The sequence below is a fragment of the Micropterus salmoides genome, unplaced genomic scaffold (assembly GCF_014851395.1).
Source record: "Micropterus salmoides isolate LMB-PRFRI ecotype aquatic unplaced genomic scaffold, ASM1485139v1 Ms_hic_scaffold_15, whole genome shotgun sequence".
Classification (NCBI taxonomy): Eukaryota; Metazoa; Chordata; class Actinopteri; order Centrarchiformes; family Centrarchidae; genus Micropterus; species Micropterus salmoides.
In genome coordinates, this window is record NW_024040596.1 from 16,446,297 (window position 1) to 16,590,475 (window position 144,179).

The window sequence follows — 144,179 nt, forward strand, 5'->3', positions numbered from 1 at the left end:
AGACTTCACCACATTATCCAAATAATTTCCTAAAGCCAGTTGATCCTGATGCGCAGTGATGAGTACGCTCGTGAAACAAAAGCTGTGCCATTTAAAACTGACACCTCCGATTATGTAACAGACACTAAGGACAATGTTTGAACGTGTTTGTGATGATTACCTCCCTCGTTTATGGACTTATTGAAAACCAACTCACGTTTGCCACTTTAAAGTCTTGCGCTTGCGCGTAACGGGACCGAGAGCTGTCCAAGCGCTGAAATGAGAAAAGGCGTTCCACTCCCATTCCTCAACAGAGGACAGTCCTCCACCTGCGAAACATTTCACTTCACACATAACAACACTGGCCAGCGGGTTTGTTTTTACAGAGCGAGCTTTTAGATCTGACTCAACTCCAAATCAGAGAGCTTCCAGCGCTACACGTTTTTGGAGTTTCACCCTCTCGGCGTCTGTACACAGGACTGATGTTTGTTCACGCCGCCGCTTCGAGAGATCTGTTTCAGGGAGTCAGAGTTTCATGAAACTAAACTATGATCTGTGGCTGCGCTGAGGAATGTCTTCTGTATTTTTGTGTGACAAAAGAACACCCAAACGCCCACGACTTGGTCAGGAAGAAAGCGGTGGCCCCATTTGGATTATGTGTTTGACCAATGTAAACATATGGAAGAAATAAAAAAGTGAGCACATGGGAAAGCCACCAGGAATGAATCGCTCCTTTATTAAGGTTTTGGCAGCTTTATTTACATATTTCATGGAGACAAACAACTTCAGGTAGGCCAATTTGTTTAGCGAACATAGTTGATTTTATAGATTTAAAACAAATAATTATTTCCTTCTAAGTTTAAAATTAGATAATTAATGTAGGTCATTTTAAACTTAATTCAAGAAACAATATCAAATGAGCAGTGACTTTTTTCTGCATAAACTAAGTTGGTAATTGCTTGAGTGTTTCTTTCCAACTGTTTGAATTGTATATATGGTCCCTAAAATATTCTATGGGATTGTGGTTTTTTGTAGCATTTGACATTCATGCACGTGATGGTATTATTTTATATTTTCTTGTGGCATCATTAACATGTCTACAATGTTTCACATGAAATTACTGCACGATGTGATATTTGTGCGGTAATCTTGCAATATGTGACAGAAAATATAGCTCCTTCTCGTTAAAAGGAGATGCCCACAACGTCGAAATCGCATGTCTGATACGTGTGCGCTTTAACGCATTTTCTAGTTTCCCTGTGCTTGCCCCCATCACTCCCATGCAGCTGCTAGGCGACAGATAAGGTTTTCAGCCGTGACTTCTGTCAGATAAAGTGATTTTCTGACTCTGTGTGTGTGTGTGTGTGTGTGTGTGTGTGTGTGTGTGTTTTCCAGAGTTGTGGATGCAAAGGAGCATGATTCCAGATCATCCTCCAACATGTCTCCATCTGACTTTCTGGACTCACTCATGGGTCGCACGTCTGGGTATGATGCACGAATAAGACCGAATTTTAAAGGTTTGTGAATCACTTTCTTTGTCTTTGGAAATCTTCACACACCTCACTTTACACACACACACACACACACACACACACACACAGAAACTCCACCTTTTGTCCACATGTGATACATAGAGTACATAGAGTATTTTTGCATGCAGAATACCCCGCACTTACATTGCAACTGTAAACACACCAGATTTTAACATTATTACTTATCTGGAGATCCATTGATCTGATGCCAAGAGAATGTGCAGCCTACCCTTTGATAAGAACAATCAATCACTTCAGTTGACAGTAACGGTGGTTGATGGTTGATGGTTGATGGTTGATGGTTGTCCTGGCTTGAATTCAATCATAAAGTCACCCCCCTCATTGTAACATTGTTTCATTTAGTAGAATCATGTCAGAGAAAATCCACATCTCAATTAAGTCATAATTTGAAAACTACAACAAAAAGGCATGCAAATATCCCAGCCACAATTGCACACAGGGATGCCACCATGACAGGCCAAATGATGGATGGTGCCCCCGTGGCAAGGCTGCAGGCTACTGACATCCTCTGTTGTTGTTGCTGTGATGCTGAGGACAGACACAGCATCTGTCACTGGAACGGAGCTGAGTGAGGAGAGGCCAGCCTGCTGGGGCTCAAGCCCACTCCAGGCTGGGTCAGGTGGGCTGGGATTTGTCGGGGTTTGGGGATTCCAGTTGTTGAAGCAGTCAGACAGTGTGGCACGGAGATTGATCAGCAGGATTCGGAAACACATGGCCCAGATCTTTCCACTCCATCTGGGAGAAAAGGGAAAATGTTGAAAAGACGGCTGAAATAGACTTAAGATGTGAGGAGGACAGCCTGTTTAATACAGGCTGGCAATTTCAGGGGTGGGATTAAGAGAGAGAAACTGTTTCTAGCTATTTAAGAGAGAATGAGCACACGTGGATTAAAAGGAATGAAGCAATGTTGCTGGTTTAATTTGCATTAATTCTGTATTTTAAGGCAGATAAAGCTCCCTGTGTTGTACACTAGCTAGTATCTTATAGCTAGAAAACAAACACTTTTGCATGAACCCACTGTGATGTAAACAGATGATTTCGGTTGCGAACCTGCTAGTCATACTTTGAAGAGAGTGTTGAACTGTATTTCTGAAGGCTGACCTAGATTTCCTTGCTGAGTTTGTTGTGAGGAGGTGCTGCTTTATTTTTTCTGCTTCTGCCGTTAAATGTAGCTACCTGACGACAAACCGAGGCAAATATTAGTACCAAGTGTCATGCAGTATTAATGAGGAAAGTACATGGGAAGGGCACTAGGAAGGGCTTACAACTTCAATTATCAGATAGAGAAAAAAAAAAGATTTGCTGTGACTTTAAATGGCATAAGCTACCAAGCCCTCGCAAAGAAATTTCAGTTCAGGACACTCTGTGGAGTAAACATGACACTACTCATTAGAGCATGCTGGTTACTTTGTACTCAAAGTGTTGCAGAGAAAATGCTCTGACTTGACATTGGAACTAACAAATTACTGTAGGGCTGCAACTGATGAGGATTTTCATTATGGAATAATCTGTAGATTTCTGGATTGATTGATTAATTGTAAATCACAACAAATGTCACAAATTAGTTATAAATCCATCACAATTTCCAAAAGGCCAATTTTGACATATTCAAATAGTTTTTTTTACATCCAAAACCCAAAGATATGTAGTTTGAATAAGAAAAAATTCACAATTTAGAAGCTAGATTTCCTTGGTATTTAAACAACTGATCGATTATCATGTTGATGAATTTTCCTGTAAATTTACTGATCGATTATTCGGCTAATCATTGCAGCCCTAAATGACTGTGTGTGTGCATGCATTTGTCTGTGTGTGTGTATGTGTCCTCTGCTAAATTTGTAAAGAATGGATGTTGGAAAAAAATGTATTAAGAACAAAAGATCCCCACACAAGAGATCATAACATAATTATAAAGACTGTAACAAAGCTGACACAGTTTGCTATTGTCACGAATGATTTCATTTAGTTTGAACATAATTGCACTTTAATAACATCCAGCTAAATTTAGAATACACCCTTTCAGTCTCACACCAAAGCCAAACATGGGTCCTCTCCTGTTGTATGTGATCTTTTGCGTCTGGTTTTTACAAAGCATGCAATGTGTCACCATCCACTCCTGGAGCTTCTGTAAAATAGCGCTTGTTGGTATTAATGCATGCTGACATACGCAGTGAAACCGCAGCTCGTGAACCAACAGACCCAAATTTCCTGATGGTTTAAGGCTTTCTCCTATCATGTCATTGTCATCCCATTTCACAGGTCCCCCTGTAAACGTTACATGCAATATTTTTATCAACAGTTTCGGCTCTGTCACAGAGACAACTATGGTGAGTTCATCTGGCATTTTGGCTGATTTCAACAATGTGTCAATGTGTTATCTATCCCTCAACCTGCAGGTCCACCAGTTAATGTTACCTGCAACATATTTATCAACAGCTTTGGTTCTATAGCAGAAACTACAATGGTGAGTTCAGCGTTGCGCTTGGACATGTTCTAAAGCCCTGACCCCTGCTCAGGAGTTAAAAATGAATCATCCTGTTTGTTGTCTTTTTTTACTCACCTAATCTACCTTTACAAAAAAAACATTTATCATTGCAGTGTCTACGTATTCACGAAAAGACTTTGTTTTTGCCATCAAAGAGTCTATTGGCGGCTCCATGAGGCACACAGACATCATATCAAAAAAAAATTCAGTTCTCTGGCTATCAAAATAAGAGTTGGTTTATTCTCCCCCGATGCCCCTTATATACATGTTAGTCCAGGTTTGATGATTAATGCAAGAAATTCCAACCAATTCACTTTAAGTGCTGCCAGTTTGGGGGCTGGGGCTTTCAAACAAGCTGATGTATAAAATGTGATGTGTGAAGGCATCCAGCTGCCTAAGGGGGGAAAACATAAAACCTGCGAGGCTGCATTGAAACTCATCATGATCAAAGGATTCATAATGACTGATAATAACTACTTAGATTATGAATGAAGGATGATAATTTGCGCAGGAGCTGGCACTCATAAGATTGCCAGGGAATTACACAGCTTTAGACACGCATGCAAATATTTGGAACCGCCAATATGCTGATGAAATGTCAAACAACATAAGGGTCTCTCATCATCATGACATATCAATTACTCTGTGCAACTGAGCTTTGTGGCACTCAGTTTACTGATAACTGCATGGTCAGAGTTTTCCTCATCAGCCACTACATCTTATAAATCCATCTTTAGCTTCTCTTATATAATTATAATTTATAAGCAAAGTTATTGTAAGGTCAGTGTTTTGGAAATGCAACTTGCAACATAAACATCAAACTGGTCATTTGAACAAATGTATGAAATTTAAGAACACATAGGCACCTAGAAGTATAGATTTTGCCAAAAGTGCACTGAAATTCCTTTTTTTTAATTTTGCCATGTTCTTATTTGTATTAATGTTTTTGAGAATGTTTTGTATTATCACAACAGTTGTAATTGAGTGAGAATATGAATGTAGCAAAAACAACAAAATCAGTGGTGAAAGAAGTAGTAAAATCAAAAAAGTAAGAAAGGATCAGTAGCAAAATGTACTTATTTTATATTATTGTATTTCTGTTATATTTGCATTAATGTGTAAACAGAATTTTAATGTTGAAGTCAAAGGAGAGATCTTTTGAACTACTTTATATACTGATCATATATTTTGTATGTAAATCTATAAAGTAACTAAAGCTGTAAAATAAATGTAGTGGAGCAAAAACTTACCCACTAAAATATTTTGAAGTACAAGTATCAAGTAGCATAGAGTGGAAACACAAAGTAAAAATACCTTAGAACTGTACTTAAGTTTGATACTTGAGTAAATGTACTTAGTTACATTCTATCATTCAAGAAAATACATGTGAACATGTAAGTGTTTGACTTCTTGATATTTGCTTGCTTGGTATTTATTACATTTTTTTCTATGATAGATTAATTTTCTGTTCATTAGAATATTCACAAGGGTCACCAATGCAATTTTTCTACCTCATCAAAAGAAGGATATATAATATTAAAAACCTATACCAATGAAGACTAGCATGCTGCCTCATAACCCCAACCACTGCACTTCAAAATATGCAAAGCTGCTTGTCATCTCTGCAGGACTACAGAGTGAACATCTTCCTGCGGCAGAAGTGGAATGACCCTCGGCTGGCGTATAGTAAATATCCAGATTCCTCCCTCGACCTCGACCCATCCATGTTGGACTCCATATGGAAGCCTGACCTCTTCTTTGCCAATGAGAAAGGAGCCAACTTCCATGATGTCACCACAGACAACAAGCTTCTGCGGATCTTCAAGGATGGGACTGTCCTTTACAGTATCAGGTGACGTGCTGGATATGTTGTAATAAACAAGAGAAATAAAATGCCTCAAGAATTAAAAGTAGAGGTTTACACCAGAGCTGAACCGTTCAGTCGATTATTTGATCACCCGATCAACAGAAAATGCATGTGCAACTGTTTTGGTGGTTGGTTAAGAAAAAGATATGGGTGCAAAAATAGCTGAGAATATGTTCCAGTTTTCTTTGTCTTCCATGATAGCAAACTGAAAGTCTGTAAGCTGGGCAAAACAGATGTTTTATAAGACATTGCCTTTAGCTCTGGAAGTTGTGGTGGCCATTTTTACTGCTTGCCAGGTGAATAAAAGAGAAAATCATAAAAATAATCAGAAATAAATGTTACACCATTTGGCATTATGGGGTCTGTAGAATCTAATCTAATCTAATCTAATCTATCTGAAGAAGGATACTGCAGAGAACCAAAAGCTCTGATACATATACCACCCCAGGACATGTTCACTTATTGCTTTTCTTACTTTTCCTCTCAAACATCAAAGACTGTCAATCTAAGACACACAGTTTTGAATGGGTTTTATCTCTTTTTGATCACTCCTTTGAAATTGCATAATTCACTGAACTACAGTGCATCTCTGTGTGCAATGTAGATTTTTAATAAAGGAACACTGATTGCAAGAGGGCAAGCTAATCTCAGGGGCATTGTTGAGAATCCAAAACGAAGATTAAAAAAAGGGGAATTTTTCATTTTAGTTTCTCCGCATGCAGAATTTTTTATACTCCATAAAAGCATTGTGGAAGATTCTGAAACATGCAACCCAGTCAGGATGGATTACATTTTAAAGGCCAATTAGCCCAGAACTTGAGCAAAACCCAGTACAAGATATGAAAATTCATTTCATTTCACTACAACTTCAATCACACACAGCATTCAATTTTCTCTGCGATGATGCGGTATAAAGCAGATCAATTTTGAGTCCATTTGGCGAGCAGCTCAAGGGTGAGCAGTGCTCAGGTGTTGAGGCAGAGTGGGTCAACGGGAGAGATGAAAGGTGGTCAGCCACTCTCTCCATTCATGAGAGAAATGACAGAGTGAGAAGACTGCAGACCACAATGCATCACAGAGACAATAAGTTGCAGTAATGAAAGTGTGATAGGAACCTGCTGGAGGGAATCCTACATGATATGTCAGACAGGAGAAAGAAGCACACCATACAGAGATTACAAAAAAGTACCGACTATAATTTAATTTTTCTAGCAAATTATTTTTACTTCATGTGTCGACCCACTAGTTCACTAGTTTGGTGTGGTCCGTCCTCTTTGTCTTGCATCATAGGTTGACTCTCATTCTGTCCTGCCCGATGGACCTGAAGAACTTTCCGATGGATGTCCAAACTTGTACAATGCAACTGGAAAGCTGTAAGCAATGACTTTGTCTCAGTTGTGTCGCTGCACTTTCTAGTGAATATCTACTGTGTATATAAATTTGGATTCATCTATTCTATTACTGCTCTAGTCGGCTACACCATGAATGACTTGATCTTCGAGTGGCTGGAGAACGGTGCAGTGCAGGTGTCAGACGGGCTCACGCTGCCTCAATTCATTATGAGGGAAGAGAAGGAGCTGGGCTACTGCACAAAACACTACAACACCGGTCAGAGGACACACACACACACACAACCATATGCTGTTTATGGTTCACGCAGCCAACACATCTCCTGGTTTTGTAGCTGAATTGCATTTGTGTTTCTTGCAGGTAAATTCACCTGTATAGAAGTCAAATTTCATCTGGAGCGACAGATGGGATACTACCTGATCCAGATGTACATTCCTTCCCTGCTCATTGTCATCCTGTCTTGGGTGTCTTTTTGGATCAATATGGATGCTGCTCCTGCCAGAGTGGCGCTGGGCATCACCACTGTGCTTACCATGACTACCCAAAGCTCTGGCTCCAGAGCTTCTCTTCCAAAGGTAAACCTTGTTCGGTTTTCTCAGCAGACTATGTTTTAAACTTGTAGGTCTAATATGTCGCGCTACTATATCAAATATGTACGTCTCAATCATGTATACTCACTCTACTGGTGGAACATAGACACTGGTATAAAGGCACGCACCAGTTATTGTATGCATTTGGAAGAAATTAACTGCAATTACATACATCTTACGGTTTTTGAACAGGCACATTAATATGAATAATGGTACTTTGTAAATGTTTAAATCATGTTTGACAGAAAGTTGATGTTCTGTGTGTGAAGTTTTGCTGAAACAGAGGCAAATATGTAAAAGAAATTTAAGAACAAACGTTATTTCAAGGTGCTCTGAGGGTGGCATTTTAAAACATGACACTCTGCGGTTCTGAATGGACGGTACAAATTATTATTAACTTTGAGAGCTGACCTTGGGTAAAAAGCAAACCTATCCACCTCTAAATATATATGTAGATATATTTGCATTTTAAGATATGTACATTTCAGAACCTTTTATGAGACTAAACTGAAAGACTCTCCCATAGCCATGTGTGTATATTTGTTGTTGATGAAAAGGTCTAAGGTAAGATATAGCTACAGGGAGCTAAAGACACAAATTTATTTACTGGTATTTATTATAATTTAAAGTGTAGAGTAATCAATAGATCGATTAGATTGTACTATTTCTTGTCAATCCATGGGAGCTTAGGTGAAACAGAACATATGAACTAGGCAAATATGAAGACAAATGAACAATCGACACAAGAAGACACTACAGGAACTAACAATCAATCAAGTGAATGAAAGGATAGTAAAAACTAATATGTGAAAGCTGCTGTATTACTCCGGGGTACAAGAAACACATAATTTAGGATTTTGGATTTCATATGATTAAACCTTAACTGGGCATCTCTTGGCACCCAATTGGTACAATTCACAGCATTCAACATTTTTGTTAATGACAACAAAGTTATCATAGAACATGTGTACATTACAGACAGCAGTGGTAGTCTGTGGTAGCATATTGTCAATCATGTTAATTACCACGCACATATTGTGAAGGGTACTAAAGGCAGGAAGAGTCAGGTCTTGATGATCAATCACTCTCCATGCATCTACACATGAACACCGAAGGCCTTGGCCACGTCAGAGATTCTCACATAAAAGACACGTATACTGATAAATATTTAAAGGGAAGCCTTTGAGAACCTCGATTCAAGAAAACAAAAACTAAATATGCCTAAAGTGCCCTCAAAAAGCTGAGTTGTTTTCTCCACATGCTAATCAGCTGTCATGAAGTTAGGGGTTGCACCGAGGAGCAGCAAAGACTCTCAGTTTCATCCTCACTTTCTCAGAAGAACCAGATCAAAACCAATGCTAAAGGTACAAATTCAAATTACAGTTCTCTACAGTTTTTTTTGCTAATTAAGGTGGCAATTATTTCCCACTGTTTAATGCAATCACTGACATTACTGGCAGCTCTGATACACTTGTTAGCAAACATTACCTATAATTACAGTCATTTAGAAGTCCCAGTTAACTGACATAATGAGTAAGATGAGTGGAGAAAAACACAAAAATGCAACCGCAGATTACAATGGAGATCTAAGACTCAAAATCAATAAAGAAATGTTAGAAAGAATCTACCAATATTTCAAGTCAAAGCAAAAATTCATTCTGCATTTGAACTGTTAGCTAATGCTGTCACCTTGGAGGATCTAACAAAGGGAATCTGTTTTCTCTCCCAGGTCTCTTACGTGAAAGCCATTGATATCTGGATGGCTGTGTGTCTGCTCTTTGTATTTGCTGCATTGCTAGAATATGCTGGGGTTAATTTTGTCTCCAGGCAACAGAAAGAGTTCCTTCGCCTTAGGCGAAGACAAAGGAGGAATCACAAGGTAAGCTCTCAAAGTCTTTACAAGGTTGCTGTTCATCAAACTTTTTAGCCATTAGGGATGGCTAAAAATGGAATATTGCCATTCAATTCTGAAAAGATATTCACGGTCCCCAGGGAGTGAATCCTAATATCTTTGACGATACCTTTAGCAACACATTGAAATGTTTCAATGGGCTATCTTTTGGATAGACTGCCATGTACCCTTTTAGAATTGACTTTAAAATTCTATTGATCACTTTTAAAGCTCTTCATGGCCTCTCGCCTTGTTATATTTCTTACCTTTTAGTCCCATACGCACCAGCACGTACCTTGAGATCCTCGGGCAGAGGTCTGTTGTCTGTTCCAGAGTCTCGACTGAAAACTAAAGGGGACAGAGCGTTTGCTGTCAGGGCCCCGAGGCTCTGGAACAGCCTGCCCGAGGAAATCAGGTCGGCTGAGTCGGTGAACTCTTTTAAGTCCCTTCTTAAAACATACTTTTATAGGAGAGCCTTTCCCGATCTTATTTGACTTTATTTTATCCCTTTTATTTTATTGTATTTTACTAATTTTATATTAAATTTTCATGCTCTTATCTTTTTTGTATTATTCTTTACACTTGTTAAAGCACTTTGTAACTTGTTTTTGAAAAGTGCTCTACAAATAAGGATTATTATTATTATATTATTATTACCCTCAGGATGATTTGTCAGGCCAGTTTAATTGTATTTATATTGCTCAAAATCACAAATTTGCTTTACAGTATGTAGGCTACAGTAGGCTATATACGATAATTACTGTTCTTAGACCATTGATTCCGACAAGGAAAAACTCTTCCAAAAATTTTAATGGGGCCAAAAGTTTTAATAGGGCCAAAAAACTCTTCCAAAAATTTTAATGGGGCCAAAAATGGAAGAAAGCTGTGCAACGTTTAAGGAGATCTCAGGATTGACAGACGTGAAATAGATGTTGTGTGTACAGAATAAACATTATAAATGCTAAACATTTTCACGTTAGCATGTTGATGTTAGCTTTAGGTCAAAGCACCGCTATGACTAACTTCAGCCTCACAGAGCTGCTAGCATGGTTGTAGACTCTTGTTTGGGATATTGACGTAGTGTAACATTATCATTATTCGCCTGAATTAAGATTCAGCAGTTTATCATTAAAGTGCACCAGGTTATCTTGGGATTTTGTTTTTAATTAAATGCGTTTGTAAAATCTTTTGTAAGTTCCCTGTGCTACAGCAACGCCAAGCCAGTGGCCAGAAGTAAAGCATACATTTTGAGCTGCAGTCTTTTGAGAAAGACCAATTAAGTTCATTCTGTCCACATGTGCATGTGTTTTTTCAGGATGATGAAATGCGTGAAGGCCGCTTTAATTTTGCTGGCTACAATATGAGTCAGTGTCTGCCAACGAAGGATGGCTCAGCTGTTAAGAACGCTGTTCCTGCTCCCACCCCTCAACCATCAGTCCCTAAGGATATAGACACCATGAAGAAGAAGTTTGTGGACAGAGCCAAGAGGATAGACACTATTTCCAGGGCTGCCTTTCCTTTGGCGTTCCTTATCTTCAATGTCTTCTACTGGGTTACCTACAAGATCATCAGGCATGAGGACATCCACAAAAAGTAAAGACTTTATTCATTGACAAAAAAAAAAATTATTTTTCATTTCTCAGATTGAGAAATGCTTAGAAAGCACAGTGAGATGAGATGGGAGACACCACCATGGTGATGTTGGTGGTGTTCTTTCAGGGATAATGTATAATGTTCATGCATCATACAGTAATTATCATGTTCTGATAAGGTGAAGAGCTCTTGACACAGATGCTTTTTTTTGGTGTCGTTGTTGTTGTTGTACTGCTGCATAATATTTCCTGACAAATCTGGAAACATGATTTTAACTCAAGGCTTGACGTCTGCACAACCAAGGAACAAAGAAACATTCCATGGATTTGTAACTGTAAGGTAGCTTAGCCAGACCCTCAAAGACTTTTTGTGATTGCAAAAAGGGTATTTCTTATCAAGGATATTTAGGACTGTTTTATATAGCACTATTGTCAGGGCACTTCCTCTGTGTTTATACAAAATAAAGCAGCAAACTATACATACAGGCAGAAAGCACGTACAGATGCCTCCTTCAGACATTAGGAAGCAGCACACGTTTCAGGCATGAGTGCGAACAAAGCAGATGGAAATCTGGAATCGGAGACTGCATTTTTATGAAATACCTGAGGCCTTAGATATCAAAGATCTGGTAAGATGAAGTGCTGTGCTTCTCTATTTTTTCAAGCATCTCCTCTTGTTTAGTGGTCTATCTGAGCCGAATGCACCGTTTGAGCTTCACTACCTGTGGCCAGATATCCTTCTTGTTGTTTCCTTTTTCTCTTAAGTGTATTATAAATCATATTCACAGACAACTGGTGTCACTTAATATTCCCATGTTATGAGTCACAAATTTTCCTTTACATTCTAAAATAATTTATTAAACAAACTGTCATATATTCACAGGCTAGGTTCATGAAAGTATAATGGTCAATTCTGAGCAAGTGTATAGGTAAGCCTACAAACTGTGAACATGCACTGCATTACTCAATGTTGTCATATTCACATAAATTAATTTATATTCCAGGTAAATACTCCAGGTATCTTATCTATGGTTTTAAAGTTTGAAACTATGTTTTTGTAGATTTAGTCTGATGAAATATTTATTGTAATGGAGGAAAGGTTATGTTTATTTAAAAAATAATAGCTTTCTGTATACTTCTTCAACCTATGCTGTGAACCGTTTCCCTTCACTTGGAGTGTTTTTTGCTGGATGGTGATCTATGTTTGTAGATGAATCCAAAGGGTGAAGGACAGATCTGCATAACATTCATGGTACAGAGCAGCTAATGGTCTTTGCACTCTTGATATACTGTTGTGAAGAACTCCTTTCTTGAATGCTATTCCTGAAAAAGGTTATTTACTGGTCTGTACATCAATAAAATTGACAGTGCACCACCATATTTACTTTATTTCCACTTCGCATGTCATATATAAGGTAGAAGACTTGGCTTTGTTTTATATTTTCACACATTTGTTGATGGGATTACACATGAAGACATGGACACTTTTCAAGGAAAAAAAATATCTGACAAATAAGTCACAAACGCATAAAAATGCTTTTGGTGCCCAGTTGCAGATCACATCAAAGAAAATGACAAAGACGGTCTCTTCTCCTCACCGAGACCATAAGTCAGGGTGATGACGCACACCATGGATTGCTGGGTGGCCTGCAGGGTGACACAGATATGATCTGACAGTGGGTTTCCATTAATGCATGATAATGGACTTCACACTGTAGTGTTGTGATTCCATCAGCTGGTGCGTACCTACCAGTTTAATGGCATTCACAGAAAAGAGAGGACAACTGTATTGGATATACATACAGGCTAATAAAGCATCTTAAACTGCTACTGCATGTGAGCTCAGACACAAGCCATGGGTAACCCAAATATATCATGTTGATAAACAGATGGATACCCTGTAATTACATTATCCTACTAATAATGAAATTCATTATCATACTGTGGGCAATGCCATCAACCTTGTCTTAAAGAGGAATACATGGCATGCGGTATGTTTATTGAAAAGGCCGCATGAATCATCCAACTACTTTTTTTAATGCTCAACACATAGGGATTATAAACAAATCAATACTAATCCCCTCATGGAAACACCATTCATTTCACAGACGCAGCCTTACATCACCATCCATTATTACTTCTGTTTGAATATGCAAGGAACGCAATGCAGGTTATGCAATCAACTTCAGTATGACGTCTTATGAAAGGGAAATATTTTTATATTTGTGTTTAAGTAGGAGACAACTTTGCACCATTCATTAAGGTTTAGGGAGGCTGCTTTGTGAGGTCTGAGGGAGAGGCAAGAAATGAGGGTTGCCATAGCAACTGCACAGCAATTGAGAGGGCCAGTGTGAGAGAAAAGCGGGACCTTAATGGAGTTATGAACACTGGTGCATGATTTTGCCAAACATGAATACTCCAAACACACTAAATTAAAAATAAATTCCCACTGTATTAAAGTAATAATAGCAGCCACAAATCTGCTATTTTCTGTGGAGTTTATTCAGACGGTTATGCTTCAATGGCACACTTGCAGAACAGACCCTGTGTGCATGAAAGAGAGCCCATGTTATGTACAGACTATGTGCGTCATGAATGCTGCACCAGTGTGACACGTGGCAACTAACTATTGTTAGTTGGTGTAAGGATATCTGCAGTAATGATCTCTACTCCATCCTTACAGCTCAAGGTAGCCTTTTCTATAATCACAGAGAAACTAGTGTCTATGAATTCACGCCCAGAACCATTTAAAAATGAAGCAGCATCTGAAAACCACAACTTCAGTACAACTGAAGTAGATCAAGTAGCTCAGTTGTCACGGAGATGACTCCTTGACAACTGAGTCTCTTGATCTGCTGAGGAAGGCCATAGGACGTGGCTAAAAGCTTCAGAAATAAAGTTAAGTGGACCTTGTGTTGAGAATTTCTTGTTAAATCGAGTTCATGCCATTTTAATTAGTAGGCTATTAAAAAATTGCCTTCATCAAACAGCACCATCCATGATCATGTCTAAACATGTTGTTATAGACACAGCATTAACACAACCCTATATGTACATTAAGTAAGATAGGTATACAGTGAGGAAAATAAGTATTTGAACACCCTGCTATTTTGCAAGTTCTCCCACTTAGAAATCATGGAGGGGTCTGAAATTGTCATCGTAGGTGCATGTCCACTGTGAGAGACATAATCTAAAAAAAATAAAAATAAATAAAAATCCATAAATCACAATGTATGATTTTTTAACTATTTATTTGTATGATACAGCTGCAAATAAGTATTTGAACACCTGAGAAAATCAATGTTAATATTTGGTACAGTAGCCTTTGTTTGCAATTACAGACGTCAAACGTTTCCTGTAGTTTTTCACCAGGTTTGCACACACTGCAGGAGGGATTTTGGCCCACTCCTCCACACAGATCTTCTCTAGATCAGTCAGGTTTCTGGGCTGTCGCTGAGAAACACGGAGTTTGAGCTCCCTCCAAAGATTCTCTATTGGGTTTAGGTCTGGAGACTGGCTAGGCCACGCCAGAACCTTGATATGCTTCTTACAGAGCCACTCCTTGGTTATCCTGGCTGTGTGCTTCGGGTCATTGTCATGTTGGAAGACCCAGCCTCGACCCATCTTCAATGCTCTAACTGAGGGAAGGAGGTTGTTCCCCAAAATCTCGCAATACATGGCCCCGGTCATCCTCTCCTTAATACAGTGCAGTCGCCCTGTCCCATGTGCAGAAAAACACCCCCAAAGCATGATGCTACCACCCCCATGCTTCACAGTAGGGATGGTGTTCTTGGGATGGTACTCATCATTCTTCTTCCTCCAAACACGGTTAGTAGAATTATGACCAAAAAGTTCTATTTTGGTCTCATCTGACCACATGACTTTCTCCCATGACTCCTCTGGATCATCCAAATGGTCATTGGCAAACTGAAGACGGGCCTTGACATGTGCTGGTTTAAGCAGGGGAGCCTTCCGTGCCATGCATGATTTTAAACCATGACGTCTTAGTGCATTACCAACAGTAACCTTGGAAACGGTGGTCCCAGCTCTTTTCAGGTCATTGACCAGCTCCTCCCGTGTAGTTCTGGGCTGATTTCTCACCTTTCTCAGGATCATTGAGACCCCACGAGGTGAGCTCTTGCATGGAGCCCCAGTCCGAGGGAGATTGACAGTCATGTTTAGCTTCTTCCATTTTCTAATGATTGCTCCAACAGTGGACCTTTTTTCACCAAACTGCTTGGAAATTTCCCCGTAGCCCTTTCCAGCCTTGTGGAGGTGTACAATTTTGTCTCTAGTGTCTTTGGACAGCTCTTTGGTCTTGGCCATGTTAGTAGTTGGATTCTTACTGATTGTATGGGGTGGACAGGTGTCTTTATGCAGCTAACGACCTCAAACAGGTGCATCTAATTTAGGATAATAAATGGAGTGGAGGTGGACATTTTGAAGGCAGACTAACAGGTCTTTGAGAGTCAGAATTCTAGCTGATAGACAGGTGTTCAAATACTTATTTGCAGCTGTATCATACAAATAAATAGTTAAAAAATCATACATTGTGATTTCTGGATTTTTTGTTTTAGATTATGTCTCTCACAGTGGACATGCACCTACGATGACAATTTCTGACCCCTCCATGATTTCTAAGTGGGAGAACTTGCAAAATAGCAGGGTGTTCAAATACTTATTTCCCTCACTGTAGCAAAAAATGCTTAAACTATATGCGGTCAATATATTAAGGACTGTGTCTTTAAATTTTTATTATTCTAATCAAAGTATGGCAGTCTACTTTCACCAGGAAAAAAATAGATGAAAAGTTAGTCAGGATGATGAATGAAGGGCTTCCATACTAAAATCCACAAAGTGTCAAATGATGCAGGAATCTGTCAGTTTGCCTGTAAGTAAATATAATGAAATATTAATAACTTACATGGGGTGTAGATTTTGGTTTCCCCATGTCTGAGTTGTCTCATAACAGCAGTCACATTATTCCTCTACCACCTTTTCATTCCCCATTAAAGTGAGGGGACTTCATCAGAGGCTAGAAACCCCGCAGCCTTCTTCCACCGCTCAGAGTTAATAGAAGTTAACAGGCAAAAATAGGATGACAAACCATATATTTTACTTTGGGAGGCAGTTGGGGCTTTAAGGAAACAGCAATACAATTGAATTTTCGTTTTCACATGTGATCTATTTCTGCCTGGCCATTTACTGGTCTTATTACTGGGTGTTTGTCTCTCAGCTTAAAATAAATAAATAAATAAATAAATGGTGGGGGTAGTTTGCCTGTTTTCGGTTTGTGAGGGATTAAAGGAGCAAAAAAAAGTGTTGACGTGTGTTATCAACTTGCATGGTGGCTGATGCTGAGTTGTGTGAATATAACAGCAAGCGCTACCTCAGACGTGGGCTTTATTTCAATTCTAACATTTTTACTTCTGTACATTTCTTTTATCCACAGCTGCATTGCCATCATAATGTTACATGTTACGAATCACTCATGAAAAACAGGAAACAGAGGAGTCCTGTGGCAGTGAGTCCAGTGAAAGCGGTTACTTGCAATGAAGCAGAGACATTAAAGGTGTAAAAGAGGGGGAGTTTCTTGCTCCTCAGGCTGAGTACTACAAACAGGTGGAATAGCTCCCGCAACAAAAAAGAAATGCACATCCTCGTTTTACAGCCCACACTGGGACAAAGAAAAAACACAAAGAACAAACCCCCCTCACCAACCATTTCAGCACACACTACTGGTCAAGCTGCCACAGACCTTATGTATCCAGCAAAGCCGCTGCCCTTTTAAGTAGGGTTTGATGTTTACTTGGACGAATGGCATTTTAACTAACAGTGTTGACAGCCTGTGCAGCATCACAGGAGAAAACAGCATCCAAGGACTTTTTATTTACATCGTTTCACAGGGAAATAACTGAACCATGAGGGGAAAGTACCACTAAAAGCTTTCAGTCAACTCCGGCCACTGAGCAGATGTAGAAGTCCTCGCTCTACCATCTTATGTTGTCTTTATTCATAACACAAACAGTTTCTTGCTCCAGAATGAAAGCGGTCTGCCGCCTAGTGAACAGCACACGGCAGCAACAGACATTACAGAGGGTTTTTGAACAGAGGGTCTAAAGGGACATGAACAGAAGAATGAACTGAGCAGGGAGCAGTATCACATCAGTATGAGATTAAGGCAGTGAAACCGAGGAGGTGATCCAATGGAAATAAGCTGAGGCTCTACACAGCAGCAGACACTATATAGATGCAAATGCCAAGAGGCTGTCTGAGAGAGCAGACACACACGGTTCAGCACAGACATAACCAAGCCAGCAGCGAGGGTTGCTCTCAGTAAAAGTGAAGTGTGCAGAATATACATGATGAACACTTCACATTATACCCCCCCCCCCCCCACTAATACTAACCGTTTGTCCAGGAAACAAAGATTTATCAATGGGGTTTTCACGGCAGCGTATTAGCCGAGCAAAGAGTGTTTAAGAGAGCTGCCAGATCCCCATCGAGCTGGACTTTGGACATGCTTTGGGTTAGCCTACGATACTTCCCCACATCCACCAGGGGGCTCAACCTCATCCTACTCCTCTCCATGTCCCGCTGCCACACCTCTCTGCACCTCTGGAGACCCTTCACAGAAACTGGTTCAGGGCTGTCCTCGTGTTCGAGGCTCTTCTTCTTCTTCCCCTCTTCCTCTTCTTCACAAAGTAGCAATGACGCACACTCTCTGAGTGACACCACCTCTTTCTCCAGTGCCAAAGAAAATGTTTGAGCTGCACCCTGTCCTCTTGTACTTCTGACAGGCTGGATGGAGCAGGACACAGGGAGGTAAGCCAAGAGAGAGTCCAGGAACTGCAGCATCTGTAACTGGCTGCTAAGGAACAACAGTACCACAGTTTGCATCATATAATATATGTTTCAATAAATGATAATATGGTTGTTAATGTTTCTTGAGGTCTTTTTTATCATTTCTGTCATTTGTCAGCTGCTTAACATCCAATCTGACTTTATTTGCAGGAGTGCTCTGCTTGACAGAGAATCGTAATCACTTTGATATTCAGGGGAATCTCACACGGACATGCATCCTAGTCAACTTTGAATGCATAAATATAAATTGAGCAGTGCCCACATCTACTTGTGGAACTACCTTCCTTAGTTCTTTCAAACTAAATTGAATAATTCAAGAGAGTCCCTTGTAGTAGTGTTTGAACTAATACACAGAGCAGTAATACCTTAACTTGCAAATTAATAGAAAGAATTTATATTACTACTGTTTTTCTGACTTTACATGACTATCAAATTAGTAGCACAAAAAATTGAAATTATGAAAACCAAAAGGAAGTTTGAAAATATGGAAATGGTGTTCAGACAATAGAATATGAAGGTCAACTTAGAACTTACTAAAAAGGTAATCTTTGTAGTTCTGGACCTCCAGTAGCGCTACAGAGCAATTTTCTGCCGTTTGTTTGTTCTTATGCATGCATACAAAGACACACATACACAGGCAAATACATGCGCAAATGCAAGTGGGTAACGCTATACACACTCCTGCCAATGGTAAACAATTCCACTGATCTACTAGTGGCTGTAAGGCACCAACAACTGCATCAAAGCAACTGGCAAAGGCAGGGAAGAAAAAGACTGGTAGTAAACAATGCAGGTGTCAAAATATTCCAAAAATCCGCCTTGCAAATGTTTCATAAGGAAGGTAATAGATTCAGTATCTTTGTTAGACCTCAAGGAAACACAATGTGTTTTTGGTAAGTAACACAACACACAATCATTTCTTTTAAAAAGCATCTTTAACTTACACATAAAAATGCATCCTTTTATAAAGACCCACTAATATGATTATGGGCTAAACTCAATACTATCCAAACCATCAAAAACTATAGCTCTGAGGTCAGTAATACAGCCATCTTACTGGTATCTGTAAATAAAAGTGGTTTACCTGGAGTGGACAGACAGTTCCCCCTGGAAAGGGGTTATCTGATGCCAATGCAGCAGCATGAGAGCAGATGGTCCGGAAGAATTTAACAGTAGATACTGAGGGCTTACTTCTATCCTCTTACAACCCACTCTTTTCTGAATCCAGCCATCTACATCACCCAAGCTGTGATCAGGAGAGTCTATGTAGAAGACCCAACGTTCCAGCACTGCCATCAGACTAAGCAAATCTTCTTTAACCTCATCTGGGCACAAAAAGAAGACAATCACGAACATCCATGTGACCAATATTAAAATCAAGCCTTCAAGAATTTGTGATTTTACCTGTTTTGAGTTTGGGGTTTTTCAACAGTTGGGTTTGGAAATCAGTACGGATGTCTAAAGTAACTTGACCACAATGCAGGACAACCGGTGTTGGGTTGCTCACGACGGAAAAAGCATCTCGTCTATGGACGTAATGGAGCATGACACGGCACTTGACACAGCCAGAGTTCAACAGAGGTGTCAGCCTGGTCACAGCAGTCACAGCCAGTCTGCGTGTGTTGAGATCATTGGGTCTGCTGGCACTGTGCGGCTTGCTTCTTTTGGCTGCGGGCTCTGGGAACAAGGAGGCAGAGGAGGAGGATGATGATGATGAGGAGCAGGGCGCTGGGAGCCAGCACACTTGGCTCTGGGTCTGGATGACTGCAGGCATTGAGCTCTGGCCCGTCTCTGTCAGAATGGATAAGCTCACACTGGCCACTGGTCTGGAACAAAAATAACACATCACTAACAATCAGATATCACACGGACAGTAGGTAATCAGACTGGAGATTGTGAACTGATTAACACCGATATCTCCAGGTGGTGATATTACATCAGCTGTACAAGTGCACCAATCACAACAACAATATCTGGGCTCTTGAGGCAATCATGCCAGAAGTAGTTTTCCTCCACATGTTCTCAAATAAAAAACATGAACAGGTGGATGAAAGAATTTGATAGCTTCTTGTTCCCACAGAAGGAGCTTAGAGACTGTTGCCATGGTGACCACCTAGCCAACCTGCATCTGCCTATAAAGGTGGGGGCAATTAGAGAGGCAAAAGCTGTACTTAGTGCGCTTTGCTTACAGATATTCGGTGTTATAGTTCTCTAAGACTCATTGATCTAATCATGCAAAAAATATATTTTACCTCACAGATGTAATTTACTCAACATGATCTGACCACCTCAACACATGTCACCATAACATTTTACTTCGGACAAATCTAATCAGGCAGCCATGATATGGTCTGACAGCTAGACAGTAGTTCACTTGACTAAAGTTTTGACTTGACTAAAGAGTAAAGTAAAAGACACTCACTTGACTAAAACATGGAGTGCCACATTAATATGGCCTGTATCCTTACCATACACACACGAGTCCTCTCAACCAGATGAACTCATTATGCTTGACGAGTTAGCAAGTGGATGAGCATTTTAGAAAAATCACTACTACGTATTTAGATAATGTCATGTTCAATGGGTCATATATCTGATGCCTCAGTCCACACAAAGAAAAATATATGCAATTAAAAATTATTTTTACACAGGGCTGTCAGTAGTTAGTATCACTCCCACAACCATTCGGTCCCCAGCGATGCGATGCCATAGTTTGTCAACTTGAGGTTTTGAAGACACTGCTGGCATGTCTTGTGTCTTGTCATCCAAGGCCTCATCCTTTGATTCATCATCACAATCCCACAGAGCAATAAGGCCTTCCTGGACAGAAAGTGCAAAGACTATAATCAGCAATGACAAGTGTGTGACAGCAATAGCAGTTTATCAGACATTTCAATTTGAACAAAAGCCCATTAGGCACACAGGTAGCAGATTTCTTAAATGCCATTTAAAACAAACAGTGTTGTGGTGGTTCTTTCAGAATGTAGTATAGTTATTTGCTTTTCAAAAAAAGCTAGCTTTGAGCCATATACCCCATTCACTATGGGTGTATCGGTAAGGCATGTGTTTCCATTGCCCGCATTAGATCTTTTGGTCCTCCTCAGTGCCAGTGGCAGCATTAAAAACTCCGACTGCCTCAGCCTCAGTCTCATGAGAGTTGCCATTTTAAACATGACAACTTATCAACATGACTGACAAGTGCTGGAGCAAAATTTAACCAACTGAGGGGGAGGAGGGCAGGACTAGCAATAATAGCCTGGTGTTTTATGGAGACAAAAAAAAGTTTAATATTTTTATAGTCCATTAAAGATGTTAATGGACTATATATTTTTTAAAGTTTTAAATATAACTTAAATGCATATCTGTGTTACAGACTTTCATTATGAAAATGTAAATGCTCCTGAACATTACAAAAGCTAATGTTACATTGACAATGTTGTTGTCATCAACATGTGGTAAGATGTCCTGATGTCCTGTCCCAGCTCAATAGCAAAGGCACAATGTCTATTCATTTTTGTTGTGATCGGGTTGAAAGAGTTGCTGGTTAAATAACCATTACTAATATCATCCAGCCCTCTGAAAACTTTGCTTAATACTGCAACAGATTGAATATATTAAATATTTTCTTAGATGAACAGTACCTGCTCAGGCTGTGTGAAAATAGGTTCTCTTTCAGAGACCACATCAGTGAGGGCTTGGACCGACTGCTGTAGGACTCTTTCCTTCACTCTCACTTCTCTTTGAAGCTCCTGCAGCACGGTCAATCCACTCTAAAAGACAGATCATATTTGATTGACAGGTCATTGAGTATGCAGATTATTATTGCTGGTGAATATGGATGAAATCAAATAGTCATCCCAGTATTAATACAAATACACTGAACAAAATTATAAACACAACACTTTTGTTTTTGCCCCCATTCATTATGAGCTGAACTCAAGGATCTAAGACTTTCTCTATGTACAAAAGGCCTATTTCTCTCAAATATTGTTCACAAATCTGTCAAAATCTGTGTTAGTGAGCACTTCTCCTTTGCCGAGATAATCCATCCACCTCACAGGTGTGGCATATCAAGATGCTGATCAAACAGCATGGGTACTGCACAGGTGTGCCTTACGCTGGCCAGTCATACTAATACTCACAAATTCCTCGAGGCACAGGCCGAGGAGGTGGAGTTGCAGCTATCTTCGACTCTAGCCTACTAATCAGCTCTAAACCTAAACTAAATTATAACTCATTTGAAAGCCTTGTTCTTAGTCTTTCACACCCAAGTTGGAAATCACTGCAACCAATTCTTTTTGTTATAGTGTACCGAGCACCTGGTCCGTACTCTGAATTCTTATCTGAATTTGCAGAGTTTTTGTTAACTGTAGTCCTTAAAACGGACAAAGTTATTATTGTAGGGGATTTTAATATTCATGTGGACGTTGAGAATGACAGCTTCAGTACTGCGTTTATCTCTCTGTTAGATTCCATCGGCTTCTCTCAGAGTGTTCATGAACCGACTCACTGTTTTAACCACACCCTCTACCTTGTTTTGGTATACAGTATTGAAATTGAACATTTAATAGTGTTCCCACAGAATCCCTCTTTATCTGACCACTGTTTGATAACTTTTGAGTTTGTATTGCTGAACTACACGCCATTGGGCAAAAATGTCTATACAAGACGTCTGTCTGATAGTGCTGTAGCTAAATTTAAGGATGTGATTCCATCAGCTCTAAATTCATTATCAAGTCACAAAGTAACAGAGGACTCCTATGCTAATTTCAGTCCCTCCCAAATCGATCATCTTGTTGATAGTGCTGCAGGCTCGCTGCGAATGACACTCGACTCTGTTGTCCCTCTAAAAAAGAAAATAATAAAACAAAGATGGTTAGCTCCATGGTATAATACTGAAACTCGCAAATTAAAGCAAATATCACGGAAACTTGAGAGGAATTGGCGTTCCACCAAACTGGAAAATTTTCATTTAATTTGGCAAGTTAGTCTTAAAACTTATAGGAAGGTCCTCCGTAATGCCAGACCAGCGTACTACTCGTCATTAATAGAGGAAAATAGGAACAACCCCAGGTTTCTTTTCAGCACTGTAGCCAGGCTGACAGAGTCACAGCTCTATTGAGCCAAGTATTCCCATAGCTCTCAGTAGTTACAATTTCATGAGGTTCTTTAATGATAAAATTCTAACTATTAGAAACAAAATTCACCAAGACCTACCCTCAACTGGCACCGACTTATCTCTAAACTCAGGAATCTTAGAAACCAGTAAAACCAGACATATCTTTAGACTGCTTTGCTTCCCTCAATCTTTACCAACTAACTTCAAAAATTTCTTCATCTAAACCATCAACCTGCCTCTTAGACCCCATCCTGACTAGGCTGCTTAAAGAAGTTTTACCCTTAGTCAGCACTTCTATACTAGATATGATCAATCTATCTCTAACAACAGGCTATGTACCACAGTACTTTAAAGTAGCTGTAATTAAACCTCTTCTGAAAAAGCCCAAACTTGATCCGGATGTTTTAGCCAACTATAGACCTATATCTAACCTTCCATTTCTCTCTAAGGTTCTGGAGAAAGCAGTTGCTAAACAGCTGTGTGACTTTCTACAGAGCAATAGTTTGAGGATTTTCAGTCAGGATTTAGAGTTCATCATAGCACAGAGACAGCACTGGTGAAAATTACTAATGACCTCCTTATTGCATCAGACAAAGGACTTTGTAATAATAATAATATTAAATAATAATAATCTCTGTAATGGTTTTATTAGATCTTAGTGCTGCATTTGATACCATTGACCATCAGATCCTATTGCAGAGACTGGAACATTTCATTGGCATTAAAGGAACCGCTCTAAGCTGGTTTAAGTCCTATTTATCAGATCGATTTCAGTTTGTACATGTTAAAGATGAGTCCTCCATGCATGCCAAAGTTAGTCATGGAGTTCCTCAAGGATCTGTCCTCGGACCAATCCTCTTCACTTTATATATGCTTCCCTTAGGCAATATTATCAGGAAATATTCCATAAACTTTCATTGTTATGCAGATGATACTCAGTTATATCTATCGATCAAGCCAGATGAAACTCATCAGTTAGCTAAACTTCAAATGTGCCTTCAGGATGTTAAAACCTGGATGACCTGTAATTTTCTAATGTTAAACTCAGATAAAACTGAAGTTATTGTTCTGGGGCCTAGGCACCTCCGTGACACATTATCTAAAGATATAGTTTCCCTTGATGGCATCGCCCTGGCCTCCAGCACCACTGTGAGGATCTTTGATCAGGACATGTTGTTTAAGTCTCACATTAAGCAAATTTCAAGGACCACCTTTTTTCACCATCCAGAATAGAATTTAAAATCATTCTTCTTACCTACAAAGCTCTTAATGGTCAGGCACCATCTTATCTTAAAGAGCTCATAGTACCTTACAACCCCACCAGAGAACTGCGCTCCCAGAATGCAGGGTTACTTGTGGTTCCTAGAGTCTCCAAAAGTAGACTAGGAGCCAGAGCGTTCAGCTATCAAGCTCCTCTCCTGTGGAACCAGGTTCCAGTTTGGGTTCAGGAGGCAGACACCATTTCCATATTTAAGAGTAGGCTTAAGACTTTCCTCTTTGATAAAGCTTATAGTTAGGACTGGCTCAGGTGAGTCCTGAAACATCCCTTAGTGCAGCTGCTATAGGCCTAGACTGCCAGGGGATTTCCTATGATACACTGAGCTCCTCTCTCCTCTACTTCCTCTCCCTCTGTATGCAACCTCATCCCATTATTGCATGTTACTAACACAACTTCTCCCCTTTCCGGTAGTCTTGTGCTTTCTCGTCCCTCTGCTCTCTCCTATCACTTCCTGCAGGTGTTTCTGGCTCTGGAGCTGTGGAGTCTGGATCTGTGGCTGCGGGTCGCCTGCTGCCCCTGTGTTCCTGCTCGACACCCTCTGCTACAACAACTATTGTTACTAGTCCTATTGTTATTATAATCATTAACATTACGATTATTATCATTAACACATTATAAATATCTATACCATTTTATATCTATAACATCACCTTTACTGTCTGTACCGCTGTGTGTATATTATGCAGGCTGCCTCCCTCCCCTCTCTCTCCTTCCCTCTTTTATGGAATTATGAAAAGCGCTGTGAGATAACTGTTGTTGTGATTTGGCGCTATATAAATAAAATTGAATTGAATAAAAGACCACTCAAAAATGTGCAGTTCCATCACACAGCACAATGCCACAGATGTCACAAGTTTTGAGGGAGCGTGCAATTGGCATGCTGACTGCAGGAACGTCCAGCAAAGCTGTTGGCCGTGAAGTGAATATTCATTTCTCTACCATAAGCTGTCTCCAAAGGTGTTTCAGAGAATTTGGCAGAACATCCAACCGGCCTCACAACCGCAGACCACTTGTAACCACACCAGCCCAGGACCTTCATCTCCAAGATCATCTGAGACCAACCACTCAGACAGCTGCTGCAACAATCAGTTTGCATAACCAAAGAATTTCTGCACAAACTGTCAGGAACTGTCTCCAGGAAGCTCATCTGCATGCTTGTCGTCCTCATCGGGGTCTAGACCTGACTGCAACATCGCACAGCCATTGAAGAGGAGCGGACCACAGGAACATTCCACAGGCCAAAATCAACAATCTGATCAACTCTATGCAAAGAAGATGTGTTGCATTGAGTGAGGCAAATGGTGGTCACATCAGAGACTGACTGGTTTCCGGACCCCCCCCCCCAACACAGTGAAACTGCACATTTTCGAGTGGCCTTTTATTGTGGCCAGCCTAAGGCACACCTGTGCAATACCCATGCTGTCTGATCAGCATCTTGATATGCCACACCTGTGAGGTGGATAGATTATCTTGGCAAAGGAGAAGTGCTCACTAACACAGATTTTGACAGATTTGAACAATATTTGAGAGAAATAGGCATTTTGTGTACATACAGAAAGTCTTAGATCTTTAAGTTTGGGCAGTGGTGGCCCAAAGGTTGGAGAAGCGAGCTTGTGACCGGGTCGCCGGTTAAATCCCTGGACCGGCAGGATAAATCTGGGTGTGGAAAGTAAACCAAGCAGTGCTTGCCCTCCCTAATTTACCACCACTGAGGTGCACTTGAGCAAGGCCCATAACCCCAACTGCTCCAACGGAGCTACTTAGTGGCCAGCAAAAACAAAAGTGTTGCGTTTATAATTTTTTTCAGTGTACATACATAAAATAGTCAAATTGATGTTGCAAACAACAGACAGACAATAAGATTATATTATTGCCCAGCCCTCCAGCATTAAGGCAGATAAAATACAGTTTATATATGCTCACCTGTAGTCTGGACTCTAAAGCTTGAAGAGTGAGGAGATAGTTCTCTGGTAGAAGAGATGTCTCTGGTGCAATATTGTCCTGGCAACTCTAAAAAAATGTATTATCTATTAGTCACTCTGTCCTCTGTCACAAAGTATTGTAACTGTGAAGTAGCATAGCTCATGTGAGGGAAAATGATGCCTTACAGAATATGAAATGCCACAGAGGTCAGTGATGAGGAATTTGTCCAATGAGTGTCGTGTTACGCCTTGATCCTTAAAACACAACAGCATTTGGTCTGTTCCACATCCCACAAAGTCATCCACGTGGACAGAGCTGACACCTGACCAGTGAGACGCTATCTGGAAAAGAGAGTTTAACAAAGTAGGCTTCTGAAATCTTGTAAACTGAATGAAAGTCTAGCTACAGAAAATGAAACCCCATTTTTGCATACTTGAAATGTTTCCTTCCATACAGCACACACATGCTCCTGGTGAAAGGATATGACGAACAGGCAGCCATTTCTTCCGGTGTTGACAAGCTGAATATTTTCAGTCTGTCCAAAGGGGAGCTGACATGTGTCTTTCACAATGCCATTCTCAAAGTAAACAAGTTGCTGATTAAAAGTTGCTGCAACTACAGCAGATTTCAGCCCACCATCCACTTTTTCAGCTGACAGCACAAAAACGCACCTTGTGATGCAAATGTAGGGATGAGGCAAAATTATAGTGCCATCAAACACGTGTCCATTGTCAACAAAATAGCCAAGGGCTTTGCTTGTGGACTGGTTATTCAAGGACTGCTCTGAAACGTTTTGCAGTCCAAGAACAAATATTTGTTCTTTGTGGAGGGGGAGTTCTCCAACAACAATGTGGGACAACGGAATGGGTACCTGTCTCACCTCTCCTGCCTGCAGAGATGTATAGAAGACATTACCAGCATGGCTCCACAACACCGTGGGGCCCCGGAGGATAGATACATTCTCCCTCATTTCATAAGGGAGTTTAAACTCCATGCAGGGCTCCAGTCGGTTTGAACTGCTCAGTGTGAGAAGAGTATACTGGAAGCTCCCTCCTTTCTCGCTCTTCTTTGTCACTAAAACACATGGTGTGGCGACTCTCTTCTGAACATGTATGGCACATTTACATGTCACAATCTCCACACGATGCGCTGATCTTTTCCTGCTGATGACAGCCGCTCCCTCAGCTGCGATCAGGAACGCGTTGTCTTTCCGTTCAAATGAAAGGCTGCAGAATATTAACTCACTTCGTTCGCTGTCATTTGTGGCTGTAGCTCGTTTACAGTTAAATAAGATTATCTTTCCACAAAGGGAAAGGCGATGCAGGCTTCGATATCTCTCCATTATGAGCAGCTTCACGTTGCTATAAGGTTCGATCCCTCCTTTTTGACAGCTTGAGTTAACGTTATCTCTAAAGTGGAGCCTGTCACTCTCATGACAGAAGTGTCACCGAGGTGTACAAATGGACGACTAGTTACTAATAAAGTTTGGGGTTTCTGCAGAAATCTAGCCTTATTTAACGTTTCATAGCGACTGTTACAGTCAAAGTAGCGACGCGCCAACTGAAATTGAACGCTTCCTGTCAGTCCAAGTGCATTGTGGGTGACGTTGGTAACGTAAGTGAATTGAAGACATTAAGCTAAAGTCTGTAGCCCGTATGTCCTATTTAAATATTTTAGCTGTATGAATGATTAAATAAACGCTTTTCTGGTTATCTCGTATTCAAGTGAACACTTCCTCTACTCTTTCAGTTGAAACAAACAACTCATCGTAGAGGTGTGGCCACGACTGGAGCCAAAATGGCAACGACAGGACGTCAGTTTCACATTTCGCACTGATTCATCTAACTCTGGACGTTAGCTAACTAGCTAGCTCAGCAAGGAGGAACTGGGTTAGCAACCATAGAGAAGGAAACTCGGGCACAGTTAAATATGGCTGAACTTGACCAGCACGAAGGAGAGCAGGTATCGTAAACTAACGTTACCGTTAGAGCACATTTTCCCTATTTAACATATTAACTTCATCTGTTGAAAACATGTGTCTAACCCGAGCGAACTCTTTGACACTAACGTAGGACATTGAGAAGAAAATTGAGGAGACGAGACAGAGATTCAAGAACGAGTTCCTCCAAGGTAAACAGAACGTTAACACTGTTATTATGGATAAGATGACATTAAATTTCTCCTTGACCTGTCACTTGTTTTTGCATGAATGTTGGGTTATTGTCAGCGACATACGCCGCATATATTCAGATATTTTAGGTAACTGTCAAATAGTGTAACGTTACTGCTAACTTACTTTACTCATGTTGTAAACATCATGACCTAAATGCTCGGAACCCAGATAAGCCCCAGCAGATAACTAGCTAACTGTGTTGACACGTCTTTAGAAAAATACAGCCCGGGGGGGTAATGTTATGGCCTCCAGATGAACTTTATTTGAGTTTACAACACAACACAAAGGTCATGAAGTCAATGTGGTTGAGAGTGAAACCTTGTGCTTGATGTCTTTAAAGTTAAACGTCATGTGATTCAGCCTTTATATTAACTTATGTTTATGATACAGATTCAACAGATAAATATGACTCCAGAGACTTGGAAAGGCTTCAGACAGATGATGCGCTGGTGGAAGGCTACCTGACATGGAGACTTTATGTTGTTGATGATGCCTTGAAAATGATTGATGAGAGTCTTCAGTGGAGAAAAGAATATGGTTTGAATGGTAAGAAATAATGCTGTTTGTAATATGCAATTTCACATCACCTAAAGATAGGGCTGAGCCTCCTTTTTAATACTAGCCCCAAACTCGTAACTGAATTATGAAGCTGATACCAAAACTAAATATTTTATTTTTTATGTTTTTCTAAAAAACTCTCTTTTCTTTTAACAAAATACACTACTGTTCTCAAAGATGAAATGTTTTCTAAGAACGATATTAAATCAGAGCAAAATTTTGTTTTTTAATCAGGAATTACATGACCAGAGAATAAATAAACAACATTATGAATCTGACCAGTCCTTAAATGCTAACCTCTGGTACCTTTTGATGCTGGTGCTACAGGCACACAATTTGGTTGGTAAATATCCAGTCCTACCTAAAAGTAGAAATGTTGTCATTGATATTTAGTTTGCGAGCTCGCAACACAGATCAGTGGTTGTTATTGTGCTGCTCTTGGATGAATCCAGACAGAGTGTCATTGTGTGTTAAACACCCATGTCTCCATGCAGAGGCTACCCCCAAGAACAATTCCCACTGTTGCTGTTTTCTGAGGAGTTTCTCAGTGTTGCTGTTTTGGTAGTCTTTAATCCAGCAAATTCAATTTGTCAAAGAGTTAGTTTTAGGAAATTTTATTTGTTCAAGTCATTAGTATCCAGGGGCATCGCGGGCCATGTCACCAAGGCCATATGTTGTTAGTTCTTTTATTAATCTGTTGAAAAGGGTTGATGACACATGTGTTATTTTCTGTTATTTGAAGCAGTTTCACATTTTAGGAAAACTAGGATCCTCAACCGATAGGTTCAATAAAACTGTTAAATAATGGTAAGTGAGAGACTTCCTCTGGAAACTCAGGAAAGTACAGCTGTCTAATTCTGGCTCACCTACATGTATGTTTCATACATTTTCAGTTTCTGTCGACCGATTTTAGTTATATTTTGTTGTTGTGATGACTCATCTCCAGGAATAGAACAAGATGGCTATGCTAAAATGATGAACCTTACAAGCAACCTGCCTACAATGCCATGTTCTGTATAGCTATAAAATTTAAATGATAACTAACACCAGTTAGCAACGTGTGTGTGTGTGTGTGGTGTGTGTGTGTGTGTGTGTGTGTGTGTGTTGCTTGTTTCAGATCTCACTGAGAGCACCATTCCCAAATGGATGTTCGAGACTGGTGCTGTCTACCTCCACGGCTATGACAAAGAGGGCAACAAGCTCTGTATGTACATGTTGTATTACAGTAAATTACTACTTACAGTAAACATACACTTACAGCTTAGCCTGTTTTTAATTGTCAGACAAGATATATGTTCCATTAAAAGTGTGTTGCCGCGACTGATATTCTACACAAATACAAAAGTACTGATACTTTAATCATTCATTTTGATCCTCTTTTTACTGTGTTTAGTCTGGTTCAAAGTAAAGCTACACGTCAAGGATGCAAAAACAATCATGGACAAGAAGAAGTATGTTGCCTTCTGGCTGGAGCGGTATGCGAAGAAAGAACCTGGGATGCCACTCACCGTTGTGTTTGACATGACTGAGTCTGGCCTCAGCAATATAGTGAGTACATGATGACAAGGTTTGTTTTTTTTATCAATAACATCTGTTTTTATTATGATCATGCTTTAATCCAAGTTTAAATGTATCTTTGTTTCTTACAGTTATATCCAGTCCTCCAAAACAAACTGTATTTAGCATTTTCATTCCCTCCCTCTTAATAAGCTTCACTCTTATTTCAGAGAAAGACCCATTTCCTTGCTGTGACTGTCACTGAAATGCACTTGCGTATCTCCTATATTTCTTGCTGTTTGAGCTGTGGTCTTGCAGCGACTGATGCTCTTCAGTGGTTTTACACTTTGGAGATTAAAGTAACCTTTAAATCCCATTGGTCAATTGAAGTGGACTGTCTAATCCAAGACTCACTGTGTCGCAGGCGTGAGCTCCTTGACGGAGCTCTCTGTCAACGAGTACTATGTATGTGTATTTCACTGGCTAGGCTCTCTCCTGGAGAAATGGCTCATTTAAATACAAATAAACCAACAAAAGCAAGGCAAAAAGGATAAATAGCTATGCAAGCCAAATACGAAATGCTTAGATTAGAAGATCAGTTTGGAAAGCAGCCTTACTGAGGCTTGTTGAACCACAGTACGAGCTAGAGCAAGGGTAGCCAGTATGATCTCATTAAGGTTCTGGAGTGAGTCTCCTGAATAGCAATGAGGCTTCAAGCTAATTATGGAGCTTAACCACAGTGTATGTATTGACATATCAGCTGGTTGTCAGTAAGATGAATTTTTATTGTATTCACCAAAAACAAATGTGTGGCAGAACCTTTCACCTGGATATGCAGTTTCAGTATGATATTTATAGTGAATATTTTATAGGCATGATTGGCTTTTTTAGCCTAGATAAACATTATCTGTTTGAATCACACACTTCTTGTTATGTATGTGGAGAGAATGCATTTAAGTCATTTACTGTGAACTGTCGCTCTGTTTTTGCTTGTTTTCAGGAAAATTGTCTCCTTGTAATTTATTGCAATGATTAGCATATAACAAATAAGCATAAACCAACAAGTTGTATCTATTTTTCACATGGTTCATAACAAAATAAAAGAGCAGTATAGTTGAAAAAACGTAGCAAAATAACATCCTCAAGTCTCGGACGTAGTATTTGAGACAGATTAAGCATTTATATGAGCTCTTAAGGAATTTCATTTTCTGTTAATTGTCAGTACAAATTCAGAGGTGGTTAAGAGTGAATAAGCACTCCCTATTGGGAATCCAGAAAGCATCTTTTATTGTTAAAGCCCTCTATGTGGTTCAGAGTTTTAAATCATTGTTTTTTTTTTCTCCACTTTGTGTTTCAGGACATGGAGTTTGTGAAGTACATTATCAATTGCTTCAAAGTATATTATCCAAAGTTTTTATGTAAGTCACGGTAAAGTAAAGTCTACAACAAATATTTATCCACATTCACATGTTAATTTCAGTACTTTTTAGTGATTTACATCTACTTTCAACTCAAACCTGTGAATTTTCAAACATAATTGTAGTGAAGAGATTTTTGTATGATTTCAGCCAAAATGATCATCGTGGAAATGCCTTGGATCATGAATGGTGAGAATTAACCTGTCTTCTCTTTGCAGTCCGTACAAACTTGCATAGTTTTGTGACCAACAGTAACTTAATTATTAATCAGATTCTGACATCTTGAGCATAAACATGTCTCTGTTTCAGCTGCGTGGAAGATTGTGAAGTCATGGTTGGGTCCGGAGGCAATCAGCAAGCTCAAGTTTGCATCCAGATCTGAGATCCAGACATTCATAGGGCCGGAGTACCTGCCACCTCACATGGGTGGAATGGTATGTTATTATGTCTTTCTGTATGTTATATTCAACATTTCTGAAATATCCTCACAGTTGACATGCAAGAATATTTAAGAATTCTTCTCATACGAGTTTGCTACGTCAGATTCAGCAAACGTTCCTAACTTCAGATAACTGTGTAAATGACATGCGTAAACATGATGAATAGCTTCTGTGTGTAATTTAACGCATGTTCATGAGAATTGTAACTCAGAAAGTGTTTGTTCATGATAATGACATTGAAGAGTAAAAAGATGAGCTTTACAAGTTTGGAGATTTAAGTCCTGTGTTTCAGAGATCCATAAAGTAAAGTCTATGATTTTTAAAAGCGTTGGCAGTGGAATTAAGGGAAAAGTGTTGGATCAGTGTGCCTGTCTGCGGAGTTGCGGCTCTAACAAGTTTCACATTTGCAGAAGCACAGCCCGTGGTAATCTAAACTGTGACAACAATTCATCTGTCTCTGCCAATGTATCAGCACGCTGTCACTCTCCTCCAAGGGCCTGACACGCTGAGGCAACTCAAAGATTACACTTCCAGCTGACCTTATAATATTCAGAGACATATATTTAAGTCGCTTTCCAGTTTGACATGTTCATATTGCTATTGTAGCATTATACAACATCAATAGCCAATTTTAAACGAATGATGAAATGGTTAGGCTATATAAAAACTTTAAAATTCGAATTGCAGAGTCAACAGGATAATAACATGATTATGAAGTGTAATTATATAGTGTTTTCAAACTCAAAATTGTTTCAGAGTAATGAAAAATACAATGCATAAGTGAAAAATAGGTTGGCATAATTGCACATGACTTCTACGACAGGCAAGTCACTCGTACAATGATGCAATAGTTACAACAACTGGTCACATAATTCAGTAATATTTATTACCTTTGTGGGATTATGTTGTAATGATTGTGTGATGCGCACTTATGTTGTGTAACCTTTAATCATATTAAACAAATTCTGAATATAAAATATTTAAAGAAATATTTGTGTTACCTTGAGCAGTGTTTATGCCACACTGTCATCTTGAATATTGTTTTATTAGTATACACTCTATACTGAAATGTTGATCAGATTTGCCAGTTGACAATAACCGGGAAATTTAACTTCATCATTTTAGTTAATAAGCAATGAGAATCAGTTTGGTTATTTCCCTTGCATAAGCCATATCATTATGTTCATGGTACTTTCTGTACTTATCAAAGACATTTAGTATGACTCCATTAATTAAAATTGACATTGTACATGCTTTAAAAACCATTCATGTAGTAATATAACTGATCTGGATACATTCCAGGACCCCTTCAAGTATAGCTACCCGCCTCTTCCTGATGACGACTTCCAAACGCCCGTCTGTGAAAACGGACCTATTGTTAGTGAAGATGAGATGGAGAGCAAAGAGGGTGACGCGGAGGGCAAAGATGCCCTCGAGTCCAGCTTCAACTCTGAGGTTGCGGTGAAGCCCAAAAAGGTACATTTTCTCTCAACTTTACATCTAGTTATTTTCTGCTCAGAATGTAGAAGTGCTTAAAAAACTTAACATGAATGAAACATTTTCTCCACTTTTGTGCACATTTTTTTTTATTTTTTATTTTTTTTATTTCTCCACAACACAAGGCAGGACTGCTTCTGGTGTGTTGTCTCTGCTTTTGCAGGACACAATAAAAGTATGTGGTGGTATATTTTAGAAGAAATTGGTAAATTATGTTAACACTAATATAGTTAGGGACCAGTGTTTCTGTTGTTGTCACTGTAGCCGCTCTCATGTGTAATGTGAGCTGAGAGTGATTGAGTCTCGATAACTTCTAATTCTGGCATTTCACTCAGTGGTGTCCAACTCTTAAAGACGTGACATTCTGCAACTAGTCTAATTAGCCAGCAGCCCTATGGTCAGATTCCTCTTGTTTCTTCTTTCACTCACTTTCTTTAAGTTGAGCTGAGATTACAGCATGTAATCAGACCGGTCTGTGGAGACAGCTGTGAATTAACTGGCAAGTAATGCCCTGATTTGGAAGACGTTAAGCTCTTGCTCATTGTGTGTGTGTGTGTGTGTGTGTGTGTGTGTGTGTGAAGGTGACTCCAAATGTCTTTGGCTGCAATTAAATCCTGCCAACAAAGCCCGTGCATCACAGCCAGCGCTCTGCTTCTCTCATCCTCTCAGCTCCTCACATGGTCCACAGAGGTTGCCGAGTCACTTACTTAAGCTCTTCCCTGCTGTAGCTAAATTTCTCTTATTCCCAAACAGCTGTAGCACCATCACGCAGACGCCCCACAGGCTTTAGCTTGAATATGTCTGGAGCCGTTGTCAAACATCCCTCTCACTCTGGTGTCACCAAATTTTACGTACATATGTCACATATTCTACTCCCCTCCTACAAGACAATCCAGCCCTCGCCTCATTATCTATTTGGCTTCTTTTCTGGCTAGATAGATGGAGGGCATTAAGGGGGTCATCTCAGAATATGCACGGTATCAGGGAATGCTTATTGAAGACTTGTACATTCATACAAGTGTTGGTGCACATTGTTTTCAACTATGATTTATGTTTTATTTTTGCTTCGTTATCATTGAGTGTTGCAGTTGTTATTTAAAGATTTTTTTTTTTTTGCTGTCACAATCAGGGAGCAATGGATTTGGAGTTAACCTACATTTGATGTGAGGACTAACTATGCTGTACTTTATAGCAGCTATTGAGGTTTTTTGTAGCCTGCTGCCTATACAGACTATATCTGCTGGAGAGACCTAGCGGTGCTGCATCACACAAAGCCACTTCCACAAGCCTCCTAAGCCCTGACAAACAAACAGTGCTCATTGTTAAAAAATACCGCATTGGTCATGCACAACAGATTTAGATGTACAAAGCAGAGATGTGAAAATGAGTGCAATTGTTATCCTCAACAATAATCTAAAGGCACACGTTTGGAGTTTGTTAATGTTCCTTACTGTAGGCTTTCTGCATAACCCCAGAGAAAAAGTGCAGAGCTCCCCATTAGAGCATTATTGACTTAATTTCATCTCCAGATACTAAACTGTATTTTAACAAGCACTGCTGAGTCCTGTGAGGTGTCAGCAGACTAGATATAGAAACATTTGAGTCAGCTCTGTGGGAACGAGGAAGCTATTTTTCAGGTTAGCTTGAGAAACTAGTTACACAACCACAGCGTCAGCGTAGACAGCGAGTGTGTGCGCATATGCCTGATGACAATCAAATGGTCTCACAAGATTGTTGAGGAAGATTCAGGGTGAGAGAACAGCAGTTCAACTGTGAAAGGTGAATTGTATAGCAATTAAGGTTAATTCATGTGACTTCTGGCTGTCTAAAGGTTACATACTAATTGATGTCCAGAAACTTTATGAACATCACCCTAATAAGCTCATTCATTCAAGGCTTTGATGTTCTGTAGCAGATAAGACCCCCCTGCATTGTAATTTACAAACCCATAGTTTTGTATGTAAGTTATAATGCTGTTGTTTACCAAAAAGGAATCAAGAGTATCTAAAACAAACACAGTGTAAAGAAAGGCTAAGTACTTGAAACAAGATAAAAAGGAGAGCGGTGGTAAGAGAGCTTGAGGACAATTTGTAATCAGCAGTGTCAATGATCTCTATATGTTTTCAAATCTCCGGCACTTCTGCTTGCGCAGAGTGAAGTAGTTAATCAGGCATTATCAATTAGACTTTCTGGTAGCCTGTGCTGTGACTAAACCCGTGGCACTGTGTTCATAAACCAGCCTGTTGTGTTCATAAATACAGCTCAACTATAGACTGTATATGAAAAGGGCTCAATGCATTCCACAGGACTCGTGCTCAGCTCCCTGCTTCTGATCCCTCTTGTCTAAATAAACAGAAGACGCCCCCTCCCTCTCCACAACCACCACCCATCCCGACCTGAATTCTTCTGGGCTCCAGGCAGCACTGTGCTGATAACTTGATAGCTTCAGGAAGCTAATTGCCTTTCTCTCTGTTTTGAAACAAGGGCTGGAGGTGGTAAGGCAGTGTAGGATCACACCCACACAAGGAGCTCAGAGTCCCGAAGATTTCTTCAGGCTGGAAAGGCAGGTGTACTCACGTGACTGAATTATTGTGAGTGCACCTCCCTGACAGTCACAGTCGAGTGACGTCAGCACCCCCATGTTCAAACCTTGACCTGTTCTGGACCTCACATTTCAATTGGACCCACTAAATTGTATTGCACTGCTTCAAAAACCGCACCATTTCTGACTTTGTTATCAGGGAATGTAGGCTAAATGAAGGCTAGCCTACTTTTTGCACAATATAATGTACAACACTGAACCAAGCAAGACACTCATATTTCCCAGTATTATCAGCTCAACGCGAAAAAGTAGCACAGTCACTAATGCCCAATAACAATTTCACATGATTTTTATTTTCTAACCTTCAATTAAACACTACTAACTCGATTACTGTTATATTACAGTAGACCAAGTTATTAACTCTCAGCACTAAATGCCTTTTGAAGTAACTTTTTAACAAAAGCCCTCTGTGCCTTGTACTCTAATATTATCCTTTACCAGGTCTATGATTCTGAAGAGTGCTAATCATCATTTTTGTTTTGTACCTTTTTTAATATGTACTGTATTATCAATAGACACTCCCCATTATGAGCATTGCACCAACTTTTCAGTTTAAGATGATTTCTTTGTCTTTGCATTTCAAATGTTACACACAATGTGTAGAAATCATGAAGTTCTCTTAATTTTAAATGTATTTTATTGTGGTCTATTTGATTTCTTTTTACATGATGATTATTATTATATAGTTAAAGTATAGTTGTTTATTTTTTATTAATTTGTTTCTCAAAATTGCCATTTATTTTGTTTGCTAATCTACAACGAAATTTGTATTAAGTGTTACGGATATGGCAAATGCATATTCTATAATAATAATAAGAAGAAGAAGAAAGTGGCAAGTTAAGTGCTTTGAGTTTCTTTGATAAAGCGCTATATAAATGTAATGCATTATTTGCTAATCTATAATGGAATTATGTATTTGTAAGTGTTATGGCAAAAGCATATCAACAAAACACTGTACAACACAACCTGCTAATTTCAAAGTTTCATTTTGAATTAAAATTTTAGCATTTTTACTTTTTTCTAGTCACAGTATTACCTAATTGTGTTAAGCTTGATCTTTAAAATGACGAATAAATGGAGACATTTCATCAGCAGCTGATTATCTCTTGATGTCTTCATTGTGGCAGATTCATGACAGTCAGCCATTAAATTAAGATGACATGTTTTGTTTCTTATCGCAGCAAATGACACACCTCCCCTCTGAGTCACAAATGTTCCCAACACATGCAGAGTCCGCTCACCTTTGCCCCTTCCCTCCTCCCATCACATGCCCACTCTTCCATCTGTTTAACACAATATGTGGTGCCAGCAACACTGTGAAAGCATCCATATCCACAACTCTCCTACGTTCTTCCATCTATATTGTCGACCGCTTATGCAAACGTTTCACAATCTCTATCCGGTCAGCTGTTGTATGGTCTTGTGTCAGATGAATTGGGTTGTAGTTTGTGGCTGTTGTGCTGAAGTGAAAGAGATAATATGACTTCTGGTCTGGTTGAACTATTTTCGTTCAAGGTTTTTTGTTTTGTCATAAGAGTTTGTGGGTTGTTTTAGTTCTGCATTGTCATACGGACATGTGGTTTGTTGCTTGTTGCTCCCTCTGGAGACTACTGGGAACAAGGGTCAGTACTCATCATGGGGGTTTCTCAGTAAAAGAGAAAATCTGTTTTTCCGGAAGATTCTATTTTGATAACATAACACTTCACCGTTATTTCACAAGAACCATTTATTAATAATTACAGATGACTGTGAAGTGCTTCATTAACTGATAGCTTTCTCTGCATGAAGTGCAAGGGTCAAACTATTCATTTCCAGGGAAGGGACCGGATAAAGGTCACATTATCAGTATTCTGAGTCTCTTTTCTAATTAGGTGCTCTTTGTTGTTTCAGGTGAATTTCCTGGAAGACAGTTTGAGGGCAGAGGACAATGATAAAGGAGACGCAAGCGGCAAGACCAAAGGAGCAAGAAAGCCACTGACCACCTTCAAAGGCCCTCTGCTTGATGTTAGGTAGGTCATCCTGCTCTCACGCTTAACCATCTTGCTGTCTATATCCCTATATGCCTGTACTTCCAGAGGATATTGCCGAATGACTTTGGTGAACCCCTCACTTTTCCTCTGTTGCCACCATGAGGTTCACATTTTTAGGTTTTGAGAAAAATTGTCAGATGAAATTACCATGAAATCTGGTACAGACACCCTTCTCTTCAGGATGAATTGCACCATCATCAGGTCTAAATTCCAAATATCCAATATATCAGTTTATGAATAAATACCAGCAGAACTACTCCCGTCAGCCTCAGCTGTATTTTTTTTTTTTTTTGTTTAGCACTAATTATCAAATGTCAGCATGCTTGATTGTTTTTTTTTTTTTTTGGAGTGGCCTGGTTATCTGTTGGGCATGTTGGTTTCAGAAACCTGAATAAGCCCTTATCCCGGTGTTGAGAAACCTGGATATGCTCCCTGAAGTACTCCGATAGAAACCAGGAGAGTATGGCATGTAAACACCTTATCCTGGTTTCTGAACATTCTTTGTTGGTACAGAACATAGTGGCTGAGTTGGTGAGAAATCGAGACACATTAGCAGGCAGACTATTGTAAACCTGGATTCTGTTATGATCACATATACAGGGATATGAATAATTAGGTTTTTCACCTTCCATGTAAACACCATGTTCCTAATTTGATTGAAAACAAGACTCTGTGTGAGTAATGACAAACTGGTAGAGACGGGATGAAAAAGATTTGTATAGCATTATTATGCGGGGGTATTGCTGTGGGATCACTCTGCCACACACTTTAGTGGACTTTATCAACTGCCAAGGTACACGGAGTAGGTCTGAGATCCTTCTTTTCAAGAGGTCTCACTCCGGTTGTTTTGTTCCGCACTAGAGTTCAATTCAAAATGTCATGTAATGTAGTAGTGTTCATTCTAACCAAAACAAACAGTTTAGGTGTACAAGCATCCAGTCTTGTTGTCGTGCACCTCTACCCAACTGGGGTTATATGTGTGCACAATCCAGCTTCTTTGCACTTCAGTTAGAAGTGTGATTGGCAGACATGAGGGAGCCAGAGAGGTTGACTGGTCCTAAAACGATTGCTGTTTTTCAACTAGTCAATTCCCCCTTCCTAAAAATATGAATTCTCTTTTGAGCAAAACCTCCCAAAGCATGTTCAGGGGTTGCACCTGTACCGTGGCTGACTCTCCCTAGATTATCATGTACACCTAAGTAAAACAACAAAAACTGAACATTACAGCCTTCATGAAGGTAAGATTAATTGCAGGACTGTTGTAATAAGACTGCATTATTTTTGGCTAGGTGTACCTAATAATAACCTGGCAACTGAGTGAATGTCTATGTCGGCCATATGCAAAAAGACACATTTTAATTGCCTTGTACATATTGACAAAAATGTTCTCTTCACATATTGGCTCAAAGCCTAAAGTCATTATTGATGTGTTCGTAGCTTTACAGCCCTATTGATCTGGTCACACATGGGCAGGAATTAAGGAAGCTACCAATCAATTGTTCAGTGAGAGACACTGGCCAAAGATCAATGGATCTTTTGAGAACGGAGCACTTGTCACCAAACACATCATGTTTTTATTGAGCATTCATTGAATCGCAAGGAGGTTGTCGACTTCAAAACCGGTGTATTGCAAAGGAGTACAGCAATCACACAGTGATCTGGTGGGTTCTTGGGTAAATACTTAGTGGTGCATTCACACACAGTGCGATACTGCTCCTCATTTTCATGAATAATGCCCGTTGACTTCTGTTTTTACAGAGTAACAGCTTTGATGTGAGGATTTTGACAGCTCTGGGCTGTGAATTATAGTGATAAACAGATTTAAATGAGCCTTAAATGCAATTATGTTTCTGAGCTGTGTTAGCCTTAATTCGAGGCTGTGGGCTTTAGAGGGGAGTAGGGGGCTTTGATCTTATGTTTGCCAAAGGTTTCCAGAGCCCGAAGACTCACTCTGAGCTCAAGCGAGCGCCAGACTCTACAGATGTTTTACTGGTGGGGGGGAATAAAGCTTTGTTCTTAGCAGTTTTAGTCCATGAAACATAGCCAAGCTGCATCAATGAGAAGCTTTATACATATGAGGCCTATATTATAATCCATTTGCTAGTATCTTTTCTGCAAAGTTGAAGTCCCTAATGCAAGACACTGCTGTTCACTGAGGCTGAATTAATCAAATCACATACTATTTATAGCCAAGATAGACTTTTGCAAACTTGGTTAGAAGAAGCATCCAAGTGCACACCACCAACGAGGAACTGAGAACAACGCAAAGTGCCTTATCCCTAGATTTTAGGCCACTGATTTGCTTTGGGTTTAGATTTCACAGCTCTGATGGAGGATCAGACCTCTACCCTGCTTGAAGTCCAACTGAAATTAAATTTGAAATTTTAAACAATTGTGTTTCTGCTACCGCATACATATCAGCTCTGTATATTACATGTCCCATGTTCTCTTTTCACTCAATCAGAAACCAGAAGGCAGAACTGCCATTCATGATGGTTTCCCCCATTTCCATTTTTTTGGTTTTGTTTTTGCATTCATTTGTTCATTCGTCTACATAGATGGACAACTTGTTTCCATGCGTTGCTTTTTTTGAAACCACATTTGCATAAAGCAGTAACAATTGCATTCTATCGTGGGCAGATGGTCGCACTTACTAAAAGCCAGACAACATCCTGCTTCTCAACACAAAAGAGACAGACTTTGAACAACAAGTCTCCTTATCTAGCTTACAAACATGAACAAGTCTTGTCCTACACCAACTTGAACGAGCCACCAAACAATCATTCACCTGGGAAAAGAGCACCGCTAATGTCAGTTTGCAGGCCAGATAGCTAATTAGCTGATCAGCTGCAGCACATTAAGCAGCATGTAAATGTACCTGCAAATGTCACTTTGGTCAATTTAGATGCTGGTGTGGTCCTTACTCTTAAATACCACTGCTAACAACACACTGTCTGCCCATTGCTTGTAAGTTACAGCACAATTTTGTTTACACTTTCCCTCGTTCCCATGCTGGGGCTCAGCCTGCCAATTGCTGTCAATCAAACACAGCCCCTACAGTCTATTAGAAAAGGAGTGTTTCTGAGATTTCCCCAAAGGCCTTTTGACTACATGACTACATTTCAGTTGGACTTTAAACCTGATTATGATAATACCGTTTAATTCCTCCTATTGACTGCAAGAGCACCCAGATGCGTCTTTTTAAGCCAACTAAAAACCAGAGAGAGAGCAATAAGGTTCAATAATAAGACGAGGATTTGAGAAAGGTTTAAAGAAATATAGTCAAGAGTTGTGGAAGAATCTTGGAAGAATCGTTCTTGAAATCTGCAGACCACAGAATGGAGAATGGAAAGGAGTGGTAAGCGATTCTGGAGAAATCCAATACTATGACAAATACCATGATATAGAGTGAACAACAACACAGCAAGTAATGTAACTATTGAGCTCCGCCGAGGAGACACAGAGCCTGCATCCATTGTGTGAACACATGCAATGACAACACAAAATCTGAAAGACAAATCCTGTCTGGGGATATTTATCCTTACTACACCTAAAGCAATTCACGAAGTGTCCGAATTATTATCCAACCCTTTATGCATGTGTGAACATTCTATTGGAAAGTGGTTCAAATCAAGACATGTTGTTTGTCATTGAAGCCACATGCAACACTTTCTCGATTCAAGTTCAAAGTAGTTAATTTATCATTATACAACACAAGGTTGTATCATGAAAAGAAAGTTTGTAGTCCTGTAATGCTACGCACACAGAACTTAATAGATAATAAAATGCAGTGACATCTATTTTGACTGTGTTTGAGCACCAAGACTCATCGTAACACAGTCTGTCCGGCAAGTGCTTCATCCAGGATGTTTATAAGCAGGTCTCTGTAATGATGTGGACACAACAGTCTCTGATTTCTGTTGCTTGGCCATGCTGAGTTCCCTTTTTTCCCCTTTGGAGAGCAGTCTTGCGTCCAAGTTGGGCCAGCATGGCTCCTACCCAGGCTCTCTTTCCTGCGTCACTACGTCATTATCAAGGCAGCTGCATCAGTCAGTTGAGAAGTCTGTCTGACCTACTGTTTTGGACACACTAATCATGGCTGGAACAGCTGGACTCGTGTTATGTGGCTCGGTCCGAGCCACTTTGTTTTCCCATTTACAGAGCCAGATTTTTTTCAGCGCACACACAGAATGCACAGCTCGCGGAGAGCGAGGCGATATTTGCTGAATTTGATAAAAATACTTATATGGGATTAAAATGGCAGGGCTGGATTATCAACTTGGCAATTAGGTTGATCATCTGTTTGAATTGTTTCTAATTGGTTTGTGTTAAAATGAGACATTGCAAATGTGTTTTGGGAATATGCAGCACATTATCAACTGCAAGTATGGGGCTGTTAAGGCAAAACTTGCAGTATTAACAGCATTGTGTGCATGTGTTGTACACGGGGATTTTGTCAAAACATTTATGGTGAATTCTTCTAAATGAAATTAAAAATAAATTGACCACAAACAGAGGTCAACAGGAGTCTGCAATTTAATTTTGTCCCAGAGAACTGCTTAGAGTAATTCATCCATTTGAGGTGTTTTATTGATTTTGACCACATGTAGATGTAAACATGCTTGACAGAAATCCTATATTTTAAAGTGTGCTTCTGATTTATTTTAAATTTTCTAGCTGCAAAATATTGTTAGTATATCATCCTTCAGAACAGGGTCACTGAAGCAGATAGTTAAGGTGATGTGTAGCAGGAAAAAGTCTCAGGATAATCATACCACACAGACAGCAGGGTACAAGAATTGTATTAATAAGAGACATAAGAAACAAAACAACAAAACACACTCAAATGGTAACTCCTGTCTGCATCCAGTGGTTGAATCTGTACTGAAGTGCACAAATAGACACTATATAGTGCAAAACGTCTGTAATTTTAAAGTCCACAGCCTGTGGATTGAACCCAGACAGCTTTCAATTGTAGCTTCTGTCTCACAGTGTGTGTTTTTTTCTCTCACTCCAGCCCTTCAGAGGAGCTCAGCTTTGGTTCTGGAGAGACAGAGAAAAAAAGCCTCATTATCCTGAGCAATGTGACCAAAAATCAAGTGGCCTATAAGGTGAGTGTGAAGACATGCTTGTGCTTAGGTTTGTGAACACAGCATGAGCTGACAGAGTAACTGCTGAGATGATTAGATAAGCTTGATTAATACAATCTTACAAGTGATAGTAGTTGAAGTCATTTGTTAAGTAAAATTTCTAAACATTCACTGGTTCCAGCTTTTCAAATGTGAGGATATGCTGCTTTTCTATTATATATTACTTTAAATTGAATTTCTTTTTTTAGTTTTAGTCAGAAAAAACATTTTCAAGATGCGAACAAGAGCAGTGGGACATTGTGACATTTTCCCCTATTTTCTAATCACATGACGTTCTGACATAGAATGACAATTTAATTCATTGTTAAAAAGAAATGTTGTTCAGTATAGGTGCCTCTGGTGTCTCCGCAGGTACGGACCACAGCGCCTGAGAAGTACAGAGTGAAGCCCAGTAGCAGCTGCTGTGAGCCAGGAGCTTCAGTAGATATAGTGGTGTCCTTACATGGAGGTACTGCACTTTAGCTCTGCTCTCCACTCCACTCACAGCTGATGTTTCTAAATACTGAACCTCAGAATAATCTAACGGTCCAGTCTATTACCTTCCCAAAGTGCCGGCAGCCACTTTTCTTTGCCTGACATACATATTTCAAGAGTGATAAAAAAGAATCTTCTCCCTAAAACAAACTATCAGACAACTGACAGTGCTGTGCCAGTGAAAACATTTTGTGGCCTTCATGCATTGACATCTCAGCCGTAGGTTATGATGTGCTGCATATAACTCAGCGCTACCTATTTCAGTTTTTATGCTTCAGTTTGAATCAAGCCATTTCTCTTATGTAATGGGATTCAAAGCAGTATATTCTTACAGAAATATGAATATCCATCATGGATTTTAGACGCACAAACGGCAACAACATTTTTGTCCTAATTGCACTGGCTTGCATGAATTGATTTAATGTTGCCCTGAATGTTTTTGTGCAGGTTCTCAAGCCTCTCCACAGGACAGATTTTTAGTCATGGCTGCCGAGATGGACAACGTTGGATCGCAAGAACTTGCACAGTTCTGGAAAGAAGTCCCGAAAACCAAGATCATGGAACACAGGTACGCACCTGTGCTCCTTATTTAGACATGTCCATAAATATGTGAAATCATTTGTACTTTCTTGGTTATGGCCTCTTGCCACACAGTTCTCTTTGTGACAGTAGCTCCATGTCACCCTGATGGCCTCCTTTTTCCCCTCAGGTTGCGTTGTCATGTTTTGGAGAGCGTTAAACCAACAGTGAGTCCTCCCAAGGATAGTCCTGTGGAGACGGGGACCAGCGGGCAGCAGGAATTAGGCACAGCGGTGAGTTTTAGTGGGTGCCTTGCTCCTCTACAAAACTTTTTTTTTTTTTTTTTTACTTATTGTATGTTTGTTCATTGAGGTACTTTACTTTTGACCCCCATTCTAGATTTTGCAGACTTGTCATTACTGTTTTAAAACACATTCAATATTCCTGTATGAATTGACCACTTAACAATCTCTTAAGAGGTCAAGGACCCTGGAAGGTGAAACGCACCGACGATTATGCAGTTAACATGTTTTTTTTATTTTTTTTTATTGCATACTACAAAACATACACCAAGGCACTAACTTAAATTTCACACTTAAATTTCATTAAGTATAATATGTAGGTTGAGTGTATAACTCTTAAGTACAACTACAAGGTTTATTACATTCTCAATGGAATAGTAATAATAATTTGGGGAAATATGCTTATTTGCTTTCTTTCAGAGAGTTACATGAGAAGATCGATACCACACTCAAGTCTGTGTGTTAACCATATAGCGGGAACAGGGAGGCAGTCAGCCTAGCTAGCATACTTTTTTTTCCCGAGGTACTGGTAGACATATTTTTAAAGTTTGGAGAAAGCCAGGCTAGTTTCCACATTGCTTCCAGTCTTTATGTAAAGCTAAGCTAATTATCTCCCTGCTTCAGCTCCATACTTACTGTACAGACAGGCAAGTGGTATCAACCTTCTCATGTAACTCTTGGTAAGAAACTGAATAAGCCTATTTCCCAACATTTCAAACTACACTACTAGCCTAATTTGTTTCCATGACTTTCATTATAACTGTGTTAGATTGATAAACCAGGTTAGTGAACTAGCTTTTATCTCACCAGCTTATGCGAATGATGGCCTGCAACTCTCGGTTGGAGCAGAAGCTGAACACGTGTCTGTGGGTGCAGAAGGTTCTCATTGTGTTGGTGCTGCTCCTCGTGGTGCTGAATTTGCTGTCTCTCTTCTGGCTGGATACTTCCCAGCAGCCATCCTTGCCAGCCACAGCCCCCTCCGCCTGCATCTGTCAACCACAGACGGTTCAACAGGGACCACAGCTGACTACCTGAGAGATGGTCGTGCCCACCCCTCCCCTACCCTCCTCACAGGCTGCTGCCACGTAGGGGGAGGAGGGCTGACTTTAGGGACATGTGAGTTAAGAGACTGTACTCGTCTCTTTTCAGGCACTTGAGAGTTAACGCAACAGAGACATTTTTAAATAATGTGACATCAAATCATTAATGTATTTTTTAAGACTGATAATGGAAAAAATGAATGTGTATTTATTGCAAAAGTCACAATATGTAGGGAAACTTTGTTATTTTTGTGATCATAATAAAACATTTTTATATTGTAAAAGAATATAAAATAAACACTTTTTCTCAACTTATCCCATCTTGTTGAACATTATAATGCTTTCCTCCTCGTATAGTCGGGCAAAGAAAAATAAAAGAGTAAACTTGTGCATCTACACGGCCACCGTTCCAGAGATGTAGCCATTTCAGTCACTCAGTATCTCCTGTTTTGCATAAGTATTCACACTCTTTAATAAACCCTCATTAGAACAGAGGTGTCTAATTGAAAACATTGCAGTCTATGACCTTACTAAACCTCTCCAAACTCAGACCAAGAAGCCACAAGAGATCTGTCTCCACTATCTCCTCTATTTGTTTTAATTACCCGGACACTGGCAAACTAAAAATACCAAAGCAATTACTGGCGACATGGCGCAACCCACTTGTAGTTTAGTATGAAGCACTGATATCTATAACAAGATCCAGCTCTGAGCAATCAGGACGGGAGCCGTCGCGCAAGGAATGATCACAACTGGGTTATTAGATGTGTGTATGTAAGGGTTGTCTGCCATCAACATTTGCAGCTTGTTCGCAGTAGGTGGTGGCTGCTTGCATGCGAAGAATGATTACAGTGACTCATGCAATAACGAGTAAACTAATCCTACGTTGATTATAAACACTGGGCTGTTTTGGGCGCCGCAAAATGTTTATTCCCTAAAGATTGCATTGTGTTGCTTGCTCTGTAACTCATTCTATTTTAGTGGTAACCCTTTCATATGGTTCCCTCTTCCTCTTATAAAGCCTCTCCATTAATAGCAGTTTGTAGAAGGAATTGGATAGTTTTAGGAGAGTGTGTGTGCTGGACGTAAAACTTGCATTACACGTTTCACTCAAACCCTCAGTAAGAAATGCATTTTGCACTATTTAGGTAGTAAGTGCCTATGCACTAAAAAAAAGGATGGGGGTTAATGGTGTGCTTGCCTCTGGAGAATAAAAGTAAAAGCCTTGGTATCACATATAGGTGGGTTGAATTTAAGTGCATCTGAGTGCCACACAGTACCTGACTCAACCTCGGAAATCGTTCAGACACACTGCACTGCACTGCACTGCACAGAGCAAAACAGAACACCACCATCAGTGATGCCCCCATGGTTGTAGTTAGTTATTTGAGCAGCCATTTGACGCCGATTACCGGACAGAGCCATCTCACCTGACTATCTATATGTCACTAATTACAGACAGTGGATACTGTATGTCAGAAGCTCCTCCACAGTATTGATTTAACATTAAACACCAGTTAAATAGAAACCAGGTTCAATGTGTGGCTAGCCCTGGGCACTCATGCGGCGGCTGAGGGGAGGGTGATTTAGGTCATGTGGCAAAATTGGGATGGGGCAGAATTGATGGAGAGTTAATGAGTGCTGCGTGTAACAAGAAGGGAATGAGTGAGTTGAGCAGCTGTAGCTTTTGTCACCAATGTAGCGGATGTTGCTGTTCACAGTGAACAGTGGTAGCTACCACATAAATGACCTATTGAAATAAATGCTTATAATACAGTGGTGATACACAGTAGTCGGCTCCCATAACTGTGTAGGAACACAAATATAACCGGTCAGAGAATACTATATTGGAAAAGATTTATTTTCTCTCTTCACTATTTTCTATCCTAAACCTGTTTTCTGCCTTATTTCCTTGTGAGGTCTGTCAGCCCCACTGATTGGCTGTATGCACAGACAAACGCACAGGTTAGAGTTCAGTGATCCCTTGAGTTTTGGGTGCCAATGACCTTGCTCACACACTCAAAATTTATGCGACTTGTGTGGACAAAACTATTGAGGGAATCAAGAGGAAAATATGGATCTATTTTGCAATGCGTGTTCCTTCAGGCAGTGGATAAACAAATGATTAACATGAAATAAGCCAGCTACATCGTAAATACTAGATTTGGACAATGGAGAGAAGTGGTGACCTAAATAAAACATTGTATTCTCTGGTTTCTATCTTCTGAATTAATGGTATTAGAACATTTGTATAAAGATATACAATATATATGTATAGGCTTCATCTTTCTGCAGTGCCCTCTCTCCTCCTCAGGTTATTATAATAAGTAATCAGGCACCACAAGAAAATTAGAAACTAATAAAAGCCTGAGAAGCTCCATTTCTCAGATGGGCACAGGGAAGAGCATTTCCCATGTTGATGCAGGACTGCATCCCTGTGGCTTTTCTCAACTGAACTTAGCGTTTATGGAAAACAGGCAGAGTGCAACTGGGTTGTAACATATTCATTCATACAATGAATACTTCACTGTCACTTTTTTGTTGATGTGTTTTGTCTTCTTTTTTCTGTATGCATTCGGGGGTTCACTTAATGTTTTTTGTTTGTTTGTTTTGCATGATCCTTCTGCTGTGTACAAAATAATCTGCATGATATTTCAACACATCGTGTGTGTGACCACAAACCCGTAACATTGGATTCTTACTTTTTACAGTCACTATGCAGAGATGTTTATATATATTTGTTGTCTCTTTTTGAACATAAACTGTAGACAAATTATACAGTGTGTCTTAAATAGCTAAACATTACACACTGTTTGTATGAACTGAATGTTAATAATTTGATTTAACCAAAGCTTCATTACGATCAAAAGCAACACATTGGAAAATAAAAGAAAGTACAGGAAAGAAAGAAAAGGGTTTTAGCAGCTCAAACCTCTGGTGGTTTGGTGCATTGGATGCTGACTCAAAACTATACTGGTTATGAGTATGGCTATGCATGAAATAAATGGAAAACATAGCAGCCATCCAGCTACATATGACAGATGAAACACAAAAACGTCCGCTGATATCTTTCCCATCCAGCCTGAGGGAGCCCCATTTGTATTATTTAGTCATGATAGTTACGGTATAAAGAAATACATTTGTGCAGTGGGCCACACCATGGTAATAGTGATGTGTTCAGCTTCGATAATGTTTTCCCAATCAGAGACACTTTGGAAATGACTGAACTGGAGAAGACTTAGCTTTGTTGTCAGTTAATCTATTAACATGTTTTTTTCTGTTTGTTTTTTTTTTTTTTTTGCTCTTGGAAAACTTATAGTACGTGCCCTGCAAGATGCTAAACCATTTCCAGGAATTCTGCCGGAACGACATGTACCGAACATGAAGATTTCATATGAGAGTAAATTTAATCTACTGTAGATTAAGGAAACAATCTGAATGCAGCAGCATCAAAAACAGAAACATTCATTATTTTTATTTATTATTTAGTTTTTACATATAAAAAAAGTACAATATAAGCTGAATGTAGAGCGTAATATAAGAAAGATTGTTTCAGTGTGTTCAACTTTATTTAACATACATTTTGCAACAATTATTAGATCAAATGAGCCCTTCTTCCCATTTTAAATATGTATATCTTATTGTTAACATTTAATGTGAAAAACTCTTCTCTGTAAAAGTCAAGATTGATTGTTTACAGAGGTCTGTAACAAAGGAGAATTATAGTTCTCCATGGTGGAGTCTTCTCACTGCAATATTATGCAAGTGCACCCCCTACTGATCTGTACGTGAAATGCTCAGAAATCTGACATTGAAAGGCCAAGTAATCTGCTGGGTCTGACTGGTAGAGAAGGTACTGTTTCACTTCTGTGGGGAGGTGAAGGCCGTGTATCCTGCCCAGTCTCTGCTTGCCCACAGTTTTCCTGATGTGCAGCCGGCATAGTTGCATTAGAGGAGACACTCCTGGGCAGGCATCAGGGTGGAAGCCATGACAGAGAGATGTTTTGATTATTATCTTGTGGCACCAACCTAATGTAAAGGCCATGAGAATCCACACAGTTGAGGCTACTTGGTCAGTTTGGATTGAATACCTCCTGCTTGTCTCAACAGCCTCTCCACCAGGCTGTTGGGAGTCGTGAGGTCCAGTGGCCGTTTGCCCTCTGAGTTCCTGAGGGTGTGATCAGCCCCATGGTCAAGCAGGACAGACACCAACTCGGGGTTGGACAGACGGGCAGCGATGTGCAGCAGCGAGTCACCACACACGCTGTCACCACCAGACACACTGCTGTTCACACTAGCACCTGAAGGTGAGCAGAGACTAATGAGGTATGATGTCTTTATGTTATGTAACTGGTGAGGAGAATCTCTGACAGGTAAAGCCTGCCTTCTTCTACAGCAGAGCTCAGAGCACCATGTTTCCTCATATTGCTTACATAAAGTATACTGGGCCATTTCCTAGTTACATTGCATTTACTCAGGTCATGCATATTCGAATCAGTGAGCCCAAAACATTTATTTCACTTTAAGTAAGACACAGCATGAGTTTTACACAGACCATATGAAACAGCCAGGGATGGATAGTAACTAAGTACATTTACACAAGTACTGTTTAAGCATTATTGTGAAGTGCTGCTTTACTTTCAAATTTTCTGTAATGTAATGTAATATAGAGGTACATTTTTACTTTTTACACCACTATCAGATATCTCAAAATAAAATTTCTGCTCAACATTGGCTTTACTTTATTATTGTTTGGGTTTTTCACAGACACCACTGTTGTATGTGCAAATATAAAGATAATAATATTACAAAATTATCCAATTTCTTTACTTTAAATACTTTTAAACTTTTTTCTGATCCTATTAAAACCCAATATGTAGAAACATATTAGCCACAAACAGGGCTTTGATGAAGGTGTCAAAATACAGAAATTAATATTTGGTGTTATTACACCAAATAAGAAAATATGTTGTGTTTTATATGTTTTGTGGGCTCTGCATGAAGAAATGTGAATTCCATTTTTTGGCCAATAAGACACAGACATTTCTAACGTCACTAAGGTCAGTTAGACCCAAGAGATGTCTATCCACCTCTGAGACCTCTTAAGAACATACTGTTACAGTTGATAGTCCTCTCCTCAGCTTAAATGAGACCTTTACTGGAAAGGTTACATGAAAGGCATTCTTACCAAGTTGAAGCAGTTTCCTCACAGTACTCAGATGCTGATTGGAGCAGGCAACGTGGAGAGGGGTGCCCAACTGGTCGACATACTGATCCACATCTGCACCATACTGAACAAGAGGCTCAATGCACTCTGAGTGACCTAGACAGAGATACCAGAATCATCACAATGAGAAGTGATGGACTTGAAAGGCTTTGCTTTGAAATCTGCACTTGTCAAGAATATGCAGTCGGTTTACTTTCTAAGCTACAACAACGCAGACAATTTTTAAAATACATTTGCCTTATCTATTCTGATGTTTTGACACTCTGTGCATTTTGACCAAACTGATTCAGCATAGATTATCTGTGCGTATGCTGTGGGAATGTAACCTCTAACCTTTAGCGGCAGCCCTGTGAATTGGAAAGCTGGTGTAGCTGGTCCCCAGGGGAGTCGCTCCATGTTGAAGCAGCAGCGATACGCAGGTCACATGGCCCAAAGCACAAGCTTCTGACAGGGGAGTTTGTCCATCCACTGTTGAACTGTTTACCTGGCATGGGTACGTAGATTTTTGAGACAACCCACCAGAAATTAATTTAATAATTTAATTAAAAGCCAGAATAATGGACAAAAAAACCTGTTTTTTTACAGTGAGCTTATGAGTATGAGTAAGTGTCAGTAAAGCGATGATAATTTAAAGTAACAAATGAGGAGCAATAATGTGATGTTATGAACCTTTAATGTATATAAATAATACCACACTGTGCAGCTTTGCTGTCTAACATGCAGGACATTGTGGTGGTTTGACAAGTCAGACTTTGTATCTGCGGATTTGTATGTTGTAATGTGTTATTGTGCATGCATGGATGTGTCTGCATGCGTGTTTGTATGTGTGTTTGGTTAATCTCTTACCAATATGCACCTGCACAAAGTTAAACCCAGCAATAATTGATAGGCTATGGTTGTCTCCTAACTAGACTAGAGCAGTATTTAGCTTTTTTAAGCAAAGGCACTAAACATACTGTCTTGATTTGGGATTGTCTTGAATATATTAATATTCACAAAAGCAAAAGCATAACTAGACCATGATGCCTTACTGACATTTGCCCCATTTTTTATCAGAAGCTCGGCGCAAGCCACATTGCCTTGCATACATGCTGCGTGGAGGGGGGAAACCTGGTCCAGAGTGCTCAGGTTTACACATGTACCCTGTGAACAATACACAGTAAATATACATTCACAATTCACTGAGTCTCTTTTGAGACCTAATCACTTTAAAATGTAATAACATATGATTTTCAGCAAAACTGTTCCAAATTGCATGTTATAATGATCTCTTCATGCACTGTAACAAATCCCAGAAAATCCCATTAAACTTTACCTGAGCAATGAGTCTCTGCAGAGCGAGGACACGTCCATTAAAGGCAGCATCATGAATTGGAGACCAGTCCGATTCAACATCTAGGTGCAGACATGAAAAGCAACAGTCACTCACATCTCCCCAAGTATTAGTTATAATGACATGGTGAAACTTTCTGTGTAAAGTAGTAAATATACTCCAGCTGCAGTGCGAGCACACACTGGCAGCAACTACTCACCACTCATCAAAGGGTTTGAGAAAAAAACAACAGCTCCACTTTGACATGTAGTGTCTCTCGGAGTCTCTTTGTGTCCAGCAGACATCCTTCACAGTGGCGTTCCAAAATGTTGTTTTATGGGCCGATTGTTTTTGCCTCAAAGGTTTTTGCAATAGAGGCTGAATTGTGTCCAACTTGAGTCAAGAGACATCTGAAATGCGTTTGGCCCTCATCTGTTTTCAACGCATTTGTGGCAGGTCTCGCTGCTGTGATGTCATTTCCTAGTATTTGCCATGCAGGAAATAGGCTGGTTGAGTGTGGCCGTTGAGGCTCAGCCAATGAAGGTGCAGTGGGCCCGTGAAAGGGGCCTGTTGAGCAGGTTTGTGATGTGTGTGTAATTTGACACTGTACATTCACACCCATCCTCTCCAGCAGGAGACAGGCAGTGTTCACTGAGAATGGGTGCGGATGAGTAAAGTTTAGGTGAATGACTCATTCTATGTATAAAGTTCTGGTCCACTATAAAGGCATTTTGTAATTATTGGTTTAAGAACTTAGAAGTCCATTTGCATTAATACACTGTATGTCCTTTGCTTGATTTTCATGAGAAAAAAAAAGTATAAAAAGCATTTGTTATACATTAAATTGTTTAAAAAATAAAGGCAGCTCCAAACTTATATCATGTGCCTCAGCAAGGACATTGGCCTGGCTGCTGTTGTAGAGATGCCGCATTTTTATTTCCAGAAATGTAACACCCACCATTCAAAAATGTGTTTTGCTTATTGTTACTTTACTTGGATGTTTGAGCTTCATTGTGCAGCATATTTGTTCAGAGTTTGACACTAGAAGGCTAGAAGGGAGGGAAAACAATTACATTTGCTTTGAAGAATTTGTTATGACTTTATTTACCTTTTTCAAAAACAAAATATATCTTAGAACATGTCTGGAGAGGATCTTTAAGTGATTTTATGTCTTGTCACTACCATCACAGATCATCAAATGTTATTCAATTAATCCTTGTAGTAACACTCCTTAATGACAAATTTAAATCCTGTGTTTCTTTTTTTGTGATTTAAGTATAAACCAATGTTGATTGTACCAACATTTTGCTGAGATAACTATGAAAAAAGCATTAGAATATCTGCATTCCCAATTCCACATAGTCAAAGGTGATCTTTATCTCGTGACTTGCTTTTTTAAAAAACAGGAAATCCCCTTATTTTTCAGACTTCACGTGGATGGGTGGCCTAATTATCAGACAGACCCTCCTTAAAGGCAAAAGTCAGTGTTTAGCACCATTCTTGTGAACAAGAATGTGCTCTGCTTCAGTGTTCTTGAGTAAAACATTCAATCCCTAGCAGTTCTGGCGCTAAGCTAGCCCTGACTTCTGACTTTTTCTGAAAGAAATAAACTGAAGGATAATTCTCAGAGTTCTATGGCATTCCCACACAACATCTGTATCTTGATAAAGAAATAAATCCAGTTTGAGATGAGGGAACAGCTGTCTTATGAGATACACCTCTTTGACTACTGATTTAGGCTAATGGTGGTGTACTATAGATACTATACAATAATGTGTAATGGTCGTAAATACATCTTTTCACACCTAACTATTCCCAAAAGTACAGTAGCAGTGATATAAAGGATATGGTGTTTTGAGAGCTACAATCACATTGAATGCAGACCAGCAGAGGGCAGCAACAGAGAGCAGACATTTAAATAGCAAGTCAATACTGACTGTATTCCTCAGGGAGTTGTTAATCCCTGGCAGCAGCCTACAAGCTTGCCATACAATTGACTTTTTGCCTTGTCAGAGAAGGTGCATATGGATTAGAATGCCATTGTACAGACTCAATGAATGCCCTCTCTGTTGTACTGAATAATGAAAGCCCTTGATGCTTTGTTTCCCAAATAAATCTGTTTCAAATGTCCACCAGTTTTCTCAGATCTCTGTCCAAGCAGCAGCTGCCATGACCTCTCCTGTATCTGGATGTGGCGAATGTCTGTTGCATACATATTGGGGAGGTGTATTTCAAGTAAATGCTCTGTTGGCGCAAGACTCAGTTAACCATGCAGGCTAAGCGCACCAAATGTCATGAATCTAATGGGACTGAGCCATAGGCTTTCCATTATGCACCAAGCATTAACTTTAACTCTTTGTCACGCAGATTTGACCATATTTTTACTGCCTTAACATGGAGAAAACAGGACATTGTTACTTCTACTGTTTCGACAGCCATGAGTGATCTTTCTTAATCAAAATTAGATTTTGTGTTCATGTGCAAATCAATTATTCTTTACTTATACAAAAAAATTCGTATGCTTCATATATATATTTATCAATACATAACAGGACTTATGCTGTAATCCATATAAAAAAACTATACAGTCTAATTCTGTTATCACAAACACATGACCCACAAATAGCACAAGTGGTAGATATAGAGGTCACACGCCAGCACCAATCACCACATCTAAATCAACATGGTTAAGTGTTTGAGTCCACCATGGTTATCTGCTGGGTCTCCCACTGCTGATGTTTGGCCCCCATCAGCTCCAGAGGGCTCAACATTCAGATTACAACCACACACAGTGAGGCTAATGGGGTGGATGGGTGGCCTTTAACTAGCCCCATTCATCAGCTAAAAAACTGAACTGTGTCAATAATTATAGGCTTAAGTAATGGAAGACTCTTCTGGTCCAGCTTTAAGAGATCAAATGTGCATCATGGTGTGTCTGAGCTAATTTACTGTTCCTCCTACGGTGTGACTAGGGTTAGACTCCCAGCAGCCAAAACCAACAGGTATAAAAACTCCTTCATTCCCCTCTGTGTGGAAAAAACATTCAGATTCTAATTTCCAAATATTTTAATGATTTTAACTGATAACTTGGCTTATCCTTTAATTGTTATTTAGGGCCCCAGAATTGTTTTTCTTTCTTTCTTTCTTCTGCAAATTAAGCACATTTGGCAGCCTAAACATGCTCAAAAACTCACAAAACTTTGCACAAAGTTCAAGTCCTGTGGAAATGTACGTGTATGTTTACGTTCGCGTGGCAAAATGGCTCCTGGAGCGATGCCCTAAACCCAACAAGAGTCGGCCATTTTTGATTAAATGGTCATTTTCGCCGATTTACAGGTTCTGTTACAAAGTCCTCCAAGAGAATTAATCAGATCGACTTCAAATTTTAGCTGTGCAATTTTGAAGGCATTGACGATAAAAGGTTATGCTATCTGTGAGGATCCCGCCCTGAGGACATACATCCATATGCCAATAATCACTCAAAGTCATAGCGCCACCTACTGGCAACATGATAACGAAGCAGTCCTCACATTTGATCTCTAGCCTATATGTTTTTTGGCACATGTATCGTCCCAGGACACCAAAAAAAAAAGCCTCTTGGAGCCATACCCTAAACCCAACAGGACAGTAGGCCATTATAAATTTAATGGGCACGTTTCGTACTTTAACAAACTCCTCCTACAGATGTGATCGAAATAAATTTTTTGCTGTGAACTCTAAAGGAACTGACCATGAAAAGTTGCGGTACCTGTGGGAAGGGTGTGTCCATGGCGTGGCTCAGAAATCGATGATTTACCGTGAAACAGGAAGTAGTTATAACTTCATTGTACATACTCACATCTGTACGAAACTTTACATGTTTGATAAGAGTCCCTGCCCTGAACACATCTACAAGCCAATATTTAGTCAATGTTCTAGAGTCTGTTTGATAATCCTCACTTGATTTAAGTGAAATTTTCAAAGTGTGGTCCAAAGTAGATGTACTGGTACACAACATAGAATTAGAGGATGTTGTCTAGTGTCACATAGGAGACACAGGAAAACTGCTTCCTGAGGCATCAAAAACACATGATAATTCAGGGCCATGCTGATGACCTCCAGCAACTGCACTGTGGCCAGACCTGTCGGATGCGAGGGCCACCCAACGCTGTTTGCAGCTTTAGTTAGTTTTATTTCGCATCGTTTTGCATTTATATAATGTTTATGTTTTCTGATGCACAACCGATTTACTTTTAGCAACATATTAAGTGTTTAATTTATTGATTGGATGATGGTGTTGCTATAATAAAATAGAGTGTAAGCCTGCCATGTCTACACTCAGAGTTGTATGTTCTGTAGCCTATAGGCTATTAAAGATGTTGATTTCATGTATAATTTTTGAATGGTAGGTTATTGTCTTCCATCTGACATTCTTCTGTTGACTTACTGTATGCAGTTCATTGCAAAACAATTCCCCCTCAGGCCCTTAATAAATTACCTAAACCTATAGAAAATCAAAATGTACTGTTACAGTTTCATTTTACTGTATTTTCATAAGCTATGGGCTACTGCACAGGCACATGCTGTAGGCCTACACTAATAAACGAATCAGAGTGACGGCTACAGTAGCTTGCTGAACTTAAGACCTAAACCACACAACAGTCCTTTGTCGGTTCCTTGTATTGTGGCACAGTTAAACTACAACTGCAGGGATTAAATGGAAGCACATGATGATTCAACCCCGTGATTTCTCAGCGAGTTGGGTCGTGTACCCAATCGTTTCCTCTCTCTTTCTTGCCTTTTTCTTCTTTCTCCTGACACCGTAGCCCACTTCTTTCTCTCTTTCCCTCTCTCTTTCTCTCTCTCTATATCTCTGCCCGGTCCATGGCATGGCATCCCCGCGGCTGGAGACGTTCTGCTGCCCAAACCGAGACGCAACGACAGAGTTCGTGGTCACCTTCCAGCCCGTCCTGTTCGGGGCGTTGAGTCTGGGGAGCGCGGTTGTGAGCCTCATTTTCGCTATTTTACAGATTCTGCCAAAACGCAAGGGATACAGGAGACTCGGACAGTATCCGCTGCCAAGGCCCGCGTCCTCCTCCCGGATATTGTTCATCGTCAGTATATGTGACATACTGGGATGCACAGGTAAAGAAACAGACTTCTGGTACAGGCCTCCCTTTAATCATAGGTGAGAAAAAGGGCGAGTAGTTTTTCCACAACGTGACATTGCTGGCTGGATCTAATTACGCACGCAAATATTTTGTTTTAACTCTTTTGTTGCACCATGTGGCCTGGCTTATTCAAACAAAGAGAACGCATTAGACAACTCTTGTACAGCTATGAAAAATTTCTTTTTTTTCCCAGTAGGCTATAAGCATTTACAAAATTTGGAGTCTATGAACCAGATAGTAAAAATGCCCTCACTCTTTTTCAATTGGAAACTTGATGATCTCGGCTCAGACTTTGTAAATAAAGTCTGCAAACTAGATTTAAGATCTTAAGTTCTGAAGCATCTTATTACAAAACAAAAGAATCAATTATGACCCTCTCATGTGAGTAATGGCATGACTCATAACCACTGCAAAAGTTTTTTTTGCCCTGTTGGCCTGTTGATTTGAATGCTGCATTGCTCTTAAAGCAACCAACAGTTACACATTTAAAAGCACACAAAAGGCTGTAGCTTCTTGTTGCACTGCCTCAGTCACTTGAGCTGTCCATTCATCACTTTGCTTCTGCACTTGGTGAAAGGGAAGACATGATGAAGCCATGTATTTCTGTGTACTTAACGCCCAGTGAGATTCATTCACCACTCCAAACTAACAGCTTGGAGCACACCCATGACACAATTTGAAATGAAATACACAACAGCATGTAGTCTGCAGCACATTAAGATCCTGGGAGAGCTCCCATGTTTCCATTCCAGTGTGAAGTTGAAGAGTTTCATGTAGGAAATGGAAACACCCTTATAAAACACACCTGGAGGCAGCTCATATTTCCATGATATAAAGCTGCTATTAAAAGGACTCCATGACTAAATCTAATTAAGTAGCTAGGGTACTTAATAATACGGAATCAAAAAAATAAAACTTTAATGTGTTTTAAATGTTAATTAAAACCAGACCAATTTCACATCCCCTGTTTATTTCTTTGTGTTTGTATTTGTTCCTCTCCTCTTCCTGGCAAAAGCAGGAATTGTTTAATTTGCTCAACAGTTACAATTAGAGACTATGTCCTGTTTTCCTCTTCCAGGTATCATTGTAAGGTCATCTGTGTGGTTGGGCCTGCCAAATGTCATTGACCGCATCTCATTGACCAACAGCACTGATGTCTGGCCAGAGGTCTTCTGCGTTGGCAGTGCGGTAAGTATGATGCTCTCAAAAAAACCCAGTTCAGTTAAGCCTCTATGTCCACAATATACTACTTTGTTAAGGTACGGCATTGCGTTGGGCAGATGACAGGAAGGTGACTATACTGGGGGGGAAATCATCATTTTTATGATTGTAAATCATCCTGGAAAATCCTGATTCCATGGATAAAAGTGGTCAGTTGTTTTAGTGCATGGTCAACAAGCATGTGTACAGCCAATCATAACAGATCTACAGTTTAAGAGTGTGCCTTTTGAAACTGTTCGGGCACAGATTGCAGATTAAAGCTGGGGTAGTCAGTGTTTGGATAGCAAGAGACAGCTTGAGTTTTAAAGTATCCAGTTGAGAAAACCCCAGCTGCTCTCCAGACCTCCCTCCAAAATGTTTCTTTTTTGTTAGAGCATTTGATTTATTGATTGCTCTTGGGATGTGAAAAGAATTCCAACAAATATAACAAAAATGCTTCTGAAATAAATGGCCTGCCCCAGCTTTAACCTAAAAAAAGGCACTCTTGTTATTATCAGAAACATTATAATTATAACCTGTATAGTAAGGATATTGTATCCAATTTATGTCTTACAGATGTGGATCCAGTTGTTTTTCAGCGCCTCTTTTTGGTGGACTTTTTGTTACGCTGTTGACGTCTTCTTGGTGGTGAAAACATCTGCGGGGATCAGGTGCTTTTACACTAACCCTCCATCTACCACACTTCATTATCACCTCAACATCTCCTACTATAAATACAGGATGAAGCGCAAAGCTTAAAACTGAGCTGTCAATGTGTCATTTACATTAAGCAGAGTGCGTAAAACATCTTCTTCTTACTTTGCTTCACTGTCATCTAAAGATTCAATGCTTCTTCTTATACTACTCCATTTGCAAACACCCTGAATCTGATTTGAATTTTGTTGGAAAGAAAGCGCAAAGTGGTTGCTTTATGTTTTTTTTAATACTCTTCTTGTGTTTTAGTGAGTTAACAACATGTTTCCCTCCCAGTCTGTATAGTACATTTCTTTTCTGCAGAGAAAAAAAAAACGCTCTAGGTTCAGAACAGCAGTGCTGTGCATGTGCTGTGAACTCAGTCTCATGACTTGTTTCTTTTCCCATCAGCACCATTATCCTCTACCACATGATTACATGGGGTCTGGCTGTGCTGCTATGTGTTGAAGGAGTGGCCATGCTCTATTACCCATCCATTTCTGAGTAAGACTCTTTGTTATTCAGCCCTTTGTAGGTCTTGTGAGGAGACAAACAAAGACCATACACTTGTTTGTGTCACTGTCTTTTCTCCTGCAAGAGCCTGACTAAGATGTAACCATGCCAAAACAATTTAGTCAGTGTGTAAATCTCAAGGAAAATGTTTGTGAATCTGGTGTGATGACAGTGAATGTTCCTGTTGTTTGACCATACAGTACTGTACCACTTTGTCAGTTGATGATAGCAATTCTGTTTAGCACTGTATACATACATGTGATTTCCAAATGCTGATGTCCTTGTTTGTTGCCCTTTTGTGCAGTTGTGAGCAAGGCCTCCAGCACGCTATCCCTCACTATGTCACCACATACGCACCGATGCTGCTCGTCCTCATAGCCAATCCAGTCTTCTTTAATCGCACCATATCTGCAGGTCAGTTCCATGCTCTCAAATCTCTTTAATGTACAGTATGTCAAATGTTTTTTTGTTTTTTTTAACACATGCACGTGGGCTACAGTAACCACCTCTCTTGTCCTTCCAATCTAGTGACATCTTTACTAAAAGCACGACAAGGAATCTACACAGAAAATGAGAGACGGCTGGCCAATGACATAAAAATACGCTTCTTTAAAATAGTGCTGGTGTTCTTTGTTTGGTATGTTTCCATTCATTATCAAAGGGATAAACTTAAAGGCATTGTTTGACATTTTGGGAAGCACACTTTATTGAGTTAGAAGACAAGATTGATATTGATGTCAGTAACTGTGCCAAGAAGATAATGTGGCACAAAACCCCACATAAAGCCACTTTTTTAATAAGCTTATTTCCCAAAATGTAGCGTTTCTTCATTAAAGGATCAATGTGTTCTCAACTACAAATAATGTATTCTTTACATTTTTGCTGACCATTTTCAAGAGTTTCCATTCAATTCCAGATGGTATGAATTCAATAGGCAGACACTTGCTTGAATTGTGTAATTCATTGCTCTAAGCATCAGGTCTGAATTAATTTTTGTCATTGTTACAAAATAGTTGATGGTAATGCAGATTAGGGCCAGTTTACTTGCCTCATAAAGATAATGTAACTTTAACCATAATTATGGTTCAGATTTGGTGTTCACCATGATGGATTAAACTAAATAGTCATATACAGTAGAAATGAATGAAAACCAATATATGCTTAGAATGGCAGAAGTACATTACAAGTAATTTGTAAAACACAGCAATATGGTTTTAAAATGATTAGCAGTGCTGGAACGTATGTGTAATTTGGGCCAAAACATGCAAAACCATTGGTTTAAAAATGTTATTTTCCGTAGTGTAACGTGAAACCAAATGTGTATGTTACAGATTGTTTTATAACAGAGCCACCTTGCTGTGGTGTGACTCCCACAGTAATGTAACTCATAAAACTCATATTTGCTAGTCCTCAATAGAGGTCAAATTAATTAACCATTGTTTTCTGCGGCTATATGAACAGAATTAGAGCTGGATTTCAGCTTCATATACATTTGATTGAATTTGCAGTTGAAGGTTTTTTTGTGTGTGGATAAAGTAAGTCTAAATTTAAAGTCTTATTCGGAGAAACTTAGTTAAAAACTAATGAGATTGTTTTTCCTCTGATTAGTTGGGTTCCCAACATCATCAATGAGGTCCTCCTCTTCTACCTGGAGATGCAGACAGACATAAACGATGACAGCTTCAGGAATATCAGAAACGCAGCCCTGATCACATGGTTTATCATGGTGAGTTAAAAGAGCATCAACATGCAGGATGAAGAACACATGTTTTGTCAACGCCTAACACTTTAAATTATTCTGTATTTTTACTCTTTCAGGGTATCCTGAACCCCATGCAAGCTTTCCTCAACACCCTGGCCTTTCACGGCTGGACAGGCTTCGATGTAGACCTCCGGCGGCAGCCGAGGAGGGAGCTGGCCTGGGACTCAGTTTCTACTTCAGTGCCTAACGCACCAACTCATAATCCCATGGTGGGAAGTACTCTGCTCTACCAGAGTCATGTCCAGGAAGCCAAGAAGAACATGATGAGCAACGGACAGCACCACTCCGATGCCATCAGTGTCCTCTCTGAAGGTAATTGGGTTTTCAGTGACAGTAAAAACTCACCCATATATCAGGGCTGGTGAAGCTCTAAAGCTTGGTGTCTCCTGATGCTATCTATGGCTGGACCGCCTCCTCGTAATGTGAAGTTTGTATTTTCTTTTGGATGATATTTCATCCACTGAGGAATCTGTTCCAGCTGTCTGAAGAAAAGTGTTTTTTGTTCCAGTAGAGAATGCTTTTATCATTGTGATTAAATTAGCTTCAGTGACAAAGCCCTGGAGACACTGACCAGGGCAAAGTTAAAGCTCTCTGTGATGACTTATCAATGAAATATTTTTTTTAACCGGTGTTGTAGCTGAATCCTGCTGGATTGTCTGTTTTGACCTATGGTGTACTGGATAGTACAGCAGCGTCAAAGAGCACTGCACAGAAAATTACACATTTTTTGTTAATCATGAACTGATGGAAACAATGCTGCTACCATCCTGCATGCGTTTGACTGTGGCAGGACCTGCTGCTTTGGGTTTTTTGCATTTACTGGGCACCTTCATAATGAGTGCAAATTCTGACCTTCTGTTAAGGAATCCTGCATGGTGCCACCTTATCACATAGAGCTTTAAGTGTTATTGATATGCATAAGATCATATGCAGAGATCAATGGCAAAGATGGTAAATATATAAATAAACCAGATCAAATACACTCAGTTAATTGATTACACCTAGCTAAAGCTAAAACAATTAGTATAAACAGTATAAACTATATAAAAGGACTGATGTATTAGACAGCTTTAGGTTTAGCTAGGTGTACCTAATAAACTGGCAATGGAGTGTAGATTGAACACCGATGTGCATTTACTGGATAAAAATGTCAATACTTTCTAGCAACACTGAGTGATACCAGAGGCTCTTTTCCACACAGGACCTGTTGACATGTTACAGTAGGAAAAGTACAAGTGTGAATAATAAAATGAGTGGCTGAATTCCATTTGGCTGCTTCAGTTTCAAAGTCCTGGTGGTGTCCATGCTGGCTCAGGGTAACGATTTACTGGGACACTTGAATAGAACAGAGCCATTGCTAATGTTCATAGTAAGGCCTGGGCTTTTCATTCTATCACAAGTCAATATGTCTGCGGTGAAAAAAGGCCTGTTAAGAGAAAATGTATTTTGGGATGCTTTTGAAAAGCATTTTTATGCAATTTTGTTGTAGTTTGTGCACCGTGTAGAAAATGTACAAAGGCTATTCAATGTTTTGTCACCAGTCTTTAGAAATAAAGTTAATCTTTTAAAGGATTTATGTTTTCCATTCATTTACATATAGCCTTCAAAATGTTTTTCAGTCAATATAATATAAAAAGTCTCAATTCTGAAATGCAATACATTAAAAATGTATTTGCAGGACATATATTCAAATTCCCCAAATACATTTGTGAATCAATGCACATTTATGATATGATTTATTTATTTAAGAATATCTCAATGGATAAGCAGTTTGATAAACTGTGAAGGTGTAATGTGCAGTAACGCTCAGTAATCTACCCCCATTTTGTCTTGCTAGGTTCAGAGTCTAGTACAATTGAAATCCACATTTCCAGCGAGCTTCGAGACTATGAGGATGTAGATGCTGATGGCGAATCCTTGGAGAACTCTGTGAGGCACTAGCTGGGGTGATCAACAACCCTCCTCCCTCTACTTTTCCTGTGTGACATTGTTTTTTGTAGTTAATATTGTTTTAGATAGTCTTCTCTTAGCCTCTATTGTCCAGTTGAGACTTTCCCAGATATTAACTGGTCATGAGATTTCATTAGTTGGTACGACGGAATAAGTCTAATTCCTGAATCCAAGCCTTTTTATTTCCTAAGCTTTTTAAATCTGTCTGCAGTGCAGAGAAGTGTTGAAATACAGAACCATCAACTGTACAGCGGCTGTACAGTCCCAGAGCTACAGCACTGTCTCTTGTAGCACTCAGTCCAAGGAACAAACAAGACATGTTCATATTAAAAACTCACAAGCTGCCCTTCAAAAGTGCCTGGTGGAAAAATCTCTCCTGGCAAACTCACTGAATTAGATGCACATTGGTTTTGTGATAAGCACTCTTGTCAATAAGCCCCCAAAGCACAACAGAATGTAATAAGCTAATTAGTGGTTGTTTTTTTTTTTTTTTAAACAAAGTTACTGTATTTCCAGCTGTCCATCTTGTATTTTTGCACACATCTATTTTGTACTATATTAAATATCCAAAATATTTGTTACAGTTTTGTTGGTGACACTTTTTTAATGTGTTTTGAGTGGTTGCAGAGGACTGCATAGCAAGCCCGTTAATTCAAACAAAATACTCCTGAGTTAAGAAAAACACCAATTCACGACACAGACTTCATGGTTTCTGATATCAAAATAGAGTGATTTATTTGAGACACTGAATGACTTCAACGTTTTGTCTTGGAAACAGGTGACCACACCCTGAACCAGGGTGCAAGAGAGATAGTATCTGTCACAGCACTTATCCCATACTGGGCTCCTTAGTACGCCACCAACCCCACAGCCCAATTCTCAGTCTGACACAGACAATAATGGCTCTCAGAAAATGAAAAGGTCAGAAAACCATGAACCACCCATTAACGTCCAATCGTGACATTAAAAAAAAAAAAAAAGGAGAAAAATAAAACATTGGCCCTTCACTTTCAGCAAAATCTGAATATTTGTTGAACCCACCCTTACAAAAAGGTGCACTTCACATTGCTCAACCAGAAGTTGACTGAAAGGGAAGGGGACCAGAAAAAAAAGGCTAATCAAAGTGGTGGTAAGTTAGTTTGAAGATACTGTCTTTTACACGAGATCCCAGTAAGCAGACGGAGGCAGACTTACTGCACACAGTTGCAGCTCAGCCCACAACACAGACTGATCAGAATTGGTCAGATTTCAGAGATCTGACCAAATCTGATCAGCTGGCAGCATTCTGCGGGACTTAACAAGACCAATCATAGCTTTTTTCTTTTAGCAACAGCAGGACTTTTGCTTGACCTCCACCTCCTGGTCAGAATGTGCTCTGAATTTTCAGTAGACTATTCAGAGGAAAGTGCCAAAGAGATAATGTTAACTAAGCTGTAGCTGTTTTCCCGCCCACGTCTGCATGACACTCTTAACATTGATTCTGTGATGTCCCGTTCCAAATACAATACAAAGTTAAAGCAGAAACCAAACAGGAGACTGTGATGACCGTTCCCTTCACTATTGTTGACCAGATAACTCCCTGAATGCAGATAATGAGGCAAATGTTTCTTCCATGGCTTTCAGGGATCAATAGTGGAAAGCAAAGTCGCTGAACACATCTGTGTCAATGCCATTTGTGACTCACTGAAAAAAGGATTCTGATGCATTGGATATGATTGGCAGAGTTGAAAAAGTGTGTTAAAAGAAGCTGATGAGACATGCACTTCATTTAAAAAGGAGGCCTCGCCACGTATTATCAGCAAAGATGTGACTGCTCTAGCCATTAATGAGCCCCTACAGAATGGCAATAAAGTGTACTGTATATAAACATATATACACAGTATATAAGTCTGTGTATTAATCTAATTTACATATCTTTACATTCTTAAATTTACATCCAAAAAAAAGGGAGAAAATTCTCTTTGTAAACCAAACTTTTCACCTCTTGTCCACAAAATGACATTTCTAATCTCGAGTGAATTGAGCTGGTCATGTTGGGAGGTTAGTACTGTTTCTTGGCAGGTTTTCCTTTTGTTGACCTGTTGTTAAACGTAAGCTTAAAACTACCTCGTAGCGGCACATTCAGTTTTGACTTTCAAAAGTCCATCTGTGGAAAACAGACAAAAAAAGCAAGAAGTACTCTTGAAACAAACTATTCTCCACTTAGAAGAAGTTAAGCACCATGTCAACAGACAAAACCAGTGCTTCAGTATTCATGTTACTCTTATCACGGCCCCAGTTAGTTCATTTGGACATGAAGTAACATTTGCTGAGAGGAATTCTAAAACCACCACCATTCTTTCAAAATTTGTTGCCTTTCACAGCCAAACATGTGTGTCTCATTAACACTTTACTCTTTATATGAAACTCATCTTTGTGTTTCCACCCATACAATCCCGATAACAGCTGGACCAGTGGCCCGGAGGCATCGCAGCACTTCCTCATTAGAAACCTTTAAAACATGGATGCACCCAGGGAGTTGGATTCAGTCCAGTCTTGGGGATCTCTTAACCACCTTCCATTACGTTTCAAATAGGCTTGTCATAAAACACACATCAACAAACTGTAAGGTGCACTGAAGTCAGTTGCTGTTGGCTCCTCAGAAGCTGTTGCAGTAATCTGGTTTTACGCCTGTGATGGGTTTTGTTTCACTCCACCTTACAGCTCTTCTTGAGCAATGAGAGCGAGTTTGCTGACGGCAGAAGAAGGCAATTTGCTCCACATTCCAGGATTCATCATGAAAGTCTTAAGTCAGCTATTTTCGGAGATCAAGCACACATACCTAAGAAGGTAAAGAATTAGGTAGCATTAATAACAGATTTAAAGCAACATATCTTTTTATACCTATTGTTCTCAAAATAATAGTATTGTGTTTTCTAATCCAATGTGTATACCAAACCCAAAACATTTAAATAGGAACTGCACACTGTTGTAAATTACTACTTCATAATCACAACCGCCATGGCTTACCGAACCATCTGATGCGCTGGCACCAACTTTGTCACCAATGCTGTTCCAGCACACCTCGAAAATACCACCAGTACCCCTGTAGCTGTGCACCAAGGCTCCAGTCTGAAACAACAGTGCAAACAAGTGAATGACCAACTCCATCAAGATTTAGCAATATCACAACAAATGTTCTCCTCTGCTGTTTGGAACAGTATAACCAAACGCTTACCGTAGTGTTCCAAATGTGGACACACTTATCAAAGGAGCCACTAGCCAGGTGCTTGCCGTCGGGGCTGAAAGCCACACTGTAGACAGGTTCCTGGTGCTTGGTCAGTGTGTGAATACAAACCCCTCGCTCAACATCCCACAGTCGTACTGTTGAGTCGAAAGAGGCGCTATGGTGGGGAAAAGCCAAAGTCCACATGTGAGATATAAGAGCAGTACCTAGGATAGAAAGATTATCTATTTTCTAAATGGATCATAAAAGACCACCCATTTAGAAATATTTGCTAGTCATAAAAACTTCTAATTTGTGCAGTGCCTACAAGATGCCTTTCAGTGGCGTATTTCAATATTTCCAAAGATTTTTAGCATCAGAATGTCTTTCAGAATTTATCTGAAAGAATTTAAAGGGGCTGATTTCAATTAACACATCATCTTCACAAAGGTATAAATAGGCAGAACTAATCTCTTATGGGTGCCCTTGGCAACAAATCACAGCAAACTCGGATTTATGCAGAGAGCAAAATTGAAGTCAATTAAAAATGTATTGCAGGCGTACTTTTCAATGGCAGAATTTACTTAAAATTATGTAGTACCTTTTAAGCAGTGGCTATAATGGCAGGTGTATTTCCAAATTTAAATTACGGTCAGGTATGCTGTTTTGTCATTCCTGTGGTGTTTGGACTATAACATTTACACAATGTATGCACATCTGGGTCTGGGTGTAGGGCTGTGGGCCACTGACAATTACTAGCACTGGGATTTTGCCTAGAACATGGTTTCTTCTGAATGCCAGACATTGGCAAATGTCCCCTTCCACACATACACATACCGAGACATATACACCCACATATACACAGTTTGTTCCCAGCACACACACTTTTCTTTCAAAATTGAGCAACGGAGATGGCTGCCCTGTGTGGTACCAAATCTGAGCTCTGTGTGAGAGATTTCCCACCTGGCGAGCATGATGTTGGAGTTGGGGTTGCTTGTGCCGGGGCCTGTGGGGCTCCACTTGATAGTGTAGATCTCTTTGCTATGAGCCTGGAGGTCGTGGACACATGACTCCTGCTTCATACTCCAAATCTGTGTGAAGGAAACAGCAAAAGCAAAACAAGACTGAATACAAATCACCACTGAGATTTGTTGTCCTTAAGCTGTAAGAGTGGGGGACTAGTCTCACCTTTAAGGTCATGTCATCTGAGCAGGAGGCAAGCAGCATACCTGATGGATCCCACTTGATGGCATTAACTTCATTCTGCAAAACACAAAAACTCGTTAGCGTGACTCTCAAGGGAGTAAGCATGGTATAAAGGTCAGGAGAGCAACACAGAAAAAGCTGTTTACCGTGTGGCCCTGGAAGGTCTTGAGGGGCCGGTCGCTGCCAAGGCGACATACGTGGATGCACATGTCTGTGCTGCAGGAGGCAAAGGTGGTGTTGTTCTGCCAGTCGACATCCAGTGCTGGGGCTGTGGAATATTTCAATGCACAGGTCCGCATTCATTAAGGGTTGGGAGGTTTATGAGCTCACAATACAACCACAACTGAGCAGGAAACATTTTGCATCCTATTTATGACCTACAATGAATCGCTTTTATTGTTCTGAAGCACAGTAAACTCACTTTACCTGAGTGAAAAGGGAACTGCTGCTTGGCTTCTCCTGTGTGTGCATCCCAAATGATTGTTGTCTGGAAAATTAAATTGAAACTTTCAAACCATGAATGCAACATTTCTGAATGCATAATTATAAATAATGCGACATATTAAATGTTCTTTAAGTTGTTCTCTAAAGGACTGCCAGGGTTTGAAATAAAAACCTGCCATCTCACCAAATAGGTAAGCAGGGTAAAAAAAAGACAACTAAACAAAATAAATAGCTAGTGTCATAGTCATTGTCCTTGGTGTGCGCCATTTTTTTCTGCCTGTTCAACTTCTCCATGGCAGATTTATTTTCAAAGAATCATTCACAATATCTGCAGTTCATGTCAGAGTAGCACAAAATAACTTGAATGTAAATAACTTTCGCAGATGACATTTTTCTATGTTTCACTTAACTTACTTATAAAGTTATATTTAATTGGAATTGGTTACATGCTACAATGATGCTGTACAAAGGATTTACTGATGAAAGTGCAGTTTGCGTTGTAGCTTGTGGATTCCTGAAAAATTATATCTTACAGATTTACACTTTAGCTGGTGATCAAAAAGGTGAATGTCAAGCCCTGGAGGTTATTAGAGGCATGAGGATATTATTATTGACAGACACAAATCCATGCTTTATTAAATACCTTATCTACACCAGCACTGAGAATAGAGTTCCCCTTCTTGTTCCACTTGAGTGCAAATATGGGCCCTTTGTGCTGCCCCAAGGTGCTTGCCAGATTTCCTAATGGATTAGAGCCATATCCATTTCTTTTAGAAAAGATCCTTCAAAAAATTGTCATAGATGTTGCATTATTCACAATAACAATGGCTTAAATCTAATGACCAAGGAAACAACACCGTTCTGGAATGATGGAGGACATACCATCCTTTGTCCATATCCTGGCAAATCCATCATACGAGCCCGTTGCCAGGAGAGTGCCTTCGCTCTGTTGGATGGAAAGATAACAGAACTGTTACTTAACCGTCCTCATCTGCACATTCTGCTTACCCCTTGGTAAAAGCAGAAGAGTAAAGATATGGATGGGTGTTCTGGAACCTACATTCCAGTCTAGTGAGGTGACGTCTTTGTTGCTGGGGACGTCCTGGCCACCTTCTCGGATACAGTGGCGCAGCACCAGCTGGGTGGAGTTGGAGTTATTATTCTCGTTCAGGTTCCAGATCCTAGCGGTGGAGTCCCCCGAGCTGAACAGAATACCAACGCAGCAGGAGGGGGTCAAAAGATTGTTGGAACATAAGCTGTCAGCGCTGACTCTTATGAAGCCATATATCATACAAAATAAAAGCCAAAGTGTGCATACAATATAGTATGACTCATCCAACATAAATTAAGCTCTATTTCAGCACAGACAGAGACTCACCCTGAGGCCAGCAGATCGCTGACAGGGTTCCAGGCACAGATGAACACTTCAGACTCGTGGCCTCGGAGCACTGTGGCTTTGCTGGCAGGTATCTCCACATCTACGTCCATCTCCATGGGCTCACTGTGGTTATCTGAGGAGAGTGGGCGCACAAGCATGCATATTTATGTATGCCTCAACACATACATGCAAACACACTTCACCCACGCATTGTTACCAGATGTGTAAGATGGTGAAGGGCTACCTTTAAATAACAGGAAGACATAAAAGAAAATCAATACTGTGTTTCTCCTGGTTTTTGCCAGTGCGGTTTTATTTATCGTAGTCTGATACTGACCCACTTGGAGTGCACACATTTATCACAGTATAATGAGAATCCAGTCACAGTGAAGCTTCCAGCCTTAAGAATATGTAAAAGCCTCCCTGTATCTTCTGACAGTGAAACCTTTCTCACACCCGACTCTTCCCGTTGCCATCCACACTTTTGAATTAAATTCTTCAGGGATGTGCTGATACAAACATCAACTCCTCTTCCCCTTGTCTAAAGCTCCACCTGATCTACACCTCTCTGGTTTTACTCACAGCTGCTATAATGATATCACATTCTGTGAAAACCACATGGCTGATTTGTTTCTCTGTAGGGCTGAACAGTTTTGAAAAATATCCAATTGCGATTATTTTGACTGATATTGCATTTATTGGAGGGAATGGTCATTTTTACATAATTATTCTCATGTTTTCTTAAATCTGTAGAATATGATGTGTTGGCCAGGACATCTCTGCAGCACAACAATATTTTTTTTAAAAATGATATTGACACAAATTTTGTCTTATTTCCATATTGCACCTCCTGCAATTTGAAAGTTGCTGTAGCCCATATTGCAGTTTCGATATGATTTCGATTAATTGTTCAGCCGTAGAAAAACTGATGATTTGGTAGTGTAATAAATCTACCAGGCTGCTTCTTTATGAAAGCACAGAGCTAAAACACAGTGCAAGAAGAGTTAACTCCGGCCATGTCTTTGAATTCTCTTTCCTGTCCCACATGCAGATTCATATAATGGTACAGATTAGAGCCTGACCAATAAATCGGTGCGCTGATATTATCTGCCAACACAAGCTAATTGCAGATATATTGGTATCTGTGTTTATATCAGCCAATAAATGTCAATTTAAAAAAAAAAAAAAAAAGGAGAGGCATCTTCAATCATGTTATGAGTGTTGTCGTTGCACAGTTTGTCCACCAGAGGGCACTCTGCAACTCCCCCTATTGGTAATCCAGCACAAAACACAGCTGCACAGCTACTCTTTATAACAATAAAAAAAAGTTTATTTTTAAACTGCATTATGTTATCTAGATGAGGTTGGGGATAATCTTTGTTTATGTTATGCGTTTCTGAAGAGAAGGGAAAAAAGGAATACTGGCCATTGTATCGGAATAGCAAATCAGTATCGGTATTGAAAATCCCATATCGGTCCAGGCTCTAGTCCAGATGAGCCTGTGTACGCTCAAATACTAGTCAAACTAAGCATTACAGTAAGTCAACATAATTCTGCCATAGCCATGATAATTTGGGTTCAAAGGTACTTTATGGTGACCACTAATGCTACAATGAAACCAGCATTTTCTTTTTAACTTAATGGCTCTTTCATTTCAAGGATTATTCTTGACCCTTTTTGCCAAAAGGCTTTTTTCTTTTATTTTTTATTTCAACATTATAACCATTTGTTGAGCTGCAAGTTTATAAAATTACATAGAAGGCAGACTCTTTTGTACTTGTCTGCTTGTCTCTTTCTTTTAACCACTCTTGATTACCATTTGATCACATTACTAATTAACAGAGACTATGCCATTGTCAATTATGTGAGACAATTAGGAGATCCAACTTACTAATGTTGTGAGTGCCATTCTCCTCCCCATTGACAGTGGCTTCTCCATTCTTTGGTGCGTTGGATTGGTTTCCAGAGGTTGACGCTGCCATGGCACAGGCCGCCTGCTGCTGAGCTAACTTGTCACGGAAGGCCTGCTGCCGCGTCTGCACCACGTCTGGCATCACCGCGTCAATGAGTGACAGCGACTCAATTGGCCGACCGTCGAAAACTGTACCATCCTGTCAGGGCAACAGCAGTTAATATCGCATCATGAGGCGATGTGACCTTTTAATTAGCGATTTGTCTAGAAATCCATTTCCTGGTAATGATCAATTATAGAGGTGAAGAGTGTTTCCTAATTGGGATTCCTCTACAAAACTTCTTCACTGGTTCTTCCAGCGCAAGGATGGCTGAAAATATTAAAAGCATTTGCAGTTGACCTGGTGTGATGACAGAGATCAAAGTCTGTCTTTTTATCATTAAGCAACAGTAAACATCTGTGGGAGTTAGTAGCAGCAGGTCCCAGCACTCACCTCATTGATGCTGATTTCTGCCTCCACGTACTGAAGCCCCTTCTGCAGGATGGAGATGAGGGCTGCAGGGGGCACTAGTGTTCCATTGATGTTAGACTGGCTGATGTGGCTCTCGATGCCAAAGGTGAATGCTGAGTGGGAGAAACCTGAAAACAAAACACCATTCACATTCATTAACGGGAGAGTGCCAAGCACAAGATGTGCACAAACACATCACAAATAGTCACAGAAACATCTTGTCTGATGCAAACAAAGCTAACAGTAATCGAATACAAAACCAAACTGCATAACAAGTATGATATTTGAGAGTTTAATAAAGGCACGCCAGTATCAATGTTGACCTCACGGGGCTAACTAGGAGCTTGTATTGTGCCATATGGCTTCAGAAGCAGACTAAATAAACAGCAGCTAGGATTTAAATCTACATCCAAATCCTTTCAAAGAATGAATGGCAATATTCTGTGCACATACAAGGAGGGGGAATGGCCCGTTTATGTCCATCCACTATAAATGGAGGGTGCAAGTTTTGATCCGTAACATTAAAACATTATTAGTAGTATGTGCTTTGTCCTTAGAAATTGTTGCATGACAGCAATACTAATAATAATAATTTCTGCATAAACAGTATCAGTGGGTTTAGCAGATTTTAGTGAGACAAACCTGATTCTTGGAGGTATCTGTAGACCAGAAAGTTCACTTCGTCACTGGTAATACTCATCTTAGCCCAACGAAAGGGAGGAGGTATGTTGGAAGGCTGGGCTCACTCCTGAAAATATAACCAAAAATGGGAGTTGATATTAGCATTTATGTCTGTGGTCTAGCATATGACATGTGCTTACGTCATTCTAACAAATAATATCACACTCCAACAAAAATAGAATTCTGCACACTGCACAAATATGTCCCAGTCGTTGTTTAGTGATGCAGTCAAATGCAATCGTATTTTTTAACAGACACACTAACATACACATGGGACAGCCCTGATGTCCAGCCTCCGTTAGTAACTGCTTACTCTCCTCTTGCCCAATGCACAATGTCAATGGCTGGGTCACGAAACCTGTGAATCCATTTCTAGTTCTGAATGCAAGTATTTCCAGCCTCTCTCCTCTGACCTAATAGAGTGTCTATATCCATTTGGCTTTCACTGAGAACTCAATTGTACTTCCCATTAGTGACCCAGCCAGCCATTTAGATGGAAAAGAGCCCAGATAAAGCCGTAAGGATATTAAATGCCTGTCTACTGACCATCTAGTGAATTACAGAAGAAAGCAAGAGGCGAATTATTCATAGCATTCAGCCGGACCTTCCCATCTGTTATTTTCAACAAATAGTGGTGTTAAACAGAGTTTATGTTAACATTTCAATTGAGACGGTCTCAAAACTGAAGGGAGCTAAAAAGCAATTATGTTTTTAATCCCATCATGTTTTTTGTCCTCAGGCTGCTGAATACTGCAAGAATATTGCAGAGTTCTTAATTTCCCAATTTGCTTATACACCCACACACACACACACACAATGTAAACGTATAGTACACCTAAGAGAATTAGCAGGTTGAGGTTAGGAAAATGCTTATCAAAAGAAACCAACTGCAACCTGCTGAGAATGAGTCATGACAAACTATATAATAATTATTTCCTGCTCTCCCACTGACAGACATCTTTGCTGAGAATTCAAAGAGAAATAAAGAGGGGTGGTGTCAGGTATGAAGACTGCATGGCTGTCCAGCTTCCATTCGAAACATTGTCCAGGCCCACTCAGGTTCCCCTTTGGTAGCATAGCAACAAGAGAGATCGAGCAAAATAGACTAGAGAATGGTGTTGTCCCAATTACCAGTGGGCATACAGCCAGAGGGGTTGAACATGTTACTCAACATGAATTATTCACTCTTTCACCTTGGTATATTCTTTCCGATGGAGACTGCCCTTACTGTACCACAGCAGACATGCTAAGAACTAGAACAACATTTGCAGCTGCTGCAGCCATAAAAGTGAAGACATTAGCTAACATAAAAAGAGCTGCTATTACAGGCGCTCTGTGGCGTTTCCTTATAAACAAACAAAAGTTACGTTTACATTCACTGTTACTCACCCAAACGTGTGTGTAATCTTGAGATCAACCAAACGTGATGAATATTTCCCTCCACATAAAACATTTGTGAAGCCGATTTTTAAAAACATTTAAAATCCTGTATTGTTTACATCCATGTTTACTAACTTGCAGTCATCTTTTTCCCCATGTTTGTTGGCGCAATGCTGCGCTTCTTGGAGCATTACAGCTGCCTGCAAGTCAGTGAAATAATGTGACACCATCAGCAGGGCTGTGTATGGCATCACCCAAGTGCACATAAGCCTGAATGTTTGTCCTAATGCAGTGTGCACAATACCAACAGTGTTTCACACAGGATTTTGAGAGACTATGGTGGGTGGACATCGACCCTCTAGAGGATCCAGTGGCATGCCCCTCCGGAAGAAGTATTTGTACATTTTAAAAGTTAAGTGCATTAATTTGGTGCACTTTAAAAGCAAAATAAAGAGCCTAGATCCATGAAGAACTTTGCACTCATTCTAACAATTTTGTAAATAAATCACAAATACACTGTATAGATATAAAGGGTGACGAAATACCAAAAAAGTCAGCTAATTCATTTAAGGTTTTTCCAGCAACCCTAAATCAAAGTATAATTTGTAAGCCCTAACCCTACCATGTTAAATATTTCCTGTGAATATAATCCTATTAATCTCATTTGAATACTGTATACGTTAACATATTATTAACACCTTATTTTGAAAACCGGATTTTGTCACGTGTATCCTCACACTACATTCACCAAGTTTGACACAATTTGATACATTATATTGTATGTTGTGTTGTATTGCGTACAATTAATTAATTTAATAGCCTCTCTTCAGGTAAGACTCTCATACTGTAACACTTTGTAAAGTGAGAAAATTACAGAATAAAGTCGCTAACCCAGCCTGCCAGCTCGGTCTGCCCCTTTTAACTGCTTATTGTGTGCACTTACAAATTTAGCGGCTAGTTCGATCGCAATCTCAAACGAGTGACAGTGGATATACTCAACGTTGTTCAAACCCGTAGTTAACGTTACCGTAATTACATCAAAAGAAAAGTGCTTGTCTCGAGTCAGATGCCTAAGTGTGTGAGTATGCAAGTTTACAGCAGCGGGGAGCAGCAGCAGAAACACAACGTTAGAAGTCTTTCACGATAATATATTTTCGATTAATTTTTGAAATTATGGCAGAACAGATTAGACAAGTTAGACTGTGGTGGGCCGTCATAGTCTCGTTAATTAATGGGAAACACTGACCAACAAAACAGGAACCCCTCTCATAAATAAACAGCTCCATAGCACTACATCCTCCACTATGAACCTTTAAGATACACCTGCAGTAAAACAATCTTGCAAAAAACAGGCCAGAATCTCACAGAAATATTAGACATACAAATACTGGTTTCATTTCACTGTTTCATCAAGTCTCATTATCATTTAAATTAAATAACAAATAACACTCAAAAGCAAATGTTCTGTTTTCTAGAAAACACAACAGTAAGCTTGTCTACCTTGGCCATTGTGCTCTAATTTGACCACTGCCACCATGTTTCTCTTCAGTTTACATATACGACGAGGAAGCGGTAGCCACATCAAAGCAAGGTAGCCACTGTTCCCAAGGCTGCTACATACCAAACAACTGGAAACGTAATTAACAGGCAGCCTGGAGGGGCTCAGGTCCCATCGGTGCAGGGCAGCAGCAGTAATCCCTCTATCAGATGGGCCCATGATGCCACCATCCATTACACAACTCCCTCGACACCCAAGCCTCCTTTGACCAAACAATGTGCCTTCCAGGAAAACAGACAAAATGCTAACCTCTGCAATGGCTCTAGTGTTTATCCACCGAAGTGATAAGTGGAGTCAAAGTCTGCAATATGATCCCTCTGAAAAAAAAGACCTCACAAAGGGAAAAAATGTACTTGCTTATAAGACTGCTACACTACACTAAACACTATTTACACAGTACAGAAAGAGGTAGGAGATAGAGTTAACTAGACAGAGATATTAACAGATATAAAGCCACACATCCTTGATTATGGTTATTGCATTAATGTGATATTGCGGCTTAAAAGAGGTACAGGAAACACACGTTATACTCAGAGGGTGTTTCAAATATTTAGTCTACCCTCATAGGTACAGGGTGGACAAAATGGTTTGGTCAGCTATTTTGGTCAAGTAGTTAGTTGCAGAATTGTTTTAGCGCAATTACATTTTTAGGCATATCACCCAGCCCTATATGCCACAGTGTTAAGAATATTACTTGTAACATTCTTTCTCAGAGCTGGAATTCATTCATTTTCATTTATTTTCTGATGCCCCCAAAAACCTATATTTAAATAATTGAATGAACATCATAAACGTACGAGGACTAGTCAACTAAGGGTTTGAACTAACAACTAATAGTTGAATAGAAAACTTTTACTTGTGGCAGCAGTATTAGAAACACAGTTTCTCTATAATACAATACTACTCAACAGCACCACTAACTACAGCCTCCAAAATTAATCAACAACTCTTTAAAAAAGGTTCAATAAAAACTGTACATTAAAACCAGTAATGGTAAGATTTATTCCAGCACTGTTTGATTATTGCTGTATTAGTTTTAGGTAGGTATGTGTAGCTAAATAAACTGGCAACTGTTTGTAGGTATGCATGTGATTTTCTGTATTTTAAGTTAAACAAATCAAATAATAAAAAAGAAATCACCCAGATAGCATGGGCTGGAATTTCGGTAAGATCAAAATAAAATCAAAAAGACTCTTGGAACAATGCAGGCAAAGTCTTAGTCCCGCACAACTATTCCACAAGGCTTAAGTTGCTAAAGCAACATGAACCATGCCTCATCACTAAGGTAAAAAAGAAATCCCACAGCCATTAACTGTATATTTGAGCCAGACGAGAAACAAATACTACACTACGTGGAAATACTACAGAGCTGCTTTGCCACCTTCAACCTAACACGAAACCAAATTAAAAGTCTGTTTATGCTGAACGCTGACAGAGTATCAATACATCTATGGAATCAAACCATATTATGCATTATAATCATCAAATCGATTCAATCCCATCAAGTGGCACAACAAGGTATTAGGCTATGCTCACTCTCTGTGTATTTGAGACAAAGAAGAATGCACCAATACAGCCAACAAGCTGTGTAACATTAAACGTCACAGTAAAATGTGTGTCAATTCATAATTTATTTGGAAAAACTCACCCTCAAAACTCTTACAATGGAGCTACTGCGCCACTTTCTGCAATATATCTTGTTTACCAGTTTGTTTTCTATCGAGCTCTGACTGTAATTGGCACTACATACAAAAAAAATAATCAGTGTTATTCCTTCTCTTTTTCCCCTCTTTCATTCCTCTGAAGTTTTATATTGAAAGATCCTGCCAAATGGACAGGTTTCTACACTGATAGTCCTTGCACTGTTGTAAATTGCCATTCTCTCAACTAGCAGGTTAGACTAATGTGTCAATCATCTAGAAATGAACAATTCCTCTTGGTGTGACAGAACATGGTAACAACAGACCCAGTGTCCGAACCCAGAAACAAAGATGACAACACTTTAGAGCAAAACCAACATCAGTTATTGAAGCATTTCAATTAACATGTACTTGTCTATAAATTCTCCATTTAATTTCCTATAGCTTTATAAATTTCATTTATAGTCTCTAAATGAAATTATCAGTGAGCAACAATTGTTTAAAAGCATACCCAATATTATATTTACTCTACTCTGCATGGACAGTCAGTTCACATAAACAGCAACTAATATACATATACAATAATTAGATTGGTGTTAACATTTCTAAATGCAAACAGACGACCGGAGAAAAGAAAGACAATAGATGGGACAGACACCAACCTTAATAGGTCAATGATGAGAACCCCTGCTGTGGTCATCAGGCTCATTAGGCCTTCAGGATGTTTACAGCACTCTTGTGGCAATTGCTTGACAATGTGAACTACACCAGCTTGCCAAGACTACATACTTGCACCTCAGAGCATGATGGCCTGAAGCTGTGGTCAAAAAGGCCTTTATACTGTAATACTGTCGTAGGGATGAACGATTTTACCTAAAATCAAAATCACAATTAATTGAACATTATACCTCGATTACAATAATTGAACAATTCTTTTGTTTTTGAATGTTGTTTTTTGTTGGGCCCTCATAGATCACTGACAAGGTTTGTACTGTAAATAAGCTCAGCTATTAAAGCTGGGTTTATTTCGTTTTTTGATTCACAGATTTCACAAATCCATTTTCTAAATCTTAATTAATAACGTAATGTTTTCCCTGTATTCGGCGCATCACTTACTGAATGAATCAATGCAGAACAAATTGTTTTCACTCGCACACTGTCTGAAAGTGACGCTGAAAGCGAGCAAATAAGAAGTTGTCAGTCTGGCAGTAAATGTGTAGTGTAGGTATACAGTCTATGAGTGTAGGTCACAGTGTGTCTGTTATTAAAAGTCGGTCTGTTGTTTCCACAACTGCTGGAAAGTGAAGGCGGTTAGCGCTAGCTAACATCTCCCTATGCTTCAGACTCCGGTCTGAAGGTTGAGCAGGACTTCCATCTCAAGGTGACAATGACAATCAAATCTGTCTAAACAAGCTATGTAACAACTGACACTTCACTCCCACAATTGCAACATAAAGTGCATATTTTCTTCCAACTTACTTGTGTAACTACATGGATTGTGTATTGGGCTGTAAGACCTCTCACTTCTGAGTGCACAGCTGTACTGTGGCTGAATGCTTCTAATGTAGAAACTGACACAGGACTGCAGGTCTTGTGGATGTGCTGCTTTCACTACACAGCTGACGTAGTCAAGCTGTATTACTAACTTCAGTTAAAACAATTTCCAGATGACTTGGAGCAGAAAAATGTTCATCTATTACATTGCTATTATGTTAAGATTATGCTTTGGGATCAAGTTTTGAATCTGCAAATAATGAAGGGATACAACTGAATGGTCCCTGAACCATAACATAAGTCTGTGGTTTATCATGTACACATTGTAGAAAATGGTCTCATAACCAATAAGAAAGTGCTTATTCATTGATAGATCTGACGTATATATGTGGCTGTATGGTGAAGAACAAAACTTGCTTACAAGAAAAAGTTTGAGGGAGTTTTTTTTACTCAAAGTGTAAAGCCATGACCTTTACATGGTGTAGGTTCTTGGTAAAATTGGACACGTTTATATAATCAAACTCTGATTCAATTGCGTAATTCTGCTACAGTGTTTTGTTTGTTCTGGGGTTTGCATTTTTAAATGTCATCACAGAAGCACAACTAATGAAGGCATTTGAGCATGTATTAGACAACAACTGAGATGCCTATTAATTTATAAAAATATTTGAGTTGAAGCCAAGCAGGTGTCTGCACAGTCCACTTATTACATGGCAGCACCTCGAGACAGTGTGCAGAGTTAAAAGAAAAGAAAAAGTTTGAGGCTAGAAATTTTGATACACTAATATGTTGTTGATAGGAATATCTAATGATGAATGCAGATTATTAGGAACAAGACAGAAAAGGCGGGTAACATGAATCATCATTTACTGTAAACCTTCAGGCTTTTCCATCATAACTAATGTACAATAAAAGAGTCAGGACATTTACTATCTAGATAAAAAAAAAGAATTTGATTGACTGGAATAGCAAAAAGCAATACTTTAACCACACCATGTTAGATTTCAGCTACCCGGGTTAAAACAAACACACCACTGCTAATAACTCCTTGAACACAGCGCTCCAAATAGGGCCTGTCACAAAGAAGCATCCATCCATCACTGAAATCAAACAAAATGCTTTCTGAACATGAACATTTGAATGCAAAAATAATGGAGCACAGAGAACTACACAACCAGCCATCTCCAACACATGCAGGTTTTGAAAAGGATGATATTGAAAACCAGCACACCGGGGACCCCATTTTCTCCTGAACAGTCACCTCCTGACAGATGTGCAAACAAGACCTGGAAACAGCAGCCATTTTCTCTTGAACCGCTCTGCTGAGTAAAACCCGCCTTTGAAGCTTCTGGTTGGGCTGCAGTCTGGAGGGGGGAGGTGGGAGGGGGGGAGAGAGCGAGAAAGTGGAGGAGGGGAATCAGAGAGGGGGATGGTGGAATGGGAGCAGGGTGATAAATAATGATCTTTACACAGGTAATCACAACAACCATTTGCGCATTATTCTTTGTTTCTCTCAATGAGTCACTAAGCGGCAGCCAACGTAGGTCGGCAAATGGTGGGGGATGGACAACTAAAGTCTCCAGGGGAAACACTTCCTATATGTGGCAACACTTTTAATGTTTACCAGAGGTGGCCAACAGTGTGCCATGAGAGACAACAGCCAGCACATTTTCATTCCAACAAAACGCTCTACCCACTGATTAACACTTCTTTAAATAGAGGGGAAGAAGTCATACATGAAATTACCTGCTGAGATTATCAGATGAATGAAAACATATTCACAATTAGCTCTCCATGCATGCGCATAGGAACCAGTGGACCTACTGGTTCTTTCAGTAGTTTACAATAGAAAAGGTCATCAGGGTAACATATTAGTGGGTGGTTTTTAGTGCAACTACAGCCACCGATCCTGCTAACATGCCCCAAACCTATGATCCTCACACAAATTACAATTACGCATTGATAGATTTTCAACAATATGATTGTTAGGTTCGGGTTTTTCTCTTTCAACAGAGAATTGCATGTTCACAGGCACCACCATCAAGTATATTTTCTCCCTGGGGAAAGAGTGGGGGATGGTGACAAGACAGCAAGGATCACTGAAAGGATTCATCATATCTACTCATCGGGAGTGTCAGGACCTAAGAGCTTCCCTCATGCTCAACCCATTAGCATCAAATAAAAATGACAACTCCCGCTTGCTTATTGCCGTTTAGAATTCTCTGTAGAAACCAAAAAGGATTTCAGCAGTCTTGCATTGTTCAAAGAACAAATCCTATTCAATTCCTATTGATGTGGACAATATATAGAATACATGGAAGAAACAAACATCCCTAAAGATTATATTGATTGTCAAAGAGAAAAAAAAAAACAGACACGGGGACAAAGGGACCAATCACTACATGCAGTGCATTCCTCTATTCAAAATTATTAAATGAAGACTGATGAGTAAATGAGACGTTTTATATAGCCGCTCCCTCACTACAGAATAATTAACTGCTGTGCTGTGTTGTGTTGCCTCAATGCTACTGGATGCATTATTCCAACTGGTCTTTCTGGATAGTTTTTCCATCCTGTACCTGTAGCAACATGCCAACACCAACGCAAACCTTTGCAATTTTTAATGATATTTTTGATTATACTATGAAGCAAATTCAACATACTTAAGATATCATTTGGGGGCTTTTTGCCTTCACTAACCCTACAATCGCAATCAGACTAAGCACTCACACGACTTAGTTATCAACTCGGTAAGTCAACTCAGGGTTTCCCAATCTAGCTATGAGAGCATTCGCATAAGAAGGACGGTGTTTTTGTGATTACCAATCACAATCATGGACAAGTCTACTGGCAGCAGAGCAGCATATTTTACAAAGAGTAAAAACTAATAGTAGTCAAATACGAAGTTAAACACATAACTTCTTATAAACACAAGTTAATAAGAAGTTAAACACATAATCCAGGCTGAAAGCAACACAGTTGTAGATGCCAAATGCAGAAAGATGGCGTGTGTGACCGTTTTAGCCTTATTCTTTAAGCTGCAAAGGCTGTGTGTCAGTCAACATTAACAAAGAAAAGTGGTCTCTCCCATTTTCATGTTCTCATCACCTCAAAAATCAGATTCATTTATTTAACACACTCAAAAGTGTTCCAAACATTGTTCTACATTAACTTCATAAAAGCAGCAAAACAAAAAATCCATTCATGCCATAAAAAGTGGCTTCAGTTTCCAACATTAAAAAAAACAAACTCACGTGCGCCCAAATAGCAAAAGGCAAGGCGGTTCATGACCAGTCTCTATATCATTACAAATATCTATAACATAAGAAAAGCAACCACAAGTATAATAAAAAAATCTTAAACTCAACTTGAATACCAAAATATATGCTCATAATAAATAGCCTCACATAAAAAGAAAAATCAAAGAATTCAAAGAAGTGGGGGGGTACTTTCACATCTTCAAAGTACAACACTAAGTACAAGGCTTTAGTGCTTCAGTCTCTGTTGTAAGATTATATCGGTAAACAAAAGCATCTCTGCACCACCAAAAGCAGCCTAAAAACAGTCTTCTACAAATGGTTATTCTATTTTATGAGATTATGAGATTTGACTGGTCAGTAGGCGGTGCTTTTATAGTGTTGATCTCTTATCTCGAACATAACCTGCTCCGGACAGGCTGGGTATTCACATCTTATGCGTAAGAAGTGAACCACAATCAGAGGAATGAAAACCCAAAGTTCAACTTGATATTGCTTTAGAGTTTTATGAGACATCGAGCAGCTCCCTCTGAAGGAGAACTCCCCAAGACCCGTAAACCAGGGGTGGGCAATCTGACCATTTTAGATCAAGATCGTGATCTAAGGCTTCCACAATCCACTTTTCACGCGATTAATAGAGATCATGGTATTTAATGTCCTCTTACTTCTGTTTTCCAAACTTCACACAACCTCACTGACTAGCAGATTTGTGCTACATGAACAAACCAGCAGTGATGTAGCCAACTAGATGGTTGTGAATTGTGTTAGTTTATGATTATGTTATCTTTTGGCTTTAACTTTAAAATAACTCCATTTTGAAACCTGTGTAATATCTTTAATGTAATATTTGTTTTAATGATACAAATGGAGAAATTCATAGGTTATTTTTCTGGCTATACGCTAGTCGACAGGATATTTCAAAATTGAGAAAAAAAAGATTCCAAGGTAAAACGGGATTGCAGTTAATTAAATGGTGGTTATATTTTTGGCCAGTTCCGCCGCCCCTACTGTAAACTATTTCTTAAAGGGACATTAAATGATTCTGCAGTAGGATTGTTGATATTTGAACTCACCTGCCAAACAAATCTCTTCCTGCTCACCTCCCCCTATCACTCCTGTGCACAAGCACTAACGCCACATGTTGCTGATTGAGGTTGCAAACTGTGAGTATATATTGGTTGAATTTAACAAAGTGTACTGGATTACAATGACTTACTATCCCTTTAATCATAGATTCGGCAGATCAGACACACTCATACGACTCGTTTTTGGAATGGTCCCATTTGCCATTTTTGCAGATGCTCCATTTTGTCATGAAAACTTGTTGCATATATCATTAAGTCTTAAATATGGTTAAAAAGAAAGAAATATGATTATTGGTCAGCTACATGTTAAGACAGCTTTTACACTAACCAGGTTATTGCAAGGCAAATACTTAGATGTTCTGCTTTAATCTGGTTTCTCAAAATAACCTGGTTTGATATGTGCATGTACACACACACACACACACACACACACACACACACACACACAAGGAAACAGTCGCTGTAGGGCATGCATGTGGCTTTGTGGGGGTGGGTGGCAAGTATATACATTGTGTGGAGGAGATTGTGGGACACAAAGCTCTTTTGATGCTCAGCACAGCACATATACTTAGACAATACAATTTTCATCATTCCTAAATGAATAAAGCAGAAAAACGGCTTTAATATATATTCTACATGTCAATTTTAACGTCCAAACTTAGACAATAAATAACACTCCATTAAATCCTATATGGATAAAACTGTGTACAAGATGGTTTATTGCTCCATTTGAATTTGCCAAGGACACTGAATAAACAAATGGAACACATTCTCTTTTATACACAACAGAATTCACTGTACAACAATGACAAGTTTGCAAAATAAGGTGGCTTCAAATCTAGGCCATTGCATAGTTCTATGTTGCATGATATGATAAAGAGCCACAAGTTCCTGCGTACTGCATCTGAAATCAAGAGTAAATGATCGGTACATTTTATCAAAACCAACAAACTGGATGCAACATTTGGCAGTTTTCTGGTTTGGGTTAACATATAATAGATCAGATTTTTGTCTCCACTACTGACAGGAACTGAAACTATTTCATCTATATAGGAACATACAGTATGTCTTAACAAGCTCTTATGTAAGCACAGTTTCACTAAGAAAAAATTTATATTTCTACACTCACTCAGCAGTAAGACAGAATCAAGGGTTCTTGAGCTTTTCGTCGTCAACATAGGGGCCTCAGCCAGGCAATTCTTTTTACAGCTAGGTGAGGATTGCACAAATAAGCTGTAAACACAGAGACACACCAGTGTGGGCAATACAAGTGTTGCTATGGTGACCAGAAGATCTTGCTTCTCTGTCAACAGCTGCTCATGCCACCCAAAATACCCCCCACTCTCCTTGAGCTTTCCCTCCATCTGACATCAGGGTCAAACAAACAACGCAGGCAAGTGAGTTGAAATACTGATCTTCATTCTAAACCATCCCCTGACTGTTTCTTTACCTAGCATTTACACAGTGCGACACTAATACTACACTAATACCACACCTCAAAGATTTCCCTTTGTAGTGTGTGTATGTGTGTGTGTGTGTGTGTGTCTCTGAGTCTATCCTGCTAAGCAACTGACTGCACACATGGGATTAAAGGAATTGTTGGAATTGTTTCCAATTTCTTGTAACTAGAAAGGAACGTGCACACACACACACACACACACACACACACCTGGTTAGACTGCAGTTAATCTGAATTTTGTTATTTAAGAAACTGAGAAATTTACAAAGATATATTATAGATAGTCATGATATATCAATCCTGGATTATTTCATTTTAAGTACATTCTCTTCTTTTTTTGCTCATTTATAAATCACTTTACACCAAATTGTTTTGAAATATGTTGTTAAGACACCCTGCTGCTATATCATAAAGACACTAGACCAAAAATGTAGTCTTCTTGAGAGGAGAGGCAACAAATACACCAATAATCTCCTATATAAAATTTACCATGTAATATTTCATAAGGCCCTGGGTAAAGAAAGACTACATAGATATAAGTGTGATTTCAAGAAATGAATGAACTCTTTTGCGTATTTATATGAAACTATCAATGTGTAGAGCGGCTCCTCGTTTCCCTAGAGTAGATGCATTCTACATTTGCCCAAAAAGTCATTAGGTACACGTAAGAGCAAAAATGTTTTAGCAATTAAAAAATTTCATATGATTCAATATCGATAATTATCACAATAAATGTCAAATCATTAGGTCTTTTAAGTTCAAAGGCTGATTTTTGCTACTAGTTGAAAGTTGAAGAAACTAGATGGTTAACTGAGGTGTTATTAAATATTCTTTATGGTCATAAAATGACTTGCCAAACAGTGGATCCCTTCAACAAATCTGACTTAAAACATTCAAAACAGTTATGATAAACTCTAAAAACAAAAATGCATGAGTAAAATTAAGTAAAATCTTTTTTCAGTCCCTATTCCTCAACAAAAATAAATATCTTAGTAGAGAAATTAAGTGCTAATTTGTACGTGATTCTAATGAATTAAACATTTTTTTAACATTTGTTATATTGTTATTGAGGAAGAATATATTGCGATAATTATCATTATTGTTTTAGGTACACACACACTGTACATGATCACCACAGGTAGCGCCAGACTGTGGTATGACGTTGCCTAGTTTCAAAGTACAAGGAACATTGAATTACAAACTATGCCGCAGCCAACATAAAACTTTCACTGGCATTCTACAGATGGTCGTTTCATTTCCGTTGCAGTGTGCTTTAAGCCGCAATTCACAACTATACACAGACATCCTATGACTACATTAAGAACAGAACTCCACAAAAACACCCATCTCTTACTGCAAGTGTGAGACTGCCATGCCATGATGCTTGAAGGTGTGAAAAGAGGCTTGCTATCATATACAACAAATTACAAATTATAGATAATACAACCAGTGCTCTCCCAGTGAATAAAATATCTGACAAATCAAGGTACTTCCATCATATTAATGCAAAAATCCTGTAAATCCTCAGACATAAACTATAATGAATAAATGCTGTAAAAATTACATTAGCACTGTCTCAATATACATGCTACAATTTTTACAGAAGTATTATCAATGCAAGATATTACAGATACATCTACTACAGAGTTGCTAAGTGGAAGGAGCTATACCAGTCTCCCCCAGTTCTGAAAGTCCCATTCATTTCCTCCATGGACAATATCAGGCGACTGTGTTGGAGCACTTTTATGGCTTGTATGGGCATGAAACTGAAACTCTTGATTCAATCATCAGCACAAAAGATAAACAACTGCGTTATAAAATATCTGGTTCTTAAAAAGTCGAAAGTACAAGCCTGTGTAAACTACATCTCCAAAAAGGTGTACTTCAGGAACAACATCCTGTCACGTTCACTTATATTTCATTTAGACATGACAACAGTATCACACAGATAACATATCTTGAAAATTTTGTCACAATGTGATTTTATGAATACGTCACAAATGTAGTGTTGTTAGTGTAAGAGTCTTTGTCAAACCATGATGTACAAAGCTATGGCAAAGACTATGATGACATACATACCCTTCATCACTCTACACTACATTCTATAGTAAAACCTTTATCCTTGGGTTTTGTAGCGCTGATACTAATTAATGTTGAGGTAATATTTTCAGATGCTGTTCTCTTTATGTTCCTGGGAGTACATACTTTTCTTCACATTCACTTTACCCCTACGCAATACACAAACAGCTGCAACATAAGCTTCCATGGCTGAATGGGGGGTGGGAGATAAATTCCCTTTGGTAGAGAAGTTTGTCACTCTGGCATGCATGTGCTTGCACAACTTCCTTAACAGTCATCCACTGTAACACTAGTTAAAATGTAAAGGCAAACTAGAATGATAGCAACATAGACCATAATCAACTTGAAATGTTTGTGTCTTTTTGGCCGAGCATAATCTCACACAGACAGGAGCGCACTAAAAAGTGTTTCATTAACAATAGATGTTAAGTCTTTAAAGAAAATTACAAGGAGATTTTAACTGGTTATGAAATAATCTCAGTTTAATACTACTTATTCTTAATACCTGTCACCGGGTGCGGTTCCCTGCAAAAATCTGATGAAACCATTTACTGCATCTACCATGCAGACCGAAAGAACCTATGTTTCCATTCTCCCAGGCAAAAGAAAGCAGGGGGATACTTTTTGACGTTATATTTTGTGGTTATGGCTGATACTGCGGCAGGATCAGCAAAGAAAACAATAATAGAATTGACAGAAGAATAAAAAAAAAAATTAAAAAGGGTAAGTGATAGAACAAGGGCGATAACACAATTGACCTTTGGTCATTCAACAGATGGAGAGAATTTGAAAGGATCAAAACAGATCCTGAATTTGCTCTCTTCCTCTTAGACAGGTAAGTAATTTGTCTGTGTACAGTCCATGGAGGTGGACAGTGGACATTAGTGTAATACAACTGGGTTATAACGTAATATTTTATGTTGGCAGAGCTATATTTTGCTGCTTATTAAGGTTATTATAAAGACAGAATATTACTAGGGAATGTTGATAACTTCAGCTTTCTTTACTATTACTGAGCAACCAAATCTGTTAGTTGTAGGCTTACATGTAACCTAGGAGTATGAACAGTACTAAAACAAAGTTTACGTTGTTTCACCATTGTCATATTATAGTTAGTGATCTCATATAGCCACATTTAGACACATTACCTCATTGCTATGCATTCTGCAAACAGATGTTTAAAAAAGAAAAATAGTATTAAAATAGTGTTTTCCCTTCAATCGTTTCCAAAACAAATGCACGCACTAGCCAGATAAAGATCTTTATGACACAAGGCGGTAGAAACACTACTGCTTTTGTCCAGTAGCTGCCAAAAATCAACACAAAATTCAAGTTCCTTTGGGCTGCTTTAAAGAAGGAAACTGAATCACCTTCACTATGGTGGGTTCAGACACAAAAAAATAGAAACTGATAAGCTGCTAGACATTGAAATAGTTATTTAACACACCCCTGAAGCATGTGGCTTCCTCCCACTTGTTTTAATTTATATACACACACAAGGACAGAGTCAAGGCACAACAGTCACAAGTTCACGATAAACAGAGCCACCCTAAATCCAAAATAAATCCAAATAAATAACTATAGCCTTGAACTAGCCAGTACTTGTATGGGCGTTATTTCAGAGTAACCACTAGTCTGCCAGTTGGCTGGTAGCCCATGCACACTGTATGTCTCTTTTTGGAGGGAGAGAATGGCTCAACCCCCCCCCATTGCCCATCATAAATAAATACTGCTACAGAAATATTTGGACAGCCCGATACAGAGCTTTGCCGCACCACAAGGCTGACATGGGCTTTCTCAGGGACTCCCTTGCCCTACTTATAAGCAAGGAATATATTTCTTTTTTGAACACACAAACACAATGTACCTTGGATTTGCTGTTGTCTCGTCTATGCCTAAGTTCATTCAGTCCATCGTAGTTACATTTGAATGACTTACCAAAAATCTATTTAGAGCAAAACAAGGGCCGACTACAAGCAAGTAGATAAATGAATTGTGATTTTTCAAATCCAGGCCATCCACTTTTTTTCTGGACCAGAGACCGTACACAGCACTGAAACCAAAGACAATAGGTCGCATCTCAAGCCATGTCACTGAACAAGAGGCAGACAGACAATAACGTGTAGACCAACAACATTATTCATTCATGCCCTCTGAGGACTCAGAACACAGCTAACTATGTCCACCTACTGAAACGCAAAAGATAGACATTAAAAGCCCCCAAGAACAAAATGCTAACTAGGAAATGTGTCAAGGTCCATGAAGCATTGAGAAAACTTACAGCTAATCACTCTGTAAATATTAGATCTTCCAGGGCTATCAATGGGATGTGGTAATGACTTTAGACACAAACCATAACATATTTAGGGATCAATAAATGTAAAACATTAAGTGGTCTGATAAATACAGTTAAGACATAATAAAACTCCTATTGTTCTTTAAATAGGTGGCACTAAACCTATTTTTGTAACTACTGCAATTAAGTTCTTGACTGTGGTGACAAAACTGGTACACACAAAGCAAGGCAAAATGACTGAAATCAATATCACAATGTTAAAAAGAAAAGTTTTCAAATGAAATAAATATGAAAATAGGGAAATATGAGCTAAAATCACTTAGAAATCATGAAACTTGTGTTCAATGCAACACAATGTGTCCCCACTTTTAGACATCAGGCCAGAAAACAAATCTTCAAAATCTGCAGATCAAAAATTGGGACACCAAAACATCTGAGAATACAAATAGCATAGAAAAGGTTAGGGTGTTTGTAGACTTTGTTTGGAACTGCCTTAACGTAATTTTGACAACGTAATGTGGGATGAGGCTACGTGGGTTGCATTTATGTTGATTATGAATTGTTCTACCTCGATATTTCTGTAACATACATCCCTATTATGTAATCGTATTGTCACAATACAATTCCAGAGAAAGACAATAATCTCAAATTATTGCCCAGTTCATATTCGCTGATAATATTTTAAGTTTCATTGTAATGAACACAAACTTGTCATCCAGCTTATGACCAATAACCTACTATTCAAAAAAACCAAAAAGGTGGCAGCAGCAGCCAAAATGTCAAATGAAGTCCATCTCACCAAAGTGGTTCCCACCAATGCCACTTCTTTGCTGAAATGCCTACATTTGCTTTCATTAAGCTTCACAACATTGACTGAAAGTGTGAACAAACAACATACAACAGCCTCTTATCAACAAGAAAATGGGGCATCACTTTGGCATTAATTATTTGGGTCACTGAAGTAGAATCAGGCTAAGACAGCATTCAAACAGCAGTGTGTTTTAGCAGTTATTTTCATCCTAATCCTTCTCATGTCTTGCTTTAATAGAGATAATGATCACTTGGATGCTCAGAGGTTAGGCGAGACATCCTAACTGTGTCTGTGCATGCTGTTTCTCATTATTCCATGTACAGAGAACAGCCAGGGCTTACTAGTTGGAAATTAGAAGAAATTATAGGTCACACAACATTTCTTAATCTCTTTATAAAAGTGAAGTCTTTTATTAAGTGTTCTGTGGAGATGTGAAAGCCCCATGACCTCAAGTGTCTTATTTAGCAGGGTTTCTTTGATATATTGGTGCCTCTGTTCTGTTCTGCTGTGCAGTCAGGAAACAGCATCACATTGTACAGTAACACGAACTGCCCCCTTGGAAACTGGTGGCAATGTGTAGTATAGTGTGAATGCCTTGCCCCACTCATGCGCTCCCTCAGTCTGCATGGCAATATAATATGTATGATTCATATTTCCGCTTGAACAAAATGACTTAAAACTGCACCGGTGCAACTTTATGTGGTGAAGGTTTTCTACTGTGTTATTAAGGGCAAAGCAGCTATCAAACTACCACAATGGGACAACCTTCAACCTCTAAAACTTATTGTATTTTGCGAAGTAGTCGACCACAGCTCAGCTACCAAGGTTTAATGTAAGTATAAAGACGACAGTTTCAGAAAAGTAGGTTGTTTGGATAACCAACACCGACAGAGAGAAAATTAAAAGACACAAGCAGGAATTGCAACACACGTGTGGAGTGAATGGGTGACTACGCTATGTGCCGGCAACCACATAATCAACGCTATAATCTCCAATTTCTGAAAGTCATTATCCTCCTGCATGTAAACCACACACAAACACAAAAGCAGCCTGAACGCAATGCAGCCTAAACCATGCCACTCGACTTTTATTGGCTTACCTTTTTATTGTGAGAGTGAACTCGTGGTGTCTGCCGCCGCCGCCGCCACCTCTTCCTCTTCCACAAGGAGAACCTCCAACTTCAGCAAGCTAGCAATGACTTTCCACCCATTTTGCTTATCGTCATATTTCAAGTTCCGACCGTTTGCTGTGTGACTCACTGTCGGCTAATTTGGTGTGCTAACAAAGCGTTACTCGTTCAGGCACACTCACAAGTGGCAGTAAAGTTGGAATAAACCCGAGTTTCTGTGGCTGAGGCTGCAGGCTACTCTGTGGAGTTTCACCGTTCACTGACAACAGGAACGTAGACACAGCAGCAAGCGCTGATCGGCAGCGGGAGAGAGACGTAGACAGCGAATAGGAGAGAGTGGTGGTGGGGGTGAAGGCTAACTGACCTTAAACCTGAATAAAGAAAACACGGCCAATTATATAGATTAATTAATTGATTCAGCCATAGTTTGAATCGTGTATATCTCACTGCCATAAGTGACTAGATTACATGCTCAAATGTCAGTTTGTAAACATCTACTAGCTAGCTATCTTAAAGGCATAGTATATCCATCTTACATGATCAGATAAACATGTTGTTACGGTTATTTACCGTTACGACATAGCTACGTTACTGTATGTTTTCTATATCTAAATGTGTAAGTTACCTAAAATGGAACTGAGTGTGGCTTAAATTTGACCCAGAATATACATTTGGTCGCACAATGTAAACCTTTTAAAATACCACCCTCTCGAAAAACCGCCCTACAGTGTATTATTAGTTTGATATTTTGTTTTAATAGAGACAGTGTGCTCAGCTGGGTCTCACAGGCTACAGTCTAGCATGTTGCCTATCTGGCCTCTGAGCCACTTCCCCTCCCCCACACTCCACTATTTTTCGCCTGCCCAGTCACACAGCGGTTGATTAATTCTCCTTTCGCCTTGCTCAGTCATTCAGATTTGGAAAGTAAATAACAAGTTGACATCATTACGGCTCTACACTGGTGTGACACATTCCTTTGTTTACCGTACACACGGCAATATTTACGCATGATATATTCCATGCTGAAGCCACAACTGCTGCAGCTTCATCTGCAAATCCGCATGCTTTTAGTTAAGTAGCCTACAGTTATAAGAATGTGAGCTTATAATGCTGTATCCAGGAAAGAAGTTTTATTAAAAGCTGAGTTTGGTGGAGAAATTACAGCATAGTAGCCAGGGTGCAAATTATACAGTGACAACCAGTCACTGTACTCGGAGCTGTCCTGGGTTTTCTTTTCCAGGTCAAAAAGAAAACCCAGTACAGCTCAGGCGCGGGCTTCAGTAAACAAAAATCTTGCTTAGACTTTCCTTGCTTATTTAACGTTAATGTGTGCAGGCTGTTGATGATAAATCAAAGTCATTACACCGGTTCATTGGTGCCCCATACCACACGACAACTTTCGTAGTCAGAGGTCAACATTCTACAGCAAAACTGCCAGAATGTCAGACACATAAGATCAGACCATCTTGACCGCTCAAACCACCATAAACACTAACATAAAATACAGTCTGCATTTTCATATCTAATTCCTAATTCTTATCATTTCAAGTTTTAAGTTTCAACTTTTTTTTAGCAAATATCTCCTTTCCTCTTGCTTATGTTGTGAATGAAATGTAATCTAGGGGTCAAACCCCCCCAAATCCTCCCATAATTTGGACCATGATAATAGCCATAATGTGATTGTAAATAGGCCGAAGTTACCAATTAGGACACTGAGGTCATGTCCGCTGTAGGCCTACTTTTTCTGGGATTTAACCAGAGAGAGAGTTAATATTCTTCAGTAAAAGCTGTGATGTGTACATTACACGCTGACTCAGAAATGCGTTTTTCCTGGCATTGTGGAGAAGGCTTTGAACAACATTTAGACCTTGATTATTGATATAACATATCATTCAACAGTAAACCAAGTTTATAAATATGAAAAATTGATTTTAGAGAGTACCTGTCTTAAAATTTCCAAGAGGGGTGAGAGTTGTATTGGTAGGACTTGTGTTCATGACTTGACTATTTCTAAAATCTTGGCTAAATCCTTGATTATAAACTTAAAATTCACATTGTATAATTTGAAAATGAAAAACTGCAGAACTGCAAACTACAGTAGTAAAATAACCTAAAGGAAAGCCTATAAATATTTGAAGATGTGATCAGGTCTTTTATGTCAAAGCAAGGCTAGTCTGTGGTGGAATCTGACGAGATTATTGCAGTGGTTGTCAGTTGGGGGGTTCGTGCATATTGTATTACAGTCATATTGTATTATTCAGTTATACAACAAATTGTACTAGTATTACAGCAAGGAGCAGTATTACAGCCAAGAATATAGAGCAGATGCAGGTAATGGTAGTTTGATTTAGAACAGTAGCAAGTGTTGTCTAGCACAGCGTGTAAGTGTACAGTATGTATCCAGGACAGCCTAGACAATCTAATGTTAACTGGTTTGGGAGAGGGATGATTCGTTCTTTGAAAGTCCACCATTGTCTCTTTTGTAATGTTTGTATTGAGCTGGAGGCAGTTCTGGCACCACCATTTACCACACAATCTAAGATGGCACCCACTGAGGTAACATCAGCTATGCCTAAGATAAAGACCAAGGCTGACACTGCTTAGTGTTCACAGAAGAGTTAATTGTGTCCCACAACTTAAAGGATAATGTCAATTTTATTTCTTGATTCAACCCATGAAAAAAACAAATTCCTTCATTATATAATATATGGACGATTATCAGCTGTGGATTGAAATAAATGTGGTGCTCTAATGAGTATTTATAGTGCCAAGATGGTGGGAAAGACTCAAAATACAAAAACTACAGAGCCCATGGTTATTGTAATGAAAGAATGTGTCTAGTCTAATGACAAAATCATTGTTGGTTTTGGTCTCTTCAAGGGATTTAATGACAACGAGTTTGCCTGTTTGCCCGTTGCTAGGTTTTTCTGTCCACATTTTTGTTTGGATCATAATCATCACAGGATAGTGTTACATTTAGGAATGCTAGCTTTTGCAGGTATTGTGGTCTGAATGAAAGACAATGAAAATTAACACACAAAGTTCATGCAGATGTCAGTCAGGGCTGTTCTCTAGAGCTATCCATATTTGATGACAGCAGATAAATGGATATATGAGCTCAGCTCTCCAGCCTGCCAAATAACAGTTTCAGAGCCCTTTCTTGTTGTTGTGATACATTTCAGTGAGGAAGTGAGGCATCTCATTTCCAGAAAATGACAAATAGAAGTTTGCTCCATTCATACATCCGGCCCTATATTCAAATATGAACCATCTGCATTTTAATTTTGTACTCAGCATATTTTAAGTATTGTATGTACTGCAAACCGATGTTCCTTGACATTGTTTATTTGACACACTTTTTAGTTCCAGTATTTAATTCTGAAAGAGTATGTTCCTTAAGATTATGTCACAGTTTTGCTGTACTGCTCATACTGGATAATATTGAACCTTTTAATTCAACATTTGCACTTTGATGTGGTAGTGCACATACTGTATGATCCAATGTTTATTAGATTATAGTATAGATAGATTAGTTTAGATTGTAATGATGTTTACAATTTACTCTTGTATTTGGAGTGTTTGCAACAATTCATACAGTGACTACATTATAAGACAGTGACACACGATCAGTAATAAACAGTTGAATACCAATTATCAGGATGTCTGAGAATCACCACTTGTGAAAGTATTATTTTCAGTCAAACATGGTAAATGTAAATGCTCTTTATTTGTATAGCAACCGTTCTAGTCTTTGCGACTAATCAAAGTGCTTTGTACACTACATCGCACACATTCATACATTGAGCCTAAAAATATTTGATTCTACAAAATATAAACTTTTTTCAGTCTCCCATTCTTTCATTCAGTAGTCAGAGCTTATGACAATGTGTACTTTGAGAAATGAAGACTGAGCAGTAAAGTCAAAGCTTTGTTTTATAGCTCAGCTTCATCCTCACAAACATGGTCTGATAAACAGACTGTATTATTCTGCTGCCGATCCTCATCTCAACCCCGTCACACTCTGATGCAAACTGCTTGAGGTTACAGTCTGATGAAGCCAGAAGGACAACATCATCTGCAAACAGTAGAGATGCACTGAATTTCTGAAGGTTTACCCTGCAGCTTTGTAGCTGGTTCCCCCTGAAGAAACACTGCCCCTCCATATTTATTTTAATTTATTTAAATAAAAAATATTCCTGCTTGATTTTTTGGCCCTCTCCAAGCCTTGAACTGTCATTACAGCTCCCCACACAAACAGCAATAGTGATCGCATGCTTATGTTAACTGATCCACACATTTGAGCCAGTGCTAATGAAAACAGAGACCTAAAATTGGTTCATTTATTTCTCTTTCTGTTACATCAGCCTTGTGCCATTTGTCAAGCAAGCCTTAGCACTGCGCTATGTGAGCTTTATTTGCTTGCTGTCTACCGCATGAATGCTCAAAACCTCTAGTCGCCTCTAATCCCTCCACACTGCCTTCTGCCCCTTCTGCACTTCTATTACATGCTGTGTGGTAGCAGCGCTTCCTGCCATAGAGCTGAGGCTGACCTCCTAACAAAGAACAGGTTCAATCTGCCTCCCCTCCCCCAACCCGGAAAGCTGATGAGGGTCACATGACCTTTCTAGACAGCACTGAGGAGCAATGGTAATATGTACGAGTGGGGGAAGGGTGCTGCTAGTCACACGACTCTTGTTGTGTCGTTATTAGACTGGGGAAGCGCGTGGAAAGCTTAGTCTGTAGCAGGGGGAATATCCAGCTGGGTATCTATTCCTCATTGTGCTCCGGTGTCCACTGACATAGTGGATTTAGTTAAGAGAATAGGAGCATGGGGGCCAGGCCGTCAGAGCCAGTCTGAAGGAAAAGGCTTCACTAATTGTATATACATATGAGCTTGTGGCATATGAGAGAAAAAAGCACGCCTTGTGTACTCACTGTACAACACCACCCCCACAATCTCCCCTCCCCCCTTGCAACGATCTACACCAGAGATGCAGAAGGCTTTCTGTGGTACGCTATTATGTCATAGCCTACAGACCTATTTTCCAGAAGCATAATAAAAAATAAAAAAAACTTTTATTTTTTAGGTGCAAATGCACATAAGCAAAGAACTGTAGATGTAACAGTTGACAGTGGAGTTGTAATGTGAGCTGCTACAAATACGCTGCTTATATATCACACTTGTTCACAGTGTCCTGAGCATCTGAGTGTTTAAAAAAAAGGCATCACTTTAGGAAGCCACATTCCTCCCCCCACCATAATCAAATTCCTTTGACAGAACAGGGGGAGGAAGAGAAGGCGGGAAAAGCAGACAGATGACAGATTCAAGGGTTGAGAACAGAGGTCAAGGGTTGGTGACCTGGGCATCCAAGAGACTCGCCTTCCCTTTCCTCCCCCTCCAGCACAATGGCAGTCATTGACTTTACAATGCTTTTTTCCTTACAGTGATTTAAATCTTTTAGTTACACAGTTTTGTAAGTCCTGGTGAAGCTGTAGATTGCTCAGAAGCTACATGTTCTTCCGTTTATCAATATTTTATCCTTTTTAGTTATAAGATGTCAAAATCCAGCTTAATGCATTACGTGAAAGGACAGACATTTTTACAATACATTAAAAGAATCATGCATCACAGTATGTTCAATTTAGGAAATATGGTTTTCTGCTACCTTGCCAAGATCTGTATGGTAAATACAGTATGTAGCAAGAGCCTACCAGTTAGCTTCACTTAGCTTAGGTTAAAGACTGGAAACTAGCTAGCCTAATTCTGCCCAAAAGTACCAAAATCACCTTACTAGCACGATTAAACCTCACAAAATGAAATGTTATCCCTTGTTTGTTTTATCTGCACAAAAGTAAAAGTGGACTGATTCTTGGCTAGGACCAGTAACTTCGTAGTCTCCACTGGTTGCCTATCAGCTACTCCCAGACTGGTTGAGAACCCTCTGAAAATCGACAAATGATTTATACACATCCAGCTTTGTATGGATTAACTAAATTATAAAATATATAACGTGTTAATTAATGAATTTAGAGATGCCGGGAGGCTGATTTTGTTACATTTGGGCAAAGCCAGGCTTGCTGTTTCCCCTTTGTTTCCTGTCTTATTGCCAAGGTAAGCTAACAGGCGTCTGGCCCCAGCTACATATTTACCAATCTTGTCATCTAACTGTCAGCATGAAAGTAAAATGCATATTTCGAGAAAAGCCAGACCACTTTTTTGTGTTGGTTGTTGGTTCTATAGTTTAGACTACATTGCAAACTAGCTTCACCAGTAGACTACGTCCTTTGCTGATGCTGATGCTGAAGATGGATAGTGGTCTACAGCACAAACATCACAGATGGGTTTCCATGGAAAACACAGTATGACTTGCAATCTTGACATGTTATGCTTTATGGAAAGTATTCCTCACAAGGTATTCATTTAGTCATTAAATTAGATGGACTTGTGCAATAAATCTTTTATAACTAAATACATACATTTAAAATAATCTAATCTTCTTGTTCTGATAACAACTCTATTCACTACTGTGATGTGTTCACTAATGTGTCTAGCTTTATTTGTGAAGCCAAATGGACCCTGCAAGGGGTCAACTCAAAATGTCCAGATTTTATGTTATGTTATGTATGTTAAATGTATGTTGTTTACTTGACTTATATTTAGATGTATAGAAAACAGGCTGGTGAGCTTTGCTGAAAATATAGGGCTGGGTGCACAACCCCAGGGCGTTCTGAAACATTCCTACTGTATGATTTCTAGCCATGAGAATCTCTCAGGAGCTGTGATCTCCCAGTGAAATTGTATTGCTGGGGGATGGGCATGTGTGATGTGCAGTGGATCACTGGTTTCAGCCACCTGCTTTGTCATAGCAGCATAATGCTGTGTAATGGGCCTGCACTCAGCTAGACACCCAATACAACATTGTGACATGTCTCTCTACATAATCAACCCGTGACCTCCATGTTCAGGAGATGACATTTTAAAAAGGCCTATCGTGGTTCGGATTGTTCCTTCTGGAAATAAGTGATGATAACATAGAGAGGCATAGAGATTTACATGTGGCTGAGAATGATGGGATTGTGTAACAGGCAGGAAAGAACAAACTGTGTTATCACACATCACTGATAAAAGTCATTCATATGGAGATGTCAAGCACCTCGTGATCTGATATGTAAAATCAAATGATTCATTACCCTCTGTTACCTTTCCCTACCAAATTAGGTTATACAACATGGATAAACCCTGCTTCACTATGTAAGAGTTGTGTGTATGCGTCTTTGTGTGTGTGTGTGTGTGTGTGTAAAATAATTTGAATGTGTTAGTGTATGTGCATGTATGTGTGTGTGTGTGTGTGTGTGTGTGTGTGTGTGTGACAGACACAGAGAAAGAGAGATTACATTGAGTTTCAAAATGTGTTCTATTTTCCATCATATCTGATAATTGTTTGCCTCAGACGAGAGAACAAAATCCCCCTGATAAATTCCCCATTGTTGGGTATTAATGCTGGATCATCTCCTGGAAAATATTGTGAGAAAAAGAGAATGAGAAAGAGAGAGAGCGAGAAAGAGGTGTCAAAGAGCTTGTCTGGACCTAAAAGTTGTCTGTGGACACATTGCCATCTAGTGGTGCAAAATGGTACACTATGCATTAATAAGCACTGAGATCATCCTCATTTGGATAACATGTTCTGTCTTCATCCTCAGAATAGATTAGTAGAAATCAGTGCTGTTTCATAACTCCACCCTACTTGTGTCCTCTATGTCTATTATATCCAATCTGAAAATAAACACTAGCACACTTTGTAAAAAGGTACAGTTATTATCATCCGGCCTGCTAACAACCACTGAGGGATACACAGCTGTCAGTCAACCATCACTGTCTAAACTGAAACCCAAATGTAACTCTAGCTCTGAGTGGGTGGTTTATATGTGAATAACAGCTTGTACTGGACCCCCAACCCCCACCATTAAACAACGCTGCATTGTTTTGGGAGGTGGTGAAAGAAGGGAAATATTTCATGCAGACATCTATATAGAAGTCCTCCATGCCAAGTAGGTTTTTCCAACCTCATACACAAGACAAATATTTTCTCAGGGAATGCTAGAAATTCGTGTAAACACGCCCAAAGTGAATTGACCTGAAATTATGAATAGACAAAAGACTGACTATATAGCTGAAGGGTTTTTTTTTATCAGTGAGACAGCCTATTTAGAGAGAAAAACATTTCCCACACACTATACTTTATTGGTTTCAGGACATAACCATCCACTTATGGTTCACCTGAAAGGATAGCAGTGCAGTGCATCACAGGCATGAAGTCGCAGCTCAAAATAAAAGAGCAATATCAATAATTGACCAAATCAGAGGCGAAGTATAAATAGCACATCCAAAATACAAATTATGAATCACACTGTAAATCAATACTAGCCCCTCTCTCATCTGCAAGAGATGCCTCCCTGTGGCTTGCCTAAATCAATACTCAAAAACAAAACAACTCTGCTAATGAAATGGAATAATTGACATGCAATGCAAATCAACCTGCTCCTGTTATCTACCAAAAGAATGACAGGAACATGACAGACACTGACTGAACTCTTTAATATACTGCCTTCTGTGTGTTGCCATAATATAACTTGGTAAACGGAACAAAAGAGGATCAATAAACAAAATGAATGTTTAAAATTGATTTGTGTGTGTGTGTGTGTGTGTGTGTGTGTGTGTGTGTGTGTGTGTGTGTGTGTGTGTGTCTGCTACTTCAAGAATGGCAATGTGATGAAGGGTGTTTAATCAACCGCTATGTGAGTATTGACTTGGGCAAGATTTCAGTGTTTTCTGCCTCTCCCTGCTAGATGACACTGTACTAGGTATCTGTTGCAATGATGTCATTGTTGTAGCTTGCTCTTAGACATAGACCTGCTGATTTGCCTGAAAGCCATTTTCTTAGTATTAGTATCACTCTGGAAATTTGATTTATACTAAATCATAACCTGCGCAGATTAGGCAGTGATATTTCAGATGGTGGAATTATAGACTCAGAGGTTTGGCTGTGGTGAAGTGGGAGATCTTTGAACTTTCTGTCTTGTCTATTAGCAAGCATCAACCTGTTAAAATTTTGAAAACAATAGCCTACTATAAAATCTTACATAATGCAACAGCATTAGTAATATACCTCTAGATGATGACATAAAAAGGTATATAAATGCATTTTGGCATCTACATTTTCTTCTAATCCATGTAATAGTGCCTCCACCTGAGCTCATCTCCTTCTCTTTTGTTTGATAGAGTTCACAACACAAGCCGGGTGTCTCCTCTAATCCGGGTGGCCTCTCATCAAAGGTGCGAACTCTGAGTCCACCTGCACCTCTAAGGATCAAAGATACTAAAGTGTTTGATCGCCATGCACCTTCTTTCTCAGTAGCAAGCAGGCTGAAAACTGATACTGGTGTGGTATCTTTGAGACGCCTTTTGTTAAATCATTTGCAGCCGGTCGCCTCACCAGCATATCCAGTCATCTCTCAGAATACCAACTAAAGAGGGAGCAAATAAGCTGCCGAGTGTTCTTGGACAAAACCCTCCACATAAAGAAGAGCAATCATACGATAATTGTAGGAAAACTAAAAATAATATTTGCGACATATATCAGTTTCTGTTTAGCACTGAACCTGGGGATATTGATTGACTGTTTTACAAAGCAGGACAAATTGAGCCAGAAAATTGGGGTTCGAAGATCAGTAAAAGGTTCCAGTAGAGATATTAGGGTGAGAGTAATGGAAATTATTTTAATTTTTGAAAGCAGTGTGCAGCCACTGGTTTGTGTTTAATAAATATTAGTGATTGTCTACAAAGTTGAGCAATGTCTTCTAAATCAACCACATTCACAATTGCAATAAAGACTGGGTGCACGTATGCTCATGTTTATTGGATCATGTTTATGTACAAGCAGGTCTATTTACATAGGTAAACACATGTTGTCAACAGTGACTCATTGTAAATATAGGTGTGAATTAATGTAGTGACGCGAGTTAGAGATGAAATCCAGTCAGACAAACATGCCCTCTCCTGGTAGCTTTATAGTCTCAGTTCATGATTGGCAGAGGCTTTTCCAAGTCAATGAAAGCATGGCGTCAAGAGGGGTACGTGTCCCACAGGCTGCAGGAGACATCAGGACCGCACACAGACAGTGTGTTTCCTTCACTGCACACTATAAAACCACCCACCACACATGGCTGTAATAAGCCAACAAATTAAGCCATTATGCTGTTTTTAAGGTACACAGACATCCGTGTTTAAATATTTAAAGAGTAGCATGGGATCTCTCACCCCAAGTTACACTGTATGTCTGAGACCACCAGGGAAATGAACACACATCCATCTTATCATTAGAGAGCTGTGAGATGATTTGTATGATGCATGGCCATACTTTTGCAGAACTATAACAGGCCAGTGCTTTCATTGCAGCTATCTGCTTACTTTAACCAAACAGGATGTTGTTATTTGTGAATGACATGGGTGTTTTGTGTCTGATGGGGATTTTTAGTTTGATTTCATAATCCCCATCATAGCGACGATGTCTGCTGTTCCGGATGTGCTAATATGGGCGTATTACCATTTCACTGGAGGGGCATGGGTCAAACTGTTTGGCCCAATGCGTAATTGGCCCAAGGCAAGATGGCGACTTAAGCCAAATCTATTGATGGTGTGGAAGTGTGTGTTCACTCCCACTCTGCACACTGTTTAAGAGCAACACCTATAAAACTTCATTATGCTGCTGCTGTAATGGGGTTCAGGGAAGTACTCCATGAGCTGACAAAAGCAGGAGTGTCTTGTAAACCCTTGAGGGAACTTTCTAATTAAATACTCACTTATTAACTCCAATAAATAGCAAGGATTTCAAGCTTTTCCTACATGTCATATTTTCTCCATACCTCCGGGTATGAAATGATGCCAGAAGTTGGGAGTCCATCTTGAGGAATTTAGTCAGGATGGTTTTAATAGTTTTCCAAGTGGAATTGTTTTTCCAAGCTACTGTTAAACTGGGAGGCGAGGGCTTCCCTGGGATGTTGGCAAGCTTCACCAAGGCCATATGTGAGAGTTTGATATGGAAAACCTGTCTTCTCGAAATTTCTGATGAGTTGTGTCATGAGTTGATGGCAGTAGGTCTAATCTTTCTGCTTATATTAGACAGGTGTGTACCTTGCTTTCCATTGTGCATGATGTTTGGGTATTCTGTTGGGGTGTTTTATGAAGGCAAAAGCTGGTACTCTGCCCAAAAATTAATGAATAAATGATAGGAAGGAAGGAAACAACAAATGAATAAACAAGTACAAGTCTGCAGTTTCTTTTTCCATGTTCCTCGGGGCAAATTTAATTATATAGGAATGATATGTGTTTGTCTGTTATTTACCTTTAACTAAAATGTGTGAAGTCAAAGTCAAAAGTATTTTATTATCTCTGACTGGATTTTGATAGTGTATCAGAAAGCCTGCATTACAAACTTTAAGTGTGGAGTGGGCTTTTGGGAGACTGGGGGCTCTAATGAAAGACACTAGAGTGCATTATGGGAAATGTAGGATTCCTATACTAGGGGACTAAAAGTCAGGATACCTACAATTTACTTGTAATGCAATGTTTCTAGAAACAGAATAGAATGCAATTCATTTTATTAGTTATATATCCAGATAGACAGATAGATAGATTTTTCTTCCTCCTTGCAGGCCAGCTCTCTGAACAACCTGCTCCTGCTTTGAATAGTGTGCAGGACTATATGCAGCAGTCTACCTGCTCTAACGCTCCTCGTGTCTGTCAGTCACCGCGGGATCGTCCAATCGCAGCGCACGGGAGCCCGTGACTCCGCCCCGGTGTATAATTGAAGTTTCTTTAGTTTCTCCGGCGGAGCCTGCACGCAGTGTTGTCCGATCCGTGGTGGGATTAAATACACAACCGCGGGACCATGTTTTGTAGGAGCCTGAACGTGTGTGTGACCCTGTGCATGTGGATTACCGCGTTAACGAGCCCGGGAAGTGTGTCTGCGAGGAAGCAGGACGACTCTTTCTTCACTGCCAGTATTTACCGAGCAAGATGCGCCTCGAGATGCCTCAGCCTGCACATCACTCGCATCTCTGCTTTTTTCAAGCACTCTCAGGTACAAGCATGTGGCCACAGACACGCAAACTTCTGGCAATGTGTCGGGGAATCAGAAATAAAAGCGGTGTTGTAATATATGATGAATGAATATGTGCCAGACCGATTCTTCCCATAGGCTATAAGTCAATTCTGTTTCTATTGAGCCCATTCTGAGTAGAGAGGAGCAGGTCACTAATGGTGCTGAAACACTTTCTCTGTTTATTGTCTGTGCTTTCTGTCAGGAATTATTACTCACAAGGAAATCAGACCTTTCTGAACGGAGGGTTTCATCAAAATAATAGCCCACAAGTTGCATATATAAGCATTTGAAGGGTTGAGTTGCTTGCAAAGTTGACATATACAGAGTATCATGGTCGCCTAAATGTGGGACACTTTAATATCTAATTAACATGTTGCAGCATTTTTCAGACTGAGAAATGATGAACGCCTTTCAGTGGAGCCACTTTCCACTCATGCTAATTAGCATACTGGGAAAAAAAATCAGATACCCCTTTTTGTTAATGTGATGGACTTAACCTCTGTTATAACTCTGTACAGTATTACTACCAAGGCATCTGTACTGCTCTCATATGAGAGGAACCACTGCCTTACATATTCATAGAGAGAATTTTACAGTTGCAAGCATGTTGTGATGCAGAGGGTGTTTGAAGCTACTATAAATTAGCTGTGTTCTTTGGCTGATTTGGTATGTGGTGTCAGAAGTTGTTTTTCACCCTCCACTGGACACACTGTTCTCTCCCAGGACCCCAGAGAAAAGGACTGGTCTCTGATCCTTCTCCCCTCTGCTCCTTTTCACCAACTATCTATCTGGTGATCGCCTTTATGTTCACTCCATTTGCATTTGCAAGGCTTGTCTTTCTCAAGGTGCTTTAATGAATCCTCTAATTGTCAGAAAATATTGTGGAGCAAGGTAAATCTGCTTGTTTCGCTGTGGCTAATTAACTTTACTTTAAAAGCATTTATTGAGCTAGTGTGGTAGTTCTTAACCCATGTCACACAGTGACTTACTGCAGTTAGATCTAGCAATTTTATGAGGGTGAATATGCACCTGGGGTGAAGGATGAATGCAGTTAACTACAATTAACATCATGGTAGGACAGAAAAGAGTGGTGCTGTGCACCCAAAGGAGGCATATTGAAAACAGTGTTTCTCAATTCACAACTTGGCAAGTAGTGTTAGGTTTGTTTTGAGAGGATTCCAAGGGTATTTTGCTACCCTGGGTTGCAAAGTTGGGGAATGAAATTAGTCAGCAGCTGCCTGAAAAGTCCAGTAAGTAATGGAAGTCTCACCTCTAATGAACAGCTAATAGTCTATATAATTGACTGCAGAGCCTCGGAGTCTGAGGCAGCCTTATTCAGTGAGAGGGAGGTATTTGTCTAAAGAGAGGAGCATTTTTGTGGTTAGTGATAAGCAAGGTTGCTTGAGCAAGCCCGTGGGTCTAAGAATAGAAGGCAATCGTTGATAATCTGCGAGGACTGTCTTATGCACTGTGTTCTCAACAGTCCTTTCATGTGAAAATCGGGGGTCTGGTCAGCTGCAAAAACATATGGCTCACCTCCCCCCTCTGCCCTCTACCCCCCTGGACCTGCCAATAAATGCCAGCATCACACCTCATAGGCATTTAGAGGATACACACCAAGCTACCGATGATGCTCCACTGAGGTCACCTTCTTGCTAAATGCTGGCTCCCAGTTTTGCTAAATGTGATAAGCTCTAATGTATTGTTGCCACAATACTGGAGCATGCTCTGTCAGCACAACCTACAGGTGGATCTGCTTCCTCTGGAAGATCTTATTACAGCAATGGGGCCACTCGGAGCTCCACTCCAATGATTGAGACGACAGACCTCTTAATTCAACTCGGACATCCTTCAGGGGTCATTCAATACACGATAGGAAAACCAAGACATACAACACTTTCCATTTTAATAGAAATTAAATGCTTTGGCTGTATGTCAAAGCAATGACTTTTGCCTACTGTTTCTTAATATTTTATGTGTCTACTCAATATCTTGTAATCTATATGGACCAGTACTTATTTTGGGTACGGTACAAGAGACAATTTGTCATTTTAACACACTTTGCAGCTGGAATTTAAACCTCTGTTTTCCATATCAGCTTTAATTTGATCATTCTATGAATACTGGAATGATACTTGGAGAATTTAGCACTTGCAGATGTTATGAACACCCACGCGGTTTTTCCTTTTTATGTGGCTGAATCAGAGGACAACTTAGAGGACTTTGTTTTAATTGTCGCAATTATAAATTAGAGTGAAATGGAAACAAGCATGGAGTTGCGGAGTTAAGAAACCCATGGGCCGTCCATTGCTTGTCAGATTTATAGCAACTGTAGATTTATTGATGTAATAGTATTTCCAAATACAGATTTATTGACATTTTACGCCACATTTGGGGAACTTGTCACCCCAGTACAATAGACAGAGGGGAACACCCAACCATAAATATTAGCCTCGGACACTTAAAATATTAAGAGCGAGCTGGGAGCCCTGTGCAATAATGTATTCTGAAAGCATCAGCCTTGTAGTGGATTATTTATGTGGGGACATGTGAAGCCAAAAACAAGGTGTGTCCATGAGGTCTTGTTATTACATTCAAACCAATAAAAATCTTAACATTTTAAATTCAGTCATTCATTTCTAATGTACTGTGCAGTAAAGTCTAAGCATCTTGCTTGAGAGATTTGTGTTGTAAGCGAGGGAAAGAAAAAACATTGGAAAGTAGTTTTTCCGTGTCCCCTTGTTTTTGCCTTTGATATTAAATAACCTGCGGTGGAATCAAACCTCAGCCAGCGCTCTTCTCATCTGTGGAGTTTTTCATTAGTGAAGACAGCGGATGAATAGGGGTCTATGTAGCTTGGCCTCACCTCTCTGTAAATGCTTTTAAACCATGACAGTCCTGTCTGTAAATCTCAGCCGCCAGTGCTGCTACACCCTTAGCTACCTCACTTGACAAATAGACTTCATTCCTAAGTGGGGACAACTTTACACCAGTGTTGTTTAAGATATCTGAAACACCTTTTTATGTTAACATTGCATGTGCGCTGAACACATTATCTCACTTTCAGAGCCTCTGTCAAATAATTCATTTATGATAAATACTTTATGAGCAGACTGACCACAGCCCTCACACCCACTCAAGTCAAAGCCTAAATCTTGAGACCCTTTATTTTTGTGCTGCATATGTGCCCTTAAGGATCAGTTATTTTTGTACCCCTGGGCTGTCAAAGGACACACAGAGACACTAGTCTGTCCTTTGAAGTCCTGTCTCCTGTTAGCTTGGCCAGAAATGTACAAGGTCTCCTAGACTAGCAGTATTTTCCAGTAGTTTCATGCTGGAAAAACAGATAGGCAAGACTGAATGCAATTCAAAAACAATTCATCAGTGTAAACTGAGATCCATTAATGCGAATCACAGGAAACAAAAGATTTTCATTTTCAAAAGGTGGAATGCTATCCTCAAAGATAAAAGGGTTTTTTGTCCATGTTCCCCTCAGTTGTCTAGACAATACAACACGCCCCTGGCCACCTGCTCTGACTTCTCAGCTGACAACAGCCATAATGTATCTCTGTGATAAATCCCCTGTTTACATGACTCCACCAGTGTCAGTAACAAAGCAGCGAGTTCACCTTAGCCACGCATTCGAAGACCTCTGTCTGGTCTCCTCTCCTCGACCCCAGTCACACAGGAGGATATCTGTAAAGCATTCATTCACTGGAGTCCTTGACAGTCCTCAGCACTGCATAATGTTCATGCTGCACAGGAATGTCATGGTGAGTCAGAGGGATGAAGTCCTGACCTATAATTATTCCCCCGTTGGTCCCTGACATGGTAGGGTCAGGCCTGGACAGCTGGGGCAACATCCTGCTGAGCTTCTCCGCTATAGGGATGCTGTCACAGAGCAAAATTAGCTCCTCTGTGGATCTGGCTCTGTCGTTGTTGATGGATGGGCGAAGAAAGGTGTCAAAAACAGGATTGATGATTTAGAACATGGTCTAGAGTTGTGACAATCTGTATAAATTATCCCGAGGCATTGGCTGCCAGTGTAAATGTCAAGGTTTTATTTACGGCGTGTCACCAATGGGGGGTTTGGCTTTGGTTGGATTGATAATTTTAATAAGTTCAATAAGTTAGCAAACTCCGCAACGATTTTAATCATGTGATGCAGCACAAAATGATGTTTGCCTAGTGAGGAATAATTCATATTTTTGTCAACATTTGACCAAACAGAGTGTTCTTTTTGCACAGAAAAGGGCAGACGACTTGCTGATGCACACTGAATGCCTCAGCCAAGTTAGTGTTCATTTCCACTTCATTGGGTAACAAAATGAAACAACTATTCCTAGTCTCCTTGGCGCTCAGACTCATATTTTTCATCCTTATCTGCAGTTTTTTTTTTTTTTTGTGGAAAAGATTCTCTTCAGACATGATCGTACAATCATGGATTCCTTTGAAGCCATTTGACCATTATCCTTGACACTAAAAGCTCAGCACTTACTGGTACTGGATGTCAAATTAAACCCTTTAATGATAAGTTCTCTCCCAAGGTCTCATGAGAAATTTCTTCTGGATTACATTGTGGGAAAAAGCTTTGAACTTGACATTGAACTTAAGCAGACTTTTTGCCTGTGGACCCCTAAAGTTTGGCTGTATCCTACCGCTTCATTGCTTTTATTAAGAAGTGCAGGGAACATCCAAAAGGGAAGCACAGATTCAGGTCATTGACTAGAATATTTCATTAATGAATTCAAACTCAGAGCCTTCATTGAGAATATTTCCATTCGATTTTGATCACTGATCCAGAGGTGTAGAAAACAGGAGCTACAAGAGGCAGTAGGACTTAAAGTATAATAACTCTGGATCAAATTATGTGTAATGTGACTGGTGTTGCATCAAGTGGCCAGAAACTTGACTTCAAATTCATGATAATGTTGCTCTGTGTCTGCTGTAAATAAGCAACCATTTGCTAAGAAGTTTGCAACATAAAATTTAAGGATGATATGTCAACGTTCATAGCTTGTTTTCTCTCCCCGCAGGTTATTGTATAATAATAATAATAATAATGATTGCGCCTTTATCTATACAGGAAAGAAAATGGCTTTATGTAGTTGAGCCAGGATTAAAACGATTAAATTAATACAAAATACTTATTGTGTCACACAGCACATTCAAACATTTAATGTCTTTCATGTTGATCGACTGGTCATTTATTCTGAAGTATTAGCCTTGCACTTGCCATCCAAGCACAATTATGTTTGCAGAGAATGACAGCATAATTATCTGCCCTAATGGAATTCAGGAAATGACCACTTGCACAAGCCATTTACCCCCACTGGACCTTCACTCGACAACCCTCCATATTTACACATAGAGAGTTTTCTAAATACACAGCCCTATTAGGACCAAATGTTTGCTTTGTTGGACCGCGAAAGGTGGCACTTCCACGGCAATTAGAGGAAATTGGCAGTATCTGCAGTCTACAAAGGAGTGCTGACATCAGTTCCCGCCTCAGGGACCTTGGGGACGACTGTTGAGAGATCAAACAGGTCCACAAAAAAGCTGAGGTCACCATGCTCTACTAAAACTGACCAGACGTTTACCCTCGCCCTGGTGCCAGTGACCCCACTTTCCTGCTTAGTTTACATGCACTCAGCAGGCAAAGCTGACTCAAATTTGTCTACTCTTAGCATTATTGTTACTCAAAAAAAAGGCCATGCCTTAAGGAGTGTGGCATTAAGATGTATTGTGACAGGATAGGAGAGGCTGTAAATGTATTTTCAACAATATCTCTGATGACTGATTGTATTTGTCCTTCTCTTTTACAGAATAATGGATCCTTGGTGTGGTGCCAGAATCACAAGCAGTGCTCCAAGGTAGTGTGGTTTCACTTCTTTCATGAATGAGACACATGCCACATACATGCCTCATTATGAGAGAATAACCCAACATAAAGCATACACGTCACGACAGGACAGGTTCTGTCATGTCTGCAGGAGACACTTCCAGAGTTGTTGACATAGACATTGATAATGAGAAAAACTCTTTTCTTTTCAACTTTCCTTACTAGGTTGCGTCTGCTTTTATTGATTGATTCTCACTGGCTCCTGTAAATGGGATACAATTAAATGAGATTTGAAGAGGTTAAATGACTGTTGATTTACAAAAGCAAAGCATGATTGTTTTTCCTACTCTTGTCATTTGCAATTTCAGTAGGATGCATTATGGTATGTCTTCCGCAGGGCTTGTTTGTGTTTCGTGCCCTGTCCCAAAGAAGATTCATTCAAAGCTTGTGTTGACAGTTCCTCTGAAAAGATGACGCTGACATATTCTATCAGACTCTCCTGGAGCTGCTGACAAGGCCTTCAGAGATGTGCTGTACAGACTGTAGACAGAGAACACTATGGCGCTGAAATAAGATGGATGGTACACTAGCAGATCCTGGTTCAAGTAGAAATCTGAACAATGTGCTCAGTAGCTGTCAGTATTCAGTGGATTCAAAATAGGATATACAGGTGCTGGTCATATAATTAGAATATCATCAAAAAGTTTATTTATTTCAGTAATTCCATTCAGAAAGTGAAACTTGTATAATGTATACATTCATTCCACACAGACTGATATATTTCAAGTGTTCATTCCTTTTAATTTTGATGATTATAACTGACAACTAATGAAAACCCCAAAATCAGTATCTCAGAAAATTAGAATATTGTGAAAAGGTTCAATATTGAAGACACCTGGTGCCACACTCTAATCAGCTAATTAACTCAAAACACCTGCAAAGGCCTTTAAATGGTCTCTCAGTCTAGTTCTGTAGGCTACACAATCATGGGGAAGACTGCTGACTTGACAGCTGTCCAAAAGACGACCATTGACACCTTGCACAAGGAGGGCAAGACACAAAAGGTCATTGCTAAAGAGGCTGGCTGTTCACAGAGCTCTGTGTCCAAGCACATTAATAGAGAGGCGAAGGGAAGGAAAAGATGTGGTAAAAAAAAGTGTACAAGCAATAGGGATAACCGCACCCTGGAGAGGATTGTGAAACTAAACCCCCCAAAATGTGGGGGAGATTCACAAAGAGTGGACTGCAGCTGGAGTCAGTGCTTCAAGAACCACCACGCACAGACGTATGCAAGACATGGGTTTCAGCTGTCGCATTCCTTGTGTCAAGCCACAGCGTCAGAAGCGTCTCACCTGGGCTAAAGACAAAAAGGACTGGACTGCTGCTGAGTGGTCCAAAGTTATGTTCTCTGCTGAAAGTAAATTTTGCATTTCCTTTGGAAATCAAGGTCCCAGAGTCTGGAGGAAGAGAGAAGAGGCACAGAATCCACGTTACTTGAAGTCCAGTGGAAAGTTTCCAGTCAGTGATGGTTTGGGCTGCCATGTCATCTGTTGGTGTTGGTCCACTGTGTTTTCTGAGGTCCAAGGTCAACGCAGCCGTCTACCAGGAAGTTTTAGAGCACTTCATGCTTCCTGCTGCTGACCAACTTTATGGAGATGCAGATTTCATTTTCCAACAGGACTTGGCACCTGCACACAGTGCCAAAGCTACCAGTACCTGGTTTAAGGACCACGGTATCCCTGTTCTTAATTGGCCAGCAACCTTGCCTGACCTTAACCCTATAGAAAATCTATGGGGTATTGTGAATAGGAAGATGCGATACGCCAGACCCAACAATGCAGAAGAGCTGAAGGCCACTATCAGAGCAACCTGGGCTCTCATAACACCTGAGCAGTGCCACAGACTGATCGACTCCATGCCACGCCGCATTGCTGCAGTGATTCAGGCAAAAGGAGCCCCAACTAAGTATTGAGTGCTGTACATGCTCATACTTTTCATGTTCATACTTTTCAGTTAGCCAACATTTCTAAAAATCCTTTTTTTGTATTGGTCTTAAGTAATATTCTAATTTTCTGAGATACTGAATTTGGGATTTTCATTAGTTGTCAGTTTTAATCATCACAATTAAATGAAATAAACATTTGAAATATATCAGTCTGTGTTTGTATATAATATCCAAGTTTCACTTTTTGAATGGAATTACTGAAATAAATCAACTTTTTGATGATATTCTAATTATATGACCAGCACCTGTAAACAACACATGTTCATTGTCTAAATGAAAGACATGATGTATGTTACTGTCCAGGTGATAACAAATTAGATGTAGTCCTTGTGTGTATTTATTGTTTTTTCTCACAAGTCCACAGATGTTGTATGTCTAGAGGAATGCATGCTGAGTATTTGGACACCGTATTGCAATGATGGTGATTAATTAGAAATTCAAGAAAATGCAGAGAGGTAGCATTTTTTCGTATGCTTACTTGACATGACCTTACATTTGGTGTACATATTAATCACAATCAGTGTCTAGTAACAACTGGCTCACAAAATTACCCTTTGTGTTTGATTTCTAAATTCCTCTTTTGAATTTCAAATTGTTTCCTTGGCAATTTGCATTTGCCTGGGATACAGCAGAGCTAGTGCTTTGTGCTTTCTACCCCATCTGCAAATGTATAGGTGATTTCCCTTCCCCAGCTTAGCAAATGTTTACAGCATTGTTCTGTCACATCACTGATATATCTGTAATATGTCTGTAAATTATAAACTATTATTATGTAGTGTTACTTCTGATTATAATTGTAATACAGGCATCTTAAAAGGAAAGCACAGTTAACTAACGTGTGAGAAAGAATATGTCCTTTTATGTTATTTTTCTGTGACGAAGTTTAAAGGTAACGTATACGCAATCATCTTTTGTTTTCATAATGCTGTGAATCTCTCCTTCTCTCCTTTCCGCTGTGATGGCCAACACAGGCTCTTGGCACTAGCCATTCGGCAGAGTTTTATGTTTGAAAAAGGCTTTTGCTGGCTGTGAGTCCAAGCACGGCATACTGTTTTCATAATCAACCAGCTAACATAGCTGAAACTCCAATGTCCAAAAACTCTTTTAATGGACTGCTTGTTCCCCTTGCTGTAACAAGCACGTCAGTTAGCACTTCTCTATCCTAATTGTAGGCAGAAAATGAATGAGGCTGGATTTGATGTAAGCCCTTAAAAATAATGACATGCTTGTGTTACTGCTGTATAACTGTGGTACTCTGCCACTCTGCCTTTCCAAATACTTTCAAGGGCTCTCTGACTTTAATTAATTTAATTGTATCCTAGGTTTTGGTTCAGCTATTCAGGATGCAGGACAGGGCACAGGGCTGAAGTTTAATTTGTGGCCAGAAGTCAATATTTTGGTAGCAAACACCACCACACTTTACATCCACATTAATGACTCGAGTGCACACTCAAGGCCCTTGTGTAGTCTGTCAAAACACGGCTATTGTAGCCACTCTACAATTGTACCAAATGAGCCCATGCTGTACAGTGGTTCCCTGTGAATAGCTCTACAGCCGCTGATTAGCCTCTTCACTTCATGAACAGCACACAGTCAAACAGAGAGACAAAAGCGGTGGCTCCCGCGGAGTGCGTTAGGGCAGAAGGCCTGTCCACCCAAGAGCTCTGTTAAAGAGCCTCAGGGAGCTCCCTGCCTGTGAGGAAAATGCGAGGAAGGACTGCCTAATATTTTAGACAAAGACGAGGTGACCCCGTCCATCTGTCTGCGTTTAAGGAAATCAAAGCCTCCTGTTTTCCATTTGTGATGAGAAAGTCATCCCGGTCATCTTGCATGCGGTGTCCGGAGTCGGCAGCACTCTCAGCGTCCCCATTGTCATGGTAATTAACCTGCTTGCCCTCTCTCCAGAGCAGAGCGAGGTGGCATTTGGAGAGCCGGGGAGTCATTATCATGCCATAACATTGGACCAGCAGACAAACTCCATTCAGCGGGAGAGACGCCAACAGAACAGAGAGCGGCAGCATTTCTATGAGCTATTGTGATATTGTCTCCCTACTGTTAAGGGTCCCCCACTTGAGAAGTTTGGAAGTTTTAAAAACTCCAGGGAGTGGAGTGGAGAGGGGGTTGTCTTTTTCTGCTGGTGCAAAGAAAATAGATTTTGTGCGTGTGCATGAGAGAGTGTGCGGAAGCAGCCAAGAAGCTTTCCACATTTGGAGCATGGCTGATATTAGCAGGGTTTGCTTTCCCCCCATGGGTGTGATCCAGGCTCCAAATCAAATGCAAGGATTGACTTAAGGCAGCTAAATGCCGGCCTGCAACAAAGCGGTATGCTTCATTACTCAAACCTCTCGCAGGGAGGGAAGAGAGGAAAGGACGTGCATTATGCCTGGATAGGTTGGCCTGTGGTGAGTCACTGGAACGTGTCCATCACTTATAATTCCTGAGGAAGAAACACACTGAATATCATGAACATTTTTTTAAAATCAGTATACTTTTCCCTCCATTGAGATTGATCTCTCAATGAATTAGATTGAGTGGTGATTACTGACCTGAGGGGAATTAAAGCACCCGTCTGTAATATAACATTTCTTAGCAAGGAGATGTTGACTTAACTTTCTGGAAACCAACCACATTTATTTATCTAGAGTTTCTAGAGGGAAAAGCTTTAAAAAGCAACATTGTCTGGCTGGCAATCCGTTGTCCATGTCTTTCATAGATGTCTCACATATCCCAGGTGGCTCTTTTGGAGCGCTTTTTCCTACCAGTCACACCCTGAGCTTCGCATACCAACACAAGAATAAGAAGTGTTTACTCTTTTGGATTACACGCGCCTTCGTCTTCACATGTTGGAAACTTTGGAGCGATTTGTCTGAATAACAATCACTGGAATGCTACTATGTCTCATTCAAAAGTGTCTTTCAAAGCGCACTGTCAACCCCCCTCCTACCAACCCCCACATTTTCTCACGCCAAAATAAAATGGTCAGACTTCCCATCAGTTGTTCTTTTTTTTTTTTTAGGGTCAGTTGAACCTATACAATTAAATCAGAGGCCTCATTCTTCAAGCTTTATTAAAAAAAACAAAAATCACAGCACATACTTTGGAGAAGGGTCACTTTCGCTTGAAGCTTTGAGAGGGTGTCAATGCAGTTTACAAGTCTTTTGTGTGGTCATCTTTTCTTTGGCGGAAGGTAGTATATTTTGAGGTGCACTGAAAAGATGTGATGAAGTGGGTGCTGGTTGGTAGATTTACAGCTGGACATGTCTGGGATTGTTAGGTGATTAGACAGACTTTAAAGCACCTTTTGGTCATGTTGAGGCCAGACGTTCATCTCACTGCCCCGTGTTAGACAGATCACCAGCACCAACACCTCAAAGCAAGCTGGACTAGAAATGAATCTGTCCAGTGGGCAGTGTATGGATTGCCTGTCGGTGTTGCTGCAAAGCAGACTGTGAACTTTGAGAAAGAGTTCTTGCCAGTTTGACTTAACTGATTTTCTAATTATAGATGGAATAATTCTGAGGTGATGGAGATCATGTAAAGAGATGTCTCTGTAGTTTCTCTCAAGCATTTTCTTCTTGTTGTGTTTTATCTAGTTTGAGGCAGTGTGAGTGTTAGTGTGTATGTGGGTGGCAGAGGAGTGTGAAGCAGGGCTGGTCAGTCCCAGCAGGAAGGACCTGATCTGGACATGGTTGTTAAGTTTCATTGGCTAAAGGGGGGGTCGCTTCATTGGCTGCTATCTGTGGAGCTCATTATTCACAAGGTGGGTGGCAGAGAATGAAAACCCCCCACAGCAAAAAAAAAAAAAAAAAAACAACCCAAAGATGTGGCCACAGGAGAGGAGGCTGTGGAACTGCAGTTTAGACTTCCTCAGCAGTGAAAGCTCACATGTAAAGCTGCTCCCTGCAATGTCGTCTGTTCAATATCTGAGTGATGAGCGTTCCAGGAAGTCCTCTATGAAGAAATACACTCACTATCTCATACCAACTATGTTTTTATTGATCCTATAGAGAATGGAGGCCTTTTTAAACAGTAGCCATTCATTTTTCTAAAATAATCAACCTTTCACAAATGTCCCTGTCAGAAGGGATTTCATTCTCTTGAAGGATTAATGCAATCAAAGCTGCTGTGAAATCCTCTTTCAGCTGTAATGACCAGTCACACTGAGAGAATCTGCTGTCATCTGAGTGTTTATTCTCATTCTGAGGATGGATTGGCTAAATATCATAGAATACAGCCCACCTTTCATGTTGTCTTTGCTCTCTTTCCCTCCCAAACTCACGTGTTTAGGGGTTCTACGGCAAAAAGAAATATAATAATATAATATATCGTTACCCAGCTAACCGTGCCGGCAGCCACATTGACGAAGGGAAGATTAGAATGTAAGAATCTTAAAGCTGATGTACTTAGTAGATGTGGGCTTATCAATTTATTCCAGCTCCACTCAAAGCTGCTGCATCCTGCAGATAAATCCCATAGATTTGTGTGTGACAGTTTCAGGACGATGGAAAACCAGAATGTGTGTCAAAGACTCAAGTGATCAACAGCTCTCTTAACCTTTGACTTTGTGGTGCTTCAGCAGAGTAATTTATACTTTAGATACAGGCTCCAGACTGTTCATGTATCAGACATGTCTGTCTTCTACACCAGCCTGCCCAGGGTTGCCCTCTCTTTGTTGTCTTTGTTCTCATCTTTTGAAATGCATATAAAAGAGGAATCAATCATCACTTCAAACAAAATGCATTATCACTGTTATTGGACTGCACATTATTTCTCAATCTGTATGTGTTACAATTCAAAGACACTGTAAAGAACCTCTGGTGTGAGGAGCTGTTAGTGGCGGCTGGAGAGGGCAAGTAGGATTAGTGAATTTCAAGTGTTTCAGGGACTCAAATAAACAAGTTGAGATAGTGGTGGAATGTGACTGCAGCATGGGATTAGGACGGCTTTACTCCCCTCATCAGCGTGTCATGTTTTACTTGTTGTTGGCCTACATTGAGACAGAATCTCTAGGTCTCATTTCATTTGAGATGAGGAGAGATTGAGGCGGCTTGACTGGTCACTGTAGGGGGAAGCCAGCACGCCTGACATCCTTTATCTTGTTTACTATCGCCTCAATCTGTGGTGACTGACGTTGCCATGACAGAAATGCATTTTTCATCCTCTGTGTGGAAAATGCGAGCTCATTATCGCTGCTGTAAATCAACTGGATGAACAGTTTGAAGAAATGGCTTTGGCTCTGAGGAAGTGTTTTATCATGTGATCCCGTTTTCAACCCTGCTCCCATGCGTCTGTCGTCATAACATTATTCAGTGTGATGGCGGGGGAGTAAATACAGTAAATCATGTGTTGGGCCAATCTGACATGGTTTTCAGAGAACAGCGAAGAGGGTTTGGCTTTCCCATGCCACGTCACGGCGAAAAGGCCTCGCTGGCCTCTATATCACCAATCTGACCCCACATGATGGATACGTCCTGTTGAGTCTAATTGTCAAGAAACGTAAACTGAACCCAGAGGTAGGTGATAACTGAGGCTCTGGTTACAGCCACTGTAATTTTGACTCTTGTCACCGCAGAAGATAACAACACGAGATGGGAGAGGACCTGTAAGAGAAGGAGCCCTCACAGAGGACGGGGGCATCGGTGTGTGGAGGGGGGGGGTGTCTGGGTGAAACTTCAGAGTCATTAAGTATTAAGTGAACTGCTATTGCATTCCACAGCAGACAAAGCACAATTCGTGCTAAGCTGTGTGGGCTTTATGCTCATAAATAAGGCAGGCACTTCTGATTGTGGGGTAAATGTATAATTCATGCACTGCCCCTCCTGCTCCTCCTCGTTTTCTTCTCACTTTCTGCCAAGCTATTCCTTTTCAGCTCTTTGTTGTCTGCGCCCTCAACTGCATTTAAATTAATAATTAAAGAGACGCTCAAAGAATGTCTGTGACACCACCTGCTAGGTTACTCACCGTCTTCGAACCTAGTTTGAGAAACAAAATAGAAAGTCTTGAACCGTGTACATTTCACTTCACCCCACTAGAGCTGGAATACTACAGTGTTTTAGTTGGTTGTAAACATGAAGGAATTATGACACTGTCAGCATTTACAGCATTCGACCCTCTCAGGGCCGTTAAAACACTTGGATTTGGAAAATGTGTCATTACTAGAGTAATTCAAAGAAGTCTGTGTCAAACTTAGTTTGATATTTATCATAACTGTATCTTGTATTACATATAATTGATGGGTTACTATAATAGTCCACATAATGCTCTTTGCTGGCAGCCCTATATTTCTTATTCCATTTTCAATTGTCAAAACCATTTTGACCATTTACGTATTTCACAGGTGCTGCAGTGTGTTGCTACTGACAGCTTGTCCTTCCTTACCCTTCCAGATCAGCAATGACAGATATGATAAACAGATACAGGGATGATAGCATCTGCTGCGCCTAATGCCACATTTCCATGCAGTTTGGATACCTTCATCTTTAGGGAGACAAGAGGAGAGCAGACAGCCAGCAATCCTCCTCTGACACACCAAACCATGTGGGTTCCTGTTAGTTTGCAGAGGCTTATGTAATTGCAGAATAGAAAATCCCACAGCAACCACTGCGGTATAATTTTATCTCCGAATATGAAATATCAGACCAAAACTTTGTATGAATATTTAAGAGGCATTTGCACACAGCTTTTTTTTCTGTTTTGAGTTGCAAATGAAACCCCAACATTGACTGGGAATAATTCTGACAGCTCTAATACAATTCCTAAATTAAATCTTTACCCATCTTCTCTTCCTGATAAGTCTGGCCTTTAGTTAAGCAACCTTCTGCTCATTGATAACTCTCATTTCATATTTATTAGCACCCATTTGAGCTTGCCACGCATAGATCTGCACACTCACATCTCAAGTCAGCACGCTGTTAATCTTTTTGATCTACCTGATCCATCCCACTGTCTGCTCAACACACACGTGCAGATTTACAGCAGCACAGGAATTAAATACACAATATTGCTTGGACTTAACACGGCATAAGGTTGTTTAAGGTTGAGGAAACAGTTTGTCTAGACTTCACACAACAGCTCAGGATGAGGATATCTTCTTCCTGATTTACTCGCTGTATTTTTACAGTCCTTTGAAACTTAATGGCATGTCAGAAAAGGAAAGCCTTGCTAGCACGTGCTTTTACACTAATTTAGATCACAGCTCCAGCACTTGGAGAAATATTTTTCAGCCTGGTTAACCCTGTGGGTATGCTGAAATGACAAAACAACTGAAAAACAGGAAATTTGCTTCCTTTTCTCCTCTTTTATGTTTAATGCTGGTTCTCAAATGGTTGAATGTACTGTATAGGCTGTTGTGACTGACATAGCCAATAGCTGAAACAATTAATCAATTACTCTATTAGTCAAATAAAAAAATCTCTGGTTCCAGCGTCTAAGATGTGAGTATTTGATGGTTTTCTTTATCATAAATGACAGGCCACTGAATATCTTTGGGTTGTGGATGGTTTTGTCCAATAAAGCAAGCAATTAGAAATTGTCCCCTTGTGCTATGGGAAATTTTAACAGTAATTTTTTATTGACAAAATATTGATTAATTGAGAAACTAGATGGCAGCTTAATAAATAATGAATGCTAATGTTAAATAAATGAATAATTTTAGTTGCAGCCCTATTTTAAAGTTTAGTTTGGTCACTTCTTGGTTGCAAATTTTTTTGTCTCAGAGTGACTAAACGCTCAACACATTTCTTTTCTGTTCTGTTAAAATGAATAAAAAGTACAGTATAAAAATTTTAAATGTAATTTGTTATAAATTCTTTGTGCTATTGTGGTGTATAATATTTTTGGCTTTCAATGCCCAGTGTTGCACTGTTAGGTAACTGGTAGTTGGAACTCTTCACAAGAGAGTCTGAAACTCTCACAAGCCATCATCAGTAGAGAAGATGAGCGCCTGTATTGAAAGAAGTAGTTGTTGTTTGATAAAATGTCACAGGTATGTGGTATGTGACTGCTTGCTTGCAGTCAGAGATGGTGGTACTATTGCTTACATGCCCCCCCTCACTTCCCTTCCTCCACTTTTTTTAAAATTTGGATTTTCTACATTTCATGCAACTGCCAAGATTGCATAAAACAATGAACTCCAATCCAGGTTGCAAAATGTCTCTTGGGAGCCTGTTCATGTTTGGCAAATGAATCAAATAACTTTTTTTGTACTTGTGCAATTGTCTTACAGCAGACACAAAACATGTGTCACTGACATTCCCCTGTATTGTGTGGTGGGCTATATGCTAAGAACACACACACACACACACACACACACACACACACACACACACACACACACACACACACACACACACACACACACACACAAGATCACAGAATAAAGTTGGAGTCTACAGAAACATGGCCTCATAACATTGCTGGCAAATGAAAGTGCATTGGCCATGTTTGCGAAAGATATATCACATGATAAAAAGCCCATGCTTTGTCTGCACTGCAACGTGAGCCTGGTGTTTCAAATGTATCTACTTTAGAGAGGATTTTGGAAAACCATCCATTTCCTCAGTATGATCTTGCTGGCTTAGTACAGATGGAAAGCCAAAACAGAGAGAAAAAGATGAGTTTTAGAATGGATCTGGATTAGAGCAGACGTGGTCTGAGAGTGAGAGGGAATGAAAGGCAGATACGAACTGAGAAGAAAACTGGGGAAGTTGAGGGGAGACGACAGCCAAATAAAAGTGAAATAGAGTGAGAAGTGAGTGAATACGTGGAGTAAGTGCCTGTTTCAATAGAGGAGAGAGCAGAGCCAGGCGACTTGCTCCTGGATGGGTCGATAGATATGAGCAGAGAGCTGCTGGAATAATTGAGTTCGGTCATCCGGAGTGTGAAAAGTGCCAGAGCAGCAGAAAATAGCAATAACTCAATGAGATTAGAGGTGAGATTTACAATGTGTATGATCGACAACAGAGATTCCTCCATATCTCTCTGAGAGCAGCAGAAAGCTGCTGCTCCATCCAAAGGGGCAGCAAGGGCACCTTGTAAATATTTGTTGGCACCACTGGAGCTTTACACTGACCACCAGCGCTGGGATCGATACTCTCAGCTCCCAGATGTCATCTCTAAGCTTTTGGGATGACATACTCCATACTCTAGCTGCCTGTGTTGATGCGGGGAAAACAAAGGTACCCACATGTATTGGTGCATGATTTTGCATCTTCTAAATTTCATTTACAAAATGAAAAGATCAGTCATAGCCGCCTCACCAATCTCCCCATGACTGTACAAATGTGTTCCGACAAAATGGGAAAATGTCATCTGCATCAGTATGAATTATGGCCCATCTTTTTTGAATATACTGTGTATTGTTAAGCCTTGGGCAGTCTCAAATGGTAGCACTTCATGCTTCATTAACTAAAACAAAACACTTGCATGACATTTTATATATGCACTTTCTACATGGTTTATTTTGTTCATTCCAGTCACTAACTCGGGCCAGTAAGCATTTTTACAATGGGTGGAGATAAGCCTGCTCCTATGACGGTTTCCCTTCCCTGTTCTCCCCTTCTTCGCTCCCTCCACCTCTTCCCTGCCTCGTCCCAGCCATGACAAAGTGAAGATGGGCTGTGGCATTGGCTGCCATTCAGCCTGACTCTCTCATCGGCCCCACAGAATGCAGGGTCCCCCAGAGTAACAACTGCTGCGTTTTATTACTGCGTGAAATGGGGAGTGAAAGACTGCTATGGATGTTCCTACTTAACCATGCTGAATGTGTCACTATTGGGTAGGAAGATAAGTGGACAAAGGGGAAATCAGCCGCTCAAATGCTTTTGTTAAGACTAACAGCTCAAGTCCATAGAAAAAACCCTTGCTCTTGTTTACATCTCAGAGTAAAACCATTTGTGTCTTTTTTAGTTGAAATTTGTCCAGAAATATGTTAACATCACATAGGGTAATTACATGCATTCCTTACGCTATTCAAACAGATGGAAGCTGTGTTGCCAGCTGGAGAGATTCGCTTGAGGGAGACCCAGACGTTGGCACCCAAACCCAGCAGTTACACTATGTCCAGCTCAATTATGTTCTGTACTCCAGTTCCATGGTGTGTTTTCCCCGATTAGATCTCAGAAGTCAAACACTAGCATAGCTATTGACGCCTCAAGATGTGCAAATGCTTGAGGGCTCCAAGCCTCTAGTGGAGCCAATAATACAAAGTGTTAGACCACAGATATCTCCTGATCGATCCCATTTGTAGAATAGCATCAGTTTTATGCACCATTCATACATACAGGAAGTTTGGTAGTGATTTAGTATTTTTTCATTTGTTGTAATTAGCAGTTTTGCTGTAGACTTTCTACAGCAAAAGTAGCAGAAGCATATGTTTCAGGATGAGGGTGTGTATCTGCATATGATCAAGTGGAGCTGGCGGCCCCCCTACCCAAAAAAAAATTGCACAAGAGCTTAAGGAAAATATGTTATGCTTTTGGCAGCATCAGTAGTATGGTTTAGATTGAGCACCAAACTGTGTAAATATGAATCAGATAAAAACGAATAGGACTGATTGATGAGAGCACCTTTGTAATTATATACAGCCATCCTATTTGCTTTGGCAAGACATCCGTCGTCGGTCCTCCTCTTCCATTCTTAAATGTCAGGTTGTGGGTGTGTCTGGGGAGGAACGCTGACAGATTGTCAGTTTTCAGCACACCTGCAGGGAGCTCTCCCTGCCTCGACACAGACGCTTATCTTTTTTAAGACCGCCGTTTACGAGATATATCCGCTCATTCAGCAAAAATAACTCTCCAGATATAAATGTTTGAAATACAACTTCCTGTTCAAATTTAGCAGTTTTTGTTAGTTGGGAACTTTTGCCCAAAGAGTTAAATAAAAAGAAAAAAAAAAAGAAAACTGGGACTCAGAGGGTGAGACAACACTAAACACACAGCCAGCATTCTGATCTGTGTTGCAATATCCTTGGTACGCAATGTGCTGTGTTAATTCATGCTGCTTGGCACGCAAGCCCGAGAATCTCGAGGTAACGATGACTTTATTTTCACTTGTATAGTTGTGATTGTGGCAAACCAGAAAAGGATTCATCTTCAAGAAAAGCCAGTGGAATGCATTCAGTCCATGCACACAAGATCTTTCAATGAGTAAAATGAGCTTGATCCCCTGGCTTATGTGTGTATGTTCAGTGATTTGTAGAAGGATTTGGGGGATTTAATATATGCGCCTACTGGCAGAATGTCCTTTAGACACGGGTGCAGCACACAGTTATTGCCTCAACACCTCATTGTTCCAGCACGGTGCTTGTGCGAGGCTGGGATGCTGAGTTTGCTGCTACTGCCCGTCTTCGCCGCAGGCTGTACTCTCAGAGGACACAATTGAGAACAGAATTCATGATATAAGGTCACCATATTATTAATAGCAGATGATGATAAAACTGCATAGACTCTGTGGCCGATGAGGCATAACTTGGACAGTGCAATTGAGCTCATATGTCTGTGTAAAATCTCAGAGGTGTTGCTGTGGTTTCACCTGATCAGCTCTGTAGAAACCACATTAGTTTCTTTTGGAGCTCTCAGCTGTCATAACTACATGCTTTTTCTCCAAGGTGTCCAATTTTCCCTCTGGCACTTTAAATTTTATACCATCGCCAGAGAGATATCTATATTGCTGTGCAGTAATTAAGAAAATACCATCCCCTCCCAGCCTCCTTTACTCTCTGGAGCCGGCAACACTCAGCACACTGTCCACACAGGGCTTTCATGGTTGCCCAAGATGAGGCTGGGTGAACCAGAGAGCCGAAGCTGAATGTAATTGAGCGTTGGCAGCAGTGTGCATGGTCCTGATTGCAGCATGTCCCTCCAGAAGCAAGGTTTATGTTTCATCATGTGCCCGTCCACCGCACTCCATAAAAAGCAAATAAACTTTTCACTGGCAATGGCATAATAATGACAGAGTTGGCTAATGAGCGAATTAAAGTCATAAATACAAGCCTGGCCCCCTGACTGAGATGTGAATTTTCTTACACCAACTTTGTGTTAAATGCACTCTCTACAGTAGGTGCCCTTATTTAACCACTCTGTACTGTACCTTACATAACACTAAAAATTGTTCAGATAATTTTTTTTTCAGTATTTTCTTATTCTGTCTAAAAGTGAACCTCCACTAGATCTCTTTGATTACTTTATTGTATGTCCCTCTCCCACTGACCAACATATTGGACTGTCCCAGATGAAGAATGTAGGCAGATGTGTTGAAAATGTACTGCTGTGCCTTGTCTTAGAGCTATAACAGCTTAAATTAAATGGAGTTGAATGAGCGACTTTGGCAGGTCTTTGGTTGGTGTGGTTTGGGCTGCTCCCAGTGCAGCACAGAAGCGGCCTGGCAGTGGTTTGACTGTTTGACTGAACCTGCTCTTCTCTTTCACACCAGCTCTCAGTGGCCAGCAACGGGAGCATATAAGACCCTAGCTTCTTTCAGACCTATCGAAACACATTCCCTTTCCTGCGGCAGCATCTGCCTGATTCTATTGGACTTGCATGGACTTTTGTGTTATATTACATTCTGCTTTATTGAATTTGATTTATTCAGGGTGTGTTGTAGTACTTAAAGCGAAAGGAGTTTGACTAGATTGGTAAACTTTTCATTTTAAATTTTATCATCCCATTATGCTTGGCAAAATGACTCCAAGCTGCACTCACGCTGAAGCTTTTTTTCTTTTAATCCGTGCCTTTTGCCAAACATTCAGTAAATTTGTTCCACGTGTTAAAAATGGGAATCCCAAGAACATTAAACCAAGTGTATCATCTATGAAGCGCTCTCTGTTCAGCGTGGTAAAGAGAAGGGAATTTGGTGCCAGCACCGGAGTGTATCAGGCCCAGACATGAGCAGGAGAAGTAGCAGGATGAGTATGAGGCATAGACAGCATGGGGGGCTAGTAGTGTTAAGGCATAAAGAGGGAATCTGCCGTGGCACACCAAGCACACTCAAACACAAGCATCACAAGATTTCTTGACACGTGCAAGGGTGTGGCTGTCTACTCATAATGGACAACCCTTTTGCCCCATATTTGCTTTTGTAGAAGATTGTTGATTTCCCTTGAAGGAATGCCGGGCATCTGTAACAAAAGGAGGTGTGACTGGTTGTTGTGAATGTGCAGGGGAAGTGGCTGAGTGAGTTGCCTGTCAGGCAGCCAACCATCTCCACAGCAGTGGCTCTTTGATGTGGCTGGCTCTTTGAAGAACTGACACCCTTCTCCTTTTCACAGTGCCTGGAGCCCTGCAAGGAATCCTGGGACCTGAAGGAAAACCAGTGCCAGGATTTATGCGAGGTATGTCACTACCACAAATACTGTGGTTGCCTCAGTCTCAAGTGTTTGAGCTTTTCATACTTAGTAGGCAATTCAATGAGAGGAAAGTTTGAGAGGAGTGTGAAGTAACTCTTTCTGCGCTGTAACGACACTCTCTGTGAGGCTGAATCAAAGCTGTTTAATGTCCTCACTACTCCAGTGAGTCATAAGCTGAAATGTAAACAGGACAATCCCTGTTAGCTCACAGAGCTGCCTGTTTCCAGCCAGTTAGGTTGGTTTTAGAAGGTGATGTGACATATGTTTTTCCTCTCCTTCTCCTTCTCATCCTCCCCTTACTCCTTAGCCCCTCTTTCCCAAGAAGCACTATGAGTGTCTTACAAGCTGTGAGTTCCTAAAGTCAGTAGAGGGAGTGAAGCAAGGTGACTGTCCTGCCCCAGAGAAGGCCAGCGGCTTTGCAGCAGCCTGCGTTGAGAGCTGTGAGGAGGATGGAGAGTGTTCAGCCGTGAAAAAGTGCTGCTCTAACGGCTGCGGCCACACCTGCCAGCTGCCTAAGAACCTCTACAAAGGTAATACGACAGGCTAAACTTGCATCACATATTACAATAAAATGATCCCCAACAAATACTTGTAAATAGTTGTAATCCTTGATTTTACGACACCCGTGACGACCAATCCTTCAGCAGCTACATTGTCAGAACAGAAGAGCCACTTGGGTGTCTGTTTACATTGCAGCCAAGCAAACTCATCTTGTTTCACCTTAGTAGGTTTCCATACAACTGCAGTTCACAGTAGAAAGAGTTGGTTAGCTTACTGAGACGTTTGAGGAGTATAGCCTGTCACGTGCAATTCTTAACCTGTGGCTGCTCTTCTGTGTTGTATTATCGTCATGGCAAAAATGTGTGTGTTTTTTTTTGTTAGGTGCATTCTGATTTACTTTGTTAGGTGCATTCTGATTTACTTTGAGTGAGAGAGAGAGAATTGTAACTGTAAGTAATTGCAAATAATTAAAATTAAAATTCTTTGCATTTACATTAAAATTAAAATATGTTATAAACATCATAAACATGTGAAAGTGAAGTTTGTGATCTTAATACATCACCAGTATCCGCTTTATTAAATTTTAATAGTCCAATAGTCAGGTGTCCATAAACACGATTAAGTCCGCCATATCAACTGCAATGATAAATTATAATCTTAAACACATCAGTGAACATCATAATTTATTAATTAGAGGAAAAAGGGAGTTCTACCACAAGCCACTGATAAAGTTGCTTAATTATCCGTGCACTCAGCAACTCATCTCTTTATTTAATCATTGCACTTCTGTTTCCAAGAGGGACCAGATTAACACGATTCGTCAGCTGAATCATGGATACTCCCTCCCTCTCTATTTATCCTACTCAATAAATGATGTTTCATATCTGTTAACCGTCCAACGCGAAAGTCATGTTTTTAATGTGATCATTTTCATTATCTGTGTCGAACAAATGAGTCCCACTCTGTCAAACATTAATTTAAAATCTCAATGACGCAAATTGCAGATGATCTTAAACAAATTTTGACAACTTGCTCACAATCATATGTTTTTATTTCATCTCTTTGTATTCTACCTCACCCGCTCATCCTTCATGCTGGTTCTGTTGTCTATTGGAATATATCTTCAGTCTCAGATTTGCTGGATAAGCTTGAGGGTTTCACAGACACAGATGTACCCAGGAATCTTTGCTCCAATAAAACTGTTTAATGGTGTTGCCGTAGGCGGTCTGATGTTCTGAGGGTGCTGAGTCGTTATGTGAGCGAACCAAGAGCCTCTGAACTTGGTGATGGGAGCTGGAACTACATTATATACACTATCAGCACAGTATTGCCAGCAGCCTGGGGCCATAACAAAGTTGGGGAGATGTTGAAGTGAGAGCAGTGGAAGATGAGTCTAAACCAAGCTTTGAACTGCAGAAATGATCAACTATATGCTTTGAACCACACCGCAGTGAGTGTAAGCATATTTTGTGCACGCTGTATTAAGTTGACAGAGGCAAGAGCATGTGATTCGAGCTTGTGCACACAGAAGAGCATGCTAGTATTTATGTTTGATTTAGCAAAATCCGGAGGGACTTCACGGTAGATGTCATGCTCAAAAGGTGAATAGTTAATCGGGGAAAGATGAAGGCAGGCGTAACCTTGAAAATGTCAATAAGGTGACCTGGTCAATGGAAACCATTCACAGCACTGTGAGACCTTCAAATTAAGCAGTCTACCCGCTGATTTAGGCAAACACTGAGCTCATGATGGGTCGCCGTCAGCACTGCATTTACACTGAATTACACTGAGTGTTTTGGTGAAAGTCAGGATGGAATTCCTCTCCCAGTCCTCAGTGTTAAAGGTCTAATTAGCTGCTCATGGTCTGAAGAGCGTAATTGTTTCTATGTGTGCACAAGTGTATATGTAGTCTTTGCCATGATGAGCCATGATGCTGGAAGCCATTAACAAATGCAAGCGGAGAGAAATTGAGCGTTTCCCCCACTGAGATCACTATCAGATGTGTGTGTATGTGTGTGTCCTCAGGTTAGGGTATATATATATATGACACTGGACCCCCATCGTGCCTTTGATGTGTAACAAAGCTTCTTTTTTTTTCAGTAGAGCCTGATTTTGTTATCATCCACTGCTCTGTGATGTTGCCTCAAAGATGTGTTCTCGGAGGTGTGTCTCGGCTACAATATGCTTTGCACGTATGGAAATAGGTGGTTTATTAGGCTCTTCTGTATCTTTCATTTTCATATATTTCTAGTTCTCTCAATTTGCGTAAACAATGAAATGCAACCCAACGTTTTATGCATGGGAGCTCAGAGGTGGGTAAAACAAAGAATATGCAAAAATTAAATTAAATTCTGCGAGACTTTTCCTTACACTGTCACAACAACTCAGCCAGTTAATCGGTCCATCAGCCATCCTCAGTTTACGGTAAGACCTTGTGCTACAAGCAGTATTTGTAGTGTTTTCCTCAACCCCTGTAATTAGATCAGTCATTATGACAGTATGTGCGTGAGTATTGAGAATTATATTCCTGGAGTGTAATTGTTGGCATGATTAAGACATGAATGGACGCCATACTCTTGATCGTGCTTCAGCAGCAGTTACATCATGGTTTGGAGTAAGCGTGTGGCCATTGAAAAATGAATGCTGTATGATTCTTGGACCAAACTTGACCCGAAAGTTATCTTTGGAAAGAGCAGGCTGAGAGAGAGTGTATTCGTTGCCCTCCTCCACATTGCGGAAGAGGGAGGTTGTGTGTGTGGTTGTATTTATGTGTGGTTTGTGCTTTGCAGGAGTACTTGTGTGACTTTGTGGGAAGATGAGCTAAGACAGAGGGAGAAGAAGAATGCTGTGGTTACCTTGGTGTTCATTATTGCGCAGGAAATGTGACACGTTTGTTCACAGACACACACACTCGACTGTGGAGCTGTGAAACCACAGCACAATGACCCCCAGCTGTTAGCATGCAGAAAGCTGCTATCAGTGGGACAAAACAAAGTAATGACTCCATATGCATGTGGCTCAAGGACCCTCCCCCATCTTCCAGGATTTCATATGCATCAATCACTTTTACATGCACTGAATGAAGAATGAATAGAGATATAAGTAGATCAAGCGCACTGCATATAAAACACAGTCTTGATTATGTTGTTTACCGACATGAAGCGCAGTAGCCTTGAGCGCGTGTTGGTGCTGTTTATAAATGCGGAGCAGTGGTGGGCTGCTCAACAGCGACAGCAGTCCAACATAATGGTCTGAAGTGCTAGGTGATTTATTGAGAACTGTGGGATGTGTTCAGCCTTCTCCTGTACTTCCAAACTTGCTTTTCCAATCTCCATCTCATTATCACTGTACCCAGCGCTCAATCAACAACTCAGTACGTCTCCACTGCAATAAATTCACTTGAGAGAGTCAGTCTGACTTGGCTGAGCATTTGGCTCAGTCCTGCGCTTAATAAATCTCTAATTTATTGCACATGGCCACATCAGCTTTGTCTGAAAGGCTGAATGTGAAGGCCAATGATGCACATGAACTTTACATGTATGTGTGTATGTTTGCACTGGTGTATTTTCTGTCTGCAAGAGAGAGAGAGAGACGTTATGCGAGCCATCTTGCATACCTAGATGCAAACTGTGTGTATCATTACTAAGAAGCGCAGCTACTAAAACACATCCCTCTGGCCAGGAAATATCACAATCTGTCACAGTAGAAAGATGATGCTGTTGACCCACAGCATGTATTAAATCTATTGCGGTGAGGTCATGTCTCATTTTCAAATCTGTATCTGTCCAACCCCGATGGTGTCATTTATCTTTCCACCCAAGAAAGGAAAACAACAAATTTTATGTTGAAGTTCACCTACAATGTTCCACACACCGGTGATATTAACTGGTATCGTCTTCCTTGCTTGCACTTTTAGGAGTCCCTCTGAAGCCGAGGAAAGAGCTGGTGTTTGTGGAGCAGCCGTCAGGTCAGCTGGAGATTCGCTGGTCCTCCAAGTTTAACATTTCTGTCGAGCCTGTCCTCTATGTGGTGCAGCGTCGTTGGAATTATGGCATCCACCCCAGTGAGGATGATGCCACCGATTGGGAGACTGTGGCGCAGGTAGGAATCTGCACACCATACTTGCAAAATACTGAACCATGTAACTGAGAAGAAAATTTTTTCATCACATATTGTTATATGAGGGATTCTTTTTATCAGACATTTTGGATTTGTATCACTAAGAAATGTCAGCTTCACATGTCCCAGCGTGCCACATGCTACAGCTGTGAAAGTGCTGCACTGTGCTGACAGACGGTTGCACGTGGTTGCGCATTCCTCACAGTCACAGTGTCTTTGAAAGTTTGGCAAAGAGAAACACACAGATGACTGATGTGGCAGCAAACTCACATAGGGCTCTGACCCTGTGCGAACCCTGACCCCTGTGGTTTGCTCCCCCCCATCTGTCCCTCAGACTGCAGAGGAGCGCGTCCAACTGGCCGACATCAGAGCCAGCAGATGGTACCAGTTCAGAGTTGCTGCAGTCAACGTCCACGGGACCCGTGGCTTCACCGCGCCCAGCAAACATTTCCGCTCCTCGAGAGGTCTGTGTGTGTGTGTATCTACTTACTTGTGTGGCCTTGCTTTGTGACTAAGTTCCTGTTTGACACCCACTGCCCTCCATTTGTTATGGTTTAGACCTTGGAACAGGTGGAGCCTTTGGGAAAGAGTTTCAAGACTTGATTTGACAACTTATACAAAGCAAGTGTATGTGTTGAATATTCTGTCTTTGAAAAATTCAGTTTTTATTCACCTGCACTTTGCACCTTGCATTTCTTCAGTCTTTTTTGGACCTTTTTGTGTGATCCACTGCTAAGATATTCAACCATATAGCAGCAAGCCAAGCATAGCCAAACAAACATTTATCACTTTTAACTGATGTCATTTACTCTGCTTAGATGTGTTTATTTAAAACTGTATTCAGGTATACAACTTTTGAATTATTTCTTTTACCTTGTTAACCTGAATTGTAAATTTATGTTTCCCCTCCACGGTTTCCACACATTTCCCAGTGAGCTAAGGGGAAAGGCTAATTCCGATACCAAGCAGAATGCAAGTAATGAGTAGGGACTGGGTGCGCAGAACATTTCTTTTCTGTGTTGCAACCAGATCTTCAATTATGTCTTCAAAGGAGGGGTTTCCCCCTCTTTACAGTCATATAAAATGTAATATGTCTGAATTAGTCAGGATATTGCAGGTTTCAAATGAATGCAAGTGTTGTCTTGTTTCCAGATGGAGTGACGTAACCAGCCGATTCAGATCTTTGCCACAGATTAGTGCACAAGCTCTGATGGCATCTTGCATTGCTGCTCGACTCCTCTGCCCTGCACTTTTAAAGTTGAATTACACAAAATTGCAGTGTTGTGCTGCAGATGGCTTTTGTGAAAGCAATGGTGTTGTGCAGGGATTACAGGTTTGTGAATATAGTACTCTGTCTAGATTATATCTGATCCAGATCAGATACTGTGTGTTTATTTGACATGTAGAGGCAAAGCCATGTGCCCTCCAGTTCAGCCTTACCCAGCCCTGAATTCAGTGTCTGTAAATTTCTACTGTAAAATAGTGTCTGCATTGTGTAGATCACTTTTCCACCTGTGTAATGCGCATGGCACATCAACACGTGTTACCCACCTTATGTTATTTATTCATCAACATATATATGAAGTTGTTTAGTAGTGGAACACTGGCAGATTTCCTAAGTACTTCCCATGTTCTGCCAAACACTAAAAACTTGTGCCAAATACAAAAAAGTATTAGTGTGTTTGGTGGTGTGTGTGTTTTGACCTAGTCTGTCAATCCTTCGTCATACATTTAGTCCCCAGAGCGTTCTGGATGGCTGTCAGACAGAGCCAGACACCAGGTGGGAAAAGGATTCTGCTGCAGGGATGGAAACCAATCTCCAATCAGGCCAATCAGTGCCAGAACGTTGATAGATTGATGGGAGCTGTCATGGATTTGATGAACTCCTGGCCATTCTGTCATTCAATTGTTATTTATATAGTATGGCCATATCATCTGATTGCAGTTTTGCACAACTATACTTTGTAAGAACTGACTGCTTATTTATCTTGCACAGCCAACATCAGCTGGTATGTAGAACTGATGGGTCCAATTGTGTTTCTGGACTGGGTTAAATGTGTTTCAGGTGGAGATAGGGCAGGGGAGAGGAGAGCCAACAGGGCTGTGGCGTGAATCATTTTCTCATTACAGGGCTATTCCCTATGGTCTGGGGTCTGGCATGTGGTCCTGTCTTTCCTCCTGCACCAGGCTGACATCAGCAGCCGGCAGCAGGCTGGGTCACAACACATACAGATGGGTTCAGAACCAGCTTTTCTCTGGACACACATGCACATTAGTTTGAGTACAGGAATGCTGAGTTTGGAGCCAGCAACTGAGCAACATGTGTTTGTTAACCCCTGACCTGCGCTCTTGGTGCTGCCAAACGCCGTCATAGACGTGACATGACGCCTGTCATAATATCTCACGGCAGACTGTCAATGGAGGACAAATTACTTTACATGGTGTCATACTGGTCCCCCTCCTCAAGTGGTGAAAGGTGTCTTGGTCTGTAATACATTCAACCTGAAATTGTATTTGTTAGGTAAACTGCCCTGGCCCAAGATTTTATCACATACAAGTACCATAGGCCCACTCTGTCTTCCTCTCTAAATGTCTACAGAGGTACTCAAATTTGTCACTGCTGACAGTGTTGTTTCTTGTTGTTGCTATGTCTTCAGACCCTGCCGCCCCTCCCAGCCCAAGCAGTCTGCGTGTGACCAATGTGACGCTGGGAGACGAAGGCCTGGTGACAGCTCGTCTCAACTGGACCCTGCCAGAGGAGCCCGATATCCCCATACATCACTACAAAGTGTTCTGGAGCTGGACGGTGCCCACCAAGTCGATGGTGCCATCCAAGAAGAAAAGGAGAAAGACCACCAACGGGGTAATCTTCTCACCCTGTCTTAGTGATGTGTTCTTTCTCTTCCTTTCCTTTTTCCTCCCTCTAAGACTATGGGGTCCCGTCCAGGATTATCTCAGCATCTTCTTCTCTGGCCTCCACACAGCACTGTTAATATCCATGTAGGCCTGCAGTGGAAAAGAGGATAAACATAGAATAGGAATTGCATTTATTTATATATACTTGCAAGGCTATCAATCACACACACAGATTGATACAATGTGTTCTTCATTGTTTTATTCCTTCTACTGAAAGAACCCTTAGATGCACTGTTAAGCGTTGAAAGAAAACACATTAAGCGTGATAAATAGCCCTATTTATAGTTATAAATCGTCAATCAATGATTTCAAGGTCTTATGTTTCTTAAATAACTCAATTTGTGTAGTTTTTTGCTGTTGGTGTTATGGGTTTTTGGTTTTCGATTGTGTAATTCAGCTTTTTCTGAAGTGGGTTTATTTATTTAATTTGTCTAATTTTTAACATAGATATCAGTGGCTTCAAAGTCAAGTGGTTATGTAACTATACTCACAATTCCTATCCTATTATCTTTTGCAATAACACATAAAGAAGCCTCTTGTATAAGAGGCGCAATGTCTTCCAGTATCTTCAACCAAGTCCATTTGTCCTTGATTTTAACCTTCCTTAGACAGATATGACCTAGATGACTGAGAATCTTCAGACATGAAGTGTGTTTAAACTCAGGGGAGACTCAGTAAAACAGGACAGAACAGCTAAAGGCATCCAAGAAACATTGTCTAATGATGACATGAATATCATGTTTAAAAGAAAATACCATTGGTTCTTACTGTTTATGCCTTGGAACAGCTTAGTTGGCATACTCAAACATTCTCTGCTATTTGGTTCAGCCAGAAAGAAGAGTATTCATGACCCTTTGTCTGAGCTCTCACAAAGACAAAGCCCCCCACTTACAAGCACAAAGAAAGGATAAATAGAATTTGGTTATAAAAGCTTAAACAAACAGGCAAGCTAAGCGCTTACAAAGTTAGACTTCTTGGCATTGACATCTCAAAAAGCCACAGAATAATATTTTGATAGTATTACAAATTAGTTTTTTTGCTCCTACATAAAAATTACTCAATTACATACAAGCTTTTGGACTGTCACAGAACGAAGCAATGGGTCCATAAGCACATACAAATTTAATTGAACTTGTAAAAAAATCATATGACTTGATCACTGACCGTCCTCATAAACTACATACTTTTATACACATAACTGAATCAGTTTTCTACTTAAAGGTTTTGTGAGCCATTTGCACAATATATCTAGTAACGTGTGACCTGATAACACATACCTGTGTCTCAGTAGCTGTGGAGCATTTCATTAGAGACTGGAGCAGAAAGACAGATTGTCTAGACAGTCCACACACACCTCTATAGAGTCTTCTCCTGAATTAGTTTATGAAATGCATAGCAGATGTGGCACGGAGGCGATTGAGGTGGGAGACACCAGACACCTATTGACACATGTACTACTGGTTTCCACTTTGGCACCTCGGGGCTTTGAAAGCAGCCTGCTGGTAGAGGAATGTCAAAACACGCACAGTCAATAACAAGAACTCATCAAGCTCACGCTGATGGTGGAATGCTGCAAGTCAAACACAGTGAGGAAGCCCTGGGAGGCTCTGATAACATGGCTCCCTCACATGGCCCTGAAGGCTATCTCCTCGCCATGATACCTTCCCCAGCTCCACATGTGTTTTTAATAAGCAGGGCTTTCCCACAGTCCCGGGTTGGCCCAGGCTGAGCTCAGCTGGAACTATGACTGGGACAATGACAGGGCTTTGAAACAAGTCCCAAGTCGAGCGCGGTAACATACAAAATGCCAACATGCAAGTGTTCTGTTGTCACAGGCTCAGAGCTGGGTGGATCTGGAGGGACTGCAACAAAACTGCAGTTACACTGTGGAGCTGCAGGCCGTCACGTACTGGGGACAGGTGCGTCTGAAGAGCTCCAAGGCTTCTCTCCACTTCAGCACCGCCCAGAATAATGAGTCAGGTAAACATCGGTGCAAATTTTCTGTTGGTCATTCAACAGTCAGACTTGTAATGTTTTTTTTCCACTAGTGATGGCAGTGTTCATTGTTCAGTCCATTATTGTCCAGATTGAAATGTCTCAACTACAATTGCCATGAACTTTTTATATATATATATATATATATATAATCAAATCAAACGAAAACTTGGATGGACTGGTTTTTTGATTGCAAATCCATATGGCGTTGGCTGAAACAACCTGGCAGAATCCAATTTGTCTTTTTGTTTGTTTGTTTTCCTTGAGAGTTGAATTTTTCTAAATTGCTGAGAGTCTTCAGGCAAACAATCACGAGAATTGCAAAAAGAAGGGTACGCTGAGAACACATCTGCATTCATTCGGAGCTCCTGTGTTTTTAGGAAGACAGACTCAAGCCTCGGTGCTATGAGCGTGTACTTTTTAAGCATGTGTGGCTCTGGAGGGAATTGAACCTCTAACCTTGGCAGTGTTAGCACTGTGTGTACCAATCATGTTACACCACATCCATGCATAAAGAACGTGTTGTAACTGCTGTCATCTTACAAAGAAATAATTGTGTGTTTCTGTTACCATGCTGGAGAGTTTGCCACAACACACTGACTGTTTTAGCTACAGGAGCAAACATTTCTCCTTTCTCTTCCCAGTAAAATCAGTACTCAAGTCAAAGAAGGAGGAGATATCCCCTCTTGGTTCGACCATGGCCAAACGCCCCTCTGGCCCTCTAGAGGTCGGCACACCCTTCTACCAGGATGGCCAGCTGCAGGTCCGTGTCTACTGGAAGAACCGGGGAGGTATGCACTCTACTGTATTGATTTATAGCTTGGTTAGAATTTAATTAGAACCCCATTATGCCCATCAATCACAATGACTCATGTGCACCATAAGAAAGTGTTGACTTATTCTCAGTTACTCAAACAAGGGAAGATAATTTTTTATAAATGTGGTATCAGATGGTGTAAATAAAATAAATGAAACAATATGTCTTCGCAGATTGGTATAAACCTTCACATGGACTGGTAGACCCGAGCCACCGTTTAGTAAAGAACAATAAACACGCAGTACTCAGCCGTGCGATGTGATTTATTGACAGCTGTATTTAATAGATCCTCACCCTCGCACTAGCATTGAAGCGGCCCATTTTGTTTTACAAGCCCTGATGTCATAGGGAACAGAAACAGCCGTGGGTTGCAGCACTGCAAGGGGTTAAAGCCTATAGGAATGCCTGTCCCTGCAGCGTCCATTCCCCATCCCTTCTGTTAATACTAGAGTGGAAATATGGAAACCTTGAAAGCCATGCTCTCAGGGTAACCTGTCAAGTCCCATTCACTGGTCTATGTTATGTTACTAATATATGTCATCGCCTAAGCCAAACTCCACATCTTTGAGTCAAGAATGCAAACCCTGGCTGAAGGAGAGGCCTGGTGAGACACCAACTGCTGAATCAGAGTGAGAGAGAGAGAGAAGGGGAAGATAGAGTTGGCCCAGAGCTGTTAGCGAGGTTGGCCTGGACTCAGAGAGCTGAGTGATGCTGTCGGGGATCAAGCATGGCTAGGGAATCACAGTGTAGCAGAGCAGAGTTAATCCTGGTCCAGCTTCTTTTTCTGTCTCTTGTTTGCAGTGCTGGTCTGCAGTGTGTTTGCCACTGCCACTCATTAGTCTGAGGGATGACCCTGGCTTTGACTCTGACAACCTGGGTTCCACTACTGTAAACATACAGACATACAGATGGCCTGGAGAGTTGGAGTCTCTGGACATCTGGTTTGTGTGAAAGAGGAAAGGGACAGGTTAACTGAACCGTGGTTTAATTCTAACTCATTGTCTGTGTGATCCTAAGCAGCCTGGCCTCTGGGTTGTGTCCAGGAGACGATAGAGAACCTTACTATACACCAGCTCCGATAATATATCCCCATTTGCACACCCACACAATAGACAGCAGTCCGGCAGTGGCGGCACATCTGAGGCTTGCTTCCAGTCATGATTTATCGAACACTGCTGAGGTTCTGTTCTCCACCTGATTTCCATGTCCCATTTCTTGTTTTACATACCACTTCCCCTCTCCATCAGACCCGGCTAAGCATATCTTGTTTATTTTTTCCCGATTTCCCGGTTCCTTGTAATTCCTCTCTTCTGCTTCCAAAGAGCTCAGGGGCCCAAGTGCCAGATCTGTGTCTAAGCCTTCAAAGGACCACTTTTATCTCCTCACCACAACCCAGGCCCCCGCCGAGGGGTGAACATAGCATAACTCAATTATTAATCGGAGAACTATTTCACATATCCATACGACACCATTGAATGAATAATAAATATAAGATGAGGGCAAATAAACACTGCTGATGAGCTCAGGAGGAGCTACTGTACTGTTAATGAAGCGAATGTTGCTGCTGGACTCCGCAGCTGACAGGGCTGGTGTTTCCCCGGCGTAACCAAGGCTGCTACTCCACTGATGAGAATGCAGATCCTTAAAGTTGAAACAGAAAGGTGTGGGTTGGGAATTGAGTCCAACAGCGAAGAAACAGAAAGGTCTAGGAATCATTCCAGCCTGTCAGATTGTCTCTTGATATCTGATTAATGTTCTGTGGGGGCAACAAAACTAGATCTACTGAACTGGACTAAGTCGCAGTTTTAAGATATCTCACATTACTTCATACGATACCACACTACATTGCAGAGTTTGAGAGGCAGATGTGTTATTCTTCTTACTACATTTATTTGACCACTTTATTCATTTGATGCTTGTGTCTGATACATGCACATACGTTGAGAGCAGTTTGGAGTTCAGTGTCTTGCTAAAGGACACTTTAACATGTGGAAGAGAAGCTCAGGGATTGAACCACCAACCTTGCAATTAATTGCTGACTCGCTGTTTCAAATGAGATACAGCCACGTGTTACTAGTAACTTTGCGGATTAACATTTTGCATACAACACCTATGATGTTCTTATAAATACAGCTATTATTCATTCATAGTTCATAATTTACTATTGGTTAGTTTCATCTAGCCAACAGTATATTAAGTATATAAAAAGTTTTATAAAATCTCATCCTCCCTTTGCTTCAGACCCCACCGTAAGTCGTTACCATGTCCAGTGGATGCCTGAGTTCTGCAGCCACAACGAGACCCGAGGACCAGAGAAATTAGTCACGCAGGTCAGTCCCCACCATTTCACATACCTTTTAACTGACGGTCCAATGACAGACACAGTGCAGCAGTGCACAGAGCTATGGCTTGATCCACAGCTTTGTGCTATGCAAAGCACATGCCTAACCTTTTGAAAGGACAGCTCCGCTAAAGAAAACAACTCCACCGAGTGAGCCCGGAGCCCTGTTGCGTTGGATTTGCACTGGGCAAATCACGGGCTGTTGTTTTGAATATTATGAGTCAGTCGTGTGGTCAGGCATGTGGTGTGTTGGGCAATAAAACGCATTTACTTAAACAATGTTTCCCGGAATGGGGGATCATTCACCTCCAACTGCCCCAGCCACGCTTTTGCTTGGGGCTTTGTTTTAGGACGCAGAAGGGTCTGTATAGGGGTTTGGTAGAGCCTGGGTGTGGGGGGTTAACTTTTGGGGCTCAGGCTGATACAGGATGGCAGAGTCCTGGCAATCAACGCATTCTTTTGGGAACAGTGCTCTGGTTGCTAGGAAGTATACATTCATTTCTATAGATCGCTGGGAAGGATTCCAGGCTTGTGCTTTTATGTGAGCACAGCGCCTCATTCACTTTTAATCAAAGCCGTTTCATATCAGAGAGAATATACGCACACCCTCTCTCAAGGGACTGCCTGAAAATGTAGAACCTCTTTATCACAACTGCAAGCTCTAAATCCACTAGTCAGCTGTATTTTTGGTTTGTTTCCTCAAAAAGTGATGAGAAAGGCATTTTTTGTTAAGATCAATACCTGATTAAAGTTAGAAATGAGTGTAAAGTCTAAGACTGCTGCACAGAATTCATAACATTTTTCAGACCATTCTCTTTTCAAATTAGACATGAATTCACTTCAGTTGCTTAATTAAGTTCTTGTTGTGTTCCTGCTACATGTGGAAGTTATAAAAAAAATCATTTATATTGTAAGTTGAATAGAAGAATGGTGATCTAACCCCTACCATGTGAGTGTTCAAAGTGGTCCTGTAATGTGGGGCATGTTCCTGAGGCCTGAGTGGGAATGTGATCTGCTCTGGTGCTGTGTATTTAATTATCTCTGAAGCTCCATGGGACCTGACCTGGGTGACATGTCAAAGTCATCAGGGCTGAATAATGTGTTTCTTGGCTCAGGAGAACTACATCAACCTCCCGGGCCTGCTGTTCTCCTGCAAGTACAAAGTCACCGTTCACATGCTGAAGTCCAAGAGACGCTCCAAGGACGAGAGCACCACCTTCCTCACACCATCCTGTGCTACCATCCGGAGCAAGACTCACAAACACATCCCCTGCCCAGCGGAGGGAGGTGAGTAGTCAGCGGTTTGACATGTAAAGGGCATTTTAAAAATCGATCTATATTAACGCAGACACAGAAATTGGAACACTGTGTTAGCAGCATATTATAATCATGATAAGGGATAAAATCTATGCACTCTCACATTTCTGGAAATACATCTGTATTAGTTACATCTGTATGGTAAATATGGAGCTACTGCTAGCAGCCGGTTAGCTTAGCTTAGCACAAAGACTGGAAACAGCTAACCTGGGTCTGTCCAAAAGTAACAAAATCCACATTCCAGCAGCTCTAAAGCTCACCAGTTTACACGTTATATCTTGTTTATCGTCCTGTTGTCACTGTGAGGTTGCCTGGCAAATAGCGGAGACTCCAGAAGTCATTGTGCCCAGCTTAGATATACTCCATCATTTTTATACTTGATGTTTTGTACAAATTAACTAAACAAGAATGTAAGAAGTGATATTTGTGAGATGCTTGGCATGGCTGTTGGATTTTGTTTCCTTTTGGACAGAGCCAGGCTACCTGTTCCCCCCATTTGTGCTAAGCTAAGCTAAGCCTGCTCTAGCTACATCGTAAGCATACCGATGTGTGAGTGACATCAATCTTGTTATCTAACTCTCGTCAAGTAAGCGATTAAGTGTATGTTCCTTTAATATCAACGGCCTGGCTGAGCCCACCTGTCTCCTAACAGCTCCAGGGCTTCCAAAGGTGCTGGCTAAGCCAGAGAACCTCACGGCCTCTTTTTCCATCGTTGAGGGAAACATCACCGGCAACTTCCTGTGGCGTGTATCCAGGGTGGCTCCTCATCAGCGAATCACAGGCTTCCAGGTCACCTGGGCTGAGATCACCACTGAAAGCCGGCAAAACAGCCTGCCTAACAGCATCATCTCCCAGTCACAGATCCTGCCTCCCGTAAGCCTGTTTTTGTTAAAATGTTTTTCTATTACAACTCCCGTAGTAGCCATAGAGTATAGTCTATCAAATGCTTCAGATTTAATGTTTCCATATACCACAGGGACCGTGCTCTGTCATATATGTGTGTATATATATATATATAGTCATTAAATTGTCCCTTGCAGTGGGAAAGTATGTTCAATCATTTCATTTCACAGCATCTGTCCAAGGTGAGGGTGATTTGAGGATAACACTGTTTTGGCCTCTTTGCATGAATCTTGTGATAAGCGGTTGTGTGCAGACAGACACAGGGATAGATCTGAGGAAGTGTTGTGTCCTGCTGGAAGTTCTCCTCCTCTACCTTTTCATCTGCCTTCACGTCTTCCTCTTTTATCCTCCAGAGAGCTCTGAAAAAGCCGCTCTTTGACATAATCTGCTCCATCAACAACACGTTCTGCCTATCTGCACCTCCCAGCCTCTGGAACTCGTCTATAAATAAAACCACCCACCGCACACTTATCAAGCTGGCAGCAAAAAACGAGAGACAGCAAGCCTTATGAAAACAAAGTCTTTGTTTTTGTCTGTGTCTTGTGCAAAGACAGCCACCAAGCTGATACTTCCCGGTTTTACAGCCTATTCAAATTCGAGACCTGTCAAAGTCAAAGGCAATGTTCTGTTGTATTTCAACTGATTTCATGTCCTCTGCTGCTCTCTTCCCTCAGGACCATAACTTGCTTGTGGTGTCCAACCTGCGGGCATCCACCTACTACAGACTGGAAGTGCAGGTCATAACAACTGCTGGAGAAGGTCCTGCTACTGTCAAGACCTTCCAGACCCCGAACATATTACCAGTCATTCAACACCGTAAGTACTAAGTCGCTGTCAGCTGTTGCTATGCAATGACAGCCAGAGGAGTGTGTACCTTTTTATTAGCTAATTTTAATTATGTGTTGGATATGTTTGATATGTTAGTATCGTTGGTGCTGCATCGTGTCCACTAATGTGATATTGTTTTTGACTAAGTTTTGTTCGGTGGCTGTTACTGATCACTGCTAACAGCATACTGCATAGGTAAAAGCAATAGTGTGACATTTTAGTTCATTTGTTTATTTGTTTTCTTGCGAGAGTTAGAAGATCGATACCACTCTCACGTCTGTGCAATAAATATTAGGCTCCAGCCAGCATCGGGTTAGTTCAGCATAAAGACTGGAAACAGCTTGCATGCCTCTGTCTAACAGTAACAAAATCTACCTTCCTGCATCCCTAAAGTTCACTGACTAACACGTTGTTCAGAGCCAAGAAATAGTGCGGCACGTAACTCCCCATAAAACGGTAGATGCCATTTTTACTCTTCAGTTTTAAACAAACAAGAAGAACAAGAACATGTTGATTAGTGAGCTGATTCACCAGAAAGTTACAATTCATACAGGGATGATCAGTATATATTTTAATATCAACAGAGGGAATTACAGAAGTCCCCCTCAGCTCTACAGAGTGTGTTGGCATCTTTCAGTTCACTGTTTTGGTTTTTGGGCCCTCTCTCACTGCTCTCATTAGCATTGTTCAGACGCAGCAGGCAGCTGCCCAGCACCAAACAGCCAGCTTGTAAACATAGTTTAGCATTTAGCAGCTAAAGAATCAGATATTTCCCTCATGAACTGGTTGGGAGCAAAACAGAGACAAAATGAGAGTGGATATTGACCATACATTCATCAATTTGCTAAAACCACTCAAAGTTCGTAGGGAATCATATTTTGTTTCTGCTTGTTTCCGCTGCCCCCATGTTGCCAAAATCAGCAGTTTAAAGAGAAAAAAGATGCTGTGCTTCCGCCACATTACTTTGTGTTAGGCAGCATAATTTTTAAGCAAAAGACACTTAACACTGGGTGTTTAGCTCAGCAAAAGGAGAGGATGTAAAAAGTATTAATGGTCTAGATAACAGGTTAGACACGGTTGTGTATCAGCAAGAAAGGCTAGCAAAACAAGCACATTTTTATTGTATGAAAAAACAGTAGATCATTACTACCCTAAGCCCTGAATCTCTGAAGTGACATCTGACAGATCTCTGATAATAATGTGTGTCTTCTAGGACCCAGACTCCGGCAGCACCACTCTCACCACCAGAAGCCAACAGTAGAGAGACACTGAGCTGCAAGTCGAGGCAAACCCAATAGGGAGAAGTACCAGTGCTCTCTGCTCCTGTCTGTCAGGGAAGGAATGTGTGGAACCAAACAGAACCACAGCGCACCAGACCATGAACTGACCCCCTTGCTCGTGAAATATGGGTCCATCTTCTCCAGGCTCCACAACACTTCAGCTATTCCTTCTTAACCCCTCTCTCTTGACTGATACATGTCACCAGACGGGTTGGTCTGTACAGTGAACATACATATTCAGGAGGTTTTGAAATTCTAGGTAAAAGTAAGTAAGTAAGTAAAATTGTTGTCAACCAGCTGCTATTCTACGCAGCAAACAGGATATTAACAAAATTTCAATTGTGTGGATCAATGACAAAGAATTAGTTCATGGTATAGAGAAAAAGAAAATATTTTGGCAACTTGACTGAAGATGGTTGATCATGGATCGTGATGCCAGAACTGTAAAACAATTCATGAAGAATGAAAAGTAGAAATTCATCTATTTATTTTGTGTTACCCATTAAAGAGGCGCTTAGGCATACAGTCAGTACTGATGGATAATGTAACTAAAGTCAATGTTGTTAACCGAGAATATTTCACATAGTATGTTGCATGTAGTACATTTGATTTTTGAACTGTAAATTAATTACTTGCTTCAAATTGAAAGCTTGTAATGGTTTTGCATGACAACCGTTAGCATTCTGTTGGCATGAAATAATGTCTGTGTTACCTCTTTTCAGTATGTTAGCAATATTTCATTAACAGATTAACAAAGAATTATATTGGGAGTAATATGTAATGTTTATTAATGAAATTATAACTTGTGTGGAAATGATGAATTGTACATGTTCTTGGCTGTAGAAATATTTGTCGTGGAACAGTCAGTGAATGTCTATATTTATTTATGTGTGTATTACAAAGTTTGGTTTGGATGTGTGTGAATGTGTATGTTTTGCGTGTTCTAGTCTCAAGTTTTTGATCCGGCAAAAAAAATCTTGTAAAGACATTTTGTAAAAATGGAATTGTAAATACAGTCTTATGTTACATGTTATTTTTCCATGGTAGAAACTGTACAAAATGCTAAGTAATAAAATAATCCTCAACCCGTTCCCTTTGCTGTTTGTTTAATCGAAGCGGCTGTGAGAGGTAAATAGACATGCTTCTCTTCCCAGTATCCAACTATTTGGCAGTTAATGTTGCTTATTTTGGCTGTAAAACCCATCATGGCAGACTCTGTGTACAGCATATTCACTAATCGGTCCAGGAGCCTGAGACATGCGCTATGCACGTCCAAATAAACAGGTCATCTAGCTCAACAGCCCGAGCGAATTTACCATTGCTGAGGTCGGGCACCCCTCAACATAATGCTCTGCTTCTCAGAGCACTTGTGTATTTGAAAAGTATTAAATCCCTCCTCTGCTCAGCTGCCTTTCACCCTCGTAAAAGGAAAAGTGGAAATGTTTACAAAAAAATAAAGCTAAGAGTGACCCTGTGAGATGTAAGCCTAAATGTGTGGATTGCATGATTTTTTTTGTTTAAAACAGCATCTCAGCCTTTTTTAGCACGCATACAATAATGCTGAAAGGAGTGCACGCAGACTAGTGTCTAGTGTTTATACCTTTTATATATTTTATCATGCAGTGAAAGATGCATACATTACATTCTTAATAGTGTCAGTGAGATAGAGGCTTATTTACACCAGAGGTGCATGTGGTTGTTTTCATTACATTTACATTCAGCTTACAGCCGCTTTTGACCAGAGTGACTTAGAAGTGTGTTCAGGAACAAGATCTGTTGTTAAAAACTTTCTTGCACTGCACTAATAGTATTCTCTTCAATTGATGGTTCATTCGTCCATTTTTGGACATCAAAGGACACAGACTTTCAAGTTTTTGTAATATATATATATATATATATATATATATATATGTTCCTGGTCCTGTTGCCTTTCCTCTGTTTTTGGGCCATAGTCTTGTTTCAGACTGCAATTCTAATTTGCCTTACCTTTGATGCACAAAATGAGTTTCCCCAAATAGACACATATTATTCCAGTGTGCCACTAGCAAAGGCATGGTTTTCTGTTCTGCTCCTGGAGGTTAATCAGTGTCAAGTCAGTATTGCAAATAAATTAAAAATTTGAAATCATGCACTGTATTTTTTTGTTTCTGTATGAAACGGATGCAGTGTTTGCATATTTATGCGTGTGTGTGTGTGCGTGCTTGTTTTTATAAGTGGACGTTGCTGTCCAGATGTTTGAATTTGAAGTCTGTTCTCAAATAATTCTGAGCACTTGTTTTCACACACTC

The 144,179-nt window shown here is 40.2% G+C and overlaps 7 protein-coding genes across 9 annotated transcripts; 4 read left to right on the forward strand and 3 right to left on the reverse strand.

Moving 5' to 3' along the window:
* The first annotated feature begins 237 nt into the window (after nt 1-237).
* On the forward strand, nt 238-12,680 carry glra2 (glycine receptor, alpha 2). Its single transcript, XM_038721430.1, has 9 exons — nt 238-768; nt 1,375-1,496; nt 3,929-3,996; nt 5,646-5,869; nt 7,175-7,257; nt 7,355-7,492; nt 7,595-7,809; nt 9,554-9,703; nt 11,031-12,680. Exons 1-9 carry the CDS (start codon nt 683-685, stop codon nt 11,310-11,312), a joined length of 1,368 nt encoding a protein of 455 aa, XP_038577358.1. The 5' UTR covers nt 238-682; the 3' UTR covers nt 11,313-12,680.
* A 4,013-nt stretch (nt 12,681-16,693) lies between these two features.
* fancb (FA complementation group B) lies at nt 16,694-27,915 on the reverse strand. 2 transcript variants are annotated; one of them, XM_038720633.1, is made up of 8 exons: nt 26,926-27,915; nt 26,678-26,833; nt 26,493-26,579; nt 21,813-21,941; nt 20,819-20,991; nt 19,576-19,997; nt 19,256-19,496; nt 16,694-18,175 (listed from the first exon to the last, which is right to left on the reverse strand). In XM_038720633.1, the coding sequence occupies exons 1-8, from the start codon at nt 27,832-27,834 to the stop codon at nt 17,755-17,757; spliced, it is 2,538 nt and encodes an 845-aa protein (XP_038576561.1). In that variant the 5' UTR covers nt 27,835-27,915; the 3' UTR covers nt 16,694-17,754. The 2 variants fall into 2 exon arrangements, with proteins under 2 accessions (XP_038576561.1, XP_038576560.1); XM_038720632.1 differs by having other exon boundaries at nt 16,694-18,178.
* A 52-nt stretch (nt 27,916-27,967) lies between these two features.
* mospd2 (motile sperm domain containing 2) lies at nt 27,968-46,476 on the forward strand. Its single transcript, XM_038720634.1, has 16 exons — nt 27,968-28,106; nt 28,242-28,454; nt 28,565-28,622; nt 29,056-29,211; nt 30,341-30,427; nt 30,617-30,771; nt 32,078-32,138; nt 32,289-32,327; nt 32,448-32,572; nt 33,881-34,054; nt 38,568-38,686; nt 43,725-43,818; nt 44,209-44,305; nt 44,779-44,899; nt 45,041-45,143; nt 45,963-46,476. The coding sequence occupies exons 2-16, from the start codon at nt 28,422-28,424 to the stop codon at nt 46,185-46,187; spliced, it is 1,647 nt and encodes a 548-aa protein (XP_038576562.1). The 5' UTR covers nt 27,968-28,106; nt 28,242-28,421; the 3' UTR covers nt 46,188-46,476.
* A 3,184-nt stretch (nt 46,477-49,660) lies between these two features.
* On the reverse strand, nt 49,661-53,213 carry LOC119904383 (ankyrin repeat and SOCS box protein 9-like). Its single transcript, XM_038721010.1, has 7 exons — nt 52,952-53,213; nt 52,735-52,814; nt 52,455-52,562; nt 51,753-51,903; nt 51,381-51,515; nt 50,284-50,493; nt 49,661-50,155 (listed from the first exon to the last, which is right to left on the reverse strand). Exons 1-7 carry the CDS (start codon nt 53,034-53,036, stop codon nt 49,950-49,952), a joined length of 975 nt encoding a protein of 324 aa, XP_038576938.1. The 5' UTR covers nt 53,037-53,213; the 3' UTR covers nt 49,661-49,949.
* Nucleotides 53,214-57,203: 3,990 nt separating this feature from the next.
* gpr143 (G protein-coupled receptor 143) lies at nt 57,204-64,580 on the forward strand. Its single transcript, XM_038720637.1, has 9 exons — nt 57,204-57,855; nt 58,960-59,069; nt 59,658-59,752; nt 60,186-60,278; nt 60,592-60,701; nt 60,816-60,924; nt 61,896-62,013; nt 62,106-62,361; nt 63,887-64,580. The coding sequence occupies exons 1-9, from the start codon at nt 57,600-57,602 to the stop codon at nt 63,988-63,990; spliced, it is 1,251 nt and encodes a 416-aa protein (XP_038576565.1). The 5' UTR covers nt 57,204-57,599; the 3' UTR covers nt 63,991-64,580.
* Nucleotides 64,581-64,701: 121 nt separating this feature from the next.
* Nucleotides 64,702-92,201, reverse strand: tbl1x (transducin beta like 1 X-linked). 2 transcript variants are annotated; one of them, XM_038720636.1, is made up of 16 exons: nt 91,495-92,201; nt 80,670-80,772; nt 73,298-73,403; nt 72,638-72,783; nt 72,124-72,343; nt 70,233-70,365; nt 69,915-70,056; nt 69,737-69,800; nt 69,498-69,595; nt 68,837-68,897; nt 68,557-68,678; nt 68,393-68,467; nt 68,168-68,295; nt 67,217-67,382; nt 67,009-67,110; nt 64,702-66,820 (listed from the first exon to the last, which is right to left on the reverse strand). In XM_038720636.1, the coding sequence occupies exons 3-16, from the start codon at nt 73,353-73,355 to the stop codon at nt 66,794-66,796; spliced, it is 1,542 nt and encodes a 513-aa protein (XP_038576564.1). In that variant the 5' UTR covers nt 73,356-73,403; nt 80,670-80,772; nt 91,495-92,201; the 3' UTR covers nt 64,702-66,793. The 2 variants fall into 2 exon arrangements, with proteins under 2 accessions (XP_038576564.1, XP_038576563.1); XM_038720635.1 differs by lacking the exon at nt 80,670-80,772 and having other exon boundaries at nt 91,495-92,200.
* Nucleotides 92,202-103,410: 11,209 nt separating this feature from the next.
* On the forward strand, nt 103,411-142,981 carry LOC119904170 (anosmin-1). Its single transcript, XM_038720638.1, has 14 exons — nt 103,411-103,664; nt 109,511-109,558; nt 124,797-124,859; nt 125,182-125,404; nt 129,292-129,476; nt 129,829-129,958; nt 132,152-132,357; nt 134,246-134,390; nt 135,050-135,196; nt 137,464-137,552; nt 138,679-138,850; nt 139,533-139,753; nt 140,458-140,599; nt 141,825-142,981. The coding sequence occupies exons 1-14, from the start codon at nt 103,473-103,475 to the stop codon at nt 141,881-141,883; spliced, it is 2,022 nt and encodes a 673-aa protein (XP_038576566.1). The 5' UTR covers nt 103,411-103,472; the 3' UTR covers nt 141,884-142,981.
* The last annotated feature ends 1,198 nt before the right edge of the window (nt 142,982-144,179 follow it).

Bases quoted from the DNA above. Each gene is read 5' to 3' on its own strand.
- glra2 (XM_038721430.1), top strand. From the start codon at position 683: ATGGGAAAGCCACCAGGAATGAATCGCTCCTTTATTAAGGTTTTGGCA. The intron at 5,870-7,174 runs GTGACGTGCTGG...CTTGCATCATAG, and splicing joins ACTGTCCTTTACAGTATCAG to GTTGACTCTCATTCTGTCCT. The intron at 7,810-9,553 runs GTAAACCTTGTT...TTTCTCTCCCAG, and splicing joins CCAGAGCTTCTCTTCCAAAG to GTCTCTTACGTGAAAGCCAT.
- fancb (XM_038720632.1), bottom strand. From the start codon at position 27,834: ATGGAGAGATATCGAAGCCTGCATCGCCTTTCCCTTTGTGGAAAGATA. The intron at 20,992-21,812 runs GTACTGTTCATC...CTTTCTGTCCAG, and splicing joins TTTTCACACAGCCTGAGCAG to GAAGGCCTTATTGCTCTGTG. The intron at 19,998-20,818 runs GTAAAAATAATT...TTTTTGTTCCAG, and splicing joins CTAACTACTGACAGCCCTGT to ACCAGTGGCCAGTGTGAGCT.
- mospd2 (XM_038720634.1), top strand. From the start codon at position 28,422: ATGGCTGAACTTGACCAGCACGAAGGAGAGCAG. The intron at 29,212-30,340 runs GTAAGAAATAAT...TGCTTGTTTCAG, and splicing joins AAAAGAATATGGTTTGAATG to ATCTCACTGAGAGCACCATT. The intron at 45,144-45,962 runs GTGAGTTTTAGT...TTATCTCACCAG, and splicing joins AGCAGGAATTAGGCACAGCG to CTTATGCGAATGATGGCCTG.
- LOC119904383 (XM_038721010.1), bottom strand. From the start codon at position 53,036: ATGTCTGCTGGACACAAAGAGACTCCGAGAGACACTACATGTCAAAGT. The intron at 52,563-52,734 runs GTAAAGTTTAAT...TATTGTTCACAG, and splicing joins TGCAGAGACTCATTGCTCAG to GGTACATGTGTAAACCTGAG. The intron at 51,516-51,752 runs GTTAGAGGTTAC...ATCTCTGTCTAG, and splicing joins TCACAGGGCTGCCGCTAAAG to GTCACTCAGAGTGCATTGAG.
- gpr143 (XM_038720637.1), top strand. From the start codon at position 57,600: ATGGCATCCCCGCGGCTGGAGACGTTCTGCTGCCCAAACCGAGACGCA. The intron at 57,856-58,959 runs GTAAAGAAACAG...TTCCTCTTCCAG, and splicing joins TGACATACTGGGATGCACAG to GTATCATTGTAAGGTCATCT. The intron at 60,925-61,895 runs GTATGTTTCCAT...TCCTCTGATTAG, and splicing joins GTGCTGGTGTTCTTTGTTTG to TTGGGTTCCCAACATCATCA.
- tbl1x (XM_038720636.1), bottom strand. From the start codon at position 73,355: ATGAGTATTACCAGTGACGAAGTGAACTTTCTGGTCTACAGATACCTC. The intron at 67,383-68,167 runs GTGGGAAATCTC...TCCCCACCATAG, and splicing joins TCCAACATCATGCTCGCCAG to CGCCTCTTTCGACTCAACAG. The intron at 67,111-67,216 runs GTAAGCGTTTGG...CTGTTGTTTCAG, and splicing joins TCCACATTTGGAACACTACG to ACTGGAGCCTTGGTGCACAG.
- LOC119904170 (XM_038720638.1), top strand. From the start codon at position 103,473: ATGTTTTGTAGGAGCCTGAACGTGTGTGTGACCCTGTGCATGTGGATT. The intron at 129,477-129,828 runs GTAGGAATCTGC...TCTGTCCCTCAG, and splicing joins ATTGGGAGACTGTGGCGCAG to ACTGCAGAGGAGCGCGTCCA. The intron at 137,553-138,678 runs GTCAGTCCCCAC...TTCTTGGCTCAG, and splicing joins CAGAGAAATTAGTCACGCAG to GAGAACTACATCAACCTCCC.